This window comes from Mauremys mutica, chromosome 3, assembly GCF_020497125.1.
Source record: "Mauremys mutica isolate MM-2020 ecotype Southern chromosome 3, ASM2049712v1, whole genome shotgun sequence".
Lineage (NCBI taxonomy): Eukaryota > Metazoa > Chordata > Testudines > Geoemydidae > Mauremys > Mauremys mutica.
Window position 1 is genome coordinate 202,175,654 of NC_059074.1, and position 144,179 is coordinate 202,319,832.

The 144,179-nt window shown below is 44.6% G+C and overlaps 1 protein-coding gene across 3 annotated transcripts; it reads left to right on the top strand.

Moving 5' to 3' along the window:
* The first annotated feature begins 18,267 nt into the window (after positions 1-18,267).
* Positions 18,268-67,578, top strand: HAO1 (hydroxyacid oxidase 1). Of its 3 annotated transcripts, none has more exons than XM_045011432.1 (9): positions 18,268-18,453; positions 27,677-27,828; positions 47,274-47,529; positions 52,393-52,568; positions 55,519-55,610; positions 60,434-60,592; positions 60,809-60,878; positions 64,710-64,867; positions 66,482-67,578. In XM_045011432.1, exons 1-9 carry the CDS (start codon positions 18,284-18,286, stop codon positions 66,494-66,496), a joined length of 1,248 nt encoding a protein of 415 aa, XP_044867367.1. In that variant the 5' UTR covers positions 18,268-18,283; the 3' UTR covers positions 66,497-67,578. The 3 variants fall into 3 exon arrangements, 2 of the variants coding, with proteins under 2 accessions (XP_044867367.1, XP_044867368.1); XR_006578393.1 differs by having other exon boundaries at positions 64,710-64,945; XM_045011433.1 differs by lacking the exon at positions 64,710-64,867.
* The last annotated feature ends 76,601 nt before the right edge of the window (positions 67,579-144,179 follow it).

The window sequence follows — 144,179 nt, forward strand, 5'->3', positions numbered from 1 at the left end:
ATGTTTCAGGTTTGGGCTGTAGAAAGTGTTCAGGAAAAACCGAAGTCCAAAGAAGACATGAAATCTCAGTTCTGTTGTAGATGACGGGACATAAAGCAAGTAGGACTCATGCCACTCTGAGTGATGATACATTCATTTTAAGGTGTTTCAAACATCAGGCCCCATATATGGTGGCCCCTTTATTTCCACACTCCCACTAATAAGGAAGATTAGTGCTAACTTTGGTATGACAGTTGATCTCTTGTATTGCAAATGGAGTTGAAGTACCGTGGGTCTGATTATTGTATTTATAGAACACTTCACTTCTCAAAGTGCTGTACAGACATTAATAACACCTCCTCAGCTTTAAGAATGTCATGTTCCTTTGTCAAGTAGACTTGCAATAAAACAGTAGTGACTCTTGGCTCGTGGAGAAAATCTACTGTTCGGCTTAAGTAACAGGTGATATTAAAGGGCATTACAAAGGGCAGTTTTCTCCTTAATGATTAATGTGGTAACCGTGCAATAATAGCAGTGTCAGTCCTGAATAATATATGGAGGGCTTGTACCTTTTCACTGAAAAATGTCTTCTTAACTTTAAGTCATGTTAGTATAGTATTGAAATGTTTACGTCAGTTTTAGACTTGCAGTTTTAGCATTGTCTGTGTTTCTGGGTTATTTAAAGGATTAATACCTCTCATTTGTGCCAACTGAGAAGACCGTTTGTCATCTCATCACCTCCGTCCTCTGTTTTGATTCATTTTACAGAAGTAAAATTTGTCCTTGCATTTGGAATATAGACAAAATGTTTTTTAAAAGAAGCTGTTGTTCACACAATTAGCTGAAATGGTTTGAGTAAATGTAGCACCGTTAACGCTGGTAAGATCTGCTGATGGGGAGGGCACACTTTCAAAGGGTGCCTAGTGATTTTGAATTCCCAGTTTAGAGACTTACTTTTCAGAGGCTGGTGCTCAGCATGTTCTGGAAATCAGACCCCCTGAAAGTTCCTCAGCATGAGCATCCAAAAAGCGAGACATCCACAAACCAACAAGTCAGTCTTGAAATGTTAAGGCTACATTTCTAAAGAGGGCACAAATGAAGCTTTGCCTTTTCTACTGATGCTTCCGATAAAGTTTCAAGTGAAATACTAATCTGTGTAAATCTTCAACTATAATTACTCTGTTGGACAACATTTTTTGTTACACGGCTTTTTCATGGAAATGTTATGCAAAATTACTTTTTATACTAAAAATTCTGCGAATTTAAGCCATGGGTATTTGTACTGGAATTCCATATAAATTTTTTTATTTATAATTTGGTTGTGGCTAGTTTTTATTTTTCAGAACAATTACATTTGATTGAAGAATCACACTGTGTCTCAAGGTTGCATTTGTAAATAGTTTATAAAGGATTAATAAATTAAGATGTTTTAATGTTTAATCAGTTAGTTTTACAACACCTGCTGATGTTTAAAGCCATCTATAACACATAGTGGTGGTTATAACATGCTTATAACATTTATACATCATTCTTAACCCTTCAAGCGTACCATAGATATGAAATCTGACCAATTTAATACTGCATTCTCCTTACAAGTATCTCTGCAAACCCAATTATGAAGTTGATAGAAGTATTTTCCTTAACCAAAATCAGGGATAGAAATAAGAGAGCCTAAGATATAGTTATTTTGGTAATTATTTTTAAAGCAACAGACTTTGTAATCCCAAATGGCTCAGTATATTGAGATGAGACGTAAAAAAAAAATGTATATTCAGTAAGGAAACAGAATTCTTGCAATGCTCTGAAATGCTGACTGTATTTATTCACTGTGGTTGAAATTTGCAGTTTCGTGTTTTGGTACAGAGTTAAAGCTCACTCTTTGTTCATTCAAAGAGTTGCTAATATGGGCTGAAATTTCAAGTGAAAGTAAGACAGCTGATGGGTTTGTGTTCTAATATTAATACGAAACCAGGTTGCAACTAAAATTTCTCTTTAAGGTTTTGCATTTTTCTAATCCAAAACACAGTGGAACATAAGATGCAAACTCATGCATATCAAAATATTCTCATATGCCCTTTGGGTGAAGCATCTGAGTTTTGCGAAGCTGTCACCTTTTCACTTGCCATAGATGAGTGATCTTTCTCTTTATATCTGGGCTGCATGTTTCTCAAATTAGACCCATGTGGCCTTTGTGAAGGGGTTTGCTATCTTAACTAAATTTGGTTTGAAGGGTCTCAAAGTCAAATGGCCAGTGTGTGTTTGGTTATAAATCTGACATCAAATGCCTCTCCTTCATTTTGAATCCATGCTCCCTCCCTCTTTGACTTAATTGACTTCCAGAGAGACTTCCAAATCCAGGTATCGAGGCTAAAGCTTTCTGCATTTGAGGTTCAGTGTGACTATTTTCTACAGCTCCACGGTTTGAATCTCAACATCAAATGTTAGAATCTTGTTCTCCACTATAATAAAACTGTGGCTAGCTGCAATGCCAAAGGCCAGTGAGGAGTCAGCCTGAAAGCACTACCATCCTAGAAGTTAATAGGGAGCCGTTACCATTTATTCAGAGTCTAAACTCTGAGCCTAAGTGAAATATCGAGGACAAAGATCTATTCAGTTTGGTAAGTGGCTCAGTAGTGCAGGTAAGTAGGGATTTCCTCACGCTTCATCATTGCTCACCACAGCTTCTCAGGCACTCATTAAACTATCTGGGGCCCGAGAGAGAATACTTACTGAGTAACTGAAGCACTTTCAACTCTTTATCAACACTTATGAAATATTAATTCAGTATTCCCTCAGTGTTTCATTAGACAGGCCTGCTTTGTGGAATGGAGAAGGCAGTATTTTTTTTTTTAATAAATTTTAGTAGCTGGTTCCTTGACCGGTATATGATTATGTGGTCTTAAAAAAAAGTGTGTGTGTGTGTGTATATATAAAACAGTCTTGGACAATTGGAATAGCAGATTACAAATTCCTATCAAATCCTTAATTTTCCTCATTGGGAATTGTGTGTGTGTGCGGGGGTTAATGGATAAGGATTTAAACCAAGAATTATTTTATTTGGAGAGTGTCTGCTGGAAATAAACCTGCCATAAAAGCTTAGTTCCCAGTAGTCATTCGCGCGCATACTGTGAGTGATGTCAGCTTTGTTGTTCTCCCTTCTTTCAATTACCTGTGCACAGTCTGTAGAATTTGCTGTCTCGAGATCATGCAAATGCTGGCTGGATTTTTATGATGGTCTGGATAATTTTCTGACTATTAGCTACTGGAACACGTCAAAAGATGGAACTTCCATCCCAGAAGAAATTCTCATATTCCAATATTTGTGTTCTGAGTAGGGACAAAAACTTAAAATATCAAAACTTTGTGTGGAACAAAAAGTTCCTTAAAATTCAGAAACTAAGGATTCAGAAACACCAACGCATTTCAATCAAAATGAGACATTATGAGATTCCCAAATTGAAACATTACATTTTTGCTTTATCAACCCAACTTGAAACATTTAATTTTGGATCCATTCAACTTCAGTCTGGATCCACCTGAACCATGGTGCCTCGTGCCGCCATTCTCCTCTAAGAGCTGGACTGTTCTGCCATGTTACACCTCCCACGATGCATCCTGGCAACTCAGAGAGGCCAGTCCATCATGGGAGGTACAGTCATGCCAGGCAGCCTGGTGCATAGTTTAGAATGAGGTGTGAGTCTCTCCATGGTGGCTCAGGTAGAGGTGAGGGGATTTTTTTGGCTGGAAAATAAAAAAAAAAAATTCATTCAAACCGACATTTTGCCAAGGAAGACTTTGTGTCTATGGAAACCAGACCTTCTTGTGAAAAATATTAGGCCAGAAAATTCCTGGCCAGCTCTTTTAAAAATCTATGCTACTGATAATAGGGGAGATCAGACTTCGGGGCCTAGGCTGACTACTGCAGAGGGTCAGTAAGGAGGTTTTTCTCTTGCCTACTATATAGCACAATTAGGTGTGTTTTTGCATTCCTTGTAAGTATCAGACATTGGTCATCATTGAAGGTGGGTCTCTATTTAACCAGCTCTTTTAAATATGGCAGGAAGTGAGATCATCCGAAGGTCAGTGGACAAATGTCTGGCTCATTTCAGTAGAGTGTTACTGGAAGCAGCTCAGGCTTGTTTACTTTCATAACAGGGTGACCTTTGCCATGGTACAAGGATGCATCTCACATAAAAAGCAAACGTCCTGATTTCTGAGTTATAATCAACGAGTTATAATTGATCAGACAGTAATCCATTTATCAATGTGGGAGGAGTGTACTTCCCTGGCAGTTGAACATGGCTTTCCTTAGTTGTGTTGGTCCCTGAAAGTGGCTACTCTGTAGGACGGCTTGACAGATGGCACTCGTAGAGCAAGTAGCCATCCCACTCCCTCCCCACCTCCTTGTCTTGGGCCAGTATATTCCTCCATGACACACCCAGAATCCATTGGCATGGGGAGTGAATGGACTATTGCAGTTTCTCTCTGCCTGGATTTTCTAGATCTCTAACACAGAGCTACAGCAAACCCACCTGCCCATCATCATGCTGCTAGTGAACTGGGCAGTAGGAGAGGAAATTAAAATTGCGACTTGCTCCAGCAAAAGTTTCAGCTCCAAGAGGGCCTCATTCCCTTTCCATCCCCATCTTGAGTGTTTAACTTCGCTTTCCAGTTCTTCACACTCACCATAGGCACTGTCCCGAGAAGTACGCAAGGGGCTCCTGGTTCCCAGCATAAGTAGTTGTGCTGCAGGGGCACATGCCTGGGATGTGGGAGAACCAGGTTCAAGTCCCTGCTCTGAATCAGCTGGAACAGGGACCTGACCCAGGTCTCCCACATCCCAGATGAACGCCATAACCACAGGGCTGTCAGCTCTTCCAAATAGCGAGCAACTCCGTTGAACTGCGGAACCTCATCCCCAATGGTGGAGTATCTCCTCGGAGCTCGTGCAGTGAATATAGCTGGAGCGGGGGAGTGGCGTAAGCCATTCAAGGTGAGCAAAGAAACTGGGCTGTTTTCATGGAGAATGAAGCCTGTTCTCACATTCTTTTGTTGGTGTCGAGAAGGATGCTAAAGCTCTAGGCCAGAGGTTCTCAAATGATGGTGCACAGACTTGATCTCCAGGGGCCCACAGAGTCCTGGGGTTTGGGAGGAAGGAGGGAGGTGGAGAATGCACAGACTGAGGCAGTCGCTGGCTGAGAATCCCAAAAGGCTGTTCCTCTTGCAAACCAGCGTGTGAAATGGAGTGGCCTGGGGGACCTGTACTCTGACTACGTGCTTGTTTGACAAGGCTTGTGCCCTGCCACTTCACAAGAGCTTCCCAGGACCAAATCTCTGTTGTAACGGGCGTGCTAAACTTACACCTGGGATGGATGCAGCTTCTTTCTAAATCACCCTGGTTAAGAAGTAGGAGAAAATGTTACATTCACTTTTTTTAATACCCCCTGTCTTCATGACAGAGTCCTGCAGATTCTGCCAGAAGTCCCTTTCCTGCACTTGTCACTCCCACCCTCTGGTCTCCAGGTAGACGTCACCACGGGGGCTGAATTTTCTCTCTTCAGAGCCCATCAACTCCACCCTGCTATCATCCCACTGTTCGCTATGCCTGGCCAGGGAGCCACCCTTTCCCCTATCACTGTCAACCCAGCACTCCGCACCTGCCCTCAACTCACAGGTTGCCACTGGGGAAGGTAAAATAGTGTATCAGTCCCTCACCTCTCACTCATTATCTTAAATTTAAGTTTGAGACTCTGGCCGCAGCTGGGGAAGGATTTTCAGACCCAGGCTTTACCACTGTTAGGCCTTGTCTACACTACAAGACTATTTCGAATCTACTTAAGTCGAATTTGTGGATTCGACCTTATGAAGTCGAATTTGTGGATCCACAGTAAATACACTAATTCGAATTTCTGAGTCCACAGTAACGGGGCTGGCGTCGACTTTGGAAGCGGTGCACTGTGGGAAGCTATCCCACAGTTCCCGCAGTCCCCGCTGCCCATTGGAATGCTGGGTAGAGCCCCCAATGCCTGCTGGGGGGAAAAAATGTGTCGAGGGTGGTTTTGGGTAACTGTCATCATAGAACCGTCAATCACGCCCTCCCTCCCTGAAAGCTCCGGCGGGAAATCTGTTCGCGCCCTTCTCTGGTCGGTTACAGCTCGGACGCCACAGCACTGCGAGCATGGAGCCCGCTGCGATCATCGCTGCACTTATGGCCGTTGTCAACTCCTCGCACCTTATCGTCCACCTCTTCCACAGTCAGCTGCTGAGAAATCGGGCGAGGAGGCTCCGGCAGCGCGGTGAGGACAGGAATTCACAGAGTGGCGCAGACCTCTCACAAAGCAGGGTACGCCGCGCCGTGGAGATCATGGTGGCAATGGGTCAAGTTCATGGTGTAGAACGGCGATTCTGGGCCCGGGAAACAAGCACGGACTGGTGGGACCGCATAGTGCTGCAGGTCTGGGATGAATCACAGTGGCTGCGAAACTTCAGGATGCGTAAGGACACTTTCCTTGAACTCTGTGACTTGCTGTCCCCTGCCCTGAAGCGCCAGGACACCCGGATGCGAGCAGCCCTGAGTGTGCAGAAGCGAGTGGCCATAGCTCTCTGGAAACTTGCAACGCCAGACAGCTACCGGTCATTAGCGAACCACTTTGGCGTGGGCAAATCTACCGTGGGGGTTGCTGTGATTGAAGTAGCCCACGCAATCGTTGAGCAACTGCTCTCAAAGGTAGTGACTCTCGGAAACGTCCAGGACATCATAGATGGAAACTGCGGTGGGGCTATAGATGGGACTCACATCCCTATCCTGGCACCGGCCCACCAGGCCAGCGAGTACATTAACCGAAAGGGCTACTTTTCTATGGTGCTGCAAGCACTGGTGGACCATAGGGGACGTTTTACCAACATCTTCGTTGGGTGGGCGGGCAAGGTTCATGACGCGCGTGTGTTCAGGAACTCTGGTCTGTTTAGACGCCTCCAGGCAGGAACTTTCTTCCCGGACCACAAAGTAACGGTTGGGGATGTGCAGATGCCTACAGTGATCCTCGGGGACCCAGCCTACCCGCTAATGCCCTGGCTCATGAAGCCCTATACAGGTGCCTTGGACAGAGAGAAGGAACTCTTCAACTACCGGCTGAGCAAGTGCAGAATGGTGGTGGAGTGTGCTTTCGGACGTCTCAAGGGGAGATGGCGGAGCTTACTGACTCGCTCGGACATCAGCGAAAAGAATATCCCCGTAGTTATTGCTGCTTGCTGTGTGCTCCACAATCTCTGTGAGAGCAAGGGCGAGACCTTTTTGTCCGGATGGGAGGTTGAGGCAAATCGCCTGGCTGCAGTTTACGCTCAGCCAGACACCCGTGCCGAGAGAATATCCCAGCGGGAAGCGCTGTGTATCCGGGAGGCTTTGAAAGCTAGTTTCCTCGGAGAGCAGGGTAACCTTTGACTCTCCACTTGCTTTCAATAGAAACTGACCCTGGGCCTGTGTCTGTATGTGTCGATTTCGATCTGCGGTTACATACCCCGTTCTCCAAGTTTCCCCCACTTCCAAAGCACGTTTTAAATAAAATTAATTGTTACACTCATTATTAATAAATCTTTGTTTTGCTTTGCATTTCTGTTCAGGTGTTGAAACATGGACGCATACTGTGCTGGGCACGGTGTGCACTGATGTACAGACCGCTTGTTCCATAGAGGAATGACATCCTCCTGCTCCTACATAGGTCTCTGGGGTGGGGGACGGTTGCAAGTGGTTGTGCATCAAGGGGAGGGATTGCAGGAAGGGGTGGGTTTGCAGGAAGGGGCAAGTGGTGCCTTCTTTGGATAGGGGTTTGGATGACGGCAGTGGGCTGCGGGTTTGGGCGTAGGAAGGGGTGAGGGGTGTGGGGGAAGGGTGAGTATCTGTCCGTGGATGAGGGCTCTTGCTGGGGCTCAGGGCAGCGGAGAGGCTCGTTGCTACGGTGGAAGTGCATGGTAAGGGCAGCGTGCCTTAACATTAAGGGGGTGGCAGGTGCTAGGACCCTGGACAAGCATACACATCACAGAATGACCCGGGGCAGCATACACCACACAGAGTGACCCTGGTGCCTACTGACTGCAGTGTGTGTGTGCCCTGCAGTTGATCATGCCCCCAAGTCTGTACCCTGGTAATGTAGGCTATACTGTGCAATTATAAATCCCCCCCCCATACACAAAAAAATCCTCTGACACGAAAGACGTGACCAAAACAGTGAATAACAGCAAACAGCTTTTAATAATCTAATACACAGTGGGGGGATGAAACTTGGATTTGGGACTGGGTGAGCCTGTAAGGGAAGCACTTCTACGAGAGGGTGTGGTACATTAGCGCTATGCAGTGGTGCAGTGACAGTTCTCACGGCCCCTACCGCCCCTCCGTCTTGTACTTTTGGGTGAGGGGGGGGCAGGACTTCTTGGCGCGGTTGCAGATACACTGCAGCTCTGTCCTCCTGCCTGCGGTCCTGCAGAACATCAACAAGGCGCCGGAGCGTGTCCGTTTGCTCCCTCATTAGCCCAAGCAGCGTTTGAGTCGCCTGCTGGTCTTCCTGCCGCCACCTATCCTCCCGTTCGATGTGTGTGCGATGCTGTTGACATAGGGTCTCCCTCCACTGTGTCTGCTCTGCCGCCTCGGCTCTGGAGGAAGCCATCAGTTCCGCGAACATCTCGTCCCTAGTCTTTTTCTTTTGCCGCCTAATCTGCGCCAGCCTCTGCGAGGGGGATGCCGGGGCAGTCCGGGAAAGAGCCGAAGCTGTGTGATGGGAAAAGTAACTGATTTCCTTGAACAGATACATGTTTGCGAACAGTGAACACAGTCTAGTCAGTTTCTCTGAACAAGACCATACAGGGCAACAAGTCTCACGAGATCTCGGGACAAGTTCGAGATTTCGGAATACGCTCTCATTGGCTGCGGCATTGCACAGGAGAGCGGACAAGTGGGGAGAGACAGCTGAATCCGTCTAGCAGACAGTCCTGGTAAGCCTTACAGTACATTCTGCTTATCAGTTAATGGATAGCTGTGCCCTCCCGCTAAAGGCAATCTGGAAATCATATACTCTGACCCTTTTCCAGCCACTCCCGCCAGTGCATGGGAAAGATCAATGTATGCTTTTCCTATGTGGCCTACAACACGTGGCTGTTAAGCGAGGGTCATTGTTATGCAAAGTAAAAGTCAACCATTCACAACAGTAACAATACACTAATTGCCCTAATTAGATGCAGCATTTCATGAACGAGATCACCCTGATGCGGGTCCCTCGGAGTCACAAAGAGCGGATGCTAAGGGAAGCCCTGCAGAGACCAGGACCATATGCGGCCATGCTTGTAGAGGCGATGATTCCCATCTACATAAGGATGTCCTGGCGCGGAAGAGTGTGCTTCCACGGAGCACCCAACAAGGCACCTCTCCCCAGGAACCTCCTGCGGAGGCTTTTCGAGGACCTAAATGAGACCTTTCTTGAATTGTCCCTGGAGGATTATTGTTCAATCCCTATATGTGTGGACCTACTTTTCATATAGTTTTTCATTGAAAATTTTATATATAGTATTTCTATTTTTTATACCTGTTTTATAAAAAATAAATGTTTACATGTTTCTAGCACTTACCGCCTGATCCTTCCCCTGATTCAGAGTCCGGGTTAACGGCCGGGGAGGGTTGGTAGGGGATCTCTGTGAGGGTGATGAAGAGATCCTGGCTGTCAGGGAAAGCGGTTTTGTGTTCGCTGTCGCCTGCGCCGTCCTCCACAGACCCTTCCTCATCTTCCACATCGGCGAACATCGAGGAGGAACTGTCCAGGTTCACTATGCCATCCACTGATAGGAACACTGAGTCCACGGTCACTGGTGGGGCAGTGGTGGCAGACCCACCTAGAATGGCATGCAGTGCCTCGTAGAAGCGGCATGTCTGGGGCTGGGCTCCGGAGTGTCCGTTTGCCGCTCTGACTTTTTGGTAGCCTTGTCTCAGGTCCTTGATTTTCACGCGGCACTGCATTGCATCCCGGCTGTATCCTTTCTCTATCATTGCTTTGGAGACCTTCTCGAAGGTCTTTGCATTCCGCTTGCTGGAGCGCAGCTCCGACAGCACAGACTCCTCGCCCCACACACCGATCAGATCCAGGACTTCCCGGTCTGTCCATGCTGGGGACCTCTTTCTATTCTTGGATTGGCCGGACTCCTCTGCTGGAGAGCTCTGCATCGTTGCAGGTACTGCGGAGCTCGCCCCGATGTCCAGCCAGGACGTCAGATTCAAAGTGCCCAGACAGGAAAATGAATTCAAATTTTCCCGGGTCATTTCCTGTGTGGCTGGTCAGAGAATCCAAGCTCGGACTGCTGTCCAGAGCGTCAACAGAGTGGTGCACTGTGGGATAGCTCCCGGAGCTACTAAGTTTGATTTGCATCCACACCTAGCCTAATTCGAGCTAGCCATGTCGAATTTAGCGTTACTCCACCTGCCGGGGTGGAGTACCAAATTCGAACTAAAGAGCCCTCTAGTTCGAATTAAATGGCTTCCTGGTGTGGACGGTTGAGCGGTTAGTTCGAATTAACACTGCTAAATTCGAATTAAAGTCCTATTGTAGACCAGGCCTTAGTCTGGCAGAAAAAAAGATCCACACAGGCAAGTGATTTGTTTAGGTAGGCACGGAAGGGAGCATATACATGGTAGCCAATGTTGTTAAGGGCCTGGCCAGGCCAGGCCAGACTTGAGAGGCATGTAGCTATGTAAACAAAAGGAGCTATGTCTTTCTGATTGAAATGTAGAGAAGTCCCCCTTCCTGACTGATGCAAATAATGTGTATCCAAATGCAACAATGGATCAATATCTGGATCCCGTAGCACGTAAAACACTAGACTTTTGAGACCTGATTTTTCAAAAGACCTCTGCACCCTGGAGTTCCCATGCAGGCTCCTGAGTAAGTGGCTGGATGTGCTCAGAATCCCGGAGCTCCTCTTGGGCGTTCTGGCCACTTCATTTAGGAGCCAAAATGGGAGTTTTGTTCTTTTGAAAATCAAGACCCCAATTGTGGATGCTGAGTCCTCTTGAAAATCTGGCCCCTGGTGTTCAGTTAATACGAATAATCCTTTGCCCTCACCACGAAGGGACAGTTTCCAAAGACAACTATAATATGGAATGCATAGTTTGGCTGGGGTAGGGAGAGGACATCTTATCATGAAATTGAACATTTTTTTTTAAATATCCTCTTCACATGTCATAGTGACTATCTTACAATGGAGGAAGGATGGTTCTGTGGATAAGATGTGGACGTGCTGAGTTGAATTTTCAACTCTGGCTGTGCTGTCTCTCTGGACAAGTCATAGAATCTCAGGGTTGGAAGGGACCTGAGGAGGTCATCTACTCCAACCCCCTGCTCAAAGCAGGACCAATCCCCAGACTTTTTTTTTACCCCCGTTTCCTAAATGGCCCCCTCAAGGATTGAATTCACAACCGTGGGTTTAGCAGGCCAATGCTCAAACCACTGAGCTATCCCTCCCTTAACCGCCATGTATCTGTTGACCAGTTGTAAAATAGGGATAATCACACCTGTCTGCCACTCCGTGCTTCTGAGCATAGATTCATTAATGTTTACAAGGCATTCTGATAGGGCCCTAGAAAAGCTTTCACATAAATAAGTAATTTGGCTAAACAACTTGCTGCAATGCTTTTAAGGAAGCGCTGAGGCATTCTACCAAAATATGGAGTATAATTACACTTGAACCGTGGATGGTAGTTCATCTGAGAACAAGCAAGTGAACCATCAAAGAACACCCCATCTAATTCTAACTCGTAATCACAGGGTAGCTTGTAGAACTTGTCCTCTTTGATTTGCTTCATTAAACAAAGAGCTGATTGGTCCTATCTTTCCAGAAGTGCTGGGCCATCCTGTCCCTAATACAGAACACTGCCTATTTAAAAATGGACTTGCCTGGCACTCTGACAAGGGTGGGAGCAAGTGGAACCTCTCTATGGTTGGCCCCATCCTAGCATGCATCTGCCCCTGCACTAAAGGCTGATCAGAGGAAGGGTGTGAGAGTTGGTGGGTGGGGATTGTGTAATCACAGGATAGCTGCCTTCTGACACGAGGGAGCCCTGCTACTCAAGAAGAGTCTGGGGAACAGCACAGAGGTGTTAACTCTGCAGGACTGGGGGTTCCCTGAGCCCCAAGACCTGTGGAGTGGCAGCTGCACCCCCTGCAGAGCCTGCATCCCCACGAGGCTGCTTAGACGAGAACTCTCATGTGAACCTCGCAACATTTCCTGACCCTGTCTCCCTCCCCCGCTTCCAGCAGCTGCTATCACTAGTGTGCCCAATTTGGTGCTTCACCCCATCCACACGGGCTGAACTAAACCAGGCTCTAACCTAATTTGGCCACCTCCAAGGTCGAGAGCCCCTGCCAGATTCAGCTGCTTGGCTGTGTGGATCAGACCTTGCTTTGGGAGGCCAGCTTCACAGGGGACCTGACGCGATACTTCATCAGCCTTGAAAAAGGAAAGTTCAGTTTCTGCTGAAAAGTGCTAGAACGTAGAGTATAACTCAGCTACTCTCCTGTTGGTAAAGCATTATATGCTCTAAAGGAACCAGGCCTGTCTGACTTCAGAACCAAGGTGAGTGAGAAGTAAACAAAGAGCATAAACGCGGAAAACTAGGGTTAATATCACTCTGATTCAGTGATCCAGAGCCCTCTGTAGGAACCTGAATAGAACATCCTCTCCACTTTAATCACTGGCGGCGCTTGTAACACAGATAAAGAGTTTTGTAAAAGAGCACATGATTTCTGTCTTCATTGTCTCTTTAATTCTGGGAAAGGGCAGGGTTCTGTGGACAGCCTGGCTAATCTTTCACTGTGGTGTCACTACCATGGTAACTCTCCAGTGTCTGCCAGGGGAACAAATGAGAAGCAGTGGTAGCTACAGAATAGGATGTTAACATTGCCTTGATTTCTATCCCCTTTCACGCCCCCGCCAATTACATTTGAATGTTTCAATTGGATTGTGCTTTGACTTTTATCAGCCATCTTTGCCCTTGTCATTCCAGCAAGCTCTTTGCTGGGCCTCAAAATGCCATTGTCTTTCCCTAAGGTGACAGCTCAGACCGCGGAGGTCTCATTAAGCTGACAGAAGGAGGCGTTCATCCTGCAGGACAGCAATTGCATAGGTTCATTAAACTAAAGGAGCCAATTACTTGTAAGGAAGCACTGTCAGAGCTAGCATATAGATCTTTTTCAGACGCAGCAAGGAGGCTGTTCAGTGTACCGGGCTGTACCTGCAAGGCCAAATGATCAGACCCATTTTTGACATGCTTTGTAATAAATTTGAAGGTTCCCCCGGGTCAGAAATCATCAGGTAGCAGTAACCACACACTATGCATCTCATCGGTAGCCTCAGAGGACAGCTGTGCTGCTTAAGAATAAGGGGTGTGGATGGGCAGACTCATAACCCCCCTGTTCTCATGCTCTGAGAAGCGGGTTGGGATAACATGTTCACAGTCAATGCAGAAAGCTCACTGCAAAGCATCTTTGCTGGGCAACATAAATATATCCTGCCTCGCTGGCTTGAGCTGCCCCCGCTCTACTTGATGGGCTTGGGTTGGCCCCAGTAGGTGAAGCAGACCCATCTTGATGGGGTACGTGACAATCTGATACGGATCAGTACCGAGCTGCCCGTGGCATCTGGCACATCGATGTGTGATATCACCTGCTGCTTTCCCAACGCAAGGCATAAAATGAGCCCCTATGTGTAGAGGTCAATTGCCACCCTAAACTAGGTGGTGATGTTACTGAAAAAGCTGCTCATCCCATCCTATCTCCATCCTGGCCTGGTACCGCCTAACACTGCTATTCAGAAGCATAACTATGGCATTCATGTGTGGTAGTCTGAGTGTGCTGTCCAACATTGACAATATATCAGACTCCTTCTGAAATTAGTTGGACCCCTTCTTCTAAGCCAGTTCCTTACAGCCATAGGGCACAGGTATTTGATGCCTTCTGCGCCTGACATTACAGCATTGCTGTTTGGGGAAGGGCGCGTTTAAACAGTGGTGCCTTGCGGCATGCTCTGTAGGCGGTGAGAGTGACATCTCTAACACCTAAATCAGTGAAAGCAGGGCTGCTGGGGAGACAGAAGGAGCACCAAGGGTGATTATACATTTAGTGCATTTTTTTTTTAAAAAGCAGTTCATTCCACCTTCAAGGCAATTTGCTTGGATTATGGCATATCTTTTCGCAGTACAGCAGAGTGACTTATTTGCTGTGAAAATGAATTTGAAAAAATGTAGCCATTCTTTTCTGCTTGCTGAATGTTCATCTATAATCAGAAGATGTACACAAAGATGTATAAATTACATCTACATCAAAAACATGGGACAAATTCCGGCCTATCATGGAAGTAGCTCCATAATGGAAATGCCTGGATATTGCAAATGCAACCTTTGCAATAGCAAGCATAGTGACCCAGCCCTACCCACTGGCCTTCCTTACCCACCTTATCTCTGCTAGGAACATGTATGATCTGCCTGAGGTGTGTTCATAGTCACCAGTGCTGGGTCAGGGTGGCCTGTGCATACGAATGGGTGGACCACGTTTTCTTAGACTGAGGCTCCAACCAGGAGTGTCCTTCCCTGGTCGCCTGTCATGGGACTGTCCTGGAGCAGCTTTCCCACATGCTTTGGGAGGGGTGTGAAACAGGTGGAAGGTCTCTCCCGTTCCTTGAGGATTTTCTGGCATATGGCTCTGTGCACAGAGCAGCCAGAATTTGGTCCTAGGTTTACCTTCTTAGCCAGTCTGGACTGAGCATTCTTCCCTGGTGCGTGTGTGTGTGTGTGTGTGTGTGTGTGTGCGCGCGTGCTGTAGTATGGGAGAGGAAGCATTGGCTTGTGCACCAAATAACTTAGTGACATAAAGCCCGTCTCATTTATAAGCGTGACTAATGCAATGAAGTAGTGGATGGGGGAGGTGGCATGAACAGCTTGGGAAGAGCAAAGCAGCTAAGCCAGGGGTGGCCAACCTGTGACTCCGGAGCCACATGTCGCTCTTCACAAGTTAACATGCGGCGCCTTGTACAGGCACCGACTCCGGGGTTGGAGTTACAGGCATCAACGTTCCAATGTGCCGGGGGGTGTGTGTGCTCACTGCTCAATCCCTGGCTCTGCCACAGGCCCTGCCCCCACTCCACCCCTTCCCACCCCCTCCCCTGAGCCTGCCATGCCCTCGCTTCTCCCTCTCTTCCCCCAGAGCCTCCTGCATGCCACAAAACAGCTGATCGGGAGGTGCAGGGAGAGAGGAGGAGGAGGTACTGATCGGCAGGGCTGCCGGTGGGCGGGAGGCTCTAGGAGGGGGTGCGGGGAGCTGATGGGGGGTCTGCTGATGTATTACTGTGGTTCTTTGGCAATATACATTGTTAAATTCTGGCTCGTTCTCAGGATCAGGTCGGCCACCTCTGAGCTAAGCTATTTTCAGCAGTTTTTGCGCAAATTATCAAGATTATAAACAGACATACAAAGTAGCTTTCAATGCAGCTGCCTGTATTACAATGTCTGGCTATCACACAGTATTTGTTCTCTGGTGTGCATTGGGGTAGGTGGCCTGTTTAGCATAGACTTTATGCTTTTGAAATAATAAAAGTAGGATACAGTCCCAATTTTGTATCCGGAGGGGTGAGAGAGGTCAATTAAACCATTCTGGATTTTGCTTGAAATTGACATGGATGTGTGACCTGCATTCCTTAGATAAAATATCTCCTGGTATAATTACACCTACGTTAATATTCATCTCCAGTAATTCCTCTCATGAAAGTTCTCAGCAGATGAATACCCACAAGAAGCATAAACTTCTCTCTCTCTCTCTCTCTCTCTCTCTCTCTCTCGCAAGCCTCTTAGACTAATCTTCCCTTCATATGGGAAATGCAATTAGAGATATGCAGCTTTCTCTCTAAGTGCTGTAGTTTTCTTTAAATGTTTCCCAAAGCTGACTGTATGGCCAGCACAACCCATCCTGTTCCAATCCCTAAGGTGTTTCTCAAAAGATGTTAGAAAATCCCCACTGAATTGTAAGTGGTTTTTCTCACTCATCGTTGGACCTTAAACCCTGGACAGTATAGCCATAAAATAGCGATGTACCTTTAAAACAAGACAAAGGTACTGTTCTAAAACATAGACTCTGTATCATGTTACAGTGCATTAGGACATATTGTGATTCAGTTTTTATTTGTTTGTTTATTTACTCTGCAGCCTCATTAAAGAAATATAAAGCCACTCTAAAATGCAAATGGTCGGGGGACTGGTGGATGGCTTTGTCTTTTGATTACATGCAATTCCTGATTGGATAGCACATCACAAGTAGATACTGAGCCTGATTCATCAGCATGTTACTCCAGTTTGAAGTGGGTGTAACTTCAATAGTGGAGTCATGCGGTGAGAAATCAGGTCTTGTGTTGACCTGTGGTGACCCAAATATGACCTAGGTAACCGTCAAAGTTCTACTGTACCTCGTCCTATGGCTTGGAAGGATTAGATTTTAATTAAATTCTAGATTTCTCCCTCTACCCTAGCGCTTCTCAAACTTTTGTACTGGTGACCCCTTTCACATAGCAAGCCTCTGAGTGCGAGCCCCCCTTACACATTAAAAACACTTTTAAATTATTTAATACTCTTATAAATGCTGGAGGCAAAGCAGGGTTTGGGGTGGAGGCTGACAGCTTGTGACCCCCATGTAATAACCTCTCACGACCCCCTGAGGGGTCCTGACCCCCGGAAAACATCTGCATCATTAATAATTGACACCTACAGAGCAAGAAATTTGAAAACGTAAGATCCCTTGTGCTTGTAAGTTACAATTCTCTCTGGCAAGCTGGTAAGAAGAAATTAATGTTATATAGTCAAAGTACTATGATTTAATTTCTAAATCTTGACTTGTTTTACAGTTATTACATTGGGGATAAATAATAGCTATTAGGTGAGTTCATTTTATTTCTAGCTAAGGCATAAATCTCAGTTGATTGCAGAGTTTCAAAAAGACTTTGCAAATCATTACTTGTAGACAATGTCTTTAGGTTTAGTTAAAAAATAAATACAAATGTTATCTGTTAAAATGCATAAAAGCAAAAAGTAGAATCCTGCCTAACTTATGCATCTTTATTTTGGGACTGCAACCACATAGAAACCACTAGTCCCATCATGCACTGCTCCTCCCAGTATGGAGAGAGATTTAAGGCTAAGGGCCGGACAGGCAAATGAACTGGGGTGGGTGAGGTCTTAATAATATGGGTGAACATGGAGTTTGGGTAGGGGGGGGAGGGAAGACACAACCAGGAGTTGATGGGGTGGGGGAGGGGAGCTAGTGAGAGAACCAAGATCACCCTCTAGCTCCTCCCCACAACCCCCCCTCACAAACCAACAACCCTCCACTCACTGTTCTGACCCCCTCAACAACCTCTCCTTTTGCTGGGACATTCAGCCTTCTTCCCCCTGGGGTTCTCACAGGGCTGGCCCCCACCTGCTAAGCTTGTGTCTGCAGTGGAGGAATGGGCAGAGGCTTCCGCTGCCCACAGCCCCTCCTGCAGGGGAAAAGAGAAAGCACAGCACCATTGATCTAGGTGTTGATCAATGAAGCAGTGAGGGGCCAGTTTTTCATGTTACGGGTGGTCAGTAGAGGTGGGGTTTATTTACATTACAGAAGTGGACTCTGCTATGCTTGACTCCATACAACGCGCAGAAAGTCTCTTACTGGCTGAGTGGACAAGACAGGGTGGGAGAGCGGAAGGATTATCCCATTTTACAGAGGGGGAACTGAGCCACAGGGAGAAAGTCACTTACTCAAGGACAAGGAGGCTGTGGTAGAACTGGGAATTGAGGCCAGATCTCCTGAGTAGGGGCCTTAACTGTAGACATCCAAGATATCCTCTACCTTTGTGGGTGTTCGATCAGAATTTTTTAGTCTTTAGCATTGACAAGACCTAGAGGTCTGAACAAGACACACACAGACACAGTTCCTGACCCAAGGGACTAGTTTAGGTTAAGCTTTAATTCATACATCCCTATAGTGCCAATATGTTTGCTTATTTATTCATTTTTATTTCTTGTTTCTCCTTTTCCCCACCTTGACATCCAGGATCTGCCCTGAACCCACTGGGCACATATCTCAAACGGAACAGAATGGCAAAGTCCAAAGAGAACGGCCAGACTCATGCCAGAATTGTTTGCACATTTTTAAAAAGTCAATTCAATTGATTCAGATACTTGAACTTTGGAAAAGTTCCCACATTAATTATTTACAGGCTGAAAAATAGAGCTTAAAAAGAGTGGGATATGAGAAGAGACTTATCCTGCGGGGTCTGCAAAATGTCTGGAAAACCAGTTTGTGTTGGTGATTTTGAACAATACTCCAAGAGAGTTCTTCCAAAAGCAGTGTACGACTATTACCGATCAGGAGCAGACAATCAACAAACATTAGCCGATAATGTAGCAGCATTTTCAAGGTAGGAAAAAGACAGAGTCACTCTTTAATATGTTGAAAATCTTTACTAGGAGTAGAGCTGGTTGGGGAATATTTTTTTTTCTCTGCAAAAAAATAAAAATAAAAAACCCAAACAAATAAAACAGAAATGAAAAATTGTTCACTTTCATCAACATTTTTCTTTGAAAAGAGAAAATAAATTGGATTTTAAGTAACATTTTTTGTGAACATGGAATTTCTTGAAAATTCCATTTAATAACAAAAACCAAAAATATTTTCCATCCAAAGATGGAAAATATTTTTGGCAGAGGTTTTTTTTTTGTTTTTTGTTGGGTTTTTTTTGACCAGCTCTTACTGGGAGCCAGATCTATTTTCCACTGAAGTCTGTAGAAAGACTCCTATTGACCTCAATGTGCTTTGGATCAGACCTGGGGTAAGCACTATTTAATCTGCTAATTGAGATTTTAATTTTTACACTCGTCTTCACATGTCTGCCATCAGGGTATGTTTCAGCCTCCCCATTTTTTCCAGGGGGCAAATGAGAGATGTGGGAAAACTTCAAAACTGGGTTGCACTCCAGCAAATTTGCAACCCAAGGTAATTGACACTCATGTTTATTGACTCAGACAAATGTACTAGCAGTAGTAGGTAACAATCTTTAGATCAGTTTCAACCTTCCTCAGATTCTCTTTGCGAGGATGAAACTCAAGGGGATTTATATCATATTGCAAAATAGTGACTCACTGCTCCTCCACTCAGTTATTCAGGCTGCCAATGACGTGCATTCCTGCAGGGCAGCTGAATCAAAGCTGTGTCCTATTGGTGCACCCAGGGACGAACCACAAAACCTAGTGCACGGTCTGAGTGGCTGGGTTGCATGCTAGACATCTCTACCAAGGCCAGCCATTACCAGTGGGAAATCAGAGGACCAGACCAGTTCTGTTGGATGGAGGCCTTTCTCAGGCCTGATCTACGCTAGAGGGTTCAGCCAGCTTTCCTTCACCACTCAGCGGTCTGGAAAACGCACCAGCACCAGAGACAAAAGCTGCTTTTCTATCTTTGCTGTTTTCTTTTCCTTTCTCTTTTTGAGTGTGTGTCATATTTTGTCTTAAAGAAAACAGGATCAGACTTCAGCAACGGCACCAGACCGTCTAAACTCCCATTTCTCCAAAAAAGGCCAGTTACCATCTTTTATACTGTCTAAAAGCCAGACAAAGAGGGATATTCCCAATAAATAACTCTGTGCAGCTAAAGGGAAGATTATAAGGGATATGGCTAAAATGAAAACATTACTCTTAATATTTTGTATTTCTAATGCTGAAACTGGTTTTCCTTCTTTTTCTGTATCTTTAATAAAAGGTGAAAAAGATGTTAATAGTGGTGGTTATAACCGGAGGAAGCCAGCCATAACTTGACATGAAATGTTTGGGCCACACTTAGCCATTTAATATAACAAGAAACAAGGATTTCATTAACATCTTGTCCCTTGGTGGGCCTAAGACATGCCGTTATCACTACAAGATATAGAGTATAACTAATGGCTATGGAAGACATAACAGGTGTGACCCTGCCTGTTACATCATAGGACAATGCAGATAGCTTATCTCTATTAAAACTAATTAGTTTTCAAGTAATTGTAAGTCCCCTTTGGATGTTCAGCCAAAAGGCTCACTCAATTAACTGCTCAGTTTTTTCCTTAGCAAGTGTTTATTGGCCTATTCATATGTGACAAATATTCCGCATTATATGGGATTAATTACCTTGGATGAGTAAATACCATTATATCAACTTTTAGAAAAGATGAAATGAAAACATCCATTAACAATGGGCATTCCCACTGAGGTCAACGGGCCTTCTGCCACTGACTTCTCTGCGAGTGGAAGCAGGCCCAGTATATTTTTTTCAGTGTTACTTTTTATAGGGAGGAGTCTTTACTGTTGGAAAAATCCAAAACAGCAGTTGTGGTTTAATACTAAGAAAAACTGTCTCTGTTATGGGGCTAGTCAACACTAGACCTCAAAGCACTTTACAAAGGAAGGTAGTAATTCTTGTCCACACTTTACAGCTGGGGTAACTGAGACACGCAGCAAGGTGAAATGACTTGCCCAAGGTCACTGGCAGAGCCGAGAATAGAACTTGCATCTTCTGAGTTATAGTCCAATGCTCTGGCCACTAGGCCATCCTACCATGTTATATTTAATATGTGCAGCTAACAAAGTCCTTTCTATTTGAATGCTCATTCTCCATTTAGGTGACCATCAGATGCTTACCTGCTCCTGTGACACTGTAAAATCAAAGGGTTTTTCATTGGTTGTGTGCTAATATAGAGGCACCTTGAGAGTATGAAATACTCCCATTCCCTTATCCAGGGGTTCCCAAACTGGGGGTCGGGACCCCTGAGGGGTTCAGAAGGTTCTTACGGGGGGGGAGGGGGTCATGAGCTGTCAGCCTCCACCCCAAACCCTGCTTTGCCTCCAGCATTTATAATGGTGTTAAATATATTAAAAGTGTTTTTAATTTATAAGGGGGGGTCGCACACAAAGGCTTGCTATGTGGAAGGGGTCACCAGTACAAAAGTTTGAGAACGACTGCCCCTATCTATGCATAGCTATCAGGAAAGGTAGTAGGTTGGCATTTCTACGGGTACAAAGTTAATGTAGTTTGGGTGCTTTGTTTGAGAAGTGCAACCTTAACTGCATTCCTGGATTTCTAGTGCGTATAAGTATTTTTAAACTCTAATGTTTCTGAAAGGTAACGTGCTCTCGAAACATGGATGAGTGTCTGCAACCTGAGCTTCACTGCAATGATGTTTTTCTGTGGGATTCTGGAATGATTCTGAAGAGTGCCTGTTACACAGCGTTGACAATTCACATCAGCTAAGGTTCTGCCCCGTTGTGTTTTGGAGCCTATGGAGAAGGCTGCCAAATATGATAATAGATTTTAATTTTCCAAGCAAATGCTCTCATGTTGTGACTCAGTATTTATCAGACCAGAGGCCCATGGTGACATGTTGAGAAGGGATATGCAAATAGCACAATTGGATCGAACATGTTTAAAGCTTTCACTCTACTTTGGGTTGTACTGTGTGGTTGGGTGAGTACTATCTCCAGTCAATATCATTCAGCTTTGTGGCAGAAACATGAAGAAGGACGGATGATCTCGTGGTTCAACCACTGGACTGTAGCTCAGTAGTATTGGGTTCTGCTCCTGATTCTGCCACAGCTTTCATGGGAACTTTACTTCTGAAACCCCTAAACGTCCCATTGCCTTCAACAGAGGCAGAATTAGGCCAATACTTTTGAAAACCCTACCCTAAAAGTCCAGATGTCACTTATACCTTGAAGACAAAGGAGTCAGGACTGACTGGCTTTAAAATTCAGGTTTTTTAAACTGCAAAGTAACAGCACAAAATTGAGACTGAATCAGCACTTGGAAAGTGCGTGGGAAATGCACAGGTTGCCGTTTTGGTACATGATGCAATTATTTAGGTACATGCAGTAAATAGTTTCAGTGCCTTTAAATGTGAATTACTTTGTTGGATTAGTTTATTTATTTATTTATTGTTAACTCAATGGCTGCATTAAGTGACAAATAATTAGAATAGTTATCCGTGAATGTCCTAGCAAGAGAGCGATTACTTTGGGATGTGACACAGTTAATTTGATATGTACCATGTATGCTTCTGGAGGAGCGGCAAGCACGTATAATGGATTATAAAATGGTTGTTTTAGCTTTTAGGCAATGAGAAGTTTGAGTAACTTCAAATGCTCTTGACATATAATCAGTTCACCTAGCGTATAAATGTCCACGAGAGACCAGTTTTTATGCTAGTCATAGTAACTTTCTTGTATTGGTTGATTTCTCAGTGTTTAACACCGATCAAGAACATGAGTCCGTATTGCAATATGAGCCAAGGTTCACATCCCAATGTCAGGACTTTATTGCTAACGGTAGAGCCCTGGGATAACATGGTGGTGATTGTTGTTGAGATGAGATTTTTAAGGTCCAAGAAGATTTTGGGATGGCAGAGCACGTCATCCCTACAGAATATGACCTTGCTCACCTTGCATTTGTTTTTAGCTCATGTCTTTCCAAGGCTGTGCTGCCTGGTGATTAAATTCACTCCTAAAGTTTTCTAATTACCAACTAGGGTGAACAGAGAATGGATTTTAGGACAAGGTCAGGGTGTCTTTGGCTTGATGGCACTCAAGAAATCAATCTGAAATCTCTTCTTTCAGCATTTTAAATGAAGAGCAGAGGGGGAGGGGAATCAAATCTCTGATAACCTGTTGTGACACACTCTGCCGTGGACTTTCCAAAGGCTTTTGGAACAAGAGACGTTATCCTCAGGGACACGTACATGGAACAGTGACCGCTTGTTTACCAAAGACACAGCAAATGATCATTGCCTTGTGGCTAGGTATTAAGGTCATTCAAATGACTGTGCATATATATTGGGGAAGACTGAGAATGCAGTTAGGTTCAAGCAGGTATTTATATGCAGTTAAAAAAAAAGCCAGGAATGTTTTGTATTTTATACAGAAGTTCAAAGGAACAAAGAGGAACATTGCCTCTGGAAAGCCAAAGTACTTCACTGAGTAGCAACAAGTCACCTCATTTGGCATCTCCCTCTTCAAGAGGTGTGTTTGAACTGGGGGTGATTTATGGCTTGCGCTCACTTACTCTGGTCAGCATCTTCCTTAAGCCTGTCAGGTGTAAATTCTCAGCACCGAGTGCTGCTGATGGAGGATAATCCCATACTGTGTATAGCACATGTAGGAATTCCATCACACTGCCCTGGGAGACTAAAGAATTTACTCTGAACACATGCATCATGCTCTCACCCCATCGATAGCAAAGGGTGAATGAAATATTTTCTTGTTTCTACTCCAGAGGGATCTCCAGAGAAGCGGGTGGACGTACCCACTATTAAATGGCTTGTTTGAATACATCTGTGGAAATTTCCACCAGTCTTTCCCGAAGAGGTTTTTAATGAGGATACGCTGGCTGCATTTCTGTGATGTCTGTCATCTAAGGATCTCCAAGTGCTTTACAAAAAAATTAATGGATTCAATTCAAAACAGCCCGTGAGAGCTAATACCTTTCCTCTGGGTAACTGCTGAACTGTGCACAGCATCAGCTGTGACAGTTTATGACAGGAAGTGCAGAGCTGTAGAGGGAAGTAAGGTAGCAGAATGAGTTAGAATGTGCCTGGGATAAGAAGCTTGATTTCACAGTATGTTTATCTAGCAGCACTCTAATCCAAACACACTGGTTAAGATAAAACAAGAAGATACGTTTATTAATACAGAAATAAAGATGTTAAGTGATTACAAGTGACCATCACAGCCACTGAAATCACAAAAGCTACTTCCTCCATCGCTTAGATGTACCATGGTGGTTTCCCATCCCAATGACTGACCGTTTATAACAGCTGATCACAGCACATGGTTATGCGGCTACATTAGCTTGGGAAAAAAAAGTGGATGCTCAATAGATGATTATTAAAAAAATATATACACTGTCTTGAATATATGTCCAGGAAATGCTATTGTTCCAGGGCTGGAGGAACCAAATGTGTCATTTTCTTTATTTCATACGAATGGGTAACTTTGTAAAACCACTGCTGAAACATGAGCATTGGTCCAACATCTGTCTAGAACTGGCTCAGTGAAAACATTTAAAGGGGAGAAGTATCGAAAAAAGGAAACAAAAAAGAATATTTTAGGAGCCATATATTAGTGATAGTAGAGGTCCAAGGGGCTGGGAACTGAGGTTGTTTTATAGGTTATTCTCCTAAAATGTGGATGTTTATAAACAACAACCGAGCCTTCTGATTCTGCAAATTTAGGCTGGAAATCTCATGAAACCTGTCTTTTTAAAAAAGGGATTTTGGTACTTCTGCGTCTGTTCCTGGTGAGAGTTGTGGTATTTTGGCACCTACGGCTTGATCCTCAGTGGTGTCCTTCAGCAGAGCTACATTGGTTTACACCAGCTGGGGATCTGAGCAGGGGTGCTGGAACAATGTGAATAGAAGGGGCACTGAGAGCCATTGACCCAAACTGTAAGCCCTGTATATAATGGAAACCACTTCAGGCCAGGGGATGCTGCAGCCCCCCACCAGCAACCCTAGTTCCAGCACCTATAGATCTGAGCCTGACAGAATAAAGCATGGCCAACACCTGAAAGTAGAAGGTCGGGGTTTTAAGGTCAGAAGGGACCATTGTGATCATCTAGTCTGACCTCCTGCACGTTCCAGGCCACAGAACCTCACCCACCCACTCCTGTAATAGACCCCTGACCTCTGGCTGAGTTACCTCAAATCATGGGTTAAAGACCAAGTTACAGAGAATTCATCATTAAAACTGCCAGAACCATAAGCAGGGCCGGCTCCAGACCCCAGCGCGCCAAGCGCGCGCTTGGGGCGGCGTCCCGCGGGAGGGCGGCAGGCGGCTCCGGTGGACCTCCCGCAGACGTGCCTGCGGAGGGTCCGCTGGTCCCGCGGCGCCGGTGGGTTTAATTCGTGGCTCTGCCGCAGACTCTGCCTGTGTGACTTGGAAAAGTCACTTCATCTTTCTGTGTCTCAATTTCCCCTCTATAAAACTTGTTGTGTCTACTTAGATTGTAAGTTTTCAGGGCCCCTCTCTTATTATGGCTTTATAATGCCTAGCACAGGGCTTCTCAAACTGAGGGGGTCACGTGGTTATTACATGGGGGGTGTCATGAGGAGTCAGCCTCCACCCCACCCTGCTTTGCCTCCAGCATTTATAATAGTGTTAAATATATAAAAACATGTTTTTTAATGTATAAGGGGGGGGGTCGCACTCAGAGGCTTGCTGTGTGAAAGGAGTCACCAGTACAACAGTTTGAGAACCCCTGGCCTAGCAAACTGTGTCTTGTCACTGCATGCCAAAAGCCCCCAGCCATCCCTCCTTGTGTCTCACAACGCACTCAGGACATGCACCAATACCTACTAACGCACACCCTCTTGTGGCTGGTGGTAATAATGGCTCGATCTTTACTGTTGTCTTTCAGAACTCAGCCTGTTGGTCGCAGTAAGTGTGACTTGACAGACAACCCAGCGTTAACGTCACCACATGCATATTTGTTATTTATATTGTGATATCACGGGGAGGGACGGGGCGAGGCAGGGAGGGGCCAGGACCCCACGGTGCTAGGTGCTGTACAAAGACTCCCTGTCCTGAGTTGCTTACTGTCTAAGCGTATGATATTCGGCTTTATTGCGATGCAATACATGACTCTTCTGGTACCTGTTTTGGAATACCGTTTCATGGCATCCATTTTGGGAATCTGGCCCTTACAAAGAACCAGAATGGTGTGCTCTGCAGCGGTGTTATTTCCAGGCATTGAAATGGATGGGGCCCAATACAGGGGCTGAGATGGTCAGGCGGATTCTGCCAGACTCATTCAAGGAGTAGAGTGTAATTTACCCATCGGCCCTGCCGAAGAGGGAGTGCGTGGCTGTGCGTAAGCAGACCATGCAACAAACGGAGCATTTCAATTCATTCCATCCCATCCCACTTGCTCCAGGAAGGAAGTAATCTTCCTGCTGGTACAGATCAGTAGCAGGTGACTTTCCCCTCTGCACTAGGCCATTGCTTTTAAGTGGAGAGGGTGAGGGAAACCAAGGCTCTGCCCATTTCCTTCCCACCCCACTGCTACTCAAACTTCTCCCCATTGCCTGAAAAATCAAAGAAGATTTTACAATCCAATGTATTTACATGCCACTCCTCTCAAAATGTGCATGGGGCGTACCCCGTCACTTGTCACACAATCGCTCACCTGCTAGGATATTCACTGATCACCTGTCTACTCATTTGTCACTTAATGCAGCCATTGAGTTGACAAAAATTAAACTGTCAAACTAATTCAGCTAGTCCCACAGATTAATCTTGCGATTTGCGTCTAAAAAGCAAGCCTGGTGGAGCGTGTTCTCCCCACAAGGTCACCAGTGATGACACAGGTAGCCCATGCCAGGGGATGAAAGGCTTACCTGGGACTCCCTTACTCCCCCTGTCTGGGTGCAATGGGAGTAAGATAACCTCACCTGAAGGAAAGAACATGGCATATTATAGACAGCCAATGCACAGGGTGTCAGCCACACGGACAAAAGTGCATGAGATCACTGACCATGCTGTACCATTTTCCATGAAATGCTTGTTTCCAGAGGCTCGCAGTTCCACAGGGGGAAATAACTGAGGGACGTTGAGCTGAGCAATAATAACTTTTCTTGCTTTCTGACATTGACAGACACCCATTTCTGCTCTGGGATGGAGACTCATGTAACTGTTTTGCATCTGCTGGCTGTTTTTTTAATACTGTGTCAACTGATAATGTTCTGAGGCAGTGAATTCTCAACCAGGGGTACATGTACCCCTGGGGTACACAGGGGGTCTCCAGGGAGTACCTCAGTTCATCTAGATATTTGCCTAGTTTTACAATAGGCTACATAAAAAGCACTAGTGAAGTCAGCACAAACTAAAATTTCATACGGACAATGACTTGTTTATGCTGCTCTATATGCTATACACTGAAATATAAGGACAATATTTATATTCCAACTGATTTATTTTATAATTATTATGGTAAAAATGAGAAACTCAGCAATTTTTCAGTAATAGTGTGGCTGGGACACTTTTGCATTTTTATGTCTGATTTTGTAAGCAAGTAGTTTTCAGGTAAGGCAAAACTTGGGGGTACTCAAGACAAATCAGACTCCTGAAAGGAGAACAGTCTTCTGGAAAGGTTGAGAGCCCCTGTTCTAATGCTCTTCACCTCTTTCCTCCTTTATTGATTCCTTTCCCCCCTTGCTTGGTACATTTCATCAGCTTCACAGAAGCTTGGGATAGTAAATTAAAGCTAAAGGAACGGGGAGTCCTTGTGGCACCTTAGAGACTAACAGACTTATCTGAGCATAAGCTTTCGTGGGCTAAAACCCACTTCATCAGATACATGCAGTGGAAAATACAGTAGGAAGATTATATATATATATATATATATATATATATATATATATATATATATATATATATATATACACAATTAAAGCTGTGTCCCTTCCTAACTTTTAACTAACCCCTGCCTATCTTTTAAATAGCTCTCAGGGCTTCCTTCTCTTCTCGACCTTTCCTGACGATTGGCCCGATGAAAGGAAACCTGATCTCATTCCTTGTGAGCTGTGAATAATATAGTTCATTTTTGTTCCCACCTCCCCTTTCTCTCAGATTGAGGCTGTACCCACGGATGCTCAGGGATGTGTCTGTCATGGACCTGTCAACCTCTGTCTTGGGGCAGAAAATCAGCATGCCAATATGTGTTGGAGCAACTGCCATGCAGCGCATGGCTCACGCGGATGGAGAAACAGCCACCGCCAGAGGTAAACCACCACAGCAGAGAAACCCCTCTAGCAAATAAAAGAGAGGAATGGAATTACACTGAGCATGCAGCTCATGAATCTTTGCTTTGTTTCTTGCTAGTGATTCTTTTCTACAGATGGCTTTTAGTTGTTGCTGTCAAGTTGTTTTTTTTTTTTTTGTTCTCCCTCGGTGTGCATCAGTGATGAGAAATCCAACCTACAGTGGGGAAGGTTTCAGCAGCTGAGGCAGAGGGCCCAAGTTAATAACCATTTCATAATCCCTGTTTCAAAACAGCTACGCATAATTGACATAGAAAAGCTGTAAGAGCGTTTTGAAACCACTGATCGTTAAGCCCATGTACAAGCAGATAATAGCCTCCGCTCGTTTGAGTTGTATGCAGGCCTAATCCCCTGCTAGTCTAAGTGGTGTAACTGATATTTGTTCTGGGTCAGGGAGAGATGGGGTAGGGACAGCAAATATTTCTCTGTCCCCAAGAGAATGACATTTTTCAAAGAATACAGGTGCCTACATATTAATTCTGTTGTGGATGGGTCAAACTGGGACACTGTGTGTGATCAGCGTATCTTCCACCATAGTCTCTTTCAGCCAAGTAAGTTCTGCTTACTGGTTTGCTGTTCCTAAGGGAGGTACCACAGTTATGCCCATATGGTGGGGGGTCCCCTCTCTGTGGAGTTAGAAGCTCCCACCTCTTGCCTTGGGATGGAGACCCCTACATCAGTCTTTGGGGAGGCAGTAACAACCTATCATCAGCAAACAGCCCAAGTGCTGCTCCAGCATCACTCCCCAAGTCACCAATCGGGGCACCCCTTTCCTTTGGGCTGAGGCTGATTCTCTGTGCAGTGCAACCTCACCGTGGACAGACAGACCAGCTGCTCCCTGGGCCTGTCCCAAGCTCTGTGTCCCTGCAACAGCAGCAGGCGTCCATCTGCAATGACCCTCCACTGTTCCTTCCATAGTAACTTTTTCAAGGTTATTTCCATCTTCTAATGTGACTAAATTATATCCAATTGCATCTGTTGATTTCCGACATCAGGGACTGTTTCTCTACAATAGTATCTCTAACGCAGGCATTCGTCTTTTTTTCCATCCAGGAGATATGCAAGAGTCTTTGCCAGCACCACATTTCAAAAGCTTCAATTTTCTTCTTGTCAGCAGCATTAACTTCCATAAATCGCTAGAGAAAAAATTAGGCTTTTCATCAGTTGCACCTTTGTACATTCCGAGATACACATTTTTTCCACACTTTCTTAAAGGAGGCTATAGCTGAGCAAGCCGTCCCTAGCCTTCTGATTTCTTCAGAGCAGCCTCCTTGGTTGGTGTGCATGATCCCAGATAATTGGTTTCATCTACTGCTTCTACAGCTTGTCTGTTAATTGTGGTGTCCATTGGCGTCCTGTTTTGTTAGTCATGTCAATGTACATGCATTTCGTTTTCATTGCATTCAGGAACAGTCTATATTCCTCACAAACTGTTTTTGCAGACTTGTTGCACTGCATCTGTGTTGTATCAAAGAGTATCCACCAGCATATCTGAAGTTGGTTAAGAGGTGTTCCCCAGTGAAGATCCCAGCTCCTTCCACTTTGTCAAAACCTTCCAAGGCTTGTCTCATAATAAATTCTGTTTATATATTAGAGGCTTGGGTACAATCTACACCGTTGTCTCACATCCCTCCCAGTGGAAATCCACTCACTGTCACCGATTGCTGTTTGCACTGTGGAATGTTGTTCATGGTAGAGACTTGCAATGAGTTCAGTGGTATGCTTGGAAATCCATAGGTCTGCCAGTACCTTCCAAAGGCAGTCGTGTTGGATGGAGTCAGGTGCTTTTGAGTAGTCCATGAAGCACGTGATCAAGGGTTGATTGTACCCATTGCATTTTTCAATGATGTGACGGATATTCGCCATTCAGTCGCATGTGCCTTGACTCTCTCTGGAACCAGTTTGTTGTGGTAGAACTTCTGCTTTTATCCATTTCGTGTGATCCTGGATAATATAAACCAGAACTTTGCTCATGTGTGATATCAGGGAGATGGTATGATAGTTACTACACTCTGTATGTCTCCTGGTTTAGTAAGAGCAGAAAAACTCCTTTTGTCTGGTCCTCTTGCCAATTTCTTGTCATCCGTACATCATTCTAAATCTTCAACATAAGATCAGTACCCTGTTTGCTAATCTCTTTCAACAATTCTGCAGGCACATTATCTACCCTGGTGTGTTCCCAGCCTTCATTTTCAGAAGAACATAAGAACGGTCATACTGAATCATATCAATAGTCCATCTAGCTCAGCATCCTGTCTTTTGACAGTGGCCAGTGCCAGAAGCTTCAGAGGGAATGAACAGAACAGGGCAATTTTGAGTGATCCATCCCCTGTCATCCAGTCCCAGCTTCTGGCAGTTGGAGGTTAAGGAAACCCAGAGCATGGGATTGCACCCTTCACCATCATGGCTAGTAGCCACTGATGGACCAATTCGCAATGAACTTATCTGATTCCTTTTTGAACCCAGTTATACTATTGACCTTCACAACTTCCCATTACAACAAGTTTCCCAGATTGCCTGTGCGTTGTGTGAAGAGGTATTTATTTTTGTTTGTTTTAAACTTGCTACCTATTAATTTCATATGGTAACCTCTAGTTCCTGTGTTATATGAAAGGGTAAATAACAATTCCTTATTCAGTTTCTCCACACCATTAATGATTTTACAGACCTCTAACATATCCCTCCCTCCTTAGATGAACAGTCTCCCTACCCCCTAATCATTTAAGTTGCACTTCTCTGTAGCCCTTCCAATTCTAATCTCTCTTTTGACATGGGGCAACTGGAACTGCACGTGGTATTCAAGGTGTGTGCATACCATGGATTTATATAGTGGCATTAAGGTATTTTATGTTTTATCATCTGTCCTTTTCCTAATGGTTCCTAACATTATTAGCTTTTTTCACTGGTCAGGTGGTCTGTAGTATATTCCTACTGCTATACTCTTATTATTCAAGCAAGGAATTTCTATCCATTTCTATCTACAGTACAGTTCGATTCCTTTAAGAATTTTATTTTATTTGATTCTATGCTTTCTTTCACATATAGTGCCACTCCACCTGCTCTGTCATTCCTATATATCTTGTACCCTGGTATTATCATGTCTCATTGATTATTTTCATTCCACCAAGCTTCTGGGATGCCTATTATATTAATATCCTCATGCCAGGGACTGTAGTTCACCTATCTTAGTATTTAGACTTCATAATAGTACACACCGCTTCAGCTTGCAGCGTGGATGGATCTGGCTCCATACTCTCTCTTCTGTCATCCTGTATTATGGTTCTGGTGAGGGTTACAGAGTGGCGCAGTAATCTCTCCAATTGCATTTCATATGACCTTCAGTGAGGACTCTGCCATCATGATCTTTTATTATATTTGATCACAGGGAAAACCTTTGCATAAGAAGTCTGACCACTGCAAACACATTACTCTCTTTATATTTCTCAAATTCCATAATTCTGCCTTTACACATTCCCTCATGTCTTGTCTAGTCAGCCTTTGAATCTGTCTGCTCGGTTGCTTATATTCTTCCATGTTCTTCCATCTCCAAGCCATTCTTTTTCACTCTTGTCTCATTTTTGCACCAACTCAAACACCTTCTTAGTTAACTATGGTGTGGTCTGACTCTCACTTTTCAGAATGTGTGCTTTGACGGTTCCAAGTGTAATAATTTTAATTTTGTTTCAAAGGTCATTTGGGTTGTTCTCCTCTTTCACCTGATGACAATGCCTCAAACCCATTCTGGACAGAAGTTATATAATTTTTGTTGATTCTGGACAAGTCCAAGTGCAGTGGACCCGTTGACCGTCATATCTTTTTAAGTTTTAATTTAGTTTTTGAAGCTAACAGCTGATGGTCTGACCCACAGTCTGCACTCAGTACAGGCTTTGTCCAATGGACACTCGATCTCCGGTATTGCTACCTCATTACATAGTTGATTTGGTTCTTTGGCATACACTCCCATGTGTAAATATCTAGGTTGTTGGGTGAAGATGGTGTTTGTAATGACCAAGTGAGCAGAGGAACAAAATTCAGCTAAACACTTTCATCTTTCATTTTGTGAACCCAGACCGTTCCCCCCCCATGACTATTTTAGGAAAGCTTACAGCTCCAACTTTAGTATTCAAGTCCCTAATTACAGCAATGATATCTTTAGGTTGTGTTTTAGTGAATGTCTCTCCAAGTTGTTCACAGAACTCATCAATCATATTGTCATCAGCTGCTGTTGAAAAAACAGGCATAAACCTATATACTCAACTTATTGGCAGGCTACTCTCAAAGGTGCATTGTAAATGATTCTATTGCTGATTGGATTTTATCCAATCACACACTTCGATGTTTCCTCTGATGACATAAATGCAACCCCATTTTCTCAGATCCTGAATAGTACACTTGTATACATCCATTGTCATGAAATGACCCCTACCCTTCCAATGCAGCTCTGAGATTCCATATCTTTCTGTCTTACATCTTTCCATTTCTTTGGTCACAACAGTGAGCTTCCCTTCGTACAGACTCCTCACATTCCATGTTACTACTCTGACAATTCATTTATGAAGGTTCAAGTCATTCTTTTCCTTGGTGCAAGGATTTGGTACAACATCATCATAACCACAGCTTGTATTGATGGCTGGAGCCGTTTCTCCAATATAATTTACCACGCCTTCTGGCCTGGGGAGCCACACATGGATTACTTTGCCTTTGTTCTGCTATTATAGTTCTCATGGGTGAAAGTACAGAGGGTGGTTTCCCATTGCTTTCTCTCCGGTTTGTGGCTGCCATTGGTTAAATCATGATTTACCTCTTCTGCCTTTTGATGACATTTCTTCCATCGAGGGTTCCACTACCTTCCTCAGGTGCTCATCTGTCTGAAGGCTTTGGCACTTGCTGAGGTTTTCCAAGTCACTCAAGTGCTTCTCAGCACACAGCATTGCAGGTGGTACCATCTACTGTCATTACAGTAGCAGGCGACAAAGCCTGACCTGACCTACAGGAGGTAGGCATGGGATTTTCAGCCACCTACCTAGCCAGCTGGGGCTTTGGGCACAGAAGGCTGGCCCTTCCCACTGTTGATATGTGGAGAAGAGAACTCCACACCAGCACAGAAAACTCAGTTCCTGGTAGGTTTACAATGATGTAATTGGGAGCAGAATTTGGGCCTGGTTTTCAGGCTCCACTAGATGCTTCAGCGGTAGTTTGTGGCTAGACTGTTACAGGTATGGGAACAAGGCGAAAATATTCTCTAGTACATTTCAAGGATGAGGGGGATGAACTTATCAGTTCACTGTGGCCAAGATCTCATTTTAAATTTTTTTTTACTTGTATTGCCCTTCAGAGCACTTTAGCATTTAGCCATGCACTGTCCATTACAGTCAAAGGGAATTAAAACATGCATAAATCTGGAGATGTGCCTGTTGTTTCTTCCCTGCACTCCATACACTCACACAATCCCTTCTGCTCAGAACAACTTGCTCAGCTACAACAGAATTATTTTAGAATTAGGGGCCAGATCCTGAGCTGGTGCATATCAGCGTAGCTCCACTGGAGGAGCAGTCGCAGGGCCGCCCACAGGATTCCGGGGGCCTGGGGTCTTCAGCAGCGGGGGGTCCTTCCATTCCAGGACCCGCCGGCGAAGTGCCCCGAAGACCCGCGGTGGGGGCCCCCCGCCGCCGAATTACCGCCGAAGCTGGACCCGCCGCCGAAGTTCAGCTCGGTCTTCGGCGGTAATTTGGCGGCGGGGGGCCCCCACCGCGGGTCTTCGGGGCACTTCGCCGGCGGGTCCCGGAACGGAAGGGCCCCCCGCCGCCGAAGACCGAGCTGAACTTTGGCGGCGGGTCCCACTTCGGCGGTAATTTGCTGGCGGGGGGTCCGTCCGCCCCGGAAGCTCCTGCGCCCAGCTCCGCAAAAGTTTTCCAGGCCCCCTGGAGCGAGTGAAGGACCCCGCTCCAGGGGCCCCGAAAAACTCTTGTGGGGGCCCCTGTGGGGCCCGGGGCCTGGGGCAAATTGCCCCTCTTGCCCCCCCTCTGGGCGGCCCGGAGCAGTCGAAGATCCATCCCATTGTTCTTAGCGCTACGTATTAGCAACAGTTCCTTTTCTGATTCCAGTTCCTGAAAACGTCAGCCAGGTAAGATGAGCATTGGTGGGAAGGGAATTGCCATATGAGCCTGTTCTTCAGGGGGTATAAATCAGCATAGTTCTGCTGTAGTCAATGGAGCTGAACCAATTTACTGGCCTACCATTTTTACTTCTTCTCTTCCTTCCAGAAATAGGCAAGAACTGAGGCACAGCATGAACTGTGGCATGTTAACTGCTGTCTTTATTTTCTCTGTAAAGGAGAGAAGGGACAAATCATGAACTGATTATATTCTTTTGTACCAAATAAATCCCATTTCAACAGCAACATGGGCCAGCGTCTGCAAACTTTGGGGATCTAATGTCAGGCACTAATTTAATGTTTAGGGACTTAAATCAACGTGGCCTTCAAAGCTACTGAGCATGTGCATCTCCATCTGGCTTCAGATAAGAACTGTGTACACCCAGCACCTTTGAAAAGCAGGTCACTTTGATTTAGTTGCCTCTCTTTAGGCACGCAGATGAGAAAAATTTGGCCTTTAATTTAGAAACATTCTTCTTTAAAAGAACATCTGTGGGGGCACTTGCAACCTGATGGCGCTTCAGGGTAACAATGGTTTGCAGGAGAGATAAACATGGAAAAGTGCCATCAGCTTAAATACATGGCAAGGAAACAGGAGCAAATGGCAGGTGTTTGCATTGTCGGTACTATGAAGTGCAGATGGTTGTATAGAATCCCCGCAGAACTCCTTGAGATTCTGGCAGAATCTCACGGGGTGTCAGTCATCTGTGTATCAATTTTGCTTCTATGTTGCACCCTTTTCTCTAACCCTTTGTCTGGTTTTCTTTTGTAAACTTACTGGGACAAAGACTATGACTTTCGAGGTGTCTGCACATCATCACATGCTTTTTGGAATCAACTGTAATATAAATAATGCTTTATAGATTCAGAGATTTTAAGGCCAGAAGGGAACATTCTAATCATCTAGTCTGACCTCTTGTATAAAACAGGCCAAAGAACCTCACCCATTAAGATCTGCCCCAAACCCATAACTTCTGCTTGGGCCATAGCATGTCTTTTAGAAAGACACCTGGTCTTGACTTGGACTCTGAGTGATGGGGAATCCAGCACATCCCTTGTGTGTCCAATTTCTAGTCTGAATGTCTCTCGCTTCAGGTTCCAACCACTGAATCTTGCTATGCCTTCGTTTGCTAGACTAAAAACCCCTCCACTGCCAGATGTCTCTTCACCATATAGGTACTTACAGAGCTGGAGCAAATCACCTCTTAACCTGATCTTCAATAAATTATATGGATTGAGCTAATTTAGTCTCTCAATATAAGACATGTTTTCCAGGCCCCTCGTCATTCTAGTTATCACTCATGATACCTTGAGCTGGGTTAATGATTCATAACAAATAATTAATTCAAGGCATTTTGCCTCTTTTTTGTTTGTTGGGAACTGGCTGTAAACCAGTCACAATTTCCTAAGAAGGGCATAGTTCACCAGACCAATGGTCCATCTAGCCCGGTATTCTGTCTTCCGATAGTGGCCAATAGCAGGTGCTTCAGAGGGAATGAACACGACCGGCAACCATTGAGTGTGAGCCATCCCCTATCATTCACTCCCAGCTTCTGGCAAACAGAGGCTAGGGACACCCAGAGCATAAGGTTGCATCCCTGACCATCTTGGCTAATAGCCATTGATGGACCTATCCATCAACTTATCTAATTATTTTTTGAACCCTGTTATAGTTTTGGCCTTCACAACATCCCCAGGCAATTTCCTCAGATTTGTTATTCAAAATTATCCTCCCAACACATTCTGTGAATAATTTTTTGGCTGATAGCTTGCTTGCAAACAGCTTACAAGGGGAATATTTGATATTCAGCATTTAAGTTGTTTTCATTTTACATGCCAGTCATGTGGTATTGTTTCTGTTCCCTGACTGGAGGAGCATAAGCCTCAGAATCAGGTTTCTAGTGTTTGATTGTGAATTCAATGTTTACTTGGCCCATATGTTCTGCAATAGCCACTGACAATTAGCTGCTTCTGGGATCATTCCTCCTGGTAAAGTCCTTTGCTAGAATGCTTGCACGCAGAAGGGTGTGTGAAAGCAGTCTATACAACAATTCTCTACAAATAAATCCATAAAAATGCTAACACAGATTAATGGATTGTCTCCCCGGTATTACGCCACTCTACTGGCAGTCGTGGGTCTGTTTACATACAGCTACGAGAATCCATGCCTTCGTCTGTAGGATTTCAGGAGCCTTTGCTTCACCATAACGATGCCACCTGCTCAAGGAATTTAACCCTTTGAGAACATATTAACATTTCACATTTATATTGCGGTCCTGCCAAGGAGTTAGCCAAGCTGGGGCCTCATTGTACAAACAGATAGTAAATGATGATCTCTGCCCCCAAAGAGCTTACAGTCTACAAGGCTGTAATATAAAGCTAAAGTCCTGGGGCATTAACCAGTATTCAGTGTCCAGCTTGGGAGCTACTTCTTACTCCTTACTCTGGGCTGTTTGTCTCTAGCTCAGCCTAACCCTATGGAATTACAGAGAGCACCCGGTGTGCATCTCGGAGGCCAGGCAATAATTGTACACGAAAGAGGACCAGCCAGTACCTTTAAATTGTTGTAATGTGAAAATAATGAACGAGGCTATAAAATCTGGGATAACGAGGTAAGACCAGCACTGTGCAGGAAAGATGCATGCATAAACTCTACGTTGAGCTACATCTCCCATGCTAGAAGCAGACAAATGCCAGTGTCTGTTCCTTATTAAGGGGCAGCTTTGAGTCTGGTTCTATTCCTATTGGAGGATTGAGTTCTACATGAAAAACGTGGCTTGAGGCACTGCACACGGGGTCTGCTGGGGTGAACTGCAACACAGCTCAGCACAGGATTCAAGGACTCAATCGATCGTAGCCCTCTGATGACGACTAGCCTTCATCGCTCGTTAGCCTTCAGCCTGAATCAGAAACTCTGTAAGAGCAAGTTGCTTTGATGAAGATTTATACCATGTTTAAAGATGCATTACTTCCACCCTGGGATATTTATTAGCTAGTTAATGGTTTTTGAGATCTCTCTATAGTTATACAGATCTGTTCCACATGATGGAGCTCTAATACCTTTAATAGATAGGAGCGATTAGCAACAAGGGCTTCCCGCACTGTCAGTTCTCTTAGAAATGGCTGGTCAGCTGATATTTTTGGCCTCTGTTCCAACGATAGGACATCGCTGAGGAAACTGAGACCCATAATGCTTTTAAATGCAACCATGGTAACTCCGTGTTATGGCTGAGATTTAAAATGCACAAAATTCAGGACATTCCATAATTGATTACCACAGAAACCAGGACCTACTCGCTTTTAAGGCATACATTAACTGGCATATACAGTACAGCGATACAAACTACTATCCGCAAGGGTTGAGTTGTGGTTGTGGCAGTCTGATATACCTTCATTTTGGCATGTCCTGGCTTTGGTGCATCTAAAATTTTGAGCTTAACAGATGATCTGACATTTAACTGTCTTGAGTTTTAAATAAGAAAAGGAAAAAGCATGAAACTTGCTGCATTAAGTGCTTTGAGATCCAGTGATGAAAAGTGCTATATAAAAGCTAGTTATTAGCAGATTGTGTGCTCAAATAAGCCTCTACCCCCGTGAAAGCCTGAGTGGTATCCCTTCCAACTACAGAAACACGCAAAAGAGATTCCCAGTTGGTGTAAATCCACATGGCTTCGATGGAGCTACGGTGATTTACACCAGGTGACGACCTGGGCTAGTCTCTTGGAAAATACAACACTCTGTAACCTTGCATTCCCTGTAAGATATACAGAAAAAATAGATTTCATATTCCTCTCCTATTGTGAGAACGTACTCTTTCCAGCAGGAGAATGGCTGTCGTGAGGGGTCTCAGGAACCACCCACCTGCATGGGGCTCTCGGCCGGAAGAAGGATGCCTTTTATTTCCTTGGAGAAGCTGTTGCCTGGGGACTAAGGATGCCCTGATTTGATCTCAGTGAGGAATGCGGGAGGGGTGGTGGTCAGGTTGCAGGCACAGTAAGTCCAGCTTCGAGATGTAGCAACTCTGCTAATTAATACATCTACTGTGGGTAGCTGGCCACCATTCAGCAGGCACACCGTCATCGGGAATTGGACTCCAAGAGACAGCACAATGCTGACTTTTCCAACACAATGGGTTGTATGGTTTGTAGAATGAGCAGTCTTTCCCCATCTCTTTGTTTTTCAAAAGCATGTTTACTGTGTCTGATTTGCTCAGAGCATCAGCCCGAGACGGGGAATAAGTCATCTCCCAGTGATTCTGACTACTGCTAGATAATGAACCGCTCCTCACCCCACTGGCTCAGCTGGACAGGCATGTGAGGTGGGGACGGGCCAAGGTTCCAGCCATGCTCATCTCTTTCTGCCCACCTGCATGAGGTGTTGTTGAGCCAGTCATGCAACATTTCTTTTTCTCCCTCTGCATCTGCAACAGGAATATGGGAATGCTGTGCAGAGGTGGCGAGTTGCTTATACCTACTTAGGCTCCTTGAGGGGAGGGGGTCACTTATGGCCTGGCCATAATCTAGCACTTAAAAAACAGCTAGAAATCAAGGTTAAAGTTTTCCCCCTGCACTCTCCTATTTCGTAGGGAAGGAGGGGAGGTGTATTCCTTAAGCATCTGTAGAGAGAATAGATCTTACACTGTTTTTGTGTGTGACTTCTCCTACGTACTTCCAGTCTACTGCAACTGGCAGATCTGGGTGCCGCATTCCCCTTTAGGTCATTGGCTTCTCAGTTGTACTTCTGGAAAATCTCAATGGAGTCATTTCATTTGTTTAACAAACAATGTCAACACTGGCAAAAATGGCTGGTCTGAGCTAATCAGAGCTCCTGCAGCAAACAGAACCATGGGAGAGGCTGACACAGCCCGTGGCCTTCACGGTGCACATTTGTGGAAATGCTCCGGAATGACAGCCCTGAATTTTTTTAGATCAACAGAAACCATTTTGTACTTCGTCATTGCATATTTTCCCCACTCCATAATGACTTCCTGCACAGATGACAAAATTCATTTAGTCAATGTAATTATTTTAGGCACAGCTGGCACAGAGTGTTTTGTTGAGCAAGTCATTGCAGGGACCTTCTTGGCCAACTGTGTTTCATCAAGCAAATAACTTTAGGCACTTCAAACAATTTTATTTCTTAGAAAATACAACTTGGAAAACATGGTTGTTTCTCTCAGAAAATTACTGCCGAGTTCTAAGGGCATCATGTTGAACCAACATAATGCATTATCCTGTGACCTAGAGATGATATATTTAGTGATGGATTTGGGTCAGACTGGCAATTCAGGTTGCCCTTTCCAAAGGGTCCCCCAAGACCAGAAATGATGGGAGAATTTCCCTGCGAGAAATGAAGAAAATTTAGTCAACCTCCCAAGAAACATACACCATGAACAACCCGAGTCACAATATGTAAACCAAACTCCAGGGAACCTTAAACATGCTTCCCCAGGGGGTCTGAACCTAGAGGTCCTGATCAACCTATCTTGCCCATATGGCTAAATGGGAGTGGGATCCCAGCTAGATTCTGTCTACGTGAGAGGAGGAAACTGTGGAGGTGAGCTGCTAGTATGGAAAGAGTTAAGAAACGCTGTGTTACCTCTCGCCATGCTCCTTGGTGGGGTTTTGGCCCCGCTTCCTGGTTGATCTGGACTCATTAAGCTTTAATCTGTCCCTTTATCCCATTTTTAAAATTGAATTCCTCAGCAGAATCATAATTGATTATTATTTATCATTTATGTTGTGGTAGTGTCCTGAGGCCTCTCACGGGCCTCAAGTGGATCGGAGCCCCTTTGTGTTAGGCACAAACATAGAGGGCTCTGCCCTACAGAATTTACAGTCTGAAATGTACAGTCTGAACCTGAAATGACCTTGATGCATGCCTAACTTTTGGCAATTTGAGTAGCCCCTTTGCCTTTAATGGGAGTAATCAACATGTATCTAGTTAAGGATGTGTGTCAACCAGAGTAGGATTGAGGCCTAAAAGACAAGAGGTAAAAGGTAAATGAAAAACAAGAGTGGGTGGGCAGGCTAGCAAAATTAATCTGATCTGTTAGCTCTGTCCCTTGCTAATACAAGAGTGTCCAAAGTGGGTGTGGATCCAGGAGTAGTTTGCATCACTAAGCAAATAAAAGCCCATTCTGAAATTTAAGGGTAAAATATGGTTGCTGTAGTAGCTAATATCGTCTATCATAACACTGTTGCTAAAATAAAATACTAGAATGGGATGCATATTTCCAGCAACAGCTACATTATCAAACCAGACGGGACCATTGGAACCATCTGGTCTGACCAGTTGACACAGGCTAATATGCATGTGTGATGGGGTGTACAAGCCCCACTCTGAGGAGATGAAGGTTAAAGAGAAGCTCTGGGCCCAGAAAGCCCCTGCTGGCCATGCTCACAGTGGAGGCAGCTCAGCTCAGTCAGGGCAGATGGAGCAGGGGAGCCATTGTGTGGTGCAGGATCCTACCGAGAAGCCGCAAAGGCCCCACGCGGCTGGGCCCAGGCCTCACTGCCAAAGTGCCCCAGGCCTTTAATGATGATGAGATGTGACTGAGAGAGGAAGGCCCTTTGGAGCACAGAGAGGGAGGACTCCAGGGGGGACTCAGAGGTGAACCAGGGACACCAACAGAGGAACAGAAGCAGGAATAGAAAGTGGCTTAGGGAGCAGACATAAGGGCACCCAACCCCTTGGCTGCACATTTCAAATTATTGTTTCATTGGGCCCTGGTTTGGAACTAGTGGAGCAGGGAGGGCCCAAGTTCCCCTACCCATGGCTGGTGACTCCAGCTGTTGACTCCATCCACCAGGCGACACAGCCCAGAATATCACCTCTAGGCAATATTCCCGGGTGGAGATGACAAACTCCTCCCTTCCCCCGACATGTGATGGAGAATGCAGGCAATGCCCAGGTCCTGCTAAAAGGACCCCTGGAATACTGACTGGACAACCCTCGGGAGGTCATGGGTACAAAAAAGCTTTTGAAATGGATGCTGGAGAACCAGCAACAACTGGTGGCCCAGCAACAGCAAGGGTACATACTGCAACAGATTGCAGTCCAGCAGGAACAACAAGCAGCCCAATGGCTAATTCGGTAGCTGGTGGCCCAGCACCAGGCATAACAGGAATGTCTGATCCAGCCGGTAATGACGCTATTGCAGCCTCAGGGAGCATCCAATTCCACAGTGCTTGGACACTTAGGATACGCCCTTCCCATCATTCTGACCATCTGGCTTACAAAAATGGGCCCTGGAGATGACCCTGAAGCCTTCCTGGTCACCTTTGAGTGGGTGGTCACTGTGGCGCATTGGCCGCCAGAACATTAGGCTGTCTTGATAGCCCCATACTTGACCAGCCCTATGCAAGTGACCCATTGGAGCTGGACCCAACTGAAGCATTAGACTATGCCACAGTAAAAGCGGACATACTTGCCTACTGAGATATCAACCGTGAGATGTTCCACCAGAGATTTCTCAGAGAGCTACCCAAATGGAGCCTGTCCCTGGATGGTGGCCCAATGCCTGAAGGAAAAGTGTTGGCACTGGTTGGAGAAATGGACCAGAGTATGGGTGGCACAGGCTGTAGTGTTAAAGCAGTTTTCCCAAATTCTCCCAGCCACTGGGAAGGAGTGGGTGAAGTACCACAGACCATTGACTCTGGAGGAAGCCATGACCCTGATGGAAAATTACACGGCAGCTGAAGGCCTGGCCTCACTGACCCTTAGGTGGGGGGCCCTCAGTACTTTTTGCCATACAGGGGGTCCCCTAAGCCTCCACTGGATTCCTGCCCTTTGAACTTCTATATGGGAGACAGCTCAGAGGATTTTGGTCCCCCTCTGGAAAGCCTGGGAAGAGCAGGAGTCTCGGGTCAGAGCCCAGTGCCATATTTGCTTCAACTACACAAGAGACTGAAGACACTAGGGGTCTCTGCTGAGGAAAACCTGTCGAAAGCCCAGCAAATACAGGAACTTGCCTATAACCCGGGAGCCTGGTTGCAAACTTTGGAACCAGGCTGTAGGATGTTGTTACTACTCCCGAGTCTAAACTCCGAGTCTAAACTATTGGCCCAATGGCAGGGCCCATTTGAAGTGGTGAAGAGAGAGGTCCAGTTGACTATGAGATCGATCAGCCCAGGAGATGGAAGGAAAGGCCGATTTACCATGTCAATCTTCTGAAGGCCTGGAAGGGTCAGGAAGGCATTCTGATAGCCCTGAGTCCCCCGGAACCCAAGTGGGACTTCAAGCCGCACCATCACCAGTGCCAGTGGGGTTGGAGCGGAGCCTGGCACAGCAAGCCCAGTTACTGCAGTGGTGTTCTCAGCCCTACCAGGAAGGGTGCACCTAATCCACCACCACATTGTGATGACCCCTGGACAGAAGGTACATGAGACTCATTTTGATCACTGCCAAAGAATAGGTGGGCAATGGTTTGAGAGGAGCTCCAAGCTATGCCGACCCTAGGGGTTGTCGAGGAGTCCTGCAGGGAATGGAGGATTCCCATTGTACTAGTGCCAAAAAACAGTGGCACAACCTGATTCTGTATAGACTTCAGAAAGGCCAATACCATATCATGCTTTGATGCCTACCCAGTGCCCCAGGTGGATGAGCTATTAAAGGGAGCACCAAGTACATTTCCATGCTGGACTTAACAAAGGGTTATTGGTAAATCCTGCTGATGAGGACATCCTGGGAGAAGAAAACCTTCCCAACAGCTTTTGGCCTCTATCAATTCATCACGATGCCCTTTGGCCTGCACGGCGAGGCTACAATCTTTCAGCGACTAGTGGTCTAGGTGCTGTGACCCCACAACCAGTACGTGGCTGCCTGTGTTGATGACATAGTCATTTACAGTAGCAGATGGGAGGCCCACCTGCATCACATCACGGCGGTTGTCCAAGCTCTGGAGAATGCCGGACTTACCACAAACCTGGAAAAGTGCTGCCTGGGGCAGAGAGAAGTGACATACCTTGGGTACACAGTGAGGCGGGGCTGACTACACCTCCTTTTGGATAAAGTCCAGGCACTGACTGATTGCCCAGCCCTTGCAAACAAAAAGCAGATTGGCTATTATAGATGTTTTGTGCCTATCTTTGCCACAATAACCACCCCGCTTATAAACCTCGTAAAGAGGACCCCACCCAGGAAGGTGCAATGGATGGAGCCATGTGACAGAGCCTTCTAGACTTTGAAGGACCAGCTAATCCAGGGGCCAGTTCTTTTACCTGATTTTCCCAAGCCATTTATCCTACAGACAGATGCATCAGAGGTGGGCCTCGGTGCCATGTTGTCCCCAGAAGCAGACAGCGAAGAACGCCCGACATTATATTTTAATATGAAACTATTCCTCCAAGGGACAAACTCCAAGGTGCTCCACCGCCTCGGAAAGGCATAAGCAAACATTGATTTTTTTTCTTTCTGGATGGGGGAGGAGAGCAGGAGAAAGATCCACCACTGGGTTCTAGCTTGAAGGGGAGGCTGTGTGATATAAGCCCCACACCGGGGTGGAAAGGGTTAAGGAGCAGCTCTGGGCCCAGAAAGCCCCGCCTGGGCACCCCTACTCAGCCTGGTCACGGTGGAGGCTGAGATCCAGGCTTTTCAATCATGGAGGTACTACCTGGTGCGGACACCAAGCCCCTCCCTCAACAGCATGCTACGTCGTCATTAAGATTCTATCAGTGGAGTTATTCTCATGGCCATTCAGATCACGTTAGGCTGGGATTCATCTAACAGTCTGTTCTCCATTACCTAGACTGTAACTCCCAGGAAGGTTAACAGTGCTTATGAGGCCACATAACTTTTAAGGAGCTGATTCTTCCATTATCAGATCATTTCACTATTGTTAACAAAAAAGGTTTAAGTATCTGAAGTTAGTTTAGATCAGCCAAAAGCATCATAGTTTTTTGGAAGGCTAAAAATATTGTTTTTAAATGTTTTAAAAGGGCCAAGATATTTAAAGTGTAGCTCAGCTAAAACGGGAACTTAGAAGCCGAACAACTTTGTGTGTGTGTGTGTGTGTGTGTGTGTGTGTGTGGTTTGACACTACAGATCCCAAATGGATGCCTATAGTTTTGATTTTGGCTTTGGCCCATAATAATAGGCAACCTAAACAAGTGTGTCTTTGGTGACCCCCAGTGCAAGGGATAGAGAGGCGGATCTAGAGGCGGATCTAGAGGCACACTCGGTAGCACAGTGATGGGTGGAGCAGCCTTTCTACATCTGAATATAAAAGAGCTGGACAAACAAGCCCAGGAATAAGGATGGTTTGCACCATCTGACTTCTGCGTTATGCACCTGATGGCATTGGAAGAATGATGATGATTTATTTTAGACCATACCCAAAAGGAGTTAATTTTCCATATATAGTTCAGAGGAGGCTGAAATTTTGTGAGAATTTGGCTCCTTTTAATCCAATTTGGCACTATTGAGCCCGGATTCAACCCTGAACTCAAACCACAACCTAAATGTAATCTGGATCCAGATGTAAACACGGTCTTTCCAATTCATTTACATATATATAGTTGAACTGAAATGTTTATTAAAAACTAGCCAAGATCTCCTCCTATTAACAGAATATACATGAATGTAATAGGATAGATTATGTTCTCATTTACTCGTTTGTGGTTACACTTATGTTACCAGGGTTGCAGAGGTTCAACCAAGGGCGTGTCTACATGGTAGGATAATGCGCTTTATGGGAGGTGGGGGGTGATTTCTAAAGTGCACTAATGTGTTGCACATTCATTGGCCCATGTAGACTTTGCTGTGCACTACAGGTTCCCAAGTGCACTTCAATGTAGTATTGTTTCAAGCAGCATTAATTAAAGCATGCTAGCAGAGTCTACATGGTGCAATTAATATGCAACATGTTAACGAGCTTGAGAAATCATACCCCCATAGAGCACATTACTCCACGGTGTAGACAAGCCCTAACAGTAAATAACTATCTAAATACATCTGAATGCAAAATATTTACATTCTCTCCCATTATTAGATTTCAGGTCTGCTATAGCTGAGTTACCAACGTTTACAGGCCATGATTTCGCAAAACACTTTGGTGACTTTCCGTATCCTACTGTAAGTGATTTAGGTGCCTAACTCCCATTGATCCCAGTCGATTCTCTGCAACTTCGTTAACTCAGCCCAAGGTTATGGGCCTATTACAGAAGTGGATGGGTGTGGCACTTCGGCCTGCAATTTGCAGAGGCTCAGATTAGATGATCATGATGGTCCCTTCTGGCCTTCTAGTCTGTGTATTTATGAGCTTAGCCTGCTTAGGCACTGTTGATTATGCCATTATTAAGCAATTAAATTTAAGCATCAGCGCAGTCCCATTCATGACAAATTAAAGCATGTGCTTCAGTTCTTTGCTGGATCTGGGCCAAAGGTGTGTTCTATCTTGAAAAGCTTACACCTTGGCTCAATTTAGACATTATGAAAGCGTTGCACAGATTTTTCTTTCCACAAATATTTTCATAAATTTTTTTGGTAGGAATATTTGTTGACATGGTGAGTTTCAAGGTCATATTGCAGAATATTTGCTGAAAGCAAATTTCAAATATGAGAGGAGTCATACCAGACACCTAACTCTAATCATGTGACAGAAATGTACCAGGTTACTTACGTGTCCAACCATATCAACTTGATTTCTGAATATTTTCAAGGAACTGCTTTGTGAACCACCTGTCATTTAGACCAAGAATTATTTAGTATGTAATTTTGGGCAATGAATCCATTGGCAGAAGTCATTATACGGTTGCTGCTAATTTGTGAAAAAAATAAGAGGCAAAGTTTTTCAAATAAATGATTTGCAATATACAGTTTTCTGGGTAGGCCAGGGAGTGAAAATTCTCTATCGTTTCTCTCACTAGTGGTTCTCAAATGTTTGTAGTGGTGACCCCTTTCACATAGCAAGCCTCTGTGTGCGACCTCCCTTTTAAATTAAAAAAAACTTATTTACATATTTAACACCATTATAAATGCTGGATGCAAAACGGGGTTGGGGTGGAGGCTGACAGCTCACGACCCCCCATGTAATAACCTCGTGACCCCCTGAGGGGTCCTAACCCCCAGTTTGAGAAGCCCTGGTGGAAATGCAAGAGCTCCATCTGTTGTTCACTTTATACAGTTGTCCTTCTACTGAGTTAAGCAAAAGGAGAATATAAATAAAAACAAATGCTTAGTAGATTCTGATGCATCCTAAATGCCTACCTGATAGCTATATATATCCTGCTTCATGGATTCTGTAATTTACGTGTCCCTCTGTCTGGGCTTCTTGGAGTAGCAAAACTTGCAAGATGGAAGACCAAAGCATGCTTGTTTCACCCATTGAAGGCTGCTGAGTGGTTGTGGGAGGGTGTAACCAATTCGTTTGAATAAACTGTTCATAAGATTCCACTTTGAGCGATTTGTAATCCTTATTTAATCAAACGTCGTCATAAAGACCACTTTTTCGGGCCTGGAAAGTATGGAGATGAGGTGTTTAGACAGAGGCCCATTTACATGAAAAATATGCATGCTGTGGTGCACCAAGAAAAAAGCAGGCTTTATCTGATATTTTAGAGCTTTTTACTGTGTGTTTCCCTCTGTTTTACATTGTGATAGATTGCCCTGTTACATTCATAAAATATGATTGTGCGAGGTTAGTTAGTTTGTCAAGCACCCTGGGGTGGAATTCCCCTCTGTGCAGAGAGCTAGCACACAGCGTGGGCACCACCGACCCCCTATCTGGAGCTTTTAAATGATGCATAACTCTATCGCTAACTTTCTGCACAGGAAGGATTTTTCACCCACAAGATATTTAAGTTCTAGGAGGAAAAAGCTCAAGAGGTGCTGCAGTTTAATAGACAGGGAACAAGATTGGGAGGCAGGAGACCTAGATTGTATTTCCAGCTCTGCCACTGACCTGCTGTTTGACCTTGGGCAAGTCACCTCTCTTTTACCTCCCATCCTTTGTGCGCTCACTATTCAGGGTATATTTTCACTGCAGGGAAAAAGATGCATTCTTAGCCCAAGTGAGCTAATTTGGGAGACAACAGCAGTGAAGACATGACAACTCTGCTTTTAACTTGGGTTTGCCACTCTGAGTCCAACGCCAGGCTTCCCTACAGGCTTTAGCTTGAGCTGCTAACCTGAATTGGAAGCAAAGCTGCCATGTCTTCACTGCTATTTTAACCTGGTGACTCCTGCCAAGTAGCCAGCTCTAAAGGGGTCCCACTTATGAAGAACGGGCACTAATCTAACTTCTGCTCCTCAGCTTGCAGGTCGCTGGGGACAGGGATGATGCTCAGCTCCTGGGCCACCTCCACCATCGAAGAAGTTGCCCAGGCGGCTCCTGATGGCCTTCACTGGATGCAGCTTTATATCTACAAGGACCGGGAGGTCACCAGGTCACTCGTGCAGCGTGCTGAGAGAGCAGGCTACAAAGGAATCTTTGTGACGGTGGACACGCCACTCCTTGGCAAGCGCTTTGACGATGTACGCAACAAATTCCAGCTTCCCCCGCACCTCAGGTACTTACCAGCCTGCTGCTCCGGAAAGTCCATTTTCAGCTAGAACATACGCACCTGTTGCTGCTGCTGCTGCTGCAATGTTGTGTGTGGTTTTGGGTTGTTCCCTTCTGGGAGGAGGAGGTTCTTCCAGGTCAGGTGCGTCACATTTTCCTTTACGACTCAGGAGCTGAGCAAGCTTCCTCTGTCATGCTTTCTCCTCTGCCACTTCTAGGAGTGTACTTGAGACCAACACTGAGGTAAACGGTCTTGAGTATCAGTGGGAGTGTTAAAAGCAGTGGGGAGGGGGGAAGGGGAACTCCTCCTGATTAAAAACAAACAAATACAAGTACATAAAAGGTTGTTACAAGGAGGAGGGAGAAAAATTGTTCTTATTAACCTCTGAGGATAGGACAAGAAGCAACGGGCTTAAATTGCAGCAAGGGCGGTTTAGGTTGGACATTAGGAAAAACTTCCTAACTGTCAGGGTGGTTAAGCACTGGAATAAATTGCCTAGGGAGGTGGTGGAATCTCCATCATTGGGGATATTTAAGAGCAGGTTGGACAAACACCTGTCAGGGATGGTCTAGATAATACTTAGTCCTGCCTTGAGTGCAGGGGCCTGGACTAGATGACCTCTCGAGGTCCCTTCCAGTTCTATGATTCTGTGAAATCTGGATCTTGTAGTGTAATGAGTTGGACTGGAGAAAGAGGATCCAGTTTCAGGAGGCACCTTGTTCAGCCTGCCACCAGGGGATTCCACGCTGAGTCAGGATTGCTGGCTTTCAGCACATAACATGAGTCACTCAGCACACACAACGAAGATCTGTTTCCTACAACTCTTCCTGTCTGCTGCATCACTTACTGCTAATGAAACAAGTCTTACCTGTGAGCCTCTGCACGGTCAGACTGGGTAGAACATTTCTGAAACAGTTTTGCCCAAGTTGTAGAATTACCTTGATGGCAATCTGCTTTTTCACCGAATTAACCCTGTAAAACCTTCTAAAACCAGGGGATTATTTTAAACACTGAAATAGTGTAATTCAAATGAAAAACACAAAAAGACATCCGCGTAGCTTTTTGTTTCAGAGCCATAGGTGAAATTCTCCAGTATGACGCTTTTGTCCAGTGATCTGATAACTTTTTCTTGGCTTCAGACTTTCAGCAAAGTTTCTGAGTAACAACAAGGTGCCATTGTGCACCGAAATGCGTGTAAGACAACATTCATTCAAGCGTTGATCTGCATTTCAGAGTCCAAGAAAAACAGTTATTGCTATAATCGGCTCCGTGGTTCTGTTTTTTCCTACCCACCCCACAAACCAAGTGCTAAAAAGCTGGATCTTACTGGGAGGAAGGAGGACGCAGACTGTTCCCTTCTCATTTTCTTCTAATGCTACGATTAGAGCGGCACAATGAAAGCCTAAAACCAGGTGAAATTCAGCTAGTTTCAGGTACGAACAGAGAAGTGAAACCAGCCGGTTTCATGTGAAAATTGCTTGGTTCCTAGAGCTGTTCATTAAAATTCAAAATGAAACTTCCTGCCATCACAGAATGGGCCCAGTTTCTGAACAGGCAGCTAGATTAGAGTGCACCACAGAAGAGCTTGGTACTATTCCTGGCTTTGCCACTGGGTGACTTGGGTAAGTCTCTTGTCTATTAAGACAATGAGCTCTTTGGAGCAGCGCCTGTCTCTTACGAGGTGTATGTACAGCACCTAGCACCACTTAGTGTCTCTGGGTGTTACCATAATACAAATAACAACAGTATACTTTCTGGTATGGAGTGTCGTGGATTTCTTTTTTGTGTTTCACAAGGAAAGTAGAATCAACTGATTTGACGTCATGCTTGTTGGACAAATGAAATGATGAATCTTCACAACCCTTTGCAAGGCTTAAGGACTGTGAACCCTCCTGTACCCATATGCAAGGCATAGAGCTTAACAAAGCCCAATGTGATCCTCCCACCCAGTTTTGGAATGCTAAACTGTGCAATAGTGTTCAGCCACTAGGTGGCACCCTGTGCATCATTCCTTACTTGAGTTAGTGTAGCTATAGGCAAGAGGGCATTGAAGGATGGTTATGAAAGACACACCTCTGGTGTATCTCTCAGTGAAATAAGTTCTGTAGTCGGCCCATATCTGGTATAAGAGTCTGACCTGCTGTTAGTAGCCCTGCAACCTACTGTGTACAAGAATTACGTGGCATGCCCCTTTTCATCTTACTCAAAAAACAGTGGAACCTTTATTTGCTCAAACTTTCCAGAAATATTCACCTTCAGGCAGTGACTGTGCAAGGAAAATTTCAGCCCAAAAGATATGCAGTGTTGTTGTAGCCACGCTGGTCCCAGGATACTACGGAGACAAGTTGGGTGAGGTGTTATCTTTTATTGGACCTACTTCTGGAGAGGGGAGGAGTTAGTCCAATAAAAAAATAGTACCTCAATCCCAAAGGTAAACATTTCAGAAAGTTATGTACAACTGTAAGAAGGCGTGTTTGAATGGAAACTGTTAAGCAACCTTGATTGTTAGCAATTGCTGCCACTCCCACTCCTACTATAATGCTAATGAACCTTTGTGAGCTCATCTGATGAACCAGACTATGAAGATTGCACTGGGGAAAATCCCCTTGATATCTCTCTTGCTTCAAGCTAACTCTTGAAATGTAAGTGGGTTAACTAAAGCCTGGTCTACACCTAAAACTTAGGCTATGTCTACATGTCAGACCTTACAGTGGCACAACTGTACCACTGTAAGGTCTTCCTCTATGCCTATGGGGGAGAGCTGTCCCCCAGCATAATTAAACCACCCCCAATGAGCGGTGGTAGCTATGTCAGTAGAAGAGCATCTCCCGCCAACATAGCACTGTCCACACTGGGGCTTTTGTCGGTGAAACTTATGTTGGTCGTGTGTGTGTTTTTTTTCACTGACCGATATAAGGCTAATGTAGACAAAGCCTTAGGCCGGCCTAGCTGTGTCCCTCAGAGCTGTGAGACATTTAATGCCCTGGGCAACATATTAGGTTGACCGAATCCCCACTGTATAAGGAGCTAGGTTGAGGGGAGAATTCTTCCATCGACTTAGCTATTGCCTCTGAGAAGTGGATTGCCTACATTGATGGAAAAAACCCTTTCTGTTGAGGTAGGAAGCGTCTACACTACAGTGCTACAGCGACACAGCTGCAGTGTAGACATGGCCTCATTGTCTACACTACAGGGATGTAGCTACAGCTGTGCTGCTGTAGTGCCTGTAGTATACTCTTAGGGATACCTGTGGGCCAGATCCACTGGGTGAGATCCTGGCTGCATTGAAGTCAACAGGCTTCAATGAGATCAGGATACACTCATTGTGTTTAATGGGCCTTGGATTAGGCCCTAAAATAGCAGCTCTGGTCCAGCAGAAGGAGCATCTATGTATTTTAGGTACTTACATGGGCCCCGTTATCATAGTATCTGAACTCATCACAATCTTTACTGTATTTATCCTCACAACATCCCTGTGGGAGGCAGGGCTATGGTGTTATCCCCATTGTACAGAAGGGGAACTGAGGCACAGAGAGACTTGGTGACTTGTCCAAGGTCACACAAGAAGCCTGTGGCAAAGAAGGGACTTGAATCCACTGTTCTAACCGCTGGGCCATCCTTCCTCTTCATAGGTTCTATTCCTGACCCTAACACCGACTTGCTATTGGACTGGGGCCTGATCTTACTTCCCTTGAAAGCAAGGGGAGTGTTGCTATTGATTGCAATGATAGCATAGGCCCTTTATATGCAAGCTATGAGACACATGACTGGCCAATTATATTTTTTTTGGTTGATATTGAATACTATCCTAAATGCGAGGATATGTGCCTTTGCTAACTGCGTGTGATGGGGTGTATCAGTCCCTGAGGCCCCCTGCTGGAGGCCTCTCAGTCCTACCACACCCCATCCCAGAAAAGGAGCAGCAGAGGTGACTCCTCCAGGCTTCCTAGAGTGGCAGCGTGGAAGCAGCCAATTAGAGGCTGCAGGGGTAGCCAATCACAGCCCATTAGGCTACTATAAAAAGGAGCTGTTGGACAGATCAGACCAATTACTGGCTGGATCCTGAGGAGCAAAGAAAGTGCTCCTGGCTGGTTGCAGCAGCTCCAGGACTGGACAGAGCACTGCCAGCAGGGACCTGGGAAGCAAGGAAGGTGCTCCTGCTGACTGCAGTGACTCAGCAAGACTTCATCCCTGAGCTAAAGGGGAAGGTACAGGTGAAGGGACCATGGGGAAGTGGCCCAGGGAACATTAGCCACAGAGTTAAAAGGGATGCAGCAGGTGGCTACCATTTATAGGGTCCCTGGCTTGGGACTCGGAGTAGTGTGTGAGCCCAGCAGGTACCCCTCCGCCAGTCGCAGGCAGAATGGCCAAAGCCCTGAAGAAGGGGAATTTACACAGGCCCCAGGGAGCGGGCTGAAGACCCCAAAGCGGGTCAGCATTTGTGGACTTCGATAAGGACTGAGCCCAGGGACAGGGCTACCGATAGAGACATAGCTAATGGCACTGTGAGAGGTCCTGTTAGACTGTGTACCCCAGAAGGGGTTGGCTTGTGTTACACACCCACAGACGGTGTGTGACTCGGCCGGCGGGCTGAGTCGCTGAAAACCTGCTTGAGAAGTTAACAGCCTAACAGGGGTCACCACAAGTGATGCAGCTAGAGAGAGAGAGTGCAGGCACACACCCACCCGATAGGAGGCGCTCACGGGAGATGACCGGCCTCATCACACTGTGCAATATGAGCATCCGATCCTGCCATAAGATCTGTACCAGTGAAGGGATCCGCTGGCATGGAACTCATTGCAGGGCGAATGTGGGTTTTTTAAGGTTTTTTTTTTAGTGTAATTTTCTTTTGTCTCTGTGTAATGTTAGAATGAAAAATTTCAACACTGACGATTTGGCATTTTCCTCCGAGAAAGGCTACGGCGAAAATAGCGGACTGGCTGTTTATGTAGCCCAAGCGATTGATCCGTCCGTCAAGTGGGAGGATATTAAATGGCTCAGAGGACTGACATCTCTGCCGATCGTCGCTAAAGGAATTCTCCGAGGTTTGTAGCAGTGAAGGTTCAGCAACAGGCTCTCGTGAGGCTTCCTTTATTTAAATCAACTACTGATAGAAATAAACACTTTTATGTTGCTTTATTGGCACAGATTTTTCTGTAGGATGAATGTATAGACATAGAATAGACATAGGGAGTGCATGATTTTCCTTTATCTTTAAAAAAATATTCTTATAACATAGGCCACCATAACTTTAAGCAAATGCTGAAATCTCCTGGATTTTAATGGGGATTACATGCATGCTTCAATGATTTGCTGAATAGGGAGGAGTTGCCCAACTGAAGCCTATACCAGCTGAAACAAACGGTTTCTTCTTCCTAACTGGGGGCTGGATTGGGAAGTGCTAACTGTCTTTCCGTGCCAACCAGTTCAATGGGAGTTGAAGGGCATTCTCTCTGCTTTTCTTTCTCATGTAAACTCTTCTACAGCATGCCTCATTGTGCTATGGGAGTCTCTCCCAATGTTATGAAGCATATGCATAGATGTATATTGCTCTCTCTTTTCCTCCTGGTCAGCAGAGGCTGGACATCATTATTTTTCCAGTTGTAGGAAGGCTAGGGCAAAGATGTGGGTATTGTAGTAGGCACTGAAGGCATTGTTGGAGGTCTGTGGTCATCCTGGCCAGGAAATGCTCATCGTCTTCAGTGATTGGACCCTAGGAGAGTGCGAGCTAACAAAAATTATATCCTGCTTCTCCATCACACAATGCATGGTTTTTATGGGCTTCTGACATCAGTGCAGTTACAGAGCTGTAACCTGGGTAATGGCAGAGAATTAGCACCAAGCCCGGCTGCCGTGCATAGTTACAGACCATCTCACCACTACTATTAAGCATTTACTTGGTATAGAATTTTGTGGACCTAATTCTGATCTCACCTGTGCTGGGGTAAAGTGGGTGCAGCTCCCTGGAAACCAATGGAATTAGACCAATGTCAGTGATGTCAGAACCAAGACCGTAGGTAGCTACTCCTCACATTACTCTTGCAATGAGATGAAGAGGGCTAGGTTGTGTTTTTGCTCACGCAGGTTTCTGATCACCATAACTCTGCTGACCTCATTGTAGTAACTCCTGATTAAGTAAGTAATTGAATCAAGCATGGAGATGTTGTGGCCAGCCCAAGGTCTCATGGCAAGCTAGTCACAGAACCAGGAATTAGCATTCAGTACTTCCCTATTGCGAGTGCTGTCCCGGGTGCTCTACATCACACTGCCTTCCCGAGAGACCACCACCACCTGCAAACAAATCAGTGATGTATATGGGACCCTTCAGCTCAGCTCTCTTCACATACTGCTCTGCAGACTAGACAGTCAAAGGTTGGTTTGAGTTATTAACTATTGCAGTGGCACTTAGGAACGTCATTCCTGGGGCAGAATCCCATTGTGTAGGTGCTGCATACGCCCCCACCCCCGAGGGTTGTTTTCTGTAGAAATCAAGTTTGTATTGCTTTGTGCAGATCCCGTACACCATGTATTATTGCAACACAGTTCTGCCTAATGTCAGAGATTCTCACAGCTCATTTACATGCATAAGGGAAGGGTCATTGTCCCGCTTGGAGTCAGGATACTTGGCTTCAGTTCCTGACTCAGCCCCTGTCTTGGTGTTTGGATACGTTGTTTGACCGCTCATGCGGTGAACCCATCTATAAAATATGAACAGTAATGTTTCAACGTCACAAGGATGCTGCGGGACGTAATTAGCATGTGGAAAGGACTTTGAGATCCCGTTAAAAGGTTTTTTAGTTTGTGTGTGTGTGTGCATGCTTAGATACTATGGTAGTGGGCACCATGGAAGTACTATAAATAGTTCTACATGTTTACCTACTTTAATATGTCAAACTCCATAAGATTCCATCTATAGTACTTATAAAGCCCCCCAGTGCCATAGTTGCTGAGCACTTCACAGTCTTTACTATATTTATGCTCACAACAGCCCTGTGTGGTAGGGAAGTGCTATTATCCCCATTGTACAGATAGGAGGATTGAGGCACAAAGAAGCGTTGGGTAAAATGGTCAGAAATATTCATGTGACTTAGACACCTAAGTGCCTGTGTCACTTAGGTACTAAGTCCTATTGACTTTTGATGAGACTTAGGCTCCTAAATCCCATTTTCAAAAATGACTTAGGCACTTAGAAGGCTTGGTCATTTAGGGTCATATTTTCAAAAACGCCAGAGTGACTTGATCAAGGTCACTCAGTCTGAGCCAGAGCAAAGACTAGAATTCTAAGTCTTAGACTATGGCCCTAACCATTACACCATTCTCCCTCTGTCTAAGTTCTAGATGACCCTCATTTTCCATTTTAACTGATATTCCCAAATCAATAAAATATTCCATTTTCCATAATTGTATAAGCATTCATATGTTGGCATTAATTTAGGGTGAATCTGAAATCAGCTATGACAGGAAACGGGAACAAATGGATGTATTCTACCCATGGTGCGTACAGACCCAAGCTCAGCTCTGAGTTACACGCTGCATGTGTAGAAGTGAGAACGGGATTTTTTTTGTTTCTTTCTGAAGCTTCTGTAATCAGTCAAAAGCCATCTGAACATAGTGAAGTGATTACACACTGTAATGATATTAATAATTTCAGACTACAGTAAAACACACAGCAGCAGGATTGTCTTAAGGATGATGAATTGCAGATCAGTGTGATGAAAGTACATGCCAGCCACCAGAAGAGATGTATAACTGCCTACTCAGAGCTACTTATCTCCTCCAATGTTCCGGGTGATACAAATGGGGCTAACTTTAAATCTGGTCAGGCCACAATTTATGGACACAACTGTTTGCAGGCTGGTGCAAGGCCCAGCTATTAGGAGACAGAGCCACTGGGTAGATTCTCATTAACAGAATATTTTTACAGATGCTGTCATTGCTACATGGACAGCCCTAATTAACTGCAATGTCTGAAGGGCTGACGTTTGTTTCTTGCAGCTGATGATGCTAGAGAAGCTGTGAAGCACGGCGTAAATGGGATCCTGGTGTCAAACCATGGTGCGCGCCAACTGGATGGTGTGCCAGCAACTGTGAGTATTGGTGAAACCACTTAGGAATGGCACTTGGGAATCTGTTTAGTAACTTTAATTGCATCTACAGCTGCTTGCTAACTTGTTCTCTCTCTCCCTCTGCCTCACCGCCCCCCCTGCTCCTGCCCTGCACATGTGGTTACTGGAGAGGAAACATGTAAACGTGTGCTATATTTTTTAAGCTCCAATGGGCTGTCTCTTTCAAGGTCCCTTAGAATTTCACAACGTGCATGTAGGCACTCGTAGCCTCTTACTGGTGTGTGTGAGGGCAGCTTGTGGATTTCTTTCTTCTAAGAAATCAAACCAAAAGCCACAGAAGGATTAACATGTGGGCTGTTGCCTCTGGGAACCTGGGCAGCCTGCCCTGGCTGCAGGGCTCAGGAAAGCAATCCAAAGGAGTGGTTTCAGGTTAGCTCATTTAAGAACCCAATAAAAGGAGAAAAGTAGTCCTTGATGCTTGGCATGCCATGGATCATTCAAAACTTTAACTGCACTAGGAGGCGCAAGTGGGTACGTGTCTTCTGACACGTTGAAACAATGTCTTACCCCATGCTACCTGATGGCAATACAACACAATGGAATGTGGAATAAATAATGTAGCAGGAGGCCAGAGGTCACAGCTAAATAATTTGTTGAATGGATTAGCCAGGGTGAGAAGCCAGCTATAGCTGAATTAACTCCGATATCTCCATTTTACTGTAAGCAGAAAGTCTGCATTTGTTTGGGGGGTTGAGCCTTAGTGAACTCCTTCCCACTCCCATCTGTGTCTGTTCCCTCTGATGTCCATGAGCCCACAGTCTTTGGTGATCATCCACTTACACTAAGAATGATAGGCCCCAGCAACTTCTGTATTGTTACCTTCTCCTAGCCATATCAGTTAAGGATAGAGGCCTGGAATTCTGAGGATTTTATGCTAATTAGGCAATATTCTAACATGCAGATTTGAATATGCATTTCCTCATTTGAATAAACCTTCCTACTACCAAATCTATGGAAGGTCTCCTGCTCACCACACCTAGCTTTCCTCTCCTTGGAGTTTCTCTACCCTTTCCCCCTTCCTTTCTAGTTTCCCCCATTCACTCTCTCTCTGGCTCCTTGCTGCTTGAGATTCCTGAACTCCTGAGAGACTGTGTGACAAGCAGGAGATTCAGATGGATGCTCAGGTGGGCGGGAGAGGTTGCCCAAAATCAAGTCTTACAGGAAACCAGGAGTCTTAATAGAACTGGATGAAAATGGGAAAAAGAATTTGCAAAAAAATTTCAAACTTGGATCAATGCAACAAAATTTGTTCCCGCTCCCCACCCCCAAATGTATGGAATATTATTTCAAAGTTTTCTGAATTTTAAAATTTTTGAAATTCTTAGTATTTGTTTCCATTTCCTCCCCACCCCTCTCTTTTACCACCTAGTGCAATAAACTGAAAAAATCATGTCCAGACTTGTCCCCCCCGCTTTTCCTTTTGATACGCTAAAACTTTTCAAAACCTACTGAAAAGCTACGAGGCAGCAAAAGGAGAAATGAAAATTCCAAAGTCTGACACTTTGACTTTTCATTACTTCTCCAACTTTGGAAACCTTGCAGAGTCGTTGAGGCCGGGTCTACCCTGCCACTTACTTCGGTGTAACTTACCTCGCTCAGGGGTGTGAATAAGCCACCCCTTTGAGTGACGTAGTTATGCCTACTTAAGCACTGGTATAGACAGTGCTATGTCAGCGGGAGAGCTTTCTCCCGCTGACATAGCTCCACCTCTCGCAGAGAAGAGTAATTGGGGAAATTGTTGCTTTTGATGGAAAAACTGGAAAGCTTGATAAAAATGTTTTCACAGTAGCTCTCCGTTCTGAAGCACAAGCTGTTTTTCACTGAAAAACATTTTGAATGAAAAATTTCCAGGATTTGTGTTAGAACATCCCTTCCTTCCCTTAGAACCCTTTGATCTCTTCCTTCCTTCCTCTCTGGGGGGCCTGCCAATTCCCACCATTAACCCTCCTCCCCAGATCCTGTTGGTGTTACACAAATGACCTTTTTCTAGTTTTTCAGAAGAAACCGTATCTTAGCTTTCTATTCTAGCTATGATCACATGTATTTCCTAAATGTTACACAAAGCAAGGAGTCAGCCTCTGATTGGCCCTAGCTTGGCCATGTGTCTCAGGCAGACCAAGGACTACTGATGATGGCGGGGTGGGAGGAGGAGGATTGGGGGAAGGCAGCTGTGCAGTGATACTCACCCTGGGAGAATGTAAATATGTCAGCTGGCAACTTGGCTCAGTTTTTAAATGTAACGTAGGGGTCAAAATTCTATTCTCAGGTCTTTCAGTTCTCAGATGTTCTCTGAGTACTAGTGTGGCTCTCCCATTAAATCACTAGGAGACTTACCCCTATAGGGAGACAAGAACATGCTTTGCAATAAGTCACATGAACAGAATTTAGTACTTGTTCCTTCCAGCTAACTTCTGTAATTAGATCAGAGTCAACAACAGGAAAGTGTTTGTATGAACATTTGTTTGCATTCAAAATGAAATTTAACTGTGATCGTGACTTTTTAATATTTGCTTTCTGCAAACATTCACTCAGTCTGGCCTTACCAACTTGAATGTTTGCAGAAAGCAAATGTCAAATGATATACTTGATTGTAAAATTCCAAATCTACATGGCGTCAGGCAGCACTTAAGACCCTCAACTGGGGAACTAACCAATACTATGTGACTTGTGTTTACTAACCAATGCTGCACGGATTTGGAAGTTTAAATGTAAAAGAGGATTTGCAGTGAACTATCACTAAAATCTTCAAGAGTGCCTCATAGACTTTTAAATCCAAGTCCCATTTTCAAAAGGGACTTAGATCAAGATTTTAAATGTGTCCAGTGATTTTTTGGTAGCCTCATTCTTCAGGTACCCAATTTAAGACACCAAAAAAGGGCCTGATTTTCAGAGGGTAAATGCTCAGCCCTTTCTGAAAATGAGGTCTCTCTTTAGGTGGCTGAAGCTGAGCACCCACAGAATGAGGCACATCTGAAAATCTGCTTGCTCACTTCTGAAAATGGGACTCCTAAGTCACTTGGGCATTTCTGAAAATTTTACACTGTATGTGAGAGCTATTCTGAAATGAACCATTCATGAAGGAATTAACAAATTATTTTGAATAATAAGGAAATTCAAGAATGTTGACATCTACTCACATTTTGCCAACTGAAATAGAGAAAAAATTGAACTGAAAAATGTATTTGTTACAAATTATTTGTTTGTAATGAGTTAGCTTGGAGGAGAAGAAACCATTAAGTTAAGTATTTTGAATATTCTGGTCTGTTCACTGGATTTTATATTTCAACAGTGGGGTATATTTACAATATATTTTTCATAATATCTATTTGTACCAGATCATAAAGTGTTTCTATTTCTGCATCATAATCATATGTTTTAATCTGATGGGCTTTTTTAATTTGAGTTGAACCCAAACTGGTTAATATTACCTAATGCCTAATTACACATTGAGGAAATTGATGCAAACCATAATTAAAACATCTTACTTTAGTAATTACAGCCCTTGTACGGTGGTGCAGTTTGCTTGGATGTAGAAAGAGGGTGATATTTTGAACCTTTAAAAGGGAAATTAATTACATCCCTGTTTGAAAAGGGATGAATTTGGAGCCCGGCTTGCCTTCCTAGAGCACAATGTTGTCAGCCTCTTTAGCACTTTGCTTCTAATCTAATGTCTCTCCTGCTTTGCTGAGATAGTAAAAAGTTAGGCATGACAGGAAGGGTGGTCCTGCAGTTAGGGTAGGAGTCTGGGACTCAAGGCATCTTCTGTGACCATGGGCAAAATACTTAATCTGGCGCTGCCTCAGTCCCCTCTTTGTAAAATAGGAATAATCCCCCTTTCTTTTTTCCATCCTTTCCCGTGGCTAGTTCGATAGTAAGTCGAGTTGGCTGGAAAGTGAATTATTCTCTCTCTCTTCGCCACCCCCGCAAAAAAAAATTAGACAAAACCATTTTTTTAAATTGTATTATTTCAGGTTTTAGTTGAAATACTGAAAATGTTTTGGTTGTCAGTGAATGCTGACATTTTCCTTACAAAAATGGAATATCAATCACAAAAATGTGTTCACTAAAAAAGCCATTTTCACTGGAAAAAATGCTTTGATGGAAAATTTTCTACCAACTTTAACAGTAAATTTTTCAGGGCAAGGGCTGTCTCTTGCTATGTGTATGTACAGAGCCTGGCAGAATGGGATCCCAGTCTCTGATGGGCCATAACACGCACAAATGCTATCATGCACAGGAAACATGCATATGTAGCCATTGTGATTGTGCATGGAAAACAGCATTATACATGTCTACTAGCACAATTAGAGAGACAAGGTGGGGGAGGTAATCTCTTTTATTGGACCATCTTCTGAGGATGAGAAAGACAAGCACAGAGCTCTTCTTCAGGTCTGGTGTATCAGGTTCATCGTGGCTGGTCACTGGAACTGATACATCCCATACTGCACTGGGCTAAGAGAAAAATGAGTTTAATTTGGTTCTAGGTTTCATGAAAGGTGTCTACAGCTCTAACCAGGAACTTGCTTTTATATGTCATGAGAAAGACAGCATCTCCAACAAAGTGTCCCCTAGCACTGCACTGGATCAGTACTAACCTCTGCTTACTAGTATGATTAGTCACTTCCATATTTGTTCACACAACTGCATTATTTGTGCACATACATTAGGCACACAATTCATGCTTATCTTCATTAAAGGCTGGTTCCTACATGTGGCAGTTGGCTTAAAAATTCAGTAGTGTCCCAAGTGACTGAATTGCTACTGTCCTGTTTTTGCTTTCCTAGATTGACGTCTTGCCGGAAATTGTTGAGGCTGTGGGAGGGAAGGTGGAGGTGTTCCTGGATGGTGGAGTGAGAAAAGGCACGGATGTTCTCAAGGCATTAGCTCTTGGTGCCACAGCGGTGTTCATTGGAAGACCTATCATCTGGGGGTTGGCTTATCAGGTAATTCATCAAAGGCTGCGGTCCAAATTTTGACTATTAGACTAGCCTTTTAGATGTGCACTAACATTAAAAATATGACCAGGGACTGTTATGGGTGCGAAATCAAACCCATGAAATTTATGAAATGCCAGAATTAAGATTGTCCATGAAACCTTAATTCAGCCCCCTGGTGTGTCTGTACGTTGTAGTACAATATATTGTCTTCCAATCTATTAGGGTGAAGAAGGGGCAAAAGAAGTTCTCCAGATGCTGAAGGAAGAATTCCAGCTAGCAATGGCACTTTCTGGTGAGACACCAGCTTCCTTTCCATAGTCACAATCCTTCCCTGCCTGCTGTCATTGAAAGTATTCTTTGCAGCTCAGATAGAGCTGTGCTAGATTCAATCTAGCGAGTGAGGCTAAAATAGCTGTGAAGATGTGGCCGCGCAGTCTTCAGCGCAGGCCGTACAAGCCCACTTGGGTACCCAGTCAGGGAGGTAACCTGTGCTGGGGATCTGTGGCACCATGTCTTCACGGCTGTTTTTAGCGGCACTAGCTAGATCAAAGCTAGCATGGATCTGCTGCGCTCTCCCTGCTGACGGCAGCATAGACCCAGCTGCAGTCTCACATTTGTATAACACCTTTCATCTCAAAGGATCCCCAGCTGTGGACAAAATCCGTCCCTTTGTTTCCATGTGAGAGACAGTGGAGGGAAATGACATGCAGACTCTCTTGTTCTCAGTGCTGTAACATGGCAGGTATTCCACACCTGGCCCAGTTTGGGCATCATAGGCCCCAGGATGGGGACACCACCTACTGGTTTGGGGGCGTGGTCAAACCCATGGCTATTCTCTGCATGTGCAGCAGTTAAAGGTGCACAGTGCCTCTTTTTAAAGCCTCTCTGGTCTCAGCAAGCAGAATTGCTCTGGGACAGTCATCACTCTTTCTGCCTCCTTCCCCACCCATGTGCATGGCTGTGCTGAGATTGCCCTTATGGAAAAGTCTTATAGGATTGAAAAAAAAAAGGTTATAGAAACTGAACAGGCTTCTACAAAAATGGCTCTTTAATTGAGAATGGTCTTTCTAAATGTTCCTCAAGCCATCCTCCATAGGAAAGAAAAGATAGGAAGAATGGCAAGAGATCACTCTGGCTTAACCTGGAGCTCTTCAGTGATCCAAAACTCAAAAGAAGAGTCCTACAAAAAGTGAACAGTAGGTCAAATTACAAAGGATGAATATAAACAAACACCACAAGAATGTAGGGACAAAATTATAAAGGCCAACGCACAAACCAAGATGAAATTAGCTAGAGACATAAGGGGTAACAAGAAAACATTCTACAAATACATTAGAATCAAGAGGAAGACCAAGGACAGGGTAGGCCCATTATTCAATGACAGGGGAAGACAATAACATAAAATTTGGAAATGGCAGAACTGGTAAGTGACTTTTTTGTTTTCGTTTTCACTGAAAAGGCTAGTAGTGATTGGACGTCTAACACAGTGAATACCAGTCAAAATGAGGGTATGGCTACACTTGCAGCTGTACAGCGCTGCCGCGGGAGCGCTGCCGTGGCAGCGCTTTGAAGTGTGAGTGTGGTCGCGGCGCCAGCGCTGGGAGAGAGCTCTCCCAGTGCTGCAGGTACTCCACCTCCCCGTGGGGATTAGCTTACAGTGCTGGGAGCCGCTCTCCCAGCGCTGGAGCACTGTTTACACTGGTGCTTTACAGCGCTGTAACTTGCTGCGCTCAGAGGGGTGTTTTTTCACACCCCTGAGCAAGAAAGTTGCAGCGCTGAAAAGCGCCAGTGTAGCCAAGGCCTGCGGTAGGATCTGAAGCTGAAATAGGGAAAGAACAACTTAGTTAGATGTCTTCAAGTCAGCAGGGCCTGATGAAATACATCCTAGAATACTCAAGGAGCTGACTCAGGAGATATCTGAGCCATTAGCAATTATTTTTGAAAACTTGTGGAAGACGGGAGAGATTCCAGAGGACTGGAAGAGGGCTAATGTAGTGCCCATCTATAAAAAGGGGAATAAGTACAACCCAGGGAATTACAGACCAGTCAGCTTAACTTCAGCATCCGGAAAGATAATGGAGCAAATAATCAAGCAATGAATTTGCAAACACCTAGAAGATAATAAGGTGATAAGTAACAATCAGCATGGATTTGTCAAGAACAAATCCCATCAAACCAACCTAATAGCTTTCTTTGACAGGGTAACAAACCTTGTGGATAGTGGGGGAAACAGTAATTGTGATATATCTTGACTTTAGTAAGGCTTTTTTGATACTGTCTCGCATGACCTTCTCATAAACAAACTAGGGAAATACAACCTAGGTGGAACTACTATAAGGTGGGTGCATAACTGGTTGGAAAACCATTCCTAGAGAGTAGTTATCACCCGTTCACAGTCAAGCTAGAAGGGCATATCGAGTGGGGTCCCACAGGTATCAATCCTAGGACCAGTTCTGTTCAATAATTGATTTAGATAATGGCATAGAGTACACACTTATAAAGTTTGCGGACGATACCAAGCTGGGAGGGGTTGCAAGTGCTTTTGAGGATAGGCTTAACATTCAAAATGATCTGGACAAACTAGAGAAATGGTCTGAAGTAAACAGGGAGAAATTCAGTGAGGACAAATGTGAAGTATGCCACTTAGGAAGGAACAATCAATTGGACACATACAAAATGGGAAATGACTGTCTAGGAAGGAGCACTGTGGAAAGGGATCTGGGGGTCATGGTGGATCACAAGCTACATATGAGTGAACAGTGTAGCACTGTTGCAAAAAAAAAGCCAACATCATTCTGGGATGTATTAGCAGGAGTGTTGTAAGCAAGACACGAGAGTAATTCTTCCGTTCTACTCCACGTTGATTAGGCTTCAGCTGGAGTATTATGTCCAGTTCTGGGCACCACATTTCAGGAAAGATGAGGACAAATTGGAGGAAGTCCAGAGACGAGCAACAAAAATGATTAAAGGTCTTGAAAACATGACCTATGAGGGAAAATTGAAAAAATCGGGTTTGTTTAGTCTGGAAAGTGAAGACTGAGTGGGGACACGATAACAATTTTCAAGTATATAAAAAGCTGGTACAAGGAGGAGGGAGAAAAATTGTTCTTGTTAACCTTTGAGGCTAGAACGAGAAGCAATGGGCTTAAATTGCAGCAAGGGCTGTTCAGGTTGGACATTAGGAAAAACTTCCTAACTGTCAGGGTGGTTAAGCACTGGAATAAATTGCCTACGGCAGTTGTGGAATCTCCATCATTGGAGGTTTTAAGAGGAGGTTAGACAAACACCTGTCAGGAATAGTCTAGTTATTACATAGTCCTGCCTTGAGTGCAGAGGACTGGACAAGCTGATCTACTGAGGTCCTTTCCAGTCCTACACTTCTGTGATTCTATAACACAGATACATTTTCTATTCATTGCTCTAAAATGGTGAAAAAACCATAGAAAATGTTTAATTTCTCTAAGACATTTTTATAAGGGGAATGGGGACGATTTCGTCCTATGGTATTACTTACCCCCGCTCCACTCAGCTCCTTCTAGGATGGAAGATACAATGTTTAACACTACACAAGAGTTGGGGGCAGGATGGGAAGCAGCATCCCATAAGCTAGTGGAACAGGAAGGGGAGAGTGAAGTGGAATGAATATTGAAAGTGGAAATGGGAATTTGGCCAGAATATTGGGGTTCATGCCTCTGTACTTGCAAAAAGCGCCAAGTGATCTCTAATGCTTCTAGTGTTAGTGAGGAGTAGAGCCATCTGACAGTTGCCAGGTTCAGTTTGCAGGAGCCATCGGCAAATGTGAGTCTTTTCTTTTTCCAGCGATGGGCTTGAGCTGCAACATTTGGATCCTGACCTACATTTTGAAATCCCAGAGGGGACCAGCTTGGCCCAATATCGAGATATGGGACCCTGATGAAACTCAGAGCTGGCTCCCAGTTCTGTGGTGCTTAGATCCAGGACTTTGGTTTGGGCTGATGCATTTTCACCCCCAGTTTCAGGTTCAAAGGGGAATGTGGCAGAAAATGCTACATCTCCCATATTTTCTGCTTGAAACCATATGCAGGGCTCCCCTTCTTCAGAACATGCTCTCCTCCCAGCAGGCCCCGGCTCTGTTTCTTTGTAGATGCTGTCTTTGGGGGCTCCTTCTGGCCTTCCAACTCTAGCATGATCAGAAGGAAGAAGATTGGACCCTTTCCCCACTCCACATTTTCAGGGGTGGCCGACAGCTTTGTTCTCCCAACTTCCTCCTTCAAGTGGACTGTGAAAGCAAGCTCACTACTTGCAGTACACCAGAAACACCAGTAAGGGATCAGTTCCCTTCAACTCCACCCCAGCTCTGCAGCAATGAGCCCTGGAAGGGTACGTTGGGTCCTATTGCTCTCAGAGCCTGATGCCAAGTCCAGTGAAGTCCATAGAAAGATTCCTGTTGACTGCAGTAGCCATTGGATCTAGGGTGACCAGATGTCCTGATTTTATAGGGACAGTCCCGATTTTTGGGTCTTTTTCTTATATAGGCCCCTATTACCCCCCATCCCCATCCCGATTTTTCACATTTGCTGTCTGGTCACCCTATTTTGATCAGGTCCATAAGGGCTGGTCACTGGACTTGGCACATCCCATACTGCACTGTGCTAATAGAAAACAGAGTTTAATCTGGTTCTAGGTTTCATTATGAAAGGTGCGTACAGCCTTAACCTTGCTTTTATGTTTCATGAGGAAGACGCCACCTCCAGGGAAACATCCCCTAGCACTGCACTGGATCAGTACTAACATACTGAAACACCAGCACCGCTGCAGGTTTCTTTGTCACATAGACAAGCCTTCAGCTAAACTTGTTAGCTTGTAACTATCACAGCAGAATATAGTTTAATAAAAACCTTCCCCGTCATCAGCTTTTGTAGGTAATAAAAATGGTCCAGTATCTAGCTCTTTTCAGCTGTTGGTGTCAAAGTGCTTTACAAAGGAGACTAGTATCATTATCCCCATTTTTATGAATGAGGAAACTGAGGCACAGGGCAGGAGGTGCCTTACTCGAGGTCACCCAGCAGGCCAGTGGCGAAGCCTGGAATTGAACTCCCATCTCCTGAGTCCCAGACCACTGTCCTATCCACTAAGCTATAAAAGTTAACGAGCCTACACTGAGCTGTAAACTTAACACAGTTCTTTATATTACAATCGTATCTATACACCCCAACAAAGACCCATTGCGCTCGGTGCTGCACATTCATATCGCAAAACAGTCTCCATCCTGAATAGTTCCATCTGTTAGTATTTATTATGTTTATTACAGTGGTGCCTAGGGACCAGAGAGAACAGGACCCACGTGCTGGGCACTGCACAAATCTAGAATAAGAGTCCGTGCCCTAAAGAATTTGCAATTTACATAGACAATGCCAGGAAAAGGAGTATAATTATGCCTGTTTTACAGATGGAGTACTGAGGCACAGAGAGAGTAAGTGGGACTACATAGTAAATTTTTCAGTGTTGGTAATTACCAATTAGCACACACCACCAGGGATGTGGTACATTATTCACCACTAGGCATCTGCAAATGAAGATTGGGTATTTTTCTAAAAGGTAACTCGAGCTCAGTTACAAATTATATGGCTCAATGCGGGAATCACAGGTGACATTCTCTAACCTGTGTTATGTAAAGTGGTCAGATTACATCATCATAACGGCCCCTTCTGGAATTAAACTCAGAAAGTGCCATGTCCAAGGTCACACAGGATATTTGTAGAAGAGCCTATCACTTGAGTTCTTTACCTATGCCTTAATCACAAGACTATCCTCTCAACAGTCAAGGGTCATCTTTTGCTGGAAGACCAGTTCCTGAATAATGCTGATTATTCTTCTAAGTTTATTCACATTATATGTATGTAATTTTTCTCCCAGGATGCCGGAGCGTGAAAGGGATTGACGCGACATTGGTACGAAGAACTTCCCCTGCTGCGTCCAAGATTTAGCACAAAAACGGTGTGGCTCTGGACAAAGCCACCCTATCCACTGTGGCCAGGTTGTTCTGTTTGGGCCCCATGATGAAACCCTTACTTAGGAGAGTAGCCCTATTGGTTTATAGGGAGCTATTTCTGAAAGAAGTCCATGGGCCAGGTTTTCCTCAGTGCTCAGCACCCCGCGGAGCACTTTTGAAAATCTGGCCCCTAGTGCGAATAAGGATGGCAAGAGTGGGCCCTAATTCTCTCCCGGTGCACACAATTGTAGTTGTTGTCCAGCTAACCAGAAATTGCTGACTTTTCAATATGTATACAGATGCGAAGAACTTTTCTCAGATGTTAACATGCATGTCTGGAAGTAGCTTAGCTGTTAAAATGAAACTATAAACAGAAATGTTTTGATAGCAAACAACTCCCAAAATATCAAAGTTTAAAGGATACCTCTTGTTCACTGTTTATAGAAGCTACACTTCAGATTGTCCAGATTAAATATTCCTTTCGTATCAACATGGCATCGGTTCCCCTAGCAACTACATTACTGTGTAAACAGCGTAGGCTGGGAGCTGTGTAACTATCTTGGAGGCTTTTGAGATGCAAGGGGTTCTACAGCCAATCCGGAGTTTGGAGGTTCACAGTCTTAACTGACACAAATCTCTTTGCACTTAAATTATAATAACATATGAATACCAACCGTAAGCCAGCTCGTCAGCTGGTATAAATCCATGTAGTCCTGGTGACTTGAACACCAGCTGGAGTTCTGCTATATTTTTACTTAAAAAAAATTAACATTGGTTTAGATGATTTCTTGGACAAATTTCACTTCCCTGAAGTATAAATACTAAATAATAGTAATGATGCAGTAAGTGCTGAGTATGATGTCAGCCACACATCTTAAAGCATTTCACACGAGGAGAGTATCTGTGCATTATTCTACAGATGGGAAAACTGACATGCAGAAACTGCTAAGAAAGTAAGTAAAATTGAATGTGTGTCCTCTTATTTCCGTTGATGATGTATAAAGAAGGCCTGGACATGCGTTTCTGTTTTTTTGGCTTGGTATTTAATTTAGGAATATTAGCGCTGACAAGTATTCATTTTGCTGGAGGTCCTCAAGGTTGTGAACTGGGAATTTTTACACCTCAGAGAAAGCAGGAGGAGAGTGCTTAGATAATATGCCAATTCTCCAGCCTAGCAGCCATAAATTGGCTGACATTTCATATAGGCATATAAATGGTACTCTGCAGCCATTGGGACAAATCACGTTCCATTTACCCAAGTCCCATTAAACTCAACCTGGCTCCTTGCGCGAGTAAGGAGAGCAGGATTTGACTTATAAAGGACTTTATCCAAAACCCACTGAAGTAAATGAAAATACTCCTGTTGACTTTAATGGCCTTTGGATTGGGCCCCCAAGAGGCTAATTCTTACACTCCTTGCTTACATAAGTAGTCCTCTTTCAAATGACTAGTCCTATTGTTCACGTGAGGGCCATAGCTATTTATGGACAAGTGCAGAGTCCTGCACTTAGGACAGAAGAATCCCAGGCTCCGCCACAGACTAGGGACTGAATGGCTAGGCAGCAGTTCTGGAGAAAAGGACCTAGGGGTTACAGTGGATGAGAAGCTGGATATAAGTCAACAGTGTGCCCTTGTCGCCAAGAAAGCTAACAGCTTTTTGGGCTGTATAAGTAGGGGCATTGCCAGCAGATCGAGGGACGTGATCATTCCCCTCTATTGGGCATTGGTGAGGCCTCATCTGGAGTACTCTGTCCAGTTTCGGGCCCCACACTACAAGAAGGATGTGGAAAAATTGGAAAGAGTCCAGCGGAGGGCAACAGAAATGATTAGGGGGCTGGAGCACATGATTTATGAGGGGAGGCTGAGGGAACTGGGATTATTTAGTCTGCAGAAGAGAAGAATGAGGGGGGATTTGATAGCTGCTTTCAACTACCTGAAAGGGAGTTCCAAAGAGGATGAATTTAGACTGTTCTCAGTGGTAGCAGATGACAGAACAAGGAGTAATGGTCTCAAGTTGCAGTGGGGGAGGTTTAGGTTGGATATTAGGAAAAACTTTTTCAGTAGGAGGGTGGTGAAGCACTGGAATGGGTTTTCTAGGAAGGTGGTGGAATCTCCTTCCTTAGAGGTTTTTAAGGTCAGGCTTGGGCTGATTTAGTTGGGAATTGGTCCTGCTTTGAGCAGGGGGGTGGACTAGATGACCTCCTGAGGTCCCTTCCAACCCTGATATTCTATGATTCTATGGCTTGACCTTCCAAAGCTTTACTTATGTGTGTATTTCAATCAAATAAGAACTACTTGTGTACTTGAAGGATTGATAGCCCTTAGATCTAACACTGTCTGAGGCAGGCCCATAAGTATTATTGACACTATTTGGTATGAGGAAACTAATACAAGGAACTTGGTCCTGTATGCCTTGAGCAAACTAGACTTCTCAAGGGATGGGAATGGGAATTTTGCCTGGGTACAAAATATGGGAATGAGCACAGCAGTGTTAAGTGATCTCCCCCAATCCATACAGGCAGTCAGGTTAGGAATGTAGTAGTCTCCTTCGGCCTAAAACCAAGATTGCTCTTGATACCTCTCAAGTGAACACGAAATACCAGGACTAGAGTTTTCTAAAGTGATCGCTGTTGGCCTAACTCCACTCCCTTTGAAGTCAATGGTACCATCAGTTGGAGCGAAGGTAAATCAGTGCAGAATGCTTTGAAAAAGCCTGCCCTAGAAATCTAGTGATAAGTTTTTTTTTAAATAGGAGGTAGGTCTCTATCCCATTGTTCTGCATTCATTGAAGTCCTGGGGCATTTTGCCATTGATATAAATGGGTGTAGGCTCAGACCCATAGCCATTTATCTCCCATCAATCACATAGGACTGATGCATCTTCATCCCCCTGATCCTCCTCCCCCAACTTTCCTTATGCACTATTTGAAATACCCCGGACTGAGCTTCACTCATTTAGTCATTTTTCTGCCAAAAGCTTGAGTTTTCAAAAAGTTTTAGAATAAAATGATGGAATATTACAGCATGAACATAAGTTGAGACTTTAACTCAAAGGATGGGGGAAGGGGAGAAACAAAAGGCCACACGCTACCCTTCAGTTGTAAAATTCTTACTCGTATTTACTGCCGAGTGCATTATGTTGCATGACGGTTGCACAGCAACAAAATAAAGTTTATCTGTTGGAGGAAATATGAGTGTTTCTCAGAGCATAAGGAAGCATAATTTCAGCTGTTTACTGCACTTATCATATGTGTTGCAATGTGGACTGTGTCAGATGTCAATTACAGAGCAATTTCAGAAAGACTGTTTATTTTAGATAATATAAATGTTACTGAAAAGATAGGGGCATAGTATCTTATGTTTACATGTTTAAGATCTATTTCTAAAGTTTAGAAGATGCAGTTTCCTGTCCTTAACCCAAGTTAATTTGAGGAAGGTCCCGTAGTGTTGTGGCCCAGAGTAAATTTTGATGGTGAGGAAATAGACTTTATTCATTGGGTTTAATTAACCATTTCTAGGTTACTGCTCCTGTGGGATAATGAACTTGCTCTGCTTATCTCTTAACTAGGGGCAGGTCTACACTACGGGGGGAAATCGATCTAAGATACGCAACTTCAGCTACGTGAATAACGTAGCTGAAGTCGAAGTATCTTATATCGAATTACCTACCGTCCTCACGGCGCGGGATCGACGTCCGCGGCTCCCCATGTCGACTCCGCTACCGCCGTTCGGGTTGGTGGAGTTACGGAGTCGACAGGAGCGCGTTCGGGGATCGATATATCGCGTCTAGATGAGACGCGATATATCGATCCCCGAGAAATCGATTGCTACCCGCCGATACGGCAGGTAGTGAAGACGTACCCTAGGTGACTCTCCATGTTCAAAGCTGATAAGCCCTCTTCATAAAGAGTGATTTCAGAGCCAAATGTTAAAAGGCTGCAGGACGAAGTTAATGCATTTGCCTTAAATCGTTCAGTTTTTTAAAAACTTTCATGGTGAAGTGGAATTCCCCTGGATCTTGTGACGACTAACAACATTGTTTCTGAAAATTAATGTGAAAAGACAGGAGTTTTGTATCTGATTTTTGATTATGGGGTGGGAAAGCAGGGGTTGGCTCAACAGATCACAGAGGAGCATGCAGATTTATAAAAACCCACACAAATCCCCCCAGACCCGTCCAACCAAAATAAAAACAACTTACGTTGCATACCCAATTTTCCCCCTGGGGCTAGGATGAGTGAGAACAAGCCACATGTGACAGATGTTAGTGTGAGAGAATATACCCCTGTATTCACAACTTACACACTATTGTAATAATCTTTGTACATAGTATGCCATATAAGGTATCATCTGAAAATTTGTAGTTTACTGATCAGTATCATCCTGATAAAATGTGTGGTATCATATGTTAAGATTAGATTTCCCTGTATGATGATATTGACGTATAATCCAAACCACCACCCTAACCAAGCAGAAGTTGACAGACAGGTCTGTCTCAAACAAAGGTATGTGTGTGCTGCTTGATTTGCATTTAAGCAGTAAACAGAGTCATCAAATAGGAAGGGAAACCGGTGAGGAAAAAGCAGCAGGGAACATCCTTCCCCATAGACTTTTTGTCTCCTGGTACCCAGGAGGGTCATGGAAACTATAAAAAGGAGAGACAAACACCCCAAGGCACCCATCTCTCTCCCCCTGCCCATATTACTCTCTACATCTGAAGCAACAAAGGAAGACTTCATTGGATTTTGGGAGAAGAGGTCCTCATCTATAGGGTTTGGTCAGTAAGACTGCTGAACACACATGGTGAGACATTTTGCTTAAATCTGATACAGTTTGTTTATTATTTTTTTTTACTTTTTTTAAGTTTATTATTTTAACTTTATTCCCTTCTAACAATTTCTGACTTTCATGCCTCGTTTCTTGTAATCCCTTAAAAATCTTTCTTTGTAGTTAATGAACTTGTCTTATCTAATCCAGTGCGTTTAAATTGAAGTATTTGGGAAACTCAATTTGGGTGGTTTCAGAGTAGCAGCCGTGTTAGTCTGTATCCGCAAAAAAAACAGGAGTACTTGTGGCACCTTAAAGACTAACAAATTTATTTTAGCATGAGCTTTCGTGAGCTAAAGCTCACTTCTTCGGATGCATAGAATGGAACACACAGACAGGAGATATTTATACATACAGAGAACATGAAAAGGTGGAAGTATGCATACCAACAGGCAGAGTCTAATCAATTGAGATGAGCTATCGTTAGCAGGAGGAAAAAAAACTTTTTGAAGTGATAATTAAGATGGCCCATAGAAGGTGTGAGGAGAACTTAACATAGGGAAATAGATTCAATTGGTGTAATGACCCAACCATTCCCAGTCTTTGTTTAGACCACAGTTAATAGTATCTAGTTTGCATATTAATTCAAGTTCAGCAGTCTCTCTTTGGAGTCTGTTTTTGAAGTTTTTTTGTTGCAAAATTGCCACCTTCAAGTCTGTCACTGAGTGGTTAGAAAGGTTGAAGTGTTCTCCCACTGGTTTTTGAATGTTATGATTCCTGATGTCAGATTTGTGTCCATTTATTCTTTTGCGTAGAGACTGTCCGGTTTGGCCAATGTACATGGCAGAGGGGCATTGCTGGCACATGATGGCATATATCACGTTGGTAGATGTGCAGGTGTACGAGCCCCTGATGGTGTGTCTGATGTGATTAGGTCCTGTGATGGTGTCACTTGAATGGATATGTGGACAGAGCTGGCATCGGGCTTTATTGCAAGGATAGGTTCCTAGGTTAGTGTTTATGTTGTATGGTGTGCGGTTGCTGGTGAGTATTTGCTTCAGGTTGGGAGGCTGTCTATAAGCAAGGACTGGCCTGTCTCCCAAGATCTGTGAGAGTGAGGGATCATCTTTAAGGATAGGTTGTAAATCTTTGGTGATGCGCTGGAGAGGTTTTAGTTGGGGGCTGTAGGTGATGGCTAGTGGTGTTCTGTTATTTTCTTTTTTAGGCCTGTCCTGTAGTAGGTGGCTTCTGGGTACTCTTCTGGCTCTGTCAATCTGTTTTTTCACTTCAGCAGGTGGGTATTGTAGGTTTAAGAATGCTTGATAGAGATGGGTGACAATTTGGGTGGCAAGTGTTGTGCCTATTATTTCTATTAAAGAAATAATGGACTTAATAGAAACTTGTATTGCCCTAGAGAGGACTGGGCAGTACAGGACATACATTTCTTGGGGAAAATTTAAGACTGGGAGCGTGTTGGGTCCCCTTCAGTATTACCAAGGCTAGCAAGAGTCCAGATGTGGCTGGCTGGCTGGCTGCAGCACACACAGAGGCATAGTTGGGAGTAACTTGCATGCTGGAGGTTGTTTGTGAGCAGTCCAGGCTGGAAGTGACTGCAGCAAAGCATTGTAAAGGGCACCCCAGGTCAGAGGGCAGGGGTGACACAGCTACTTATTGGCTGGGTTTGCACTCTGCTATGTCACAGTTATTCGTGTAACTTATTGCATGATGATGAAGATGGGATAGGACGCTGTATAGAATAGACTGTGTCTTAGGCTGATAAGTTCAATTGTTCAAGTAGGGAAAACAGAAGTAATTGGCAACGTTGCCCCTAAACCAAAAAGCACAGAGGAGGATGTAAATGTGCATCCTTGCCTCTAGGGTGCCCCTTCACACCTGGGCCTGCAGCACTGCATGGGGCTTCGCCTCTTGCTCACGTCACCAGTGGCCAGTTCTTTGGCCAGAAATAGCTTTTCTCCGTCTGCACCTTCTCCCCCTCTGGGTGTTCCATGGGCCTTCATAAAAGTCTAAGCCCTTCTACTCCTCTTGGGCTTCAGTACAGTTGCCTTGTTGTATCCTACCAGTTAAGCCCTAGTCTAGGACCTTCTCTCCCAGGACCTGTCTCTTCTTCAGTCCCTCCCTCAACATCTTATACAGCCTAGCCTTGGCCAGGAGGCAATTAGATAATCACCTCCCGTGTGTGAAGCATAATTAATTAGGTTATTTCCCTTGCTTTACAGGCGATGGGGATTAAGCCCATCACAAAGGGTGATCAATAGAAGGCACAGCAGTGTAGCAAAGCAAGAAGCACACTGGGTATTTCACCCTCCAAATTGTATTATGTGGACAAAGAGGTAAAGGAAAAGTGAGGAGGAGGAATTAGAGGGTTCCAAAATCTTGACAACTTTTCTGAAGAATTCAAGTAACTAGTCTGAGCCTTTGAGATGGAGGATTGGGCCAGTAGATGTTAGGAGATCCTAGCGGTTGTTGGTACTATCTGAACCAAACAGTGTGACTTAGAGGGGTGGTCCTTTGTTCCAACGATAACTTTTTCCAAAATGTGTCTTGACAAGTCTACTGCCCTAACAATCATGTATCGTGGAGAAGCATTTCTCAGGTTTTGTATACTTGGAGTTTTCATGTGGATTTATTACTTGTGAAAGGTCCTGGCTTGATAGCCCCAGGGACTGAAATCCTTATTTCATCTAGGACCTGATCCAAAGTCCAATCAAATCAACAGATTTTCAATTTACTTCAACTGACTTTGGATCAGGCCCTTATAGATCGGGAACAGCATAGACGGAAGGCACAGTAGCTTCTTCATACCCCAATGTGTCTCAGCCCAACCCTGGAGACGTAACCCACTGGGTTGTATTTGATTTGTCCCCTTCAGTCCACTCCACATGCAGCCCCTAAATGCATCTTCCTGGCATGACCATCTGATCACGTCACTCCCTCTGCTATTGCATCACATTAGAGCTTCTTGTCAGTGCCTTCAAACTCTGCCTGTCCCTCCTTCACATTGCCCCCATCCACCAGCGCTCCTGACTTGTCTGCTCGGTTTTTGGCTTCTTGCGTCATCATCTTCATGTCTCCTTCCAACTGATCTCCTGTACGTGGTATAACGTCACCACCGTCTACCTGTATGTCCTTAGACAGTGAACTCCTTGAAGCAAGGAACTGCTCCTCCTTGGATGTTTGGAAAGAGCATCTAGTGGGTGCTACAGTAGGTAAATTATAGTAGTAATCTGACAATCAGGAGCTGAAAGGGTGTTACAGGGAAAGAGGTGAAACCAACCTCGGGACATAGGCACTGTGTTTTTTGGCTTCCCGAATGGTTTTCAGCCCAAAATCAAATCCTAAGAGCATGGGAAAAGCTGCCTTCCGAAGTCGTGAACCTCACTTTAAGGCTCTGTCTTATAAAACTACTTTTGATGTGGACATTCGGCTCCAACCCACACTGAAGACATTATAAGTAACCACGGCCTTACAGGACACAGAGAAGTTGGTGTCCTTGAACACTCCTAGAAAGTAGGTTTAAAGTTATTGGGCCAGACGCAGAGCTGGTATAAATTGGTATCATTCCAAATAGACGTTGTCAATCTACACCAATTTACAGCAGCTGGGCTCTGGCTGCTATATTGCAAGATGTCACTGCTTTCAAATTCTATCACAGTGGATTGAGCAAAATTGTTTTGAAAGCAAGTTTGCCAATCCAGATTTAGATTCTAATGAAATGGCACTGTAATTATTTCATGATGCATACATGCTCCATTTTGTTTTCATTTTGCTATGCTTCTGTTTATCTTATCTCCTGCCAAACAGAGGGAGAATACCACATGTGTTACACAAAGAATTTTTCAGTGCAGCAAAACTTTTCCTCCAGATGCAAACTGGCTTGGTGTCACAGTTTAGCATCTTCATTTTCAAAGGCATTGCATTTTATAGATTTCAAGTGACAATGCTTAAATGGTTAATACAAACACCAGGTGGTCAATTGTGCTTGCAGAAACACAGCATTTGCACTTAGATACCTGTACCTCTGGACAGACAAGACAGGTACTTCACAATCTGCCATTTAGGTGGTCACGAATTCACTTTGCAAGCATAGATTCCAGATTGCTTGGGCAAGGCGAGTGCATTCATAACATTATATTAATTACTATATTAGTAGCATCTACAAGCCCTATTGTGCTAGGCACTTACAGAAACCTAATAAGATACTGTCTCTACCCTGAAGAGTTTATGATCTAAATAGACAAGACAAATACTTGGGGGAAAGGATCTATTATTATCTCCATTTTACAGATGGGGAATGGAGGCAAAGAGAGATTGAAGGGCCAGATTTTTAAAGGTTTTTGGACACCTAACTCCCATTGATTTCAGTGGGAGTCAGGCACCTAAATACCATTAAAAATCTGGCCCTAAATGACTTGCCCAAGATCTCACAGAACCCAGATCCCCCACATTCCCAATTGCAGAACTCAGATCCCCCACATTCCCAATCTGATGCATTACTGATGAGGCCTTACTTTCTAATGCACAACTTTGTGGATGTGCGTTTGGGGTGACCGCAAGATGTCACGAACCTCCATCAACCATTCTGAGGGCACGCAAGCAAACCAACAGTTACAAATCAGAGCTGGGCTGGCGCCAGAACTGCTTACCCCTCTACTCTTCCTGATGGATGCCGGCAGTTCTGATGAAGACAGATCTGAAATGCTACTGGTTTGTGCTTTGCCAAACGAAAATATGATTATTGTGGTTTTGCAACCCTGTGGGGCCATTTCTATTTTAAATGGACTAAAGCAGGAATAATTGCTCATTATCCTTCTCAAACTTCTTTGAAGGTTTGGCTAACATGGCACCTGCACAGCTCCCAGGAGTCCTTGCTTGGCCAGTTCTGATCTGGGCTTCTAACACCTCTCCTGGGGAACTGGAGGCCTAGTCCATATTTCCATCTGTGGAGCTGGCAGCCCTGCAAAGAGGTTTTGGGATAGGGAGAAGTCAGAAGAATTGTTTGATTTGGGGAAGAGCAGAATAGATTTGGAAGAGAATTGCTGGGGGATGTAAAATTGCCTTATTGATTGTGAGGGAGGTCTGAGATCAGCTTTAAATTTAAACTGAGATGCCTGGAACTTTAGGTTCCTGTCCAAGCTGCATGGATTCATGCTTCCAAGTGATATGCACTCTATGTATGCAGTGGGGGGACTTTTCAATGGGACCTTAAATGAGGCATCATTTGCATAGACTCGATGGTCAACTATTTTATAAAGAAGACCTGCACATATGCGTGTAGTTACGTGCCTACATTTTCATTCACAAGGACCATGAGCACAAATTGCAGACCCTCCTGCAGTGACAGCGCAACTCCTTGGCTTACTTGGAGACATGTCTCTTGCAAAAGGTTGACAGGTTGAAAACTATGGAATTGAATTTGTAATGTGCCTGATTTTGGTTTTATAAAGCCCACACCCCATCCTGATGTTCCCCATCTAAAGTAAACAGCTGCCGTTTGAGCTTTCAGAGTAGCATTCGTGCAATAGAACCGGCCCCATGGATGCACAGAACATTTTTTAACAATGGTTTGCAAACTGAGGGCCCATCTTGGAAACTCTCATTCACTTGACAAGGGAGTGCAGGAGCAGGCTATAAAGACACAAATCTGTGCAGAGACTTTCAACTTTTACCTTTCCTTGTTCAAAATAAAATAGCAGTAGCAGTTCTAGCAGCGTTATCATGCTAACTATGGGCTGAGCGTGGGGTGGGAGAGAGGTGTGTTTGGGGAGAAGGGGGAGGATGGTTGGAGGAGGTGAGGGTTTGGTGTGGGGGTGTGTGCGCTTGTGTTAGGGAGGAGAAGCTGGACATTTAGAAGGAGGGTGTGAATATTTGGGGAGATGGAGGCATTTAGAGCTTCATTGTTGGTGGGGGTGTATCAGGGGATTTATCCTGCTAGGGGGCACTCAGCACTGAAGGTCTGTGCCCATTGCCTTGCCCAGACTTTGCTGACAGTTACTCCACTGCTTTCCATGCCTGTTTCGTCTTCTCTGGCCTTGTCTACCCTAGCAATTTCCCACTACAGCACCCTACCATTGCAAACCCTGAATCTGCTCCTCCGCTGGTAGCAATGGTGACAGTGCGCTTACCTGCAAGATGCTGCTGGTGCTTTAGCCAGAGTCTTGTGCAGGTCTGCTTAAAACTGCAGTGGTGACTTGAAGCATCTTCTGCCCCAGGCTACCTCTGGTGGAGCTGCAATGGTGGAGAACCATAGGAAAATATCCCTTGTGTAGACACAGTCCAAGATGTGACAACCAACAAGTTTGCAAGGTTTGGTGATGGCTTTCATGATGCAAAACTTATTTACTAAGCAGAACACCGAAAAGCCACCAAATGGTTAAAATTTTCTGTTTCCACTTGCCAGGGTACACTGGAATTAACGACCCAGAGGGGAAAGGCCGTTAGCAGTCCCCTGAGTCATTCATTCCCACTGTACCATCCAATCATAGTCCAGGGAATCTAGTCCAGCCCCTGTGCTGAGGTGGGACCAAGTAAACATAGCCCATCCCTGACAGGTATTAGCCTAACCTGTTCTTAAAAACCTCCAGTGATGGAGATTCCACAACCTCTCTTGGAAGCCTGTTCCGGTGCTTAACTATCCTTACAGGCACAAAGGTTTTCCTAATGTCTAACCTAAATCTCCCGTGCTGCAGATTAAGCACATTACTTTTTGTCCTACCTTCAGTAGCCGTAGAGAAACTCTGTATAGCCCTGAACATATCTGAAGACTGTTACTGTCTTCCCCTCAGTTTTCTTTTCTCACGACTAAACATGCCCAGTTTGTTTAGCCTTTCCTCACAAGCCAGGTTTGCTAAACCTTTGATCATTTGTGTTGCTCTCCTCCAGACTCTCCCCAATTTTTCCACGGCTTCCCTAAGTGTGGCGCACGTAATTGGACAAAGTACTCCAGCTGAGGCCTCACCAGCGCCTGGGAGAGAGTGATAATTACCTTCTTTGTCTTATATACAACACTCCTGTTAATATACCCCAGAACAATATTTGCCCTTTTTCTCAACTGCATAATCGTTTACTCATATTCCATTTGTGATTCACTCTCACCCACAGATACTTTTTGGCAATATTACCACCTAGCCAGTTATTCCCCATTTTGTAGTTGTGCATTTGATTTTTTTCTTCCCAAGTGCAGTACTTTCCAGTCATCTCTATTGAATTTCATCTTGTTGATTTCAGACCAGTTTGCCAATGTTGTTAAGGTCCTTTTGAATCCTAATCCTGTCCTCCAAAGTGCTTGCAACCCCTCCCAGCTTGCTGTCATTGGCAAATTTTAGTAGCATTCTCTCCACTCCGTTAACATGTCATTAATGAAAATATTAAATAGTACTTGATTCATGACTAACGCCTGCAGGACCCAACTAGATACACCACCCCAGTTTGACAGCAAATTATTGATAACTACTCTTTGAGTCCAGTCTTTCAACCAGTTTTATACCCACCTTACAATAATTTCATCTAGACCACATTTCCCTAGTTTGCTTATGATAATATCATGTGAGACTGTGGTAGGCACCTTACTAAAATCAATATATATTATGTCTACAGCTTCCCCCAATCCATTAGGCAAGTAACCTTGTCAAAAATGAAATTACGTCGGCTTCATATGATTCGTTCTTGGTAAATCCATGTTGGCTATTTCTTATAACTCTTTATTATTCTTTGTGCGCTGACACATTGATTGTCTTTTCAAGTATCGAAGTTAAGTGGATTGTACTGTAATCCCCTGGGTCCTGTTCATTCTCCTTGTTAAAGATGTGTACTATGTTTGCCCATCTCCTGTCTTCTGGGACTTCACCCATTCTCCAGGAGTTCTCAGAGATAATTGCTCATGATTCAGAGATGGTTTCAGCTGGTTCCTTAAGTATCTAAGGGTGAATTTCATCAAGCCTTGCCAACTTGAATACACATAACTTATCTAAATAGTTTAATCTGTTCGTTCCCTATTCTTTCCCTCCATGTTAATATTAATTGTGTTAAGTATCTGGTCACTATTAACCTTTTTAATGAAGACCGAATTAAAATAGGTATTGCACATCTCAGCCATCTTGATGTCTTCTATTTTTAGCTTTCGTTCCCCTCTAAGTAGAGGACCTACACTCTCTTTGGTTTTTCTCTTGCTCCTAATGTACTTATAGAACTTACTCTTATTGAACCTTCTGTTACTCCAAGTTATTGTCCACTAATGTGGTCAAAATCCCTGATTCACCTAGGGTGAGCAAAGATTTTGGATATAGTTCCAGGCATCCAAATCTGTCACTGCATGTCATCGTTGTGATCTTCAGAGTTACGGTTTCAACCTGGTTATAGAGAAAGGGAAGTAACTACTGCCTCCCACTAACAACAAAAGCTGCATTCTGGCTGAATCCTCACACGTTGCATTGAATATTTTACCCCAGAGTATTTTTATTGTCACTAATAGTGACGTACTAGTAATCAATATAGGGAGAGCAATGCACTGGGAAAATGCACAGCTACATTCCTTGCTTTGACTGGCCAGCAAGGCAGAGTGATTACTGAAATATTTCAAATTTTGGCCGTTTAATGAAAGCTTTCCGAGAAAAATGTTTCCTCTGTCTCAAAGGGCTGTAATGATACAGCCGACTGGGCTGTATTCTCAGCTGGTGTAATCTGGTGCAGCTCCATTGGTTATGTTAGCAAATATGACTCTGAATGCACCCAGGGAGCAGACTTCTGTGTCACGGCTCACTCTCACGCTGTCATTCTCTCTCTTTCACTTCCTCACACACACTCTCTTTCACTGTGTGTGCATAAAAAAAAAGAGAGAGAGAGAGAAAGAGGGAGGAAGGGTGAGACACTGGTGGTTGGAAAAGCGGCATCAAGCAGTCCTTGTCCCTCCACCACCTCTTCTGCACTGATGACAATAATAATAGCCCACAGCCTGGAGTGGCAGTATCAGAAGTGGTCAGGGGATCCCTGGTTGTATTAATAAGGAAGACACTCCTCTACCTATTAACTCTGTATAAACTTGAACGAATGATTTGGGATTTGGTTAGAACAATTCTAAGGAGGTAATCCCTACCTAGCCTATGGAGGGCAAACAGGTGTGACAAGGGATGGGAGATGCTACATTTCAGGATCCAAATTTCAAGGCATGCTTAAAGGAATCTTATGAAAAGTGTTTTCCAATGCATGTGGCTTCCTGTGACAGCACCTAAGTGGTTAAGAAAACAGCATTACAGATTAAAGCTGTTTCTCTTTTCCGCCCAACAAATCATTCAAGTGTCTGGTCTTTGACTCAGAAAGGAGACCTGCAGCAGTCATGTCCATTGAAATAAACCAACTAAGAGTTGAGCTGTCAGCATTTCTGTCCGTTACATCAAGGCATCCCAAAGCATAGCAAAGTAATATTTTTTCCCCTGTAAATCCCAGGGTAAATATTAGGCAGGCAGCATTTCTGCTTTGCACATTAAAAACCCGACCGAATTTGAAAAGCCTGCAAGTGCACTTTGGGGATTTCGGAAAGTGTCGTTTGGCGATGAGCTAAGACCAGAAGCTGCCATTTTGCAGACAGGGCAGGCGGGAAAGGCGTTTGGCCTCATTCATGACTTCACAGCTATGGCAAATATCAGCTGATGAATATTTATGTTATCCACTGGCAAAAAACCCGAAAGGCAAACGGGGCGTGTGTATGTGGGGAACTAAAGTTCGGAAAAAGATAGTCTGAACGCTGTGGGATTTCTTTAGCAATGCTTTCCATGCTTCAGCAGTAGCTGCTGAATGAAATCATTATGTGCTGAGACCCCGCACAGGAAAACAGTTTGTCAAGTCTCTGTTCATTAGCACCTCGTACTTTGTTTGAACCTTGTACGTGTGCTGGGCCCTGAAAGGGGAAACCCTCTTCCTTAAATCAAAGGCTGTGTATCGGGAGTCACATTTTAAAATTGGTATTATTAATTGCAAATTGCTCTTCATCACACAACAGCTCAAATGGCTCAATGAAAGAGCAAGTCAGGAAAGGAATATAAAATGCTACTGGGTGTGTTTTTTTTAATGTGCATTTTAGGAGATGGTATATTAATGCTAGCACAGACTGTAGAAATGGAGGTGCGCAGACTACTAGCAATAGTAGAGAATGGCCATTTGCTGCCACACAGTATTCAGTTCTACCACATTGTCTGCAGTGTTCTGTCTGATTAAAATGATCGTTTCTGTTGCTTGCGTTACAGTAGCACCTAGAAGTCCCAACCGAGATGGGCCCCCACTGTGCTAGGTGCTATACAAAGATATAGTCAGAGACAGTATCTGCCCTGAAGAGCTTGCAATCTAAACAGACAAGACTGACAAAGGGCAGGAGGGGAAACAGAGATGAAATGACTTGCCTTAGGTTACAAAGCAGAGCTGGTCTTCTGATTCCCGGTCTGCACTATCCACTTGATCATACTATCTCCCAGATTAGGAGCTACTTCAAATCTCATGGCACAGTTGACTGCCAGGGGTGTTAATTGTCCAGTTTACATAGTGATTATGCTGCACTTCTAAATAAGAGCCTGATCTTGCGTGCCATTATTTCTGTGCTAGCCCTTCCTCACGTGAGTAGTCCCATTGATTTACACTGTGTGAGTAAGGGTTTGGGGGACCAGGTGTTTAAGGCAGTAAAGTAAATTATTTTCACCTTCTGTGTATCAAAGATTTCATAATCTAAAAACAATATTACTTTTTGCTTGGGGGTGGGAACTCAGTCTCCTTTGAATCTGGATTGTTTTAAGTAGGCAAAGGAAACCCACTCGGAGAAAATAAAAATGACCAAGGGACCATCAGCAAAAATTCACATTTTCTTTGTATTCCTCTGATGGCTTGTTTAAAAAATAAAAGTACATTTACTAGCCCCGGCAGATCCACCTGGCAGGTGCTGTAAATATATTTGACTGTGTGTGTGTCTACTCTGACAGAGACATTATGTTCCTTTCTTAGCCATTTCCCCAGTTTGCTCAAGTCGTCCTCTCTTCAAAGCCACTCACCTTTCCAAGACGCTCACAGAGTGTCGCCTTGCAAGGGGTTGGGATCAGAACGCTCCTCTCAACCCCCAAGAGGTTATAACTTAACTGCAAGAAGCAACTGTCAGTAAAGTTCATGAACATGACCGAGCCATTCTGGTGAAGCAAGCCCAGCGAGGCAACTGCCTGGAGTAAATAATTGCCAGAGGCCAGTGAGGATTTTCTAAAGCTTTTGGGTGGGACCAATTTCAGACACCTTCAAAGGCCTGATTTTCAGAGGGCGGGTGAAAATCAGGTCCCTTTCAGGAGTGTCAAGTTGGACACCCAAAACCCGAGGCACCCAGAATAACTAATTGCATTGCAAAACTATAGCCAAGGAGTCTTGCAAAAGGCACAAAGTTCAATTTGGGGGGCTAGCAGAATGGGTGGATTTTGATCATTATACCATTTCTGAGAAGGAACTCCTGGCGCAAGCATCGTTGCTGACCGTTTCTTTTCCTAGAGATGGGTTACGCAGAACTATTTAGGTTTCTTTTTACATGTGGAACTTATTTGTAGAATGTTAAAAAAAAATGCAACAACTATTTGTTGAAAACACCAAGATCTAGAACCTTCAGGTTAGCTGTGAAGTGTTAAAAATATTCTACCAGTTGTTTTTTTTTAGCAGAGATGTCAATCTGTTTAATTTATAGGAGCCAGCAGATGGTGCTGTGATACATCAAGTGAGTTAGGGGAAATGCACCCTTATGTAATAGGCTACTAATTCTAACCTGACAAGCGGCATGACCGTATTCTCAGGAAAGGCTGTGTAATTACTAACAGAACAGTAGTGAAGTTCAGATCTCCACATCCTCAAGGAATAGAAATAGTAGTGTACAGCATGCTGTCTAAACTGTTTACTTTTCCCAAACCAGGGAAGTTGCCAAGTTATGGAGTCTTTCAATGAAGGGAAGAGGTTTTTAATGTGCCTCTGCCTCGGATGCTATTTGATTTGGCCTTTCATTGTGGAACAACAAAACAAGGTTGCTAGGGAGACCAAGATGAGAGGGTGGGAAGGTGTGTTTCTCTTGTCCAAGCACCATAACAAAGTTGTTTTGTTTGTGAGCGTTGAGGCCAGCTGGCATGGCTACTCTGGCCAATGTTAGTGTAGACATGTATTCATGGGGAAAGGAGGATCAAGGAGACAGAGATCCCCCATAAAACCTTCTAAGGCCTAGTGCTGCCATGAGCTCTGTGTGGGAGGCAGCAAAGTCAATGGGAGTTCACCCCCACACAGTTCATTGCAGGGTCAAGGCCTCGGGAATCACGAATGATTGAACAGTGGAAGGGTCCCCACTTGAGCAGCCCCAAGGATTCTGCCATGATGGAACTCCCGCTCTGAGCCAGCTGCTGCGGCAACCCACCTCCTCCTCCCCGCAGTAACGGGATGCTCCAGCTGCTATCTTCTCCGCTTCCTTCGCAGCCAGCTGGAGTGTGCTCCTCGGACAGCCATCTTCTGCTTGCTTTTGCCTCCCCCCACAAGGAGGGGTTCTGTTTTCAGTCTCCAGCTAGGTGCTAAGCGCGAGCCTAGAGCGGGTGACATGTTTCTGACTGGGGCACTGTAGGCTGACAACCCTCTGCCCTACCTTCAAGGTAAGGGTGTGAACCCCAGCGCTTAGTTCCTACCTGCTCCCCTTCATCACTTGAGTCCTCAGTCCTCCTTCCCCCTCTCCATCCCATCTAGTGCTGTCCCCCCACTACCCATTCCTCAGCCCTTAATGCCTGATTCCCTATTCCTCCTCCAATGGCAGCAGCTCACTGGTACCCTTATGTGAAATTAATAGGCAGCAGGTTTAAAACAAATAAAAGGAAGTTCTTCTTCACGCAGCGCACAGTCAACTTGTGGAACTCCTTCCCTGAGGAGGTTGTGAAGGCTAGGACTGTAACAGTGTTTAAAAGAGAACTGGATAAATTCATGGAGGTTAAGTCCATTAATGGCTATTAGCCAGGATGGGTAAGGAATGGTGTCCCTAGCCTCTGTTTGTCAGAGGGTGGTGATGGACGGCAGGAGAGAGATCACTTGATTATTAGCTGTTAGGTTCACTCCCTCTGGGGCACCTGGCATTGGCCACTCTCGGAAGACAGGATACTGGGCTGGATGGACCTTTGGTCTGACCCAGTACGGCCGTTCTTATGTTTTTATGTTCTCCCACTCATCTTTGTGGCCCTCTCCCCAAGACGTTCTCCCCCCCCCCTTTTCAACCTCATTCCTTCGTTTTGTCCCTTCACATGCATCTCATGCTTCACACACCCCTTTTCAGTCCCCCTGCTGCTTCCTGACAGCTGCTTTCCCCCGGCCCCCCAGATTAGCTTCACCCTTCCTTTCTATTCCTGCCCAGCTTTGCCTGGCCCTCTCAGCTGCCAGGATCAATGGCCCTAAATTATCCCTGTGGCTCATCGATATCAGACCCCCACCTCAGAGTGGAAATTAGGCCATGTCCTATATGTGCATGTATGAATATCCAAACCCAGGGTCTCTCTGTGGAACGAAATGTTAAATGAATAATACAGTCATGTACTGCTGGTTATGATTCCACCTAAGCTACAGGGAAGGGCTCACCGATACCTCCAAATTTCGATCAGTGTAGGATTGGACCCAATGCCTTATTGCCCCCCTGTGGAAATTTGTCACTCTCTTGCAAAATAACCACCCCCCCGTTTGCCAGCCGGCACTGGCATCTTGCGAGCTGACAATGTGCTGTCAAGGGAAGAGGCTGGGAAAAGGGGAGCAGCTAGATTGTGGTGAAATACGCATGGCAAGGAACATAAATAACCTCGAGCGGCTGCTTTTGTTCTCCTGCAAAGCTGTAAAGCTGAAAAAGGAGTTGAAAAGCAGGAGACGTGGACTCAGTACCATCCTGCCCTGCTTACTGGCACTTGGGACTTTGCGTCAATTTAACTTTGAAGTTTAATAGCTCAGCAGTGGAAGGAAACGGAGACACCACATTTTGAGCTCCAGGTTTCTCTCTTGATCCTTTGGCACAATGAGGTGAGTTAAGAACAGAGTTAAAGCCTATCAGGTTCCTGTCTTTTAGTTGACCCTTCAAGTAGACTTTTGTGTGAGACGGCTCTTTTATTTTATTTCCCAAAGGTGATAGATCTGCTAAGCAGGGGACTCCAACTCCCATTAGCCCTCTCCCCACTACACGTCCCTTTCCGCTTGGCCAGGTAGATCCCTGAACTGGAAAGTGTCTGGGCTCTGTTTGGCAGCAACGTGGGCATGGCGAGCCAGGAGCTGCAGAGAAGCTGAAGGACGTGGCAAGTAGGGAGCTGGAGAGAAACTGAATTCAGAGTAGAATCCCCAGGGCCGTGGGTGGAACACGCCATGACTACTGGGTGGCACTTACGGGGGAGCAGCAGCGGCTGGGCAGGGAGCCACTGCAGAGGGACCCTAGGAGAGAGGCTCAACTGAACCTGGCCTGGAAATCTGCAAGCTCCTATGTGCTTGAATAGAGACTGGACTCGAGTGCCCCCGGGGACCCAAAAAATTGCTCCCTTTGCACTGTAACTGTTGAAGCCTCTAGGGTGTCTACAACCTTTCCTGGCAGCCCTAAGAAAACACCCTTTCCCTCAGCCATGTGTCTGGGTGGTTATTGGGACCCACCAGGGCTAGTGTTTAAGCACCTACCTCCAAGCTGTGGTGCACCTGGCGCACGAATGGCCCCCTAGGGGTTTGGTGTGCTCTGGCCTTGAGCAACCCCTCAATAATTACACAAACATCAGCTGGAGAAAATGAGAGAGGGCCCTTCGATATATAAGGCACGTAGTTTGAATGACAACGGGCCAGATCCTCAGCTGGTGATGTAAACTGGAGTAGCGCCATTGGAGCTGGGATTATTCACACTCACTGAACATCTGGCCTACCAGATATGCCGAAAGCACTACCTCGTGACTTCTCACAACGATGCTCTGCATTGAGGTGAAAGAGCAAAGGAGTGTCAGACCACCTGGGCTTAGAACTTCGACTCCACCTTTTGAGATACATAATTTGAGTCTGATCTTTCTTTCCCTTGAGGAATCGCTGAATAATGAGCAAGGATACTGGTGGGTTCAAGTGTTCTGCAGGAGAGTCCATCTAGAGACATCCACTGGTTTTCATTTGAAAGCAAATAGGGCAATGTGTCTACTGAGGCGAGTTATGCATTTTAATGAGCAAAAACGATGGAAGGGCAAATGCCAGGACTTGCAACTAACTCCAGGGTGTGATTCAAAGTGTTAGTAATGCTGACATGTTACTCTCTCTTGAACTGTGTGGAGGGACCCACTAATGCAGTAGGAGACTCTGTGCTCCATAGATCCAAATTGCACCCTCAGCTACACAAGTATAATCTGAAGGCGTTCCACTGAAGCCATGTTACCCCAGATTTACATCCAAAAAACAGAGACTGAAATTTGGGCTATAACCTTGTTGCACAGAAACTGGATTCATTTAACAGATTTATTTCTTTGACAGACATATATTTTAAAGGACTCTTTTGTATTATTCTCTGTGCGTTTTGATTCAGTGCACAGAAAATGTATGTTATTATTTTAACAGATCTACTCCCATGCGTGATCAGCTTTTCCTTGTGCATGGTTCGTACAGAACAAGTTTTGTATGTTTTGCAGCTGGCTTTCATTGGGTAAGGTGACTATCTATATGAGTTTGTTGGCACCATGCTGTATGTGTATTGATACTTGTCACTGATCAGTTCAAAGAGAGATTGTAAATATAACATAATGAGCATACATTAAAGAAAAATATAACATTTTATACTTGGGTCTTCATGCAGCACCTACCAGTGACTACTTATAATAATAATGAATCCCAATTATTTACCATGTCTATTATCGCTGCGCCTAGGAGCCTGAGTCATGGGTCAAAACTCCATTGTGCTAGCTGCTGCAAAAACAGATCACTTAGTCCTATGGATGTTACTGCAATACAAATTATTTGCATTGCGTATCTCAAAGGATCCCAAAGCACTTCCCAAACTCTAGAAGCACATGCTTTAGTAGCTTGCTGAATCAAGGCTGCAGTGAATAAAAGCTGTGGCTATTTAGGAATCCGAAAGCAATTCAGGAATTCAGGTGAACACTCAGGAAGCAGACGATTTTCATGATATCAGGGTGGACAACCACTATGGAGGTGATGTTATGGATGGAGCAAGTTCTTCAAAGTGATCTTCTCTTTTTCTCCACATCAATATCATTTCACTCTTTCCTGGATTCAATGTCAGCCTATTAAGAACATAAGAACATAAGAACGGCTGTACTGGATCAGACCAAAGGTCCATCTAGCCCAGTATCTGTCTACCGACAGTGGCCAGTGCCAGGTGCCCCAGAGGGAGTGAACCTAACAGGCAATGATCAAGTGATCTCTCTCCTGTCATCCATCTCCATCCTCTGACAAACAGAGGCTAGGGACACCATTCTTACCCATCCTGGCTAATAGCCATTTATGGACTTAGCCACCATGAATTTATCCAGTTCCCTTTTAAACATTGTTATAGTCCTAGCCTTCACAACATCCTCAGGTAAGGAGTTCCACAAGTTGACTGTGCGCTGCGTGAAGAAGAACTTCCTTTTATTTGTTTTAAACCTGCTGCCTATTAATTAAGTATTCTTTATTCAGTTGCCGATTTCAGCCCAGAACTTGGGAGATGGTTTTGTTCGGGGCTGAGGTGAAGGTGATGCAGAGCTAGGTTTTATGTTTCTGATGTGTCAACCCTTGCAGTTTCATACTGTGCTCTAGGGCTTTGAATCAGAGAGGGAGTGGCTGGATTCTTGTAGCACTCCCCGGGTGAGGGGTCTGATGAGGCTGAGGTAATTTGGAGGCTGAAGAATAGAGGGTGCAAGTTCTGTTTCTTGGAGATTTTGAAATCTGGCGACATTTCAAATCAACAGACGTTTTCAAAATTCTTGGCGGAATTCTGATTTTTTTTGTTTCAGGTGGATTGAAATGTTTTGTTTTGATTTTGACTTTTAAAATGTCATATTCTATTATGATATACAATATAAATTCAAAACAAACAATTGAAATGTTCAAGTAAGAAAAACAGGATGTTTTAAGATTGTCAGGATTGTTGTCCCCCCAGCTCTCCGAATCCCCCCTTTCCCGGTTTTCTTCCTAAATGAAATGCGGGTGAAATCAGCCCTGCTTCACGAAGCATTTCAGTGTTGATGGAACTGCATATTCTGAAGGGATATGGTTCCGTCGACATTTCTCTGACCAGCTCTACTGCGGAATAGGTGCCCGTTGTTAATATGGATGTAGTGCCGCCCCACTGACTGCTGCCACATCTTGAGGCAGGAAGCCGTCATTCCATGGTCCACTGTGTTAAACGTTGTGGAAGAGGCCCAGCAGCGTGAGTAAGGATGTCTGGCCCTTTCCATAGCCAAGAGAAGAGGTCATCAACTAGAACCATCTCTGTATATAGGGGGAACCCTCGATAAGCTTCTTCAGGTGTGCCTACACTGTAAAAATCCCAGCAGCAGCAACTCTCAGAGCCTGGCTCATCTGACTCGCACCTGAGGCCCAGGGTACAGGGCTAAAAAGAGCAGTGTGGCCATTCCCGCTCAGCCTGGAGCCTGAGACTTGCTGCTGTGTTTGATTGGTTTTCAGTGTAGACGTACCTTTCTAATGAACTTGCTAGGCCTAGCTCGTGATAACCAGAGGTCCTCCTCGTTTTGAGTTGTCTGAATGCATTTGGGCTCTCTCTAATAATAACCTATGAATCCGGCTGCTAATATTTTATTTATAAAACTGTAGCTGGGGCAAATGCCTCCTGCAACAGGAACAGTTTCTTAAAATCTACAAACTCCAAATGGCAGTTTTAACAAAGATAAATAAATGCCTCCCCCTATGCCCAGACAAAAATAAATACATAAATGTACATACATGGAGAACATACATAAAAAAATAAGTCAATACAGAAACTCCACCCCATACCTTCTCTCCTCTTCCCCCTAACCCCTCCTCAGGGCAAAGGACTGGGAGGACAGGTGAGTCTTGTACCTGGGATTGAAGTTCAATTGACTTGGACTGGGGGGAGGTGGGGGTGGAACAAACTCTAGGATGGAGGTCTTCCACTGAAAATACCCAACAGCCACATAGTCACATCTAGGGGCTGTAAACTGGAGCACAACAGCTGGCTTCAATTTTCAGGGCAGGATGTGGGGAAGGAAGTGGTGTTTCAGGTAGCTGGGACCTAGGCCATTTCTTCTGTGGGATGCTGTCATCCTGGTTTAGTGGCCGTGCGTTGCCGAGCAGCACTGGGACTGCAGAGAGAGCCACAGCTATATCTTCTTGGCTAGGGGGATGGCTGCCTTAATGCAGAGCTTTTCAGGATGTGGGTTAAAGGGGAAGGGGAGTTAATGTGAGTCAAAGTGAATCAAAGGCGAGTCCACCTGTGAGCTGATATTCCATAGAAAAGGGCATGTTTCTTTCCGGCACGTCTCATTTATGACTGTATTTGTACACTCACCCCAAAGCCAGACACAAGATGCAACACATGCATATGACAGACCTGTAGGCGATATTATTTTTTGTTTAAGGGTCATTTCCTTAAATACATTGTGCTGTGTTTTGCAATACAATGCCAAAGGTTGCTGTGACTGTTGACTGTGGGATGCATAGAGAATGTATTGTAGATAATAAATGATTCATTACTTAACAGGGAGAATTTTCATTTGTAAAAATCATTTCTTTATAAATATATCACAGATGTCTTGCAGACAGCTATACCTCTTATCACTGTGGTCTTGGGATCAGATTAAGCGTAAATCTGTGTATAGCTAATGTGGCAAATTGCCGGCACTATTCTGATGGGTCTCGCGCTTTCTCTTCTTGGGAGGGGGGGGGGGGGTCAGGGAGCCATTTCTTGCCCCTGAAGTGGAATATTAATTGCCCCACTAGTGTCCTTGAGGAGGGGAGCGGAGAGGGAGGGACCTGGGCCCGCCCTCTACTCCAGGTCCCAGCCCAGGGGCCCTGAGGATAGTGGTGAACCACTTGTACTGGCGGTTCCTTCCCCTGGGCTACTTCCCTCTCCTGCCCTTCAGCTTGGGGGGGGGCTTCCTGCCCTCCCTCTGCACAAGCCAGGTGCCCCTTACCTAGGGTCTTGCACTTCTTAGCCCACTGCAGCACTTCTCCAAACTGTCCTCTGCTTTCTCTTCAAATTGTTCGCTGCTCCAACTCCTTCAAACTGTTCTCTGCTCCAATACCAATCCTTTCTGCTCCAACTCCCACACTGTCTGATTGAAGCAGGGGTTTTTATCATGTGACTGACTGCAGGTGCTCTAATTAATCTATAGCAAACTTTCTTCCCCTTACAGGGAATAAGGCTCCCTTCTAACACTCTCCTGCTGCCCTCTGGCCATGCTGTATCACACTAAGCAGTTGCTTTTCACATTTTCTTTCAGTTTTGATTTGAGTTTTGAGTTAAAAAATATCTGAATTTCAAAATGCCATTCAGTCCTCCGCTTCCTGTGCTCCAGTTGGTTTTGTAAAACCATCATTATCCCAAAGATTCAGAATCAAGAGCTGTAAAGTAGTTCAAGTTTGCTTGAAATAAAATGATCTCAGTTTTGCTCCCAAAGTGCATGAACCTAAGCAGATTTTTTCAGGACAAACCTGATTTGAGTTTTGAGTTTGCAATGAAACCACAAACCAGGCCAATTTTGTGTGGTTTGGGGTTTCGGTGCAAACATTGTGCACAGCTCTAGTCAGGACTAATCTGTACGTAAATGGGAGACCTTCAAGGGAAAACTGAGGTGCAGTAGGAAGTGGTGTTGGTGACTGAGTAGGTGGTACACTTCCTTATGAGTCAATACTGAACAAGTGCTCTTGTGTGGTGTTAGGAGGTGCTGTCTCGTCGACGTGCTCCTTCTTAGATGACACATGATTACCATGGTCATAACCAAGTCCTTGTGGACTCTGCAGCAAGATGACCTGATTTCTGTAGCAGACTGGGAATTCAGTGTCAGGATCATTTTAAATTGAGGAATGGACATTTTTTAACGGTTGGGTGCTATTTGTGTTACAATAACACCTACAGGTCTCAGGTGAAACCAAGGTCCCATTGTACCAGGCACTGTACAAGCATCTAATGAGAGATGGTCCTTGCTTCAAAGACTCTACAGTCTAAATAGACAAATGAAGTATTGTTTTCCTATTATACAGATGGGGAGCCGAGACTCACAGAGATTGAGTGACTTTGTCATATACAAAGTACAAGGGAGAGCCTGAAACCACATCTCCAGTGTCCTAGTCCAATACTTTAACCACAACAATATCTTTCCTCTCCACAAACATGCATATAAATGATGCAGTCAGCACAGTAGCACGTGTGTTTTATATTTTGATGCTGACATTCTCAGTTTCTTTTATGCTGTCCTCCAATGACCAGTTTGCTACAGATTTTTGTATTGATCACACCTTCTGCAAGACAGTTGTGTGAAGGGAGATTATTGATGTTCTGGCAGCTAGGCTGGGCAAAGATAGCACTGTTGGGCACCTGAGAAGAGACAGGAAGCAGTTTTGGATTGTGGGCAGGAACATTAGCTGAGCGTTTGTGCTGACAGGGTCAGCGGGGAAGCAGTCAACCATGTTGACATTTAAACTGATGGCTAGGCTTCATTGTTAACACTCCTTGGAAATGAATGGAGCAGTTCACACATCTCCAAGAGCAGCTACTTCAGGCTGTCTGTAGATGCAGGAAGACAACCATATAGCCCATCCTTCAACCCTCTTCAAGCAAGGGAGGTGCCTGACAAATGAGGAAAGCCATGTTTTGTTGCACATTGTGCCATAATAGGTTATATCAGGGATAGGCAACCTATGGCACGCGTGCCAAAGGCAGCACCCGAGCTGATTTTCAGTGGCACTCACACTGCCTGGGTCTTGGCCACCTGTCCGGGGGCTCTGCATTTTAATTTAATTTTAAATGAAGCTTCTTAAACATTTTAAAAACCTTTTTTACTTTCCATACAACAATAGTTTAGTTATATATTATAGACTTATAGAAAGAGACCTTCTAAAAATGTTAAAATGTATTACTGGCACGTGAAACCTTAAATTAGAGTGAATAAACGAAGACTCGGCACAGCACTTCTGAAAGGTTGCTGACCCCTGGGTTATATAATGGTCTGCCACTCTAAAACCTGTTTTAAAGGCTGTTTTCTCACTGTGTGAATTAAATAAACCAGGTTTTCCAAAATAGGAGTTTCATCCCATGCTATCCTCAGGATCCCTCTGTGGATTGGTAGAAGGGTTTGCATTGACCCTTCAAATCTCGAGCACAGAACTCTGCCACTGATCTGGAGGAGAAACGGTTATTAAGGTGCCACTGGACTCCTCGTTGTTTTTCTGGATACAGACTAACACGGCTACCCCTCTGATACTTGTTATTTTTCAAGTCGACTAGCCACTAGAGGGGGATGTAACACACACTTTTGCTGCTGGAATCCACATGGCTGTTTGTTAAGCAGTAAAGTGTAGGTGATCAGGAATCCTAAGTTCTGCTCAGGGCTCTGAGACGCTTGTGGTCGCTTGCATAGAGTCAAGCTAGCCCATTCATACGAAAAGGCAGGATAGCTGGATAAATGAGCTTTAGGCCTTTTGTATTAGAGACTCAGGTTCTAGTCTCAGCTTTGCTGCAAGTGACCGCGTGCAACTTTTCGATCACCTTCATTATAAATGTGGCAAATACTATTTGACGGTCTGCTAGGGTAGGGTTATGAGGCTTGGTGCATTAAGAAGGGCTGTGAGGTTCACAACAAAATAAGCAGAAGTTGGTAGAGGTGAGGAGAGACCTCAGAGTTCCCTGGCTCAGAATTCAGTGCACCTTCACCTTGATTAAAGGACATATGGATAAGAAGGCTCACTCGTCTCCCCCACACCTGGAGCATCCCCTGATTTGGAACAGGGAGTCTAAATCAGCTAGAATGGCCTGCAGAATCAAGTATCTTTGGCATACTCAGTCAACAGTAAGATGATTTTCTTTATAATCATAAAGGCTTAGAAACATAATTGTTTTACATGAAAACAGATTCTGGAGCAGTTTTGCAACAAGCAGATTATGTATCTGCAGAATTGTAAAGTATATGGGGGCCTCATCTTAACTCCGGGGTCTTTAAAGAATGCATGGTACTTTTTTCAAGAATGGGGAATCTAGCTGTGGTGTCTTGCCAAAAACTGCAGCTTATCTACATATATTCTCCGTACATAAATGCCACCTGTGTTTTCAACTCTAGTGCTTTGCTGAACTAAAGTGTTCCATAGGATTGCTACATTGCACCTTAAGAATGGCTGTATTTCATGGTGGGCAAGGGAATTCCTGTACAACTGCATGGTCTTGTGGCTGTTGAAGCACAAACCTGGATGTTGGGAGTTTCTGGGTTGAAGTCAGTAGGAGTAAGGTGACTAACCTGCTCAGGCACATTGAAAATCCCTCTAGGTGCCTAAGGTAGGCCCAGCTGGAGCCCTTGGGATAACTAATAGCATGAACCAAAGGCTGTGACCCAGAGGAGGCCTGGCCTTGGCAAAATAGCAACACACCAGGTAATAGCAACACCAAGTAAGCACATTCCTGAGCGGAGAGGATGGTCCAGGAACACCCAGTGGTCACAAGTAACTGCATGAACACATTCCTAGGAGGTGGTACAGGGACACGCAGGTAAGGACACATAAAATAAAGAGAGAATGCCAGGATAATGGATGAGGATGTTTTGTTCATACTAGCAGGTGTGTGTTGATCTTTCTGTCTTTGTCAGTATCATTGACACTTCATTCTAAAGCCCTAGGATGATTGTGTAGTACACCTGGCATCTTTCTGCTGGCCTAGGGGACTGCATCCTGGTGTGCTAATGCAGCGGGTACCATTGTCGTGGGCATACGTGTGTTAATGTACCTGTAGCTCCTACGGGGCACTAGTACCATGCTTTGTTAACAATAAACCCGGCCGAGCGCCGTCGCCACCAAACCGAGCCCGTGGTCTTTCTTTATGAACAAGAAAGACCTTTATGAGGTCTGCTGAATGGGCAAGCTGAACTCTCCGCTCATGCAGCTAACACCAGAAACAGCAGCACGTGCAGCATTAACGACTTAGCAGCCTTAACCACCTTCCCCAATACAAATAACACTTATCTGCATCTCTAGGCCCCTCAGTGCTATTGACTTAGTCTCTCTGCGCCTCAGTTTCTTTGTTTGCAAAAATTGTGAGGCTAAATTTGATGTTTGCAAAGTGCTTTGAGGTCTTCAGATAGAAGCCACTATAGTCACACTGTAGTGGGGCGGCTGCCCCACTCCTGGAGAACAGGGATTGAGAGCAGCTGAGGGAGTAGCTGAGCACAGGTGTGGCCAGCGCAGGCAGGGCCCAGCTGGCCCTGATAAGAGGGCGGTGGGCCAGAAGCTGAAGGAGACTTACTCTAGCCCTGGTGTGGGAAGGGCCTCACTGCCTGAGAGTCAGGTACCCGAACTGGAGCAGTGCTGGGGAATAGGACAAGGGAGCTGCGGAGCTCCAGCCTGGTAAACCCCAGGCTGCAGGCCTTGTTGAAGGCCTACAGAGGTACTGGGGCTGCAGATGGGCAGCCTGGGAATAGGCAAAGGCAGCTGGTCCTAACCCCTTGCCAATGATGAGTGGCCATTACAGACTGCACTGCACCCCAGGGACCGGGGGCTAGATGATGACTGACAGTAGCCACTGAGGCGAGATGGGTTTAGAGGGTTGGGGGTTCCCCTGGGAGGAGAGACCCAGAGTAAGAGGGTACTGCTGGGGGCAGAACCCTGAGGAAAGGGGCACGGGGGTCCGGGAGGGACATGAGGGCCTGAGGCAGGTGAGCCACCATCCAGCAGAGGGCGCTCCAAGGCTGGTAAAGAGCTAATTCCCAGGGCAACCAGCAGGAGGTGCCGCACTGGTAAGTGTCGACCTCGCTCTACACCCAAAGTATTATATTGGGTCAGCTGGTGCTGTCCTTCCTCACCTAGAGTGATTAGCACCTGTTGACATCAGTGAAACTATTCAAGGAGTAAGGGGCTACTCAGGGTGAGCACGGGCAGCACATTCAAGCCCATTCATTTCTAAATGAGGCATCATATAAATACAATATAAGTTTACTTATAAACGTCCAGGAGAGGTCTCCCGAAACTTTCAGGTACTTTAAGAAAAGAACAATGGCACCAATAATACAATACTCACAGTTATCAATGGGTCCTGTTATAATAAGAGAAGGTGATAAATTACTAATCTTCAACTTTCCTCCTTTTTCTCCCTATGACTGGAGGGGTGTTCATGGGCTACTTCACTTTGAATGGTTCCTTGAAATATGTGTTAATTACTTATGCTGAACAATCTGTTCCACTTTGTATTTAGCTGGGATGCTCTGAGTTAGGCCTGGGCTACACTAGCAGGGGGGTTCGAACTAAGGTACGCAACTTCAGCTACGATATTCGCATAGCTGAAGTCGAAGTATCTCCCCCGTCAACTCCGCTTACTCCTCCTGCTGAGGTGGGGTACGAGTGTCGATTAGCGAATCGATTTATCGTGTCCAGATGAGACGCGATAAATTGATCCCCAAAACATTGAACGTACCCTTAATTTCCCAGACCTGAAGCACAGCGCTGTGTAAGCTCAAAAGCTTCTCTTTCTCTCACCAACAGAAGTTGGTCCAGTAAAAGAGATTCCCTCCCCCCCACCTTAACCTCCAACTGTTATTTGTCATCCGCAGCAGCAGCTAAATTAGCAGGGGTCCCCGATGATGTGAGTTCAGTGACAATAGCCTCACTTACAGAGACTTGAAAACTTGTTGATCCATTCATGGTATGTAAGGGAATGAGAGTTGTCTTAAAAAGAAAATCATTGATGACAAACCAGAAAAATAGGCCCCACCAGAACTGCCAGTTTCAAAGCGTGGAAGTAGTACATAGGCAGCGTGTAATGGAGGCTCGGGGAGGCTAAGCCTCGCCAAAAAACCTCATGTTGCCAGGAGGTGGGGGGCAGAGGGTAGTGGCAGATTGGGAGCCCCAGGAAAAATCCCCCCCCCCACACTGCCCTGGGGCTTGGGGAGCTGTCGCTCCCCGCCACGGCCCTAGAGCTTTTCTGGTCTTTGGGCTGGGGAAGAAGGATTGAGCGCGGGGGCAGGGCGGTGGTGGGGAAGAAGTGGAGTGGAGGCAGAACGGGGGAAGGGGCAGAATGGGGTGGGGTCGTGGGCAGAAGGGGTGGAATAAGGGCAGGGCTGCAGGCTCAGAGCTCTAGCCAGGGCTAAGAGAGCTCTGCCGTGCTCCTAGAAGAGCCTGAGAGCTTGACCCTGGCCAGGGCTGAGCTCTCAGCTCCCCCAGCCTGGCCAGGGCCATGGGGGGAAGGGATAGGGGGGAGACGAGAGCAGTGAGCGGGCAGCGTAGCCTTGGCAGGAAGAGGCGGGGCAGGGGGCTAGCCCCCCAAGGGGAAGCATCAACCGCCACCCATGAAGTTGTACTTGGTACGTCATTGCTGCTGTATTGTTATTTACAACTGGTACTTTCTAACTGCAATGCAAGCGTAAGGGGGGGGGTCTGTGTGGAATGATCCTCACACTACACACTAGCTATGAATTATGATGATCCCGTCGGTTACTGGCTTCTAACTGTACACAATTGTTCGATAAGCCACACCTAACCAATGCCACCTGTTAGTGACCAACTGCTAAAGCTTAGCATTAAGGAAAGGCGTGTACCCATAGTCTTTTCATTCCAGAGTGTCATGGTCATGGTTGTGTCTCCACGGCAACTTGTATTGGAATGTCTGAATCCATCTCCTGACTGGAAACATGAAAAATACATGGTACATGGAAGTAAAGGGTGGAGAGTGGTCATCCCCTCACCTCCCGCTTTGGCACCTGCTCACAGGGGAAGCCAGAGTCCAGGTCCGTGTGATTTCTGAACTCAAGGACAGCTGGCAGGTAGCACAGCAAGCCCCGCAGATACTCCAGAGTAGGTATGGTGGATGGATCTATAGACCGGCTCATTTTGCATTGGCTGGCAGACTGAAACCGCACTGGGAAAGGGTGGGGGGAAACACATGACTAGATGTGACTGGAAAATGGGATTATTTTTGTGTGTGGGGAGATTTTTTTTTTTTTTTTAAAAACCAGAACATATTTGCAGGTGAGATTTTTGTTTATTTGCTGAAAAGGTGAAATTTTCTGTGGACAGCAGATATTATCCAGAGAAATGTTCACCTTGTCCAAAACCCAATTTTCTGTAGCAAACCAGTTCTGACAGAAAATTTTCTACCAGTCCTGCCAGCGACACTTTCAAAAGGGAGGAGTGCGGTCAGAGCCACTTCTGAATATTCTTCCCTAAGTGACCTGGGACATATTCTGCCTAGGTCCTAGGCAGGCAGTGCCTCCTGGAATGACCACTGGTACTGTGTCTTCTTGCACCTTCCTTACATGTGGTCTGATTATAAAAGCCATACTACTGCCCTGAATTTCCCTATAAAACAAACAAGATATATTCCCAAAAAAACAACAAGGAGTCCAGTAGCACTTTAAAAACTAACATTTATTTGGGCATAAGCTTTCGTGGGTAAAAAACCTCACTTCGTCAGATGCACAAGATATATTCCATGAGTCTTCCCATTGCAGAAGAAGAGCAACAACACCTTATTTGCAATAACGTTACTACTATTTATAATAACTACAGTAATATGATGCATTATATTGAGCTGTGCGGTGTAGCAGCTGTAACTGCTAGTATCCACAATAAACAAAGAGCTAGTGTCTGTGCAAAGAAAGAGACCAATTCATAACAAAGTTGCATGCACCAGTAACATAGGGTTTTTGTGCACTTTACTACGGGGTAGGTTTGAACATAGCATGTGGGATTTCAAGCCCACTGAAATTCAATCAGCTCCACCAAACTTCCTGCGCAACTCGTTTTAAAATTTCCTTCTGATAAGGACATGGTTTCTTTAAGGTTTACTGGCAATAAGCAGCTTGAATGATATTTCAATGATTGTCCTTCTACCGTCCTTCAACGTGTTGGCCATTTGCAAGGTCTGTTCCCTTCTTCCTTTAGGTTCCTTCTGACACCGCCTCAAACAGATGCCTTTGATCTCATATTTCTTTTTCCACAGACACCTATGGGCTAGAATGGATCTCTACCCGTAACAGAAAGGAGTTATAATTAAACAGTTGCACTTTTGTAGCACATCTGCACTTTCAGGTGCACCTCAAAAAAAGAACACTCATTAGAAGTCAACTTTACAGTATATTAAATATACATCTATCACATGAACTTAACCCTAACCACATCCATACACATTGGAGTGGAGACTAGCACCTAATCCTTTCAGTGCCCCGCAGAAGCAAGCCAAGGCACTGCTTCCACACACGATGTGTTATCCCCACAGGGCATAGTTTCAACCACCCTGGGCTGCTCAGGATGAGCTGGGACCTCAGTGCAACCAATTTTTACAAAAGTATATGAAAAGAGAAAGGGTTGAGATGATGCTTGTAGTAACCCCATCATGGAATCCAGTGGAGCCAGAGCAAGAATGGTCCCAGGTGTATTGTGAACCTCTATCGGACTTATTTTTTGAATTTCTTAACAGTGTCAACTTGGCTGGAGATAGGCTTTATCTTGCAATACAGAGTAAACAGTGTCAGTTGAACCAAAGTTGGGGTCCTTGCAAAGCTGTTCAGTTGGACCCTCGAGTACAAAATTCAATGTATGATTGTGATGGGGTGTTCACCCCTCTCCCCCTCGACTAGCCTGGAAAGCAAGGCCAGCTCCAGGCACCAGCGAAGGAAGCAGGTGCCTGGAGTGGCACGTCTAACTCTGTGGTGCCTCCCTTCCTCTTTGGCAGCACTTTGGTGGCAGCTCAATCACTCCATTTCAGTCTTCAGCGGCACGTCCTCCACTTCGGCGGTAGCTCAATCAGGTTTTTCTTTTTTTCTTTTTTCTTCGCCCGCTTGGGGCGGCAAAAATGCAGGAGCCGGCCCTGCTGGAAAGGATTTATGAGGCTCACAAAGGGTTAAGTAACATAATCGGCCATACCTGGGGGAGAATTAGGCTTGGTAAGCAATCCCTGACTGAAGGGGGAGACCCTCTGGGCAGGAGTAGGTGCGGGCTTGCAGGGAGCCTGGAAGGGGAAGGGTTTACTCAGAAGGGTGGTGGAGCAGGAAGCCTGATAGAAGCGGAGTTGGAAAAGACTCAGGGAAAACCAGCAAGGTTTGGGATGGTGCAGACCTTGGCCACTGATTAAGGATCCCGGAGCTGAAACCCGGAGTGGAGGGCAGGCCTGGGTTTCCCTACTAGCCACTGGGGAAATGGCAGTGCCTTGAAGTGGAGGACTGCCCAAAACATTACCCGGATGGCTAGTCCAGTGAGACTTGGCTGAGGGGTCAAGCCACAAAGAGGGAACTTCTTGGGTCATGAAGAGGAAGCACTGCAACTCCTGGTGCCTGACACAGAAGGGGGTGTCAGATTGGGTGGAGCTATTCCCTAGCCATGGCCATAAGGATGTACGCCAGAGGTGAGTAGAAAACCGCCATTACAATGACTGTTTTTCCAACCAAACTCCCACACGAGGGCTCTAGTTACCTCCAGGCTAGCTTGTACTCCACACTAGGTACTGGAGTGTTAAATAACCTGCTGTCATTCCAACAGCTTCGTGGTGGGATGGTCTCCAGTTACTCAGAGAGAGGGTGATCAGATGGCCCCATATTAGGGGCTTTGTCTTATGTATGCAACTATACTCCCTCCCCCCTGAAAAAAGTGTCCTGATTTTTCACACTTGCTATCTGGTCACCTGACTCAGAGACACCCTTACAGCTGTTTGTTTGGGAGCTTGTGTCACTGAGATCCCTTGGCAAAGTGTCCCTTGCTCTGTATAAACAGCTCTCACCTCAGACCTGACAAACTCATTACACCAAATACCTAGCTTTCAGGGTATTGATCCATAAGGGATATCATGAGAGTCATCTACAGAAACTCTCCAAGACTCCTAATCATTGCAAGATGTATGTACTGGTAATATTTAAGGAACAATGTATTTATCTTGAAAGTATGCTTTATGGACTTGAAGTAAAAGTTAAGTCACCAGGAAATAGTAGATCTTGGTGACAGCCCATTCAAGCAAGGGGCCCTAATCAGATGGCGAGGTAATGCCTTGCTCCCTCCAAAAACTATCCATGGAAAACCCTCAGAAGCACCACCAAACAAACGGAACTTCTTAGAAGTGAAAAAGGAACATTATGACAGACCAAGCTTTGTCCTGGCGGTGAATAGAATCAGTATACCGGAGTATAGGGAAAGATACCCTGCATCCATTCACTGAGGAAATCCCTTGGGGAGTGAGATGCCTTTCATGAATGTTTTGGATCCTGGTTATTAAGAAACCAGCCCGTTCTGCAATAGACTGAACTTGGAAAGCAGGGGGAGGAGAAGCTACTTCATTAGATAGATATGGATAAGTGTAGACCCAGGTTCACGTTTTATGATTTTGTTTAGCATTGTAACCACTTGTTTCCACCACTCTCTTGTTTCTAGTTAAATCTTTATTCTTTCTTAAGTAAACCTACTTTTGTTTTGTCATAACAGCTCACAAGTACTGTGTGGTTTACAGGAGCAGTGGTTTAAGGTAAAACTGGCCAACTGGGGTACAATGTACGTTTAGGTGCAAGGATCTGGGATTTCTGTGAGTAGCTAGTGTCAAGGGCTGGATATCACAGGAGAATGATTTAAAGGGATTGGGGTGCAGCTATTGTTTACCTTCAAAGCGAAGAAAGGGGAGGCGAAAACCCAGAGGGGAGTGCTTGAGTGGCCGACGGGTTGGCAGTGTCAGGGAACTGACACCCAGCTACCACAAGAAAGCCTCCCCCTAACTGGAGGCAGGGATAACAAAGTGAATCACAGTCCCCGGCATCCCCAGAACTGTCACAGAGCTCTGTCTGAATCCTCTCTGACAGCAGAAAACAGCTGTGTGTAGTGATGGTTCTCATGATCTTAGAATCTCTCAGTAAAAAGACGGTTGTAAAATAATTGCTATCGACAATGTAAATCTCAGACCTAGACACCTCAGTCAATTCCTCCTTGATGCACCTCCCCCCTTACCCAATTTAGGGCTTTGTCTATATTAGATTTTTTTCTTTTAAATTTCCCATGTTTGCTTCTGACTTGTTCATTATCCTCCAGGAGTGGCAGAGACTCTCCTACAGACAAAGTGGTGGTGGCTGCTGGCATTTGAATCACCCTGCCCTCCAGACTAGTTTAATCACTGTTGAAGCAATGGAGGGAATTTTTTTTAAGAAAAAGAAGTCTAATGTATTTAGCCTTGGACCAAATTAACTTCAGTGGAGTGGCCCCTAATTGTACTAGTGCTAAGTATGGCTGAACATGGCTTGAATATTCCAGTAGATTGTAATGTATAGCAGAAGTGCTGACTAACAGTAGCCCCTAAAATTAATAGATATTGACTCTTGTCATGTGAGAGGGGTATTATTTTTTGTAACTCTGACCCAGGTAAGGTGACTGTGACCCAGGCAGGAAATACAGTTAATTTGTCTTAGTGTGACTTTTTTCAAGAAAACTGATGGTTCTTAACAGTCGGTTTCCAAGAGTAAATGTCATGTAACCACTAATTTCTGACCAGGGAAATAGCTTGGAGGTTTTTTAACAGAGAGAAATTCTTCTTGGGACAAAACCAAGTATTATTTTTTACATAAATGTTATAACTGAGTAATATGGAGCTCATGACTGCATGTGAAAATGCTATACTCACTGAAATAATTAGGAACTGAGATTTCAACCAACTTTTGCTCCGGCTGTTGCTTACTAGAAAAAGGAAACACCTTATGCTTAACCATCTGTCCCAATTTGTATTTAGTTCAAATACTCCGGTTGCCTTCCTTAGACCTGAAGAGTTCTGTGAAGCTCAAAAGTTTGTACCTTCCAATATACCAATACTGGTCCAATAAAAGATATTAGCTCACCCACCTTGTGTCTCTTATACAATACAAATGTGCATGGGGAACATTCTTGGAAATGTACATTTCCGGTACACAAAATACTATGAAATTGTGATGACTTTGTTACACCACACATTATCGATGAAACTGCTGTTATAGGCCGAAGATTTTGGTTTAAAGCAACTCTGTGCAATTAAAAATTTCATTCTGTTTCTTTTGAAAACAGGAGCCCAAATTCATCCCTGATGTAAGACTTTTAACCGTGCCAGCAGAAAGGGCCTCTTCCAATCGCTTGAGAGAATTGGGCACCCTCCAATCCTCATTTAGATGCAATGCTCCCATGATGGCATGAAGGCTACAGTCCAGCATGACAGTGATCAGTCTGACAGCTTTGAAATCCGCTGAGGTGTCGAACAGGGATGTGTTTTGACACCAACAGTCTTTGGTATATTCTTCTCTCTGCTGCTTCATCATGCCTTCTCACCTAGCACCGAGGCTGTGCCTCTCCATACAAGACCATATGGAAAACTCTTCAACATTGCGTGCTTAAGAGCAAAAAGCAACGTCAAACACCTGCCTATATCAAAGCTTCTTTTCACCAGTGAGGCAGTGCTCATCACACACCGTGAAGGAGAGCTCCAGCAATGTTGGAGTAGGTGTGCACTAGCTTGTTATGAATGTAGACTATTGGTATACAGAAGACAATGTTTATAGCACAAGGTGTGTTGACTGCACTGGAAGTTTTAATAGCTAGTGCCACAGTAGCAATTGTGCACAAGTTCTGCTCTCTAGAATCAATTAATCTGTCTTAATTCTTGCATGGGAAAGGCAGCCACCTCATTTGGCCAGCTGACTAAGCACATGTGAGATAACAGGACACTGACAACACAGGTCTACCAGCTCTGCAATTTGAGCATGCATCTGTATGGTGGCGAGACCTGGGTCACATTCAGCGGGCATGAAAAAAGCCTAGCACCTTTGACAGCTGCTTTCTTCACCATACTCTAAATATCAAGAGGGTAAACTAAAGTTCCTGACAATGAAGTATTTGAGAAAGCAAAATTACCAAGTTGAATCACTGTCCTCAAACGCAGACACCTCTCTTGGCTTGGTCAGCTGCACCCCATGGACAACGGATGTATTCCAACTGATCTCCTCTATGGAGAATGTGTGGGTCAGCTGAGTGGCCTTGGAGCATCGAGGCCAAAGTTCAAGGTGGTTTGCAAGAACAATTTGAAAACTCTCAAAATTGACGTTACCATCTGGGAAGATGCAGCAAGTAACAGGCTGTACTGGAGAGTTTTTCTGCATCAGGAAGTTAAAGAGGCTGAAAATTGGTGGCTGAGAGAGGAAAGTGCAGCAGGCCTCGAGTGCTAGTGGTGCTTTACCCCTGAATTATTTGTGGCAAGGGCTGTCCCTCAGGAATTGGACTTTTTTATTCCTTTATGATACTGCAGCGTGACACATACTAACTGAACAGCTTTGGTGTGTATGCCATCCTCTTCTGAGATGGGTTGCTGCCACATGTGTAAGTAGGTACAACATCTCCTTGCACCAGGTGTGAGATTAGATCACAGCTTCTTATCCATTACAAATAACATCTTAGATTATTAACACTACAGCCCATGTATTTCAGCCTCTCGACCAATCACGCAAGCCCTCGGAATGTGACAAATTGTGACAATATGAAATACTTGTGTTTTGTGTATGTGTGGGGTGTAGTTTTTTTCCCCTTTGGTGTGGCATGATCTGCCACCATGCACAAAGTATAATGGTTTAATGAAAGCTATTAATTGCTTTTCTAATGGGAAGTCAACTTAATTGCAATTAAAATATTGTCTGCCATGCCTTCCCTCCCCCCCTTTGTGTGTATGATTGGGTTTACTACAATTATTACTTTGGCATTTTGTTTGTAGAGAGGAAGCCAGGACTTTTCCAATTTTAGGCCAGGAAAAGCTACCAGACTTGCATGTGAGTAACACTTTCTTATTGTGCTGTAACTTCGGAGTCAGTTTTATGTTCTTTACAACTACAGTGACAGGAGTCAACAGATAGGTTCCAATACCAGTTAGTAGGAATCCTTTGCACACTTCAAAACAATACATAAATCTGTATCCAACATAAAAAAAAGCTATTGCTTTAGATCAAAACTTCTCTGGAACTCAAACCCCGGACCTTGTCCTCTTTGCGGAGGACAGCTTTGGAAATCCAGATCCAGACCTGGAGTTGTCTGCTCAGGCCCATTCTTTAATTTTAGTCTGTAGGGAAATAAAGGCTGAAGTTTGCAAAACCATGTAAGGGATTTTGATGCTTATTTCCCATTAAAACCAATGGGAATTGGGTGTCCAAATCCTGTAGGAAGCTTTGAAATTCTCTGACAAAATCTTTTGACTTATCTATTTGACTGTTTGCTTTTACTCTAATGGAATTTAAGCAGCTAACCCGTGTAAAAATTTAAATTCGTTACTAATGTTACATTATGGTTTCAGAAATTAAATCGAGCCAAATTCACTCAAGGAATTCAACTCACCGACTAACCTAATTCTTTTCTCTCTGGCTTTAGTATTAACAAGATGTTTTGCATTCTAATTGGAAAGCCTGGGTAAAATTAAAATTAATAAATTTTCTCCCTGTAGATTCATGGTCATATTTTTGGATTACCTCTATTAAGTTCAGGGATCTCATAGTTTGCCTCAAGGTCACACACACAGCTGTTCCTTTTATTAATTATAAGCAGGACTTCTATTCAAAAAGTGCACTAATAAGTGTGTCTCTTAAGCAAAGTAAGTTTTTATTTTTTTTAGTGCAAATCAATTGCACGTATGCCATTGTTCATGCCTTGGGCTTTTTTCTGTATGTTCTCTGCTTTTCAGTCCATTGCTTTCATTCTTAACTTTTCCACTCTTCTGGTCTTATTCTGATCTCACACTGGTTTTACGCTGCTGTAATTCCGTTGATCTCTATGGAGTTACTCCTGATTTACACTGGTGGAAGGAAGGTGGGAATGAGGCGCAAAGGGACAGATTCTCACTAGTGCAAAGTGAATGTAAAACACTACTGTTGCGCTCTGGGAGCATTTCGCACCTCCAGTGCACAAGTTTAAATGGCTACACGGGTTGTGAACAATGGTGGCTTTGGCTAGAGCTGGAAGAAATTTTTCAGCTGTAACTTGCTGCTGAGTGTAAACTCAGTTTTGACACCAAAATATTTCACAAATGTATGTTGGCTTCACTGAATTGTTTTGGTTAGGGGCTCTAAAAAAAGTCTGAAATCGAAACGTTTTAATTTTTCAATTTGAAATGACTTTTTGGTTTCATTTTAAAAAAACAATCAAAATTGTTAAATGCTCAAAACTGAACCAAAACATTTAATTTCAGGTCAAATGAAAGGGTTCGTTCAACCTGAAAGGAAATAGTTTTAAACTTTGCAGTTAACCAAAAATTTCATTTGTCAGTTCAACACTAAAGGTGGGTTTGTTTTTTTTAATTGCCAGTGAACCGGAAAAAAAGCACGGCTCTACATCTGGCCTGTGTACCCTATTATTGTTGGTGTAAGACTCCAGAATGGAGAAAATAGGTACTTGTCTGCCTGTTCTTTCTCAGATATATTTGGCGGGTTTCTTTTGTGTTTTAAAAAACCTCCCTCTTTCCTTTATTACTCTGCCCACAATTTTTCTGCCAAGAGGCAGAATCTGAGGCAACCAGCATGGCAGGTTTGTGAATCATTCGAGACTCTTAATTACAAGTCTAGAATGCAAAACAGTAATTGTGGCTCTTGCTCTGAACCAGTTGAAGGGACGGACTTGCCAGGATAGTTACTTCTTCGAGATCAGAAGTGTAGGGGAAAAGTGAAGGGCCAAAAGACAGACAGCTGGACCTTTCAAAGGAAATTAAAACCATTAGTAAGAAGTTTAGCCATATAAATAAAAAAGAAGGGGGACTGCTAAGCATTGAGAACAGGGTGGAGACTAAAGATAACCTAGGTATGGCCAAACACCTAAACAAATACTTTGCCTCAGTTTTTAATAAGGGCAATGAGGAGCCTTGGGTGCAGCGGCAGACTGGGTAATGGGAACAAGGATATGGAAGTAGAAATTGCCACATCCAAGATGGAAGCCAAACTCAAACAACTTAATGGGATCAAATTTGGGGGGCCTGGATAATCTCCATGCAAAATATTAAAGGAACTGGCAAGTCAAATAGCAAGGATTTTTAATGAATCTACAAACTCAGGGCTCGTACCCTATTGACTGGAGAATTGCAGAGATAGTACCTCTATATATGAAAGGTGTGTGTGTGGTGGCGGGGAGTGATCTGGGGATACTACAGGCTTGTTAGTTTGAACTCAATTGTATGCAAGGTCTTAGAACAAATTTTGAAAGGGAGGGTGGATAAACACATAGAGGTAAATGGTAATTGGGATAAAATATAATGTGGTTTTACAAAAGATAGATCAGGCCAGACCTGGGCCCAGTTGGGTTTGGTCCTGCTTTGAGCAGGGGGTTGGACTAGATGACCTCCTGAGGTCCCTTCCAACCCTGAGATTCTATGATTCTATGAACCTGATCTCTTTCTTTGAGAAGATAAGATTTTCTACACAAAGCAAATGCAGTAGATATAATCTGCCTGGATTTCAGTAAACCATTTGACACAATTCCACATGGGAAATTATTAGTTAAATTGGAGAAGATGTGGACTAATGAGAATTGAAAGATGAGTAAGGAATTGGTTAAAGGGGAGATGACAACGGGTCATACTGAAAGGTGAACTGTTGGGTTAGAGGGATGATACTAATGGAGTTCCTCAAGAATTGGTCTTGGAACCAATCTTATTTAACATTTTAATTTATGACCTTGGCACAAAAAGTGGGAGTTTGCAAATAACATTTGTGGATGACACAAAGTTGGGAGGTATTGCCAATATGGAGGAGGACCAGAATATCATATAAGAAGATCTGGATGATCTTGTAAACTGGTAATAAAAATGGGATGAAACTTAATTATGCATTACTTTGCACACAGGGACTAACAAGAAGAATTTTGGCTATACAGTGGGGACCAGTTGGAAGTGACAAAGGAGCAGAAAGATTTGAGTATATTGGTCAATCACAGGATGATTATAAATCCTCAATACAATGCAGCTGTGAAGAAGGGCAGTTGTATCATATTGGTGATTCATAGTCCTCTTGTGATTGACCCATACCCCCAAGTCTTTTTGCTTATCTGTCACTAGTGCAATCCTAGGATGCATCAGGTGAGGTATTTCCAGAAGAGATAGGGAAGTGTTATTGCCATTGTACAAGACACTGGCTAGACCTCATCTGGAACAGTTCTGGTCTCCCATGTTTAGGAAAGATTAATTTAAACTGAAACAGGTGCAAAGAAGGGCCACTAGGATGACCAGAGGAATGGAGAACCTACCTTACAAGAGGATACTTAAAGAGCTTGGTTTGTTTAGGCAAATAAAATGAAGGCTGAGGGGAGATACGATTTCTCTCTATAAATACATCAGCAGGATGAATACTGGGAAGGGAGAGGAGTTATTTAAGTTAAGGGCCAATGTTGACACAAGAACAAAAGGATATAAACTGGCCACCAATAATTGAGTTCAAGCTTAGGCTTGAAATTAGACCAAGTTTCTAGCCATCAGGAGTGAAGTTCTGCAACAACCTTCTAAGAGGAGTAGTAGGGGCAAAAACCTAACTTGTTTCAGGACTCAGCTTAATAAGTTTGTGGAGGGGATGGCATGATGAGGTTGCCTATGATGGCATATGGCCCATCTGTGACTGATTTTAACAAATATCTCCAATGTTGAGAGGTGGGATGCTAGATGGAGAGGGCTCTGAGTTGCTACAAAGAATTCTTTCCCAAGTGTCTGGCCGGTGGGTCTCCCCCATATGCTCAGGGTCTAACTGATCACCATATGTGAAGTTGGGAAGGAATTTTTCCTCAGGTCAGATTGGCAGAGACTCTGGGGACTTTTCACCTTCCTCTGCAGCGTGGGGCACGGGTCACTTGACCTGAAGTCTTTAAATCAAGATTTGAGAACTTCTGTAACTCAACCAGAGGCTCTGAGCCTATTACAGGAGTGGGTGGGTGAGGTTCTGTGGCCTGAGACGTGCAGGAGGTCAGACTTGGTGATCATGATGGTCCTTTCTGACCTTAAACTCCGGGTCTATAACAAGCTACTATTCTTTCCGGATAAACTAGGCTGTACTACTGGTCAAAACAGGAGGAGTAACATGTTCCGAGAGTGGAAAAGGAGTATTTAAAAGGAAGTGGTGATTGAAATATCTAGTCTCCCACCTAACCCAGTCTGACTGCTGTTGAATCATGGCCCTGGCACAGTGAAGCTTCCATTGTATACCCTTGTGGTTGAATGGATGGAAGTAAGAAAATACTGTCTCCTTCCGAAGTAGCTTTTGGGTCTGCTTCTTCCTGAAAAATATTTCATTGTTTGCTGTTACTTTATGGGTTATATCGTAACTGGTGCTCTTATTATCTGGCATATCAGATATGGTCCTGCGTTTTGAACAGTATTCTTGCAGGGCCAGATGAATCTTTTGTGGGCTCCGGCGCCTGGACTGTGGCCCTGTGCTCTGCCCTGAGGCCCCACCCCCACTCGGCCTTTTCCTACTGTGTGAGCAGTGGGCAGGGCCTTGGGGGGAAGAGGCTGAGCAGGGAAGGGGGCTCAGGGTGGAGAATGGGGTTGGGGCCACAGTCCGGGTGCCAGGGCCCCTTTTAAGTGTGGGCCCAGCGCCACAGTAAACCCGGTACTGTACACTTGTTGCTCGGAGCTCATGACACCCAAGTATGTCTCTTCAGAACAGTCTCTGTATATAGGATTCATGTGTGATTGTCGGGGGAACTTTCCCACCTCTGATATGCTGTAGTCAACTGCACTGCAACGGGGAATGACAACCGTAAAAAGAACACCAGTTCAGTTTTCCAAAGCAAGTGATAGATGCCCTGTTACCTGACGAAGAGCTAGGCGTTGTGAGCACGTGTCTTTTATCCTTCTGGAGAGATCTGTGTTTGTTGCCAAAATATAAAGTATGGGTATTCGAAAGGGTACAGAATTACAGCTACCTTCAAGAAATGAAATTAGTTCTGAAATATTGGCTTTTGAAATCCTGAAATGCAATCGTTTCCGGTTGGAACCCTCCAACCTTTCATCACTGCAGTGATGCTTCCAAATATTATGATGTGTTTTTTATATTTTCGTAGGAGCTCCAGTCATGGACTGGGACCCTATTGTGCTAGGTGCTATAAAATCACAGAACAAAAAGACTGTCTCTGCCTCTAGAGAACTCACAATCATAGGCTAGATCTACACTGACACTTTTGTTGGTAAAACTTTTGTCAGTTGGGGTGTGAAGAAAACACGCCCCTGACCGACAAATTTTACTGACAAAGAGCACCAGTGTGGACAGCGCTTTGTTGGCAGGAGAGCTACCGCCTCTCATTGGAGGTGGTTTTATTTTGTCAGCAGAAAGTGAGATCTCCTGCCGCAAAGAGCGGCTACACTGCGTACCTTAGAGCGGCATGGCTGTAGCAGCACAGACGATGTCTACACTTTGCACCTTACAGCAGCACAGCTATGTGTAAAACAAGAGACACTAGATGGTTACAGAGCGGCCAATGGAAAGGAAAGGGAAACAATGAGACAATATTGGGTCAATGTCATCAGCAATGGTTTCAGTGCAACAGCAGCCTAAGTTTTATTTTTTTGGTGGGTCTCATGGCAAAAGAGGATTTTGAAGCAGGATAATGAATTAGTTTTGAGGATCTTTGTGGGGAGTTTCTCCTAAGTGTGAGGGGCAGTGTGGGGGAGAGCTTCCAATGAGGAGAAGTGAATGATGTCCAAAAAAAGGAAGTCAGTCCTTATATCGGTGTAAACAAATACCTTGTTGCACAGGACTAGAAATAAGATACCTTATCTAACCAGACATCTTGGTGGGCTTTTTCATTACAAAATCCTTCATGTTTCCACTGTAAAACTGATAGAAGGCTCTGCAAGAAATGTTTGTTCAAAAATAGTAATCCACTACCATATCCATCTAATCCAGAACTCTTCCATCAAAACCAGATCCTGACCTTTTCTCTTACCCACCTTCATTTCTTCATCATCAGGTCATCTGGCATGATTTGATATTAGGGTTGGGTTATAATCTGGGTTGGGTTATAATCTGATTATTTATTCTGATGGCGATTATGGGATAGGATGAAATAGAGATGAAAAAATCCTAAACGCAACATGTTGTGTTAACACACGCAACATATTGTGATATAAAATGTCCAGTTCTATCTAAAAAGTGAACCTTTTCTTCATCCTGGGATATAATGTCCTAATGACATCAGAGACACATGTACTGTATTGTCCTTGGTTCAATCACAATGGCTTCAGCTCAGTCTTATCTCAGCCAAAGCAATATCAAAAAGTAGGATAATGTTCTTACACTGGGAAGGCCACTTTTGCATAATATGTTGGGTGTGCTTAGTTAAACCCCAAGACTTAGAATGTGAGGAACATAAGGTTAGCTTGGGTGGAGAACAAATATTTCTATAGGGGTACTAATCCTGTTAAGATTTCCAGGATGTTTCAAGTAACTAAATCATAAAGCTCTGGAGGGATGACAAATTAGAAGGGATGGGGGTGGTGGAGAACTCTATTGAGCTTGTTCTTTACAGGAGGTTCTGTAAGGACAGTCAGAAACATACCAACTCCTCTATTTACAAGAGGGTGAGTGAGATGGTATTATGACAGTGACTAAGATTGACAATCCTTCTAAAGGTTGGGAAAAGAGGTTTACACACTATTTTTATGACGTAAATGTCAACATAAAAACCAGAGCTGGATTCTTTGCATATCTGGTCTCTTGCTACATGGAAATATAGTAACTAAAACCAACCAACAAAGCCCTCACCTCTCCTTGGCACTTCACAATTAGTTACATATTTCAAAGAGACAAGATGGGGTGAGGTGATATCTTTTATTGGACCAATTTTGGTTAGTGAAAGACCAATTTCAAGCTTACACAGAGCTCTTAAGCTTGAAAGCTTGTGTCTTTTCTCAACAGAAGTTGGTCCAATAAAATATATTACCTTGCCTACCTGGTGTCTCGAATATCCTGAGACCAACACAGCTACAACTGCACTGCCAACAGCATCTTTGAAAGTGAGTTTATGCCCAGGAAAGGCACTGTAATAACTATGGAGATCTAAATCAATTTTCTAGCTGCAGAATATATACAGCATGGGCAGCAGCTGTGGAAGGTTTCCCCTGCCCTTCCCCGTCAATACGCTTCAACTGATCTTGTGGGACCACACCTAGGGACAGGAAAAGAGTTCATTTGCTAGGCTAATAGAAAATATCATCCCTTCTACATGTCTTCATGCCCCACATTGGGCAGCAGAGGCAGGGAATAGGATCTCTTGTAGTTGAAGACCCTTTGATCATAGTGGGGTGGGATGGTAGGCAAGGGCCTACTGAGAGCTCAGTTAGTCCACTTTGTCACAGCTGGAGGCCGTCGGACTTCATTCCTTATCAGAACCAGCAGGGAAGGAGCTGGGACTGCTTCATAAAGGAAGGAGTGGAGTCCCAGAAGGGAAGAGAGAGACTGAGGAGAAAGGGGGTCTACATTCCCTCTGCCTGGGGTGAAAAAATCTCAGGAGTAGCCCTGAGAGAGGCCCTGAAATAGGGGTAAGGCTCCAGCGAGGTAGCCCTGTGCATTGGGGTTCTGGAAGAGGAACAGAGAACTGGGGAGAACCTAGGGGGACTCCTGGCTCACACCTGGGATGGGAAGAAGTAGCTTAAATTGTGTTTCTGTGGCTTTAGTTCTGCTGGGGGATTCTGGGGAGAAGCCCGGGAGCTATGGTTACCACCTTTGGAAATGAAAAAAAACCTCCAAAAACCCAACACCACCCACCCCACAACCACAAGGCAATGCGGCAAACCCCTCTTTCAACAGCCATTTAGAGAATTTGGAAAGATAACTTATATAGATAAGATTGATAACATCTCACTCTCCTGTAACTCAAACACAAATAGTAAGCAGTGAATAAACTTAAGCTTCAGGGAAACACAGAGCACGCTAGCTTCAGGAGACTTTCAGGCCACACCGAGATCAGCGGAAAAGGACTGATTCCATCTGAGCAACTGCACCCAAGCAACCCAGCTTCAGACTCAAACATTGAATTCACATATCTGCCAGTGGTATTCACGATCAGCCAGTATCAAAAAAGAATCCTCAAAAGCTCACTTTGAAAACATTTGCCATCCAAGCACATTAAAAAACAAAAGGCAAATTTTGCCAAAGTTTAGTTCTAAAACTATTTTGTACAGCTCCAAGCATTTTGAGGGTATGTCTACATTGCAAAGGAAAACCCGTGGTGCCGAGTATCACAGCCTGGCTCAATTGACTCAGGCTTGCAGGATGGGCATGGCTTGTGGGGCTAAAAATAGCAGTGTAGATGTTCCTGCTGGAGCCTGGCCTTTGTAAACGAGTGAGAGGGCAGGGTCTTGGACTCCGAAAGGCAATGTCTGCACTTCCATTTTTAGCCTCAGAGCCTGAGTCAATTGATCTGGGCTCTGAGACTCTGTGCCGTGGGCTTTTCTTTGCAATGTAGACGTACCCTGAGTGAACTTGAGTCCAGCATTCAGTGAACCCAGACTCATTTCCAATATCTCATCTAAACCATGTTGCGCTGGTGGTTGGGCATAACCCTGACGTGCAAGCACAAAGTGTGGGACGAATCAATAATCTGTTTTCAAGCTTTATGGCCCTGTTCAGCAAGATGCTGGCACCTGAACTTCCAGGATGTGAAGGGCCTAAATTTAACCCCATTGTGGTTGTATGAAACCACGTGAATTAAAATTGCAGCGCCACAGAAACCTTTACAAACCAAAGCTGCTGGGTGAAATCCCAGCTCCTGTGAAGTCAATGGCAAAATTCCCACTGAGTTCAGCGGGGCCAGGATTTTACCTGGAGAGCTTTCTCTAGCTGTAATATTGTAATATTGTGTTGTCTTGTCCCATTTTATGCCTGCAAGGGAAAAATAGTTGGGATTTGTTGTGTAGGTGCATTATTTCTGGCCACCACGGCACTTTTCCTATAAAATTTGGTTTGGTTCAATGCTGATTTTGTCAAGCCAGCTACGTTTCCAGACCTGGGCTGCGTCACCATTAGACATACATTGAGGGGTTATTAACAAATATCTCATTAATTCCCCCACCACGCAAGCAAGCAAATGCTCCATCTGCAGTATCACAATTCATGGGGCTTCAAGGTATAGATGAGTTTGTCTACCTCTTCACAAGCTTCTTTTTCTCTCTCGTCACAGTGCTGCACTGTTCAGTATACCACACACGCAGGCTACACCTGGCAATTTTAATTTCAGACCCCAAAGGTCATAAATCCAGCAGATTAATATTTGGCTGGGATTGAGTGCTCAGATTGTTCAACTGGTTATTATGGAAAACACATCAGCCAACCTCATCGCTGACCAGCGAGCAGTGGTTCTATCCCCTACAAACAAGACCTTTGTTATACCTTCCTTACGCTGTCCCTGCTAAGCATTTGGTTCCAAAGCAAAGTAATGAATTCATAATCCGTGGCAGTTTTGATAAGTCTAGCTGGACTTTCCTGTTATACAATTTACCTAATAGCCGATCCAATATAAAGGAGAATATCATTGCAATGTTTTTTTTTCAGACGTTTGTCCTTGTTCATTTCTGCAGGGGTATGCCCCAGGCCTTGCACTAGAGAGGGCCCCAAAGCCTCATAATTCAAAAGTGGATTTCAAACAACTCAAGGGTTTGGGTTTCTGGATATAGCCTTTTAGGAAAAAATACAACTTCTTCCTCCAAAGGGTGGTGGGAAAATGTTTAATGGATTTCTTGTTTTCAAACATAACTAGCAGAAAACATGTACTTATAGAATTCAGTGATTCTCAAACTTTTGTACTGGTGACCCCTTTCACATAGCAAGCCTCTGAGTGCGACCCCCCCCTTATAAATTCAAAACACTTTTAAATATATTTAACACCATTATTAATGCTGTAGGCAAAGCAGAATTTGGGATGGAAGCCGACAGCTCGCGACCCCCCACGTAATAACCTCACGACCCCCTGAGGGTTCCGATCCCCAGTTTGAGAACCCCTGTTATAGATGTATAGATTTCCAGCTAAATTGTTATGTTATCCCTATTAAAAAAAATTGCATGCATGCATGTACACACACACACACACACACACATATATCTGGTGTTGATATTCATGTGATACATGGTTCTTCAATTTGGTAAACAACATCTATTAAGCACCTTTGATTACTTCACCTACACTGTGCACATTAATCCCTCTCCTCCAGGATTACTTAACAATGTTCCAAACCTCTGAGTAGCTTCAAACAGCTGATATTAATGAACCTAGGGCATGCTCAGCCTAGGGCCTGGTTTATGAACAGACCCATTGGGAGTATGGTTTTTTTTGTATCATGTTTTTAAAAAAACTAATTCATTATTGTTTTCTTCTTTCTTCCAAATGTGCAGATTTTCCACCAAAGTGACACTGGCTTGAACAGCAGGATGGGCATTCCTGCATCATGGTCAGGTTTCAGGTCCAAGATATCACAACCCTTCAGGCTGAGAAAGAGCTGTGTTATACCATTAGGGAGAGATTTTCCAGTTTTACAATGTGACCCACACAAAACTTGCATCTAGCCCTGGGAGGAGGGGCAGAGAATATCAGTCTATCGTGACTCTTTTTATGTATAGTAAAGATATTTTAGGTCACTTTTAGAAACGTTTTGAAGCCATTCCTCTTAAACTTAACTTTATTCCCATAAACTAAAAAGCAAACTCCAAATAAACACAACATTTATGTGTGGGAATGCAGAACACAGTGTGAAAAGCTGGAAGAGAACATACTCCACGATGCTTTTCTGGTTTTGTTAGATTACAGTTTAGTGGTGGGTTGTTTTTTTTTAATCCACTATAAGGGCAGTGTGTGACAGAGCAGCTGGAGCACTTGGTCACTGAGGTTCCTGCAGCACAGAGAAGGCTGCAGGCTTAATTGGAAGCAATTAACCAGTTTCTGCTGGGGGGGATTACCGATACCTGGGTGGTAACAGCTGGGCTCAGGAGACAATTGGCTCAGTAACTGGGAGGATATGTCATTGGGAGGAACAGGAAGGAGGAGCCTTGAGGGTGAGCTGAGAGAAGGTGTGTGGCAACCTTCTGTGTCAATATGCCTGTGTCTTGTTCTGTCTGGAAAAGGATGGTGGAATAAGAGGTACAGGTGGTGAAAGGGAAGCTGCCTGTGTGTGTTTGTGAGGCAATGGAAGCAGGCAAGGCAGTGCAGCATAGTGGGTACCTGAGGGAGCATCTGTGGTAGGCAGTCATTGACTTCCTAGACTCATAGGCTATGTCTACATTGTAATGAAAGACCTATGGCACGGCTGCAGCTGGCCTAAGTCATCTGACCTGACCTGGGCTCTGGCTGTGGGGCTATATTAGACTGGATCCTGGGCTCTGAGGTCCCTCAAAGGAGGGAGGGTCTCTGAGCCTGGGCTTTGGTCTCAGCCTATCTATGCTGAAATTTGTAGCCTGGTGAATCTCCGTCAGCGGACCTGGCCTCTGACACTTGGTGCTGTGGGTTTTTTATTGGCCTGTAGACATGCCTGTAGACTTTAAGACCAGAAGGTACCATCCTGATCATCTCATCTGGCCTGGCACATCGCAGGCCACAGGACCTCACCCACCCATTCCTGTAATAGGTGCATAACCTCTGGCTGAGTTACTTAAGGCCTCAGATTTTGATTTAAAAACTTCAAGTTACGGAGAATAATAGGTACTCTACTTTGCTGGAGTGAATACCGCAGCAATGTCAGGCTCACAGGAGAATCAATGAATGACATTCACTTTAAGGATGAGAGCACTGCAGGAAGCTAAAAGTTGATAAAGAGGGAGAAAATTGAAAGAGTGGTAGACAACACAAAGGATGAGAAGGGAAACTGAGGCAGAGAGAGGTGACGTGATTGGCCCATGGTCACAGATCAAGTCTATGCTAGGACAAGGAATAGAGCTTAGGTCTCAGGCCTGTGCATGCCTGGTCTTTTGTGAAATTGACAATACCACCACTTGTCCTTAGTTTGCCTGGCAGTGCAATTTTTGTCTGAGTTTTACCCCTCACCTATATTTCTCATTGGTCTCAGCCTGTGACACTCCTGTTTCACCGTTTCTCTCTGTGTGATGGCTACCCAGTCTGATACTTGGCTTTGTTGTTTTATAACTTAACGCAGATTAACAGAATGTCTGCCCAATAATAATAATTCAAATTAGGCAACGTTCATCTCATGCATCCTTAAGTTGTGTAGTGTTTGGAAACTTAAATCTTGGTGCCTTATCTTTTCAGAGAAAGTGTACAAATGTCCTATCCGTCTCCGTGGAGCCTTTTAGACTGGCACTTGTACAATGGTTGGCATACACTTTTTTAAATAATCTTTTTTTCCATTGCAAGCAATGAACAATACCATGGATTTGCAGCATTCATTGCACTTAGAGGAGGGAATATGTAAGGAGTACCATGAATACTGCCCTAATATTAAATGCTAGCCTACTATTACTGATATCCACTGCATAGGTGAGAATTAACAAGCTTGCTGTGTAATTATACTGTGGTATAATTACTTTTACCAGAGTGGCTTGGGATTCCTTATTTAGAGTCTTTTCTATGTCATGAATAATTATAGTATTGCAGCACTTCACAGGCATCAATTAATGTACTAATAGGTACTAGTCAGCATTTTCATTAATGGTTTGGATAATGGAGTGGAGAGTATGTTTATAAAATTTGCCGATGACACCAAGCTGGGAGGTATTGCATGCACCTTTGGTTTGAATTCCACAAGATGAAATTCATTAAAGATAAGTGCAAAGTGCTTCACGTAGGAAGGAAAAATAAAATGCCCAACTATAAAATGGGGAATAACTGGCTAGGTGGTAGTACTGCTGAAAAGGAGCTGAGGCTTAGAGTGGATCACAATTGGAATATGAATCAACAATGCAATGCAGTCATGAAAAAGGTTAATTTCATTCCGGGCGGTATTAACAGGAGTGTCACGAATGAGACACAGGAGGGTAACTGTCCCTGTCCACTCAGCATGGGTGAGGCCTCAGCTGGAGTACTGTGTCCAGTTCTTGGCATTGCACTGCAGGAAAGATGTGGACAAACTGAAGAGAGAGCGGAGGAGAGCAACAGCAACGATAAAAGTTTTAGAAAACCTCACCTGCGAGGAAAAGTTTAAAAAAAAAAAGACTGGGTGTGCTTAGTCTTGAGAAAAGTAGACTGAAGGAGGATCTGATAACAGTCTTCAAATATTAAGAGGATGGTGATCAATTGTTCTCCATGTCCACGGAAGGTTGGACAAGAAGCAGTGGACTTAATCAGCAGCAAGGAAGATTTAGGTAAGCTACTGGGAAAAACCTTTCTAATTATAAGGGTAGTTAAGCTCTGGAATAGGCTTCCAAAAAGGGTTATGGAATCCCCATCACCAGGGAGTTTTAAGAACAAATTAAACACCTGTGAGGGGTAGTTTAGATTTACTTGGTCCTGCTACAGCTCAGGGGGCTGGACTAGATGACTACTGAAAGTCCCTTCCAGCCCTACATTTCTATGGCTGCAGAGGGATGTTGTGGTGCTAAAGTAGGCCAGTATTATTATTATAGCTCTGTTTTACTGATGGGGAAACTGAGGCACGGAAGGGCTTAATGACTTGGCCAGGTTTGCACAGCAAGTCAGAAGCAGAGCTGGGAATAGAACCCAGGGCTCCCTCATTCCAAAGTCCTTTGATCTAGCCACTGGTGAACACTGTCTCACTTCCTAAATGGTCATGTCTACCTTAAACACGTGAAGGACATTTCATTCCTGTTCCATAAACCAACCTATAACAAGCTGGACCAATCTGACCCTAGTTATAAAACTATCAATTTATAAGATCTTTCTATAAGGGAGGAAATGTAGCGTTAAAATACAATAATTGATGCACAGAGAGAACAGAAGAGGCATAGATATAATTGTCATGCTCTCGGGAGTGATTCATAACCGTGAGCGCGAATCTCCGGGGAGACTGTCAAAAAAACAGGGAAGACACCCCAGACAGATGGTGTGTTACATTTCGCCAACCCAGTAACAAATGTGAACTTCTGGATCACTGTAACAGTCTTACTATGGAGTCACAGGCAGTCCTCTGGGGCATTCTAATTTATCTTGCCACCCATGCTAGCTGGACTTAGTGAGAAATGGTCACTTTACACCAAAAAGCACAAAATGGTCAGGTTCCTCCCAGTCCCAAGAGACCGGTCACTTACCCCAGGTCAATTTGTACCTTAGAACTCACACCAAAGACCATGGTTGTAGCCAATTCTATAATAAACGAACTAAGTATTTATTAACTAGGAAAAATAAATGGGTGTGTTATGTACAGGTTCAAGCAACCAAGTATATACACACAAATGATTCCAAGGTGACAGAGCTGTAGTAATCTGTCAATTCAAAATGTCTTTCAGGGCTAACCCATGCCAAGCAGCATGAGGATCTCTTTGCTTATGTTGTCCCTTAGAGCCCAGGCAGCATAAAAGAGAACCATTTCTTCTTGTGAGCATCTTTATATGCTTTCCCTCAGAGTTCAAACTGATGGAATGAGGGCTCCTGAACGTACCTTCTTCATGACTGGATGGGGCAATCAACAATGTATTTGTCCTACAATGGCCCATTTAGTCTTGATAGTCCTTGATGGGCAGAGGAACCACTCTTCACAACTTCAAAGCAGGCATTTTTACAATTATAAAGCAAAACTTACATATTACCTGATAGCCTGGGATGCAGACATGAGTAAGATTAATGCATGCAGCAATTTACATGCATTTTATAGAATCTAAACACATCTTTGCAAGCCTAACATCTATCTTGAACTATATGAACATACAGGTGAGCTGGTCTGGTCTCCAGCTATGAATTTGTCAGTGCTCAACTGACACCTACAAACTTGGCAAGAGCTGGCACCAGGTCTCCCAGCATCACAATCATAACCCCCTGTAAACTGTCTCCACACGTGATTTGTGTGGAAACAGTTACGGTACTCTGGGATCAGAAGGAAATTCATTGCTTTTGGCTAAACTGGTAATGCTGTAGCTCGGGCTATTAAGGCAAGTGGTAGGCCTTCTTGTGATGCTTTCAGAGCTATGAACTTATCTTTAAGGCTTCCTGTTTTTCTGTTTTCAAGCCTATCAAGCCACGTGGGTTAAGACGATTCCGTTTTGTTATTGTAATGATAGAATTATTTATTATAAGCTTTCCTAAGATTAAAAGTTATTGTGGTTACAAAGGCATAGATGAACAAGATCTTGCGTGGAAAGGGAAAGAATGCTGAATTTACTTTCAAATCAGATATTGGTCACTGTCGGTTCAGAAACTTCTTTTTTTTTTTTTTGACTTGGTATGTGTCAGTAGTTGCTACCGATAATCTGGTGACCCCAGCCTTCCTCTTCAGCGCTGTGAGCTCCTTTCTGTTAATGATGTAGAACGATGATGGAAAACTAGAACAAAGATGATCTCAGTGCTTATTGCAGCATTTGACTCAATCTCTAAGGCTATGTCTACACTATGGACCTTACAGTGGCTCAGCTGTAAGGTCCATTAGTGTAAGATCTCCGGTGAAGCTGGCATAATTAAGCCACCCCGAGTGGCGGTAGCTATGTCGGTGGGAGAGTGTCCTGCTTATGTTGGTCAGGGGTGAAAAGAAGAGAGCCAGTGGTGCACAAACACCCTGATAGCAGCACCAACGTCAGGACTTCGACACCGCAGGACAGGAAGCAGTGTGAATCTGCAGTCGATCCAGGAGAACCACAGCCAGCAGAGCTGTCTCACTTGGCTCAGAAACCGGACCCAAGCGCAGATTGCTGTGAAGAGCTGTCAGCACACTTCCCGGATAAGATCACCCAAATACACACCAAGGGAACTGGGAAAGAAAATTCCACCACTGCCCAGATTGTACTGTCTGCTTCACGACCCCAGACTGAGACTGGCCCCATCGCACATGCCAAGACTCAAGGAAACCCTAAATAAATATGAAAGCCACTACTTGCGAAGCAGATCCATGCCCCTCCCGTCTGGTGAAGAACAACTATGCCTACAACTAATGGAAAAATTCAATGGCTCTGTGATGGTTCTCGGGGTACCCAGGTCTGAGAGTCACCTTGTTATCCCTCCTGCCTTCAGCAAGAGGAAGAATTGTTTGTGCTTAACTGGGTGCCAGCTCCCTGACACCTCCAATCTGTCAGCCACACAAACAATCTTCTGGGCTATGCCAGCCCTTGCTTTGCATTGCAGGTTAACAATAGGTGCACCCCGGTTGCCAAGCCCTTTTGAAGCATTCCCCTGTAGCGTTCAGCCCCTTATCCACTGGACACTCACTGGGTATGTCTACACTGCAATAAAAAATCCGTGGCAGTAAGTCTCAGAGCCCAGGTCAAACATCTCGGACTCATAAGGCTTGTGCTATGGGGCTAAAATTAGGAGTGTGGATGTTTGGGCTGCAACTCGGATGGTTTCAGAGCTCAGGCTCCAGCCCGAGCCTGAATGTCTACACTGCTATTTTTAGCCCTGAGGCATGAGCCTCATGAGCCCAAGTCAATTGATCTGGGATCTGAGACTCATTGCCATAGGTTTTTTTTTATTCCAGTGTAGACATACCTACAAAATTACCAGATCAGCTCTCGGATGAAAAGCAGCTGGCTCGAGATGAACACAGGCAAGACCAAAGTGATGCTGTTTGGAAATGCTTGGCCAAAGCACTCTCTCCCTCTTCCATTGAAGGCATATGGCCCCCATTCATCACAGCAGTGCAATGCCTTGGGGTCCTGTTTGACTCCTCACTAAGCTTGAATGACCACATTGCATCAGTTTCTCCAAGCGCCTTCTTTCACTGCCAGCTTCTGAGGAAACTTTGTCCCTTCCTTCCCGACAACACGGTGATCCATGTGTTTGACACATCCGAGCCGGCTTAGTGTAACTCATTGTATCTGAAATGGCTATTAGCCAGGACGGGCAGGGATGCAAAATCTATTCTCCGACGTGGCCCTGGCCTCTGTTTGCCGGAAGCTGGGAATGGATGACGGGATGGATCATTTGGCGATTACCTGTTCTGTTCATTCCCTCTGGGGGCACCTGGCACTGGCCACTCTCGGAAGACAGGATACTGGGCTAGATGGACCTTTGGTCTGACCCAGTATGGCCGTTCTTATGAAACTGAAAGTGAAAGTGATGCCCAGGCTCCAGCTGTTACAGAATGCGGCTGCCCACTTCCTCCATGACTCAGGCCACTATGAACGTGCCAGACCCATGCTCTTGCCTCTCTGTTGGCTCCCAGTTCTAGTGTATTTTAGTCTACATAGGTTTTATATTGCGCTCATCAGTGTCTCATCGGAGCATCTTTCAGCAGTGCATGAGGCAACGGGACTACACATCTGTCACATGCTCTTTGTTCTTTCCCTTCTCCCCCCCAGAGGGGGAAGTGTGTGGAGTGTCTGGTCTCACCCTGGTGCAAAGCTGGAGGGACTCCACTGGCTTCGTGACACAAGCAGCTTTCTCTCTGCTTTGCCTGTTGCATATTGCAGCTCCAGCCCCCCCAGGCCCAGAATTTAGGCTCAGCAACTCCATAAAATGTGTATTTTTTTTTAAAAAAATGGCCAGTGAAGCATATTCACAGGATATCGCCAGGACAAGACCAGTGAACACAGACTCTCTTAGACATTGGGTAAGTTCCAGCTTTCTCCCTAGAAGGATGTGCAAAGAGTAACATGCAGATCACTGCATTATACTAGGGCTATTTTTCTGTGGCACATATGCGAAGGGCCAGTTTCTGGCCTTTCCCCTGGGAGGCCGTGGAGACGTCACAGCTGTGGGATGCTTCCCTGATCCAGTCTGTCTGCACAAGGCAGATGTAGGGAAAATTGACAGAGGGGCCCAACCTTTACTGCTGCTCCTGAAATGAACAGGGCGCTCTGCAGCGGCCTGGTGTGCTGGGTGACCCTCTGCTCCCTTTATGTCCAGGGAGCACTGGTGGTAGCATTGCACCTGGGTCCTGCTTGGCTGTGCCAAGGGAGAGAGAGGGTGCCTGTGTTCTCTCCCCTTCCTGCACAGGCCTCTGGTGACTGAATCGCTGCCTGGGAGTGATGCCAGCATCGTGCAGACATACTATGCTCACATGCTTCTGGCTAGGTTCTGTGCTGCACCTCCTGATAGATGCAGTGCGGAAGGCACAGCCCAGGGAGAGGGTTTGGCACCAGGTTTGCAGCCTGTGGTCTCTGGGCAGCTGATAGGGCCCAAATGGCCCTTTGCGTAAGGGCTGCTCTAACTTACGGTTCCCTTTGTGGGGCTGCCCGTAGGCCGTACCACAGCCCAGAATCCACATGGTGCTCAGCGCTGTATCTACTCCCTCTCCCACCAATAGCCGGGAGCAGGGGATGTTCAGGCTTGTGGGGAGCAGTAGCATGGGGCTGAGTTCTGGAATTTCTCCTTGGCCCAGATCAATGGGAGTCGGGCACCTAAGTATCTTTGAGGATCTGGGCCCTTCCGTCACCTCTGTTGTCCTTATAGTTACCCTCAGTGGCAATAGAGGGGTCAGAATGGGGGCCGTAATCAGCCCTAGCATTTAGTACTTCAAGTTGGCTTGTGCTTACTTGTCTAGGCAATTGGATGTAGGTCTTTGACTTCTATGATTTGCTTATTCTTTGCTCGGTGTACCCTCCGAGCATGCTGCCATTGTGTGTGTGTTTGCTCATTGAAAACAGAGAAAGGACAAGAAAGGATAACTGTGTGGCTTTAAAAAAAAAAGTCTTTGTAAGTGTTTGGAGCGCTTGGTTTTGCCAAAAAAAAAAAATTTAGCGCGCAACACAAATGATTTACCAACAAGCTGGAATCCTTTACTGGATTATATCCTGCTGCCTGGTGATGTACAGATGTTTGGTGTCATGATGTGACCCGTCAAAAATGTTTGGGAGGAATGTCTTCCTGGTTTGCAAGTCTGCAAATAATTTATGCCAGTGATGACGGGTCCAAACTGCTTTGGCAGACTGAAAGCCAGGAGGGTAGTGAGCAGCTGGTTGGGCTTGCAAGTGTCCAAATACCCACCGTTTACTGGGGGGTGCGTTATATTGTCTTTCTGGGATCAGACTGGATAGTTGTGTATGATAAAATAAAAAGAGGTGGGAGCTAGGGGGCTCAAAGCCAGATCTTAAGTGACAAAATGCTAAATTGTTAACCTAATTGCAGCTGCTATTTGGTTTGTCAATTCGGTAGCAGAAGCTCAGGTGGTTGTATATTGGCCTGTGAGCATTAAACAACTGCCTAAGAGCCATATCCTGTGAAGACTGTACTATCCTTTTGATTTGAAAAGCAGCATCACAGTTGTCGTTCCGCTTATGGAGTACTTCCCCCCTCCCTTCAGCTGCTTTTGGGAGCTTTAATAACAAATAAAAGTATCTTTCACCAGGTATGCTCTGACTATAATAAAAAATGATTGCACAGAAGAATCCATGGTTTTCCAAAGGCTTATTCATAGTCACGGCCATGCCTGACTCGACAATGATATGTGCTCCTAGATGGACTGAGAGAGCTGGAAAAATGAAGTAAAGGAAACATGAGCTGGTTTACTTTTTCCTGTGTGACAAGCTAAACCTTGATCCAGTGCAATCTGTGGAGCAAAGGACTTATTCAGTGCCACCATCAAAAACGTATGAGGCAGGTGTGAATTGTCTCAGTTAAACTCTTGTGTTCTCAAAACATAATTGAGTATTGGCAGCCATTGTGGGGCCAGTGCTAAAAAGTGGGCTATTTAATTAGATGTCAAAATTTCCACATTTTGGAGGGTCAGGTTGACCTTCAGTTACAGAAACAAGCATTAAAGACCTTACTGTGAGTGCCAGTTTGTGTGTCGAAAATGCATGATTCAGATGCATTTTTGGAAAATGCCCTTTTGGAAAACTGCCCTCCTTAAGCAAGGCATACCAACAGTAAAAGGTCTCAGTCCTGTACTTATGCACATGATTGTGTTTGCTACCATGAGAAGTCTCATTGAAATCGATCAGCTGAAATCAACTCATTCTAGTCAGTGGGACTACTCACAATAATACAGTTAAACACATGCATAAGTGGTTGCAGGATCAGGGCCTAAATTGGCATTTTAATTCCTTTTAGAAGCAGAGATTGAAAGTAAAGTTGAAAACGTACCTTCATTTCAGGAGTGAGATTTCAAAAATGAAAACAGAGATTCTCAAATAATCAAATGAATCCAGGAGCTGGGGATTTAAGTTAAGCACCAAATGATGAGACTTATTATGAAGTAATAGAGTTGACAATACTATGACATTGAGCAAGTTCACCTCATACACATTACAGCTTCCCATTCATTGGTTATTTTTTATTGAATCTCACTGAAAAAACATAGGATCTAAATTACAGTGGGAAATAGTTCACAAACTCTAGTTTCCCAAGCCCTGTGCACTGTTTGCGAAGTTCATGACACTTAAAAGAATATGAGATTTTTCCAAATCCAGCCCATGGTATATCTAATATAGATTGGATCGGTACGGCCAGATTCTCAGCTGGAGTACAGCAGTGTTATGCTGATATACACCCACTGCGGATCTGGTCATGACTACTTCTTTGCTCATTTAAATTAACAAAATGAAACTTTACTCTTAAAGATGTCATCAGCAAAATGCACTACTCTCTGCAATGCATTGCTGTCTTGGTGACTACTACTCTTGCAAAAATGAATAGACAAGGCCATCAATTTGGGTCATTCTGGAGAAATATGCAGTAAAAGCTACAAAATCTAGGTAGCAACCAAAGTAATATTGCAAAAGATTTCGTTTGCTAATTCACAGGGGATGTAAAAATCTGTTTTTAATGTCTCTACTTTAAACAAATGTTCTTCCTTTTCTGTACATGGTTCATAGCTGGATCTACAGTCCATCTATTCACTACAAAATAAAATTGGTTGAAAACTGAATTGTCAGTCAATCAGCAGTGCTTCTAAAACTGTATCAGATCCAAAGTGCTTGCTAATGCAACTATTTATGTGTAATATATTAAGTGCGCTAGCAAACTGAGAATTCTCCAAGAGAAATATTTTTGTCTTTAAAAAATCATTATTTGAATTTGTAAAAAAAGGTTTAATAACTAAAAAAAAAGGATATTTCAAACTATGCAAGAGAAGAACTCCTTATTAAATAATGTGTGAACCTGAGAAATTCTAGTGATCTGGGTAATAGATCTGTAGCATATATATTGGATTGCTAGCTACATTATTGTAAACCCTAAACATTCTAAAATCAGGAATCCGGGCCCACCAAATTATGACATTGGCTTAAAAATCAAGACATTTTCAAAAATAATACATTTTTTACTTGTTTTAATTTGCCTTCTCATTTTTGATCTTTTAGGGATGATGTTTTCAAACTTTTTCTCTGAGACCATGATGGCTAGAAACTTACTTTAAAAAAAAAAAAAGTTGACATTCTCATGTAAATCACTCCAGGAGCTCCGGCTTTTAACTTTCCCTCCCCCACCAAATATCATGGAATTCCCGATGAAACCATGAGAGTTTTCTTGTGCTATTCATTTTATGCTTTTTTGTGAATTTGTCTGGCACTGTTCTCACAAAATTTAAATCTTCCATTATAAAATATTATATTAATATTTTTTTCCAGACAGTTACTGAAATGATAGAGATGATGTAACGTAGACACAGTAATCCTATACTTATTGTTTAGTCACAAAGGACATGCACTGAAGATGATAACTAAATTACATTCTGACCCAGCTTTTTTTCCTGATTTTCTGAGAATCTTCCCCCTCCACCCTGGAAACCATTCAGTTTCCCCAAAACAAGTTCATATGTATGGTTACAATATAGATACCACGGTAAGGTTATATTTAAATAATTTTGAAAAAAAAAAGGAAATGAAAATGATTTAATAATACACGGTCAATATACAATATGCTGCTTAATAGTGTTAATTCTGTATGTAAATGTTTCAAGACATAAAAAAATCATGAGAGTTTGCAACACCGCAAAGCTTATGTCATATGACTGACTACGTGTTCTTTTACAAATGATGCTAGTGGTGAAAGGGTGAGACGTCTATTGTGCACAAATGTTTGTGGTTTAGCTCTCAGATTTCCAGAGAGAAGTCCAGAGTATACAATGCGTCACCTGTTTGTTCTCCAGTTCCACGAGGCAACTCAGACAGACTTGTACAGTATTTCCAGATCATCCACCCCACAGGGTTTAAGGTTTGAACTGATCGTTGCAATAAACGTTTCCCTTTATGAATTCAGATATTGCTTCTTGGTCTTACCCAACAGCACCTTCATGTTGTTTTCCCCACCTTGCTTGGAGAATGGCTAAGCCAGTCTTAGCCAATGTAGTAGTATCCTGCATTTGGCTAGGGAAGTATTTCTCCTTGGTCTTACTCGCAGGGCTATTAGCTGTATTTAAATAGCAAAATTTAATGTCTTTAAGGTTAATAATATAGTTATTGAGAGAGTGAATTCATACAGGCACATTGCCACAGCATCCTATCAGTGTAAGGTACGATCTTATGACACACTGTGGGAGCAGCAGGATTTGTACACGGTTTGTAGATGATTTTACATCCTGCAATGTTAGGGTCTAATGTTTAGGGTTAGTTGAAAAGACTCCCATTGACTTCGGTAGCTTTGGATCATAGCCCTGTGTTTGGTGGAGCACCTTGTAGTGGATTGTACCGTGATAGCTGTAATCTCATAAATGCCCGTTTACTGGCACAGAGCTCTTCCCAGCACTCCTTCTCCCAATACTTATGTCTTGGCTACACTCTAGTTGCTTTGCCAATATAGCAATACCAGCAGAGCCCCATAGTGTAGATGCAGGGTCTGCTGACAGAAGAAGTTTTTCTGCCAACAGAGTAACACCACCTTCTTGAATGACATTAGCGTAGCCAACTGAAGAATTCTTCCCACTTACGTCTACACTGGGGATTTTGCTGACATATCTATGTCGGCCAGGGATAGTGTTTTTTTCCATAGCCCAGCCCCCAACCAACATAGCTACGCTGATACAACGTTGTAGTGTAGACCTGTCCACAGGTTTTTAGTTCATCTATTTTTAATTCTTGCTGGGTGAATTTCACTCTGGGCCTAGAACCAGCATGAAGCCTAAGCAGTGCTGTTTTGCGGACTTAAGTTGTTCATTGATCTTATGCTGGCCTTCTGAATGGGGCTGCATTTCATCCATAATTTTTCTGTCAGATTTTGAGACACAACTACAGGAGGAGAATCAAACATGTCTATCGTTAGAGGGGAAAGAATCTGGCTACAAATAGCGACGTGTAGCATTTGATTTTTTAGATCTGCACTCTCTGCTACACAAGGAGGAGTCCTTGTGGCACCTCAAGCCTGGTCTACACTAGGCGTTTAAACCGGTTTTAGGAGCGTAAAACCGATTTAACGCCACAACCGTCCACACTAGGAGGCACCTTATATCGATTTTAATGGCTCTTTAAATCGGTTTCTGTACTCCTCCCCGACGAGAGGAGTAGCGCTAATATCGGGATTAACATATCGGAATAGGGTTAGTGTGGCCGCAAATCGACGGTATTGGCCTCCAGGCGGTATCCCACAGTGCACCACTGTGACCGCTCTGGACAGCATTCTGAACTCTGATGCACTGGCCAGGTAGACAGGAAAAGCCCCGCGAACTTTTGAAATTCATTTCCTGCTTCCCCAGCGTGGAGATCTCATCAGCACAGGTGACCACGCACAGCTCATCAGCACAGTTAACAATGCAGTCTCCTGAGAATCGAAAAAGAGCCCCAGCATGGACTGCGCGGGAGGTACTGGATCTGATCGCTATATGGGGAGAGGATTCAGTGCTAACAGAACTGCGTTCCAAAAGACAAAATGAAAAAGTATTTGAAAGAATTTCTAAGGCTATGACGGATAAAGGCCACAGCAGGGACTCAGTGCAGTGCAGAGTGAAAGTTAAGGAGCTCAGACAAGCCTACCAGAAAACCAAAGAAGCAAACGGAAGGTCCGGGGCAGGTCGAAAAACATGCCGCTTCTATGCTGAGCTGCATGCAATTTTAGGGGGCTGCGCCACAACTACCCCACCCCTGACCGTGGATTCCGAGGTGGGGGTTGTAATCTCTGCCATGTCTGAGGATTATGCAGACGGGGAAGATGAAGATGAAGAAGAGGAGGACGACCTAGCAGAGAGCACACAGCACTCCGTGAGCCCCAGCAGCCAGGAGCTTTTTCTCACCCTGACGGAATTACCCTCCTCCCAGCCCTCCCAAGCAACTATCCCAGACAATGACGCCATGGAAGGGACCTCTGGTGAGTGTACCTTTGCAAATAGCAAACATTATTTTTTAAGCAAGCATTTTTTAATGATTGATTTGCCCTGAGGACTTGGGATGCATTCGCAGACAGTATAGATACTTAGAAAAGTTTGTTAACATGTCCAGGGATTGAGAGGAAATCCTCCAGGGACATCTCGATGAAGCGCTCCTGTAGGTACTCCAGAAGCCTTTGCAGAAGGTTTCTGGGCAAGGCAGCCTTGTTCCGCCCACCATGGTACGACACTTTACCACGCCATGCATGTAGCAAGTAATCAGGTATCATTGCATGGCAACACATAGCAGCGTATGGTCCCGGTGATTGCTGGCATTCAAGAAGCATCCGTTCTTTATCTCGCTGTGTTATCCTCAGCAAAGTGATATCGTTCAGGATAACCTGGTTAAAAATCAGGAATTTAAGTAAGGGGGATGGCCATTTTCCTACTGGGTTCGTGGACTGCAGCAGCTTAAAAAAAAATCCTTTCCTGCACGTAGCCAAGCGGGGGGAGGGGAGGAGTGAAATGCTGATGATCTTTTTTGTGTTTGGTCAGCGGGGATCTTCCCCAAGCTACCAGCCACGCAGGTGGGAAGGGTGTTGATTAGCAGGGAGCTAGCATGGTATTAGCCATGCGTTGGGGGGAGGGGTAAATCACTGCAGAAGCCGAAAGACAGTGGCTTACCATGGCCGCATGCAAGCTGAATTCTGATGCCGGGACCTGTGTCTGTGAGATCTGTAACTCCAGAGCTGCAGGCACTCAGTATTAAGATGAAAAATGCGACCTTGTAGGGAAATCACATGTGCTATGTAAGGTGAATAGTGCTGTTCACTGTGAAAGAGTATAACCATTGTTCTGTAAAATGTATCTTTTTAAATATTTCTCTCCCTCATGCAGCTGCAAATTTTTCAAGCGTCCCTCCTCCATCCCAAAGGCTAGCACAGATAAGGCGGAGGAAAAAGAAGACGCGAGATGAAATGTTCTCGGATATTATGGAAGTTACACGCAATGAAAGAGCTCATCTGAATGAGTGGAAGGACATGGTATCAAATTACAGGAAAGATGCCAGTGAACGTGAGGACAGGAGGGACACCCGAGATGAGAGGTGGCGGCAGGAAGACCGGCAGGAAAATCAGCGGTGGCGGCAGGAAGATCAGCGGTGGCGGGATGCAACTCTGGGGCTGCTGCGTGATCAAACTGACATGCTCCGGCGTCTGGTGGAGCTTCAGGAACGGCAGCAGGATCACAGAGTGCTGCTGCAGCCCCTGTATAACCACCCTCAACCCTCACCATGTTCCACATCCTCCTCACCCAGACGTGTAAGAATGCATGGTGGGAGGCTCCGTGCACCCGCCCACTCCACCCCCGTGGACAGCCCAACCTGAAGGCTGTCGTTAATGTGAAATTTTTTTAATGGCCTTCTCCATCCCTCCTATCCTCCTCCCAAACCACACCTTTACTTCTCTCCCTCTTTTTATAATGAATTAATAAAGAATTCATGATTTTTAAATGAGAGTGACTTTATTTGCATAAGTAAGCTGTACTCGAAGGGGGAGGGGGAGTTGCTTACAGGGAATGAGTCAATCAAGGGGGGTGGGTGTTCATCAACAAACACAGCAGTCACACTGTACCCTGGCCATTGATGAAGCTCGTTTTCAAAGCTTCTCTGATGCGCACCGCTTCCTGGTGTGCTCTTCTAATCTCCCTGGTGTCTGGCTGCGCGTAATCAGCGGCCAGGTGATTTGCCTCAGCCTCCCACCCCGCCATAAAGGTCTCCCCCTTACTCTCACAGAGATTGTGGAGAATACAGCAAGCAGCAATAACATAGGGAACATTGGTTTGGCTGAGGTCTGAGCGAGTCAGTAATGTGCGCCAGCGCGCCTTTAAACGGCCAAATGCACATTCCACCACCATTCTGCACTTGCTCAGCCTGTAATTGAACAGATCCTGAGCACTGTCCAGGCTGCCTGTGTATGGCTTCATGAGCCATGGCATCAAGGGGTAGGCTGGGTCCCCCAGGATAACGACAGGCATTTCAACATCCCCAACTGTTATTTTCTGGTCTGGGAAGTAATTCCCTTGCTGCAGCCGTTTAAACAGAGTAGTGCTTCTGAATACGCGAGCGTCATGAACCCTCCCTGGCCATCCCACGTGGATGTTTGTGAAACGTCCCTTGTGATCCACCAGTGCTTGCAGCACCATTGAAAAGTACCCCTTCCGGTTTACGTACTGGGTGCCCTGGCGCTCTGGTGCCAAGATAGGGATATGGGTTCCATCTATCGCCCCCCCCCACAGTTAGGGAATCCCAGTGCAGCAAAGCCATCCACTATGGCCTGCACGTTTCCCAGAGTCACAACCTTTCGTAGCAGCAGCTTAGTGATTGCTTTGGCTACTTGCATCACAGCAGCCCCCACAGTAGATTTTCCAACTCCAAATTGATTCCCGACTGACCGGTAGCTGTCTGGCGTTGCAAGCTTCCACAGGGCTATCGCCACTCGCTTCTCTACTGTGAGGGCTGCTCTCATCTTGGTATTATGGCGTTTCAGGGCAGGGGCAAGCAAGTCACAAAGTTCCATGAAAGTGCCCTTACGCATGCGAAAGTTTCGCAGCCACTGGGAATCGTCCCACACCTGCAACACAATGCGGTCCCACCAGTCAGTGCTTGTTTCCCGGGCTCAAAATCGGCGTTCAAAGGATAGAATCTGCCCCATTACCATCAGGATCTCCAAAGCGCAGGGGCCCGCAGTTTGAGAGAATTCTGTGTCTACGTCCTCATCACTGTCATCGCCGCGCTGCTGTATCCTCCTCCTCCTCGCCTCGGTGTGAAGGTCCTGGTTCACCATACACTGCACGAGAGTGCGCGAGGTGTTTAAAACATCCATGATTGCAGTATTGAGCTGAGCAAGGTCCATGCTTGCTGTGCTATGGCGTCTGCACAGTTCACCAAGCAAAAAAGGCGCGAAACGGTTGTCTGCTGCTTTCAGGGAGGGAGGGCTGAGGCTGTACCCAGAACCACCCGCGACAATGATTTTTGCCCCATCAGGCACTGGGATCTCAACCCGGAAATTCCAAGGGGCGGGGGAGGCTGCGGGAACTATGGGATAGCTACGGGATAGCTACCCACAGTGCAACGCTCCAGAAATCGACGCTAGCCTCGGACCGTGGACGCACACCACCGATTTAATGTGTTTAGTGTGGCCGCGCGCAATCGATTTTATACAATCTGTTTTGCTAAACCGGTTTATGTAAATTCGGAATAATCCCGTAGTGTAGACGTACCCTTAGAGACGAACAAATTTATTTGGGTGTAAGCTTCATCAGATGCATGGAGTGAAAAATACAATAAGCAGTATAAATATTCTTGGTAGGCCATCAATCCGATGATTACAAAAAATCAGATGCCTGGGATGCTGCTGGGCAACTCTGCTGCCCCAGGTACAGAACTGGACGACCACCTATCCACAGGCTGCCTGCGTGCAGGATTGGGACTGCGACTCCCAGTGGTAACCTTCACCTGTCGCTTTGCCCCTCCCCCATTGCCGCATGACTTGGGTGGTTTGATGATGATGTTTGATGATTTGCACAGGACCTGTGCGTGAAAGCTTTTTAAGTGATAGAGCCGTTGCACGGGAGCAATCCCACTCTCTCAACCTTAAAAGCCAGACACCAATGGTACGAAAAATCATCATGACTGGTAACTCCTTTGGTTGCAGTGGATGGTCTTGACATCTTTCGTGCCTCGTCAAGCCCTTCGCTTTCCACAAAGCATTGCAGAACCGCCTTCTTGGCCGTTGGATCTTAGTGATCTCTTTCGCCCAGTCCGCCGGAGCTGACGTCGCATGCGGGTAGGCATATCCCTAATTCACTGAGGGTTTGAGTTCCATGAGTTACACTCACCTGGTTTAGCTGGCCTGTCGAAGCTGTTGCCCGGGGTGTGGTCGCTGCGCATGCTGCAGCTACTTGGAGCCACAGCTGAGAGCTGAGTGACAGGTGGGGACCAAAGTGGACGGACTACCCCTGAAGGGGTACAAGTCCCCCCATCAGAGGTACTACCCCTCCCTGGACACCCCATACACCCCAGTATATATATTACAGCACATGAAAAGATGGGAGTTGCCTTACCAAGTGGGAATGTCAGTGCTAACGAGGTCAATTCAATTAAGGTGGAAGTGGCTTATTCTTAACAGTTAACAAGAAGGGATGAATATCAAGGGAAGGAAAATTACTTTTGTAGTGCTAATGAGATCAATACAATCAAGGTGGATGTCTCCTATTTCCAACTGTTGACAAGAAGGTGCGAGTTTCACCAGAGGGAAAATTACTTTTTGTAGTGACCCAGCCACTCCCAGTCTTTATTCAGGCCTAATTTGATGGTGTCCAGTTTGCAAATTAATTCCAGTTCTGCAGTTTCTCGTTGGAGTCTATTTTTGAAGTTTTTTCTTTGCCACTTTTAAGTACTTACACATCATACTGTTGAATGTCTTCGTAGAGCAGGCATGGGTTTTTGCAGTTCTAAATTTTACAACTCTTTTGAAATAGGTGAACTTTGTTATAAAAGGTTTTTGATCTGGTAGCATACAACTCTCAACTGATGTTTGTATAAAAGGCATACTTTGTGGTCATGTTTTTAATAGGAAATAGTGCAAGAATGAGAGCGTTGTTGGGCGTGTTATTTCTCTAGTTGGAAATAATGGACAAAAGCATTTTTCCTGCTCAATTTTGTATTAGCGGAAGCTCACCAGGCGGCACGTATATAATAGACAGTGTCCATTGTGCTGTTACGTCAGCCGAGCAGAAAGTCTAGCTTAGGAGTGGAATTAAAATGCAGGGTTAGATTTATGGTAGTTTATACAATGCAAATAAATGGAGGAGGCAGGGTCACGGAGACTTATTGAGTGTTCTCTTTGTTGAGCAACTTGTGATTTTTGGCTGTGGAAGGAAAGTAGGGGGCAAAACAAAGCAAAAGAAGGGTTTTTTAAAATTTTCATTCGGTTCTAGGTCTCCTTTGCCAAGAATATAACTTCAGTGTACAGTGCCGAACAGAAATCCAGTTACACACAACTGCACCTTGAATGTCCAGTGACAAAAATTCCATGCGAGTGGCAGACTTGTAATCATTGTTTGCTTTTTTTTTAAAGCTCCATTCAAGATGGAAACGGGCTTTGGTGGAGAAAAGAGCTAGGGGAAGAAAGGGGGAATCGATAAAGGGAAAGGAAGAACACTGCTTGACAACGCCATCCATTTCAACCCAACAAAAGAGACACTAAACAAACATGCAACTCTAACCGACAGCCACTTGCTAGATTTATTTGGTTTTTTCCCCTCGGTGTTTTGGTTAATTTTAAAGCGGCAGCAGCAAGAATATTTCATGTGTTGGGTGGGATCTGTGTTTTTCTGAGTCGTGGTGGTGAAGTAACCAGTCACTTCATTCCCTCTCCATCTAACTATGGGCCCTGTGATGCTTGAATCTCTGTGGAGTTTTACATAGATCTCCGGAGCACACGTTGTCTGCACATAACAGTTGTACTGTTTTAATTACACTGGTATGGTTAAAACAATATAATGACCTTCCCACCCAGAGCAGAAGCAGTTATACTGGTATAAAGTGCTTATACCGGTATAGCTTATTCCTGTATGAGGGCTTGGCTACAATTGAGAGTTGCAGCACTGGTGGAGGCTTTCCAGCGCTGCAACTTAGTAACTGTCCACACCTGCAAGGCACATCCAGCGCTCCAACTCCCTGGCTGAGGCGCTGGCTGAACACCTGGTCTGCTTGGGGTGTAGCGAGTGCAGCGCTGGTGATCCAGCGCTGCTCAGCAAGTGTGGACACACACCAGCGCTGTTATTGGCCTCCAGGGTATTAGCAGATATCCCAGAATGCTTTAAACTAAATTACTCTCTTTGTTTTGTTATGCAGCCTCTCTTTGTTTTGTTGTGAACTCGGAGCTCCGGTGCTCCGGGAGCTGCTTATCTAAAAAACAAACACAGCTCCTGTTTGCTGTGATCAATCTGTACCTGACTGTGAACAATCAAATGAGATAACTCCTGTGAATGAGGCAGGCAGGGAGTGAATGTTTGTTTAACAGAGAAACAGCGGGGGCAGAGGGGAGAAAGGGAGTCCGTTGGATGCAGGCTGTTTGCAGTTAAGAGTAAGGGGTCGGGAACATTTTCTGATTTTGCAAGGCAGGAAGCTAACACACAGTGTTGGCTCCAAAAATCCACTCTCTCTCTCTCTCTCCCCTGCTCCCCGTCACACTACACCCCACCCCACCCACCTCTTTTGAAAAGCACGTTGCTGCCACTTGAACGCTGGGATAGCTGCCCATAATGCATCACTCCCAACAGCGCTGCAAATGCTGCAAATGTGGCCATACACCAGCGCTGGTAGCTGTGAGTGTGGCCACACACCAGCGCTGTTCCTACACAGCTGGATGACCAGCGCTGTAAACTCCCAGCACTGCAACTCTCAAGTGTAGCCAAGCCCTGAGAAGGAGAATAAACTATGCCCATGTACGGCTCATTTATTCTTCTAAAACTGTGTCCACACTAGGGATTGTGTAACTGCAGGGCCTTTTAGTTCATTCTGCTTTGTGGCAAGGCACCTTCATGGTCTTCCCAGCCTCCGCTGCTTTTAGCCCTGGTGAGACAGGCTTGGGTAATGTGGGCTCCCTCGGGACACAGGGGAAGTCTGTTCCTTTTCTCCACCAGTCCTTTTTAGAGTATTTTTCTCCCTTGTGGGAGAGAGGACTGCCTCTCCTCCTGGTGAGGCTCACTGTCTTGCTGCTCCTAACCTCCTGGCAGCAGGGCTCCTTCTCTCTCTTCTCTCCCCCCTTCCTGCCTCCCAGGGGAGGGTTTAAAAAGGTCTCAGGCAGCCCTTAGTTGGGATCAGCTGATCCTAATTAACCTCAGGTAGCTCCCTCTCAGCTGATTCTAACTGATACCTTGGTAACCCCTTCTCAGCTGAACCTGATTGACCCGTAGTTACCCCCCAGCTGATAGGGAGGAGGGCCTTTTAACCCTCTGAGACTGATTGCTACCCCTCCCTTGCAGCTGTCTGTCCTGAGTTTATCACAGCTTGTACAGTATCTAGCACAGTGCGGTTGTGGTCCATGCGCTGGTAATACAAATAATAAAGAGCAGTAATATTAGTAAAATAATCTCACCCCTACTGACCTAGCTGTGTGAGGACCAGGCCGTGGATTCGGTGGAATGTTCTGATTATTTACATTATAGTAGTGACTAGGGGCTGACATGGGAAACTTACTGTGGTAGGTGCTGTCCAATCGTGCAGTAAGAGAGAGTCCCTGCCCCAAAGAGCTTACGTGCTACATAAACAAGACTCTCGAAGGGAGAGAGAGAGAGTACGTGAAAGCAAGCGACTGGAAACTGGGGCACAGAGATTTAAATGACTTACCCAAGGCGTCTGTGGCTGAGCCAGGAATTGAAGCTGGAATTCTTTGGTCCTGGGTTAGGGCCCTAACCAAAATAGCATCCTCCCCCCAACTCAGCGTAGCAATAAAATAGTGGCACCAGGGAGCATCCGCACATAAGGACTCTGCCCCCTTTATGGAACCCCACTGAAGCCAGGAGGGCACCTGCCTTGCAAGAGTCCAGTGTGACTCAGCTTGAGAGAGAGGGTCCACGGGAGAGGATGCTGTTGTAGGTTCAGGCACTCAGAGCGCTGCCCCCTTGACTGAAAGGGTGGGTTCTCTGTAAAGCAAACAATGAGCAGACATCAGTTTTCCATGCCTGGGCGAGGCACAGAAATCTGCATCTTTGCTATGCTGACAATGCTGTGTGTTTTCAATGTCTGACCTACGGCCCCCACGGGCGTGACAATCGCTGCACTGAACATCCTGTTATGTTCCCCACGCTGTACGGAGGTCGAATCACGCTGAACTGTAGAAATGTTTCATTAGGCTGCTCCACTAAGAACAGTCGGAGAGGGATGTTCTGCTGTTAAACTGGGGTAGAATTACCTGTTCCCCCAGCTTTAATGAATAATGCGCCAGATTAATTCCCCCACTGATATGGCTGCAGATCATCTGTGTGGAAACCGCCCCCTTCCTTGCAGAAAGGGGCTCGGGTACCTCGGAGACGCTCCTCCCTCTGGGAGACTTCTCCGTGCACTTCAGGGTCCCCACTGTGAAAGGGATTAGAGAAAGAGAGGTTGATACAATTTGGTGGTGGCTCTGCTTTATCAATACCCCCCTTCTCTAGTCCTACGGCAACTGCCACTGCCTGCAAAGGTAACACAGCTCTTAGGGAGACAGAGCACTTCCCTACAGTGCGGCTCCATACCAGGGAATGTTTGGGCTGCTGGGGGGTTGAACTGGTGCAGAAATATAAGAAGTCTTGGCAGCTGTCCTGGTTTGGGCAATGTTCTGCTGAGGATCCACCTTAGAGTGCTGAGCCTGAGCTGGAAAGGTTGGCTCCTTATCCTGATCCAATCTTCTCTACGCTTCAAAGGGGGTTGGATCTAATCCTTTGCTTTGGACCTATCTGTGCAGGATAGAGGGGTGCAGCTGTGCTTCACAAAACACCCAGAAAGGTAAGAGCTGAGCCCAGCTGAATTCAGATGGAGGTAATTCGGGAGCACAAAGTAACAGGAAAGGAATATACAGACGTGCTCCAACAGTACGATGGCAAACGGCCCATTGGATACCAAGTCCATGATCAGCATATGAAGGTTTTGCCCAACATAGGCAGGGTGGAGGTTGGAAGAAGAATTTGAAGATGGCAAGGAAGGAAGTAGGTTGCTCTTCCAAATTCAAGGAGCCACTGCGAAAGAAGGTGCAAAGCACATAGCTGGTGGAGACAGAGAGCATCCAATAGAAATTGTTTTGAACACATTCAAGTTATTTCCCATTTTTTTTCTGATTATTCTTCCTCCTTAGCAAGACTGTTCATCTGCTCCTTCAACCCACCTCTTCTGGGGTTTACCGTCGGTTTAGGAAGCTTAATTAACAGACATGTCGACCGTTACTTTTAGTTCCGGAAAGAATCGTTGGGCCAGATTCCCTTTGGAGTTCTTGCCCTGTTGCTCTTCTCCAGCAGCAGAAAAGGGCTAGAAGGCTCCCAGATCTCACCAGCTGAGTAAGCCCCCAGGCCGGGGAGTCCCCAGCTGATGCAGAACCAAGGTAACTAGCTCCTATGCTACTTTCTCCTGCGTCCCCAAATATAAAGGATTTGCAAAAAGGGGAGAGGTAGGGAAGACGCATGGGTGGAGCACTACTAAGCTCTGGCTATTCTCGGCTGGCATTTGTGCCAATGGGGCCTTAGCCAATACGTGTACTTTAGAGTCACCTTCGGGCTACTCATAATTATGCAAATGCCAAGGCTGGCATTGAACAGGATGAAGGAGCCACAATTGGCTCCTTTGCACTGCCACCATCTGCAGACCTTGGGCACAGCTACAGATCTCGTCCAGAGCCTCTGGGAAGGTTATAAGCCCCAGATCCTCAAAGATATTTAGGCGCCTAACTTCAAATCAGTGGAAGTTAGGAGCCTAAATACCTTTGGGGATTCAGGCCTAGGACCCTTGGTGACATGAGCAATCCTTATTATTCACGCAAGCAGTTCCACTGACGCCAATAGGACTACCCATGTAAAGATTAGTGGAAGCCAACAGGGCTGCTTGTATGGGTACAGAGTTCTCACAGAAGAGCTGCAGGGCTGGACACATGAATTCCAAAAACAACTTATAGCTCCATCACAGTTGAAAAGAGTCCATTTATGGTTCTTAAACTCCACTCTTATCTGTTGGCAAGAGCCAAGGCATAAAGATCTCATTTAGGATATTAGAATTTTAATTACTGGTTTATTGATTTATATTTTTACTGCGAAAAGTAAAAGTGGCTTCAACAATTAAGAAGTGTGCTTTGGCATTGTCATCAGGATTTCCATTAGTTGGTCAAATGCAGGGTTAGATGATGTTATTAAGAACATCTGTTCTCATTAAATCTGTCTTTCTGAAAGGTAAACAAATGGGCTTTTTATCTTATCCGCTGATAGTGAGAAGTCAACAAGTTCATTGAGGGAATTACCAGCTGAGCTGAAATGTGCTGTTGCTGCATATTGGTTAGTTAGCAGAGCCAAAACGAGGTTATTTCAGTCATTACCTCTGAAATATGCCCCAAGCCCTGAGATGCTTCCTATCCCAACCTCTTTAGAGGTTTAATATACTATACACACACGTAAAGCTGCATAGGCTTCAGATTTGAAGATAAGGATGAACACTTGCTGGTAGTAACAAAGATCAGGTACAAAAAGCTGTGTTATATCCCGTTAGTAAAAATGGAGATCCACCTTGTGACAGACAGAGTAGCTTGATAGTCCCATATCGTTAATGGTGTTTCTCATATCTAATGATCACCATTTATAAAAAAACAAATCTGTTCTCTACCTATTAACTGTGTCTGTACCCAGTCTTACTCTTACATTTTTTTTCTACTTTCAGGAAGAGGATTTCTGAGGTTGAGTCATGAAAGCAAAGGAGCAAGGACTTTGTTGTATTTTTCTCTCTCTTTAGTAATAAAATACTTCAATCTGTAACCTAGGCAATGTTTCAAGCAAACCTGGGCTAAATTGGAAACTATGCAAATCTTGGTGGTTTCTGTCTGAAAGCTGTCAAAAATCAGCAGTTTGGATTATCAGAGGTTCACTAAAACCTGAAATACAAACCAAAAATTAGGGGATACAACAGAGCCAATGCTTTGCAATGAGGATTTTAGTTTTCTTGTACCATTGCTACTAGGGTGCAAAGCAACACTTTTGAACAGTGTTAGTAATGTATTATTCCAATGACACTGTGACGGCATCCCCGGGGTGCAGCCTGGGACCCCGGGACCGCTGTGTCCTCTTAATTCTCCAGCCCGGTCTGTCTCACAGTGCTTTGCCAGTGACAAGCAGCAAACCCCTCCAGGCGCTGTTATCACTCAGCACAACCGGATGTGGAGTCCCACAGCCAGCTGGATTGCATGACTGCTCCCAAAGCCACTCATGAATCACACAGAGAGAGGCACCAGCCAAATCCCCCCTGCTCCCAGCTTTGTACCTCAGAAATATACCGTTTTGCACTGCTCAAGACAAGCAGTGCAAGCTCATTAATTGGTTCACCACTTCATCAAGTGGATATACACCAGCCTTTGTAAACCCGAGCAGATTTACCAAACCAGATGATAATCTGTTGTTGAGGTACAAAAAATGTATAACCATTAAAACACACATTGCCAACATCATGTGTAAAGTATGCACAGTAAATATCCTTTCATCAACTCTGATAAGTCTCAAGCAGCAGTTTTCTTATTTTGTGTATCTGTAAGTTTTGATCAGTGGTGATGGAAATATTTTTCCATTGGCTTGTGTGTGTATGGTGAAATTGTACATTTACTGACATTTCCAAGCCTATTTATATATTTGACATTTACTGTCTAGGATAATATAAAATATATTTAAAACATTCATAACACTGACCATGTTTAGTTAAATTATAATCAGTGCCATTAACAAAAAACACCACATAAATATGTATAGAAATATTTACCTGTTGGGGATGGGGGTCATTAAAAAAATTAAAAAGATCCACAGAGTAAAAAGGGGTATACTGTTCAACTGAGCCTGTTAAAGCTACTCTGACACTGGTCATCATGACAATAGGTGGCACCTTTATGCCAATAAATATTAATGTTGTTCAACATACTTTGCTACATTGTTTCTTTCTATCGAAGTTAAATTTACCAAATCTCTTGGAACTAAAAAAATGTAGAAGCTGAACATTCATCAGGTAAATGGAGACCTGAACTCAACCCATAAATTACACATTTGTGTATCACTCTGTTAGAAATATCTGACAGTGCTTAGCATGTGCATGTGTTGAAAGATCGCTGTGTAAGTGTCTGTCATAGCTGACGTCCATGTGTTATTTTGACTTCATTGGTTTTACTTGAGTAAGCAAGAGAAACAGGATTTGCCCCTTACTTTTATTTCTCATTGGTACCCAAACATTCGGATGCATCGTTTATCCAAGCTATCTGAATCCTTTGAGTCTACAAAAAATGAGGTGGAATCTCATGGGAACAGGCTTTTTCATGGTATTTTGTCTCTTTTGCTTCCATTATCACCCAGCGCCTGGAAAGGCTAAAAACAATGAAGGAAAAATATTGTAACCAAAGTGTTTGTGGTTTGAAGAAGCTTGCTTCTGGTTTGGTTTGGGATGCACATTAAGGTTTTGGTCACTTTTTGTGTCCAGAAAGGACCTTAGCCACCAAATCTGTGCTGAGAGGGCGGTGGGGAGAACAGGAAAGAGCTCAGAGGACAACCAAGGGCCTCGGGTATGTTTGTCACAATTTCACTGTGATAAAACTGGGTTGTAAGAGCAATTTCTACAAAGCGTAAATTTTACCCATTATTTTATTTCAGTGAAAATAGGATTTAAAGATCTGACATAACACTTCTAACATAAATTGTCTAAGGCCTGCGGATGTCCCATAAAGTTTGCAAAGCCTTGACCATTTATAAGCTGGAATTGGATCAGAAAAAGCTTCAGGATTCATTGAGCTTTGCTAGTCTTGGCAACTATTCAGTTTCTCTTTTACTGGGGCTAGGATATGTTTCATCCTTACATTGAAAAATGAATGTCTTATGGTGCTATTGAAACACTTAAGAGAGAGAAAACAGATTTAAAAGGAGTTGATGGATCTAATGAGATACCATCTTCATTTATGGGACATTCTAGTGCAACTGTTCTCTTAGCGAAGATTTTGCTGAAATGGCTGTGATGTTGTGTGCAAAATTAAATTTCCACTATTCCATGAAATTTTACTTGTTTTGATCGGCACTATTTTCCCCTTCAATCTTCTTCCCGTTTGGTTCTTACCCAATCTGTGTGTGCAATATAATACCTGGTGAATAAAATTAACACATCATGGGTCTGTTTGCAGGATATGATGCCTGAGTCGTACGGCTGTTTTCTGCTTAGCACTAGCTATATCAAAAATTACGCTGGTAGCTTTTGGGCTAGATGACTAGACAGCTCAGAGGACAGGTGATGGGACTGAGGGGCTGTCACCAGTATGATAACTGTTACATTGCAATTAAATAATATTAAATAATGGCACTCTGCACTCTTTTAACACCTTTCCATTGTGAATCTCAAATTGCTTTCCATACAATGGAGTAAGCCTCCATACACCCTGGGAGGCAGGTAGGTATTATCTTTGCTCCTGTTTTATAGAGGAGGAAACTCGTGCACAGAGAAGTGAAGTGTCTTGCCCAAGGTCACACAGCAGGACCAGTTAACGCTCCAGAAACGGATCCTGGCTCCTGGTCGCACGCTCTAATCTCTGCTCTATGATCCCTATATAGGAAATCAGGTTCCTTCTGTTGAGGTCACTTAGTCTACAATTTTGGATTAGATTTTCCTTTGAGAGGACAAGCCAATAGTTTCAGTGTATGTACTCTTTTTCCTGTTCAAAAACACTGTTTTGCATCTGCAAGCCCCTCTTCCCCCCAAGACAGTTTGGATGCATAAATGTTCATCTGACAGTGCAGATGCAGGTTTCATATGTGCGGACAGATGGAGATACAAATTATGTGCATGTGCAAATCAGAATCCTGATAATTTGGGCCTTTCATAATTAAGACTATTATAGCCCTGGCTGAGAATCTTTTCAATGTAAAGTGAGTGCTCCACGGGTAGAAGTTGTGTACTAAGTGTACCAGTTGTGTTATACAGCTTTTCGAGTAGGCCATGGCTGTGCAGGAGGTAGAGAAATGGTTCTTTGCCTTCATTATAGCATTATTACAGCTGGTTGCAAGCCTTTTTTTTTTAATCCAAATGTGTTTCTGTGGAATATGGCTTTCCGATCAAAAGCAAATTTCACCGAAAATTTTCATTTTGATCAAAATGTTCTGGTTTTTCATTGGAAAAAATGAAAACTTGGAAACAAAACATTTTTCGATAATGTTTTTTCTTTTTTTAATCCAAATGTTCAGGTTTTAGCTTTTGAAAAGCAGAAAATCTTAACCATAAATAGTTCACACAAAAAAACCAAACAAACAAACCTTGTTTTCTGATTTCTGCTGAAACAGTGGAACTGGGCCAGGGGAGGACATCCTGGTTAATCGGGGTTGTTTGCACTTTGTTATAGAGTCATATTTACCTTGCTGAAGGTAATCTTCCCACATCTGGACTAAGCTATCTCCTGTGGTAGCAGAACAACATTGTAAGGGGACAAATACCAAGTATTCATTACTTGTGCATGGCTAGTGGCAGTGCTTGGAGAGCTTTGATACTGGCACAGATCCATGCTTGTCCTTGCTTGCAAAAGGTACCATGGGAGCAGTAGGCATTGAGTTGCTGGAGAATGACAGCAAGTTCCTCCTCCCATATTTGGGGTGGTGCGAGAAATTGCTGGAAGATTTGTGACAAAACAACCAATATGTGGAGTTGACCCTAGTTGAACTAGTTTTACTCTTGAATATGGTAAAGTAACAACTGTGCTAATTTCATTGATGAATTATTTCCTACTGGCAGTGGAGGATGATCAGGATGACCATCTTGATTCTTTCAGGTCTGCCAGCTGTTGACCAGGAGGTGGAGGTGAAATGTCTGTGGCTCCTTGTAAGAGTAGATGGAATATGACTCTGTTCTTTTCTTTCTGAGAGGTTCTGAGGGGAAGTTGCTAGTCTGATGGGAGTTAGGTAGGGTTTCTCTCTTCTAATGCCCTAGTCAACATGTATATGAAGCTGATAGGCGGCTGGGTGAGGCGTTATGGGCCATAATACCCTGGTCTGTGTCTGGATCTTATCTCACCCAGCTGGTGAAATTATTTATCTATCTACCCTCAAAGAGCACATGTATCACAGGCAATTGTAGATCGGAATTCTCCGCCCTGTCCTGTCAATACGTTCCTGGAGGCAGTGAGAGGATGCTAACAAGGATACCAGTTGCAGCAGTAATTGTCCAATATGCTTCTGGGAACTGGACCATGGTGTGTCTTATTCAGTGTCTGAATGTGATTGACTTAACCCATTTAAGTGACTTACCCACGGTAATACAGCAATGTAGTGTCAAAACCAGGGTTCAGACTCGGGTCCCATGACTTCTGGTCCTATGCCCAACATAGAGGGCTACATTGGTTGCCAAGAAAGTCACTTTCCCTTCCTGACCTTAAATTTCTAGGGACTAGATTGAGGCAGTGAGGCAAAGCTCTGCTTGGGCAGCAGGGTGGAGCCACACCACTGGAACGGGAGCCCGGAGCAGGATTATGCTACCGGATGCACTCTCCCTACTCCAGTACACAGAGTGAGCAAGATGCACCGTCCCTTGTCATGACTGTAGTCTGTTTCCCCAGGATGACCAGCGAGCTTTGTGGGCTGGCATGTAGGAGTGGAGAGCCATAACCCCCCTTTTCCTATTGGGGGTGT

What these genes read in the sequence shown, in the direction of transcription:
- HAO1 (XM_045011432.1), top strand. Translation starts at nt 18,284, where the DNA reads ATGAGAAGAGACTTATCCTGCGGGGTCTGCAAAATGTCTGGAAAACCA. An exon ending in AGAAACAGCCACCGCCAGAG is followed by an intron (nt 27,829 to 47,273) that starts GTAAACCACCAC and finishes TCTGCTCCTCAG; the next exon opens with CTTGCAGGTCGCTGGGGACA. An exon ending in TGGATGGTGTGCCAGCAACT is followed by an intron (nt 55,611 to 60,433) that starts GTGAGTATTGGT and finishes TTGCTTTCCTAG; the next exon opens with ATTGACGTCTTGCCGGAAAT.